General features: G+C 42.0%; 4 protein-coding genes across 5 annotated transcripts; all 4 read right to left on the minus strand.

Moving 5' to 3' along the window:
* Positions 1 to 13,522: 13,522 nt before the first annotated feature.
* Positions 13,523 to 30,021, minus strand: LOC139331487 (protein diaphanous homolog 1-like). Of its 2 annotated transcripts, XR_011602188.1 has the most exons (5): positions 29,862 to 30,021; positions 29,222 to 29,354; positions 24,784 to 24,873; positions 14,542 to 15,838; positions 13,523 to 14,499 (listed from the first exon to the last, which is right to left on the minus strand). XR_011602188.1 is itself a non-coding variant. In XM_070962961.1 (4 exons), the coding sequence occupies exons 1-4, from the start codon at positions 29,967 to 29,969 to the stop codon at positions 15,651 to 15,653; spliced, it is 519 nt and encodes a 172-aa protein (XP_070819062.1). In that variant the 5' UTR covers positions 29,970 to 30,021; the 3' UTR covers positions 13,523 to 15,650. The 2 variants fall into 2 exon arrangements, 1 of the variants encoding a protein (XP_070819062.1); XM_070962961.1 differs by having other exon boundaries at positions 13,523 to 15,838.
* Positions 30,013 to 32,300, minus strand: LOC139330946 (protein diaphanous homolog 1). The gene is made up of 7 exons (XM_070962180.1): positions 32,200 to 32,300; positions 31,974 to 32,068; positions 31,781 to 31,882; positions 31,161 to 31,400; positions 30,524 to 30,653; positions 30,182 to 30,302; positions 30,013 to 30,070 (listed from the first exon to the last, which is right to left on the minus strand). Exons 2-7 carry the CDS (start codon positions 32,013 to 32,015, stop codon positions 30,013 to 30,015), a joined length of 693 nt encoding a protein of 230 aa, XP_070818281.1. The 5' UTR covers positions 32,016 to 32,068; positions 32,200 to 32,300.
* LOC139330948 (protein diaphanous homolog 1) lies at positions 32,153 to 107,124 on the minus strand. Its single transcript, XM_070962181.1, has 19 exons — positions 106,355 to 107,124; positions 85,669 to 85,695; positions 84,671 to 84,835; positions 84,253 to 84,354; positions 83,493 to 83,623; positions 81,959 to 82,042; positions 81,797 to 81,860; positions 80,740 to 80,879; positions 80,320 to 80,425; positions 79,987 to 80,097; positions 79,618 to 79,736; positions 78,163 to 78,279; positions 75,809 to 75,924; positions 73,294 to 73,358; positions 71,760 to 71,939; positions 69,108 to 69,635; positions 67,675 to 67,789; positions 67,510 to 67,518; positions 32,153 to 32,298 (listed from the first exon to the last, which is right to left on the minus strand). Exons 1-19 carry the CDS (start codon positions 106,457 to 106,459, stop codon positions 32,153 to 32,155), a joined length of 2,430 nt encoding a protein of 809 aa, XP_070818282.1. The 5' UTR covers positions 106,460 to 107,124.
* Positions 107,125 to 109,122: 1,998 nt separating this feature from the next.
* On the minus strand, positions 109,123 to 112,345 carry LOC139331430 (small integral membrane protein 32). Its single transcript, XM_070962896.1, has 2 exons — positions 111,675 to 112,345; positions 109,123 to 111,261 (listed from the first exon to the last, which is right to left on the minus strand). Exon 2 carries the CDS (start codon positions 111,225 to 111,227, stop codon positions 110,886 to 110,888), a length of 342 nt encoding a protein of 113 aa, XP_070818997.1. The 5' UTR covers positions 111,228 to 111,261; positions 111,675 to 112,345; the 3' UTR covers positions 109,123 to 110,885.
* Positions 112,346 to 119,732: the final 7,387 nt, after the last annotated feature.

The following is a 119,732-nucleotide window of genomic DNA, read 5'->3' on the forward strand; positions in this document are numbered from 1 at the left end:
AGGCCGATACTGAGTTACTTCTGCTAAGCACACTTAAGCACACTGTGTTGGTAAAAGTGCATTGTGAGGTCATGCCTGAAAACTTTACAGGGCATTATTTTGACCTTCTTTTCACTGAATTAGCTGTTATCGTTGTGGGGTCCAGGATTTTGGACCCCACAAAGATTTTGGACCCCACACTGTGACTGTGCTGTCAGGTGCTGGACCCCACCATGTGATAAAGACAAACACACACACACACACACACACACACACACACACACACACAGGATGCCTTCACTTGTTTATTATAGGAGTCCTTTCGGGGATGACTTCACTTGCATCCCTTTTCCTTGGTAAGTTCACAGTTGATGTAATGGAAAAGGCAGATGATCCTCTCATTCTCTTTCTATCTGTCACACACATATAGGATGATGTCTTTTTTTTTTTTTTTTTAAGGATTTGTCCAAGTTCACAGGCCTTCTTTATTCAGCACTGTCTGGAAAACAGTGATAACCAGATCAATCAACCATGTCTATTATTTCTCTTTCCCTCTCCCTCATTCATGTGTCATCATCCCTCTTAAGTTTTCAGTTCCTACACTGCTATTTTTATCTTGAAGACTGACCAATAATTAAATCTCTCTTGCTTTCTCTCTCAAACATACATACACAGAGTTCAAAGTTCAGCGAGAAAAAAAAAAAAGTCAGCGCAAGAGTTTATTTGTAAACACCGACCGCCCCTCGACACACGCAGTTCTGCGGCCGATAGGTTATTTTCTTCTCTGACACGAGACGGGGCTCATCTCGCCCAATCATATCATGAATCACTTCCCTTCTTTCACGTCGGTAACGTAATTTGTTAGGATCTGCGAGAATGGAGAGAAAACGAAAATGAGGTGCAGAGAAACTGCGAGAGAAAAAGAAGTTGGCTACTACTAGCCAACGATGCAAAATGCACAAAAAATTCTGCTATGTTTGCCACGGCAGGGCCTTCATCAGCTCCCGTGGCCGATGACAGTGGTGCTGTTGGCGACATTGAACAGGGACATGCAGTAAAACCTGCGGTAAGCTGGCTAATGTTCTATGGCCAGGTTACTTTGTATTCTAGTTAGTTTATAACACCTGTATATGCAAGTTTTTAAGACATTGTGTATGTAGCCCTCTCCCTCATTCATGTGTCATCATCCCTCTTAAGTTTTCAGTTTCTAAGCTGCTAGTTACATCTTGAAGATTGACCAAAAATCTCTCTCTCTGTCTCTCTCTCTCTCTCTCTCTCTCTCTCTCTCTCTCTCTCTCTCTCTCTCTCTCTCTCTCTCTCTCTCTCGCTCTCTCAAACATACATACACAGAGTTCAAAGTTCATTCAGGAGTTCAGCTACATTCATCCTTTTGGACTGGGTCACTTCACAATTTATTGAGTACTACTCTTGGAACAGTTAGCATCTGATCCATCATTTCTCATCTCTATTCTTTCTTTTTTTTTCTGCCTCTCTGAAACACATAGGTACACCCAATAGGATGAATTCTGCTTAAGGATCCATTACTGTGATGGAGTGGTGGAGTGTACTTTTTTGTAGTGTTAATAAATTAGACTTTTTGGAAATATTGAATGTGTCCACTCTCAATGATTCCCATTAACGCATTGCATGGCTTAAGGTACGTGGTTTTAAAGAGTTGCACAGTTAGAGTGTACACATTCAAGCGACTGAAAAGACCGAAACGGTGCGTGTTATCAAATGAAGTGGGCCGGTCTGGTCCAATATGCCAGGGCCGATTTCTTGTCCCAGTCCGTCCCTGCCTGTAACTCTGTGTGCTGTGATACATAAAGTTGACTTCTTCTTCTTCTTCTTCTTCTTCTTCTTGTAGTTCTACACGCTCATTACAATGTGAGCAAGACCTTTTATGCAGTGGTCAAAATTCTCTATGCCTATGTGAGACAGTAATGTGCTGGTATTTTTCACCCAAAAATATGAAGCAGTGGATATTTAGATTTCTGTTCTTTATATTTAGGAACTCCATAAATGTCTAGAAGGAGAGACATCGAACAACAATCAAGAATGACGTCAAAATCTAGAAAAACCAGAATCAAGCAGTAATGGGTCCAGACAGAACGGACATACACACAAATACACACACACATGGAAATAATATGAGAAAGCTGCATATTTTTGAAACACCAGGGAATAACAAACTGGACATAAACACATCTGCAATCAACAACAGGGACCATGGGAATATTTTAAGAGTCTGAGTGTCAGTAGTGTTGGCGGGATAGAGGGACTCTGGTGCACGCGGGACTTCTGGGACAGGTGTTAAACCCATCAGCAGTGGAGGTCACTCACAAAGCTGGGACCATACTATTGGACCATGGGAAATCCTCAAATATAAGACATGCCATGGTCTAAACCAATCGTTATAACAGATAAGATGTAGAAGAAAAGATACACACATTCCTTCTGCATAAGGCCCATTCCAGCATCCATGATGTAAACTAACTGTATTTTAAGAGTACAAGAAGACACAGAGCTGTAAGTCAGAGGAGATGCACAAACACGGGCCCTATTTGTTCCAGTTTCTGTGCTGTTTGACGCAGTGCAGTCAGACTGTGCACAATTAAATTTCCCAAGTCAGTGCAGCATCACATTCGAAAATCTGAATGAATGATGACTAGTTTGTTTGCATGAATGTGTGTGTGTGTGTGTGTGTGTGTGTGTGTGTGTGTGTGTGTGTGTGTGTGTGTGTGTGTGTGTGTGTGTGTGTGTGTGTGTGTCTGTCAGCAGAAGGCAGAGGAAACAACCCTCTGAGAGGATTAATTGGAAAATACTGCAGGACGTTCGGAGAAATGATGAGAATAAAGGAGGAGGGAAGAGAGAGGGAAAAACAAGCTCCAGTGCCCTAATTTAGTGCTCTCATGGCACGTCACCCACCCTCCCCTCCACCTCTTTCTCTCTTTGTTCTCCGGCTCCCATCATCCACTCTGCATTTCCTTCAGCACACAAAACTCATTTAAGGGGCCAAAATCCTTTCATTTCAACCATTCTTTTCTATTACTCTCCCTACATCCATTTTCTCTGCCTCCCTTTTGCTAACCCAGATAAACAGACACTCTCTGCCCTAGATAAAATGGAGGTCTGTCAGTCTTCCTTTGTGACCCCACCTTTCCTCCATCCATCCCTTCCCTGCTTGCCTTCCATCCTCTCCTCCTTTAGTGACCTCTCTGTATTTCCATCTGAGATGGCAGTAGAGGTCCAGAGAGCAGTTTGTGTCATTCGTCTGTCCATGTCCATAAAGCTCAAATATTCATGTGCCTGGTCTGCGCCGTGCAACAACAGATGATGTCGGCCAGCAACAGACTCCCAGTTTCCATGGCAACCTCCACCATCCTTTCCCCCCATCCCCTCCTCTCTCTGACTCAGTCAGGTTGTAGAGAGGGGTGGTGGCGGCAAGTGATCGCCTTCCTGGCAACATGTAGCAAAACATGTTAGTGTCATGCGGAATAAATCACTTGGAGGTGAGAGACTGAAGTGAAGAGGGGGAGGAAAGAGTCCAAAGCTACAAATAATTCATGCTGATCAGAGAGAGGCAGAAGACAAAAGAAAAGAAGGTTTGGTGATTGTTCATTGAAAGAAAGACAGAAAAGAAACATCTTTCAACAGGGGAGGACACTAAGACAAGTGTCCCCGTCCTCCTGCCCTCCCTGCCACCTCTTTGTCCTCTCAGCCCGGCACAGGGACTGTAAGCTGCTTACTATAATGCAGCCACACAATGCCTCTTAATACTCCTCTTTTACTCCCCACAACCCTGCCTGTTTGTCCGCCTGCATGCCTGTCTGTCTGTCTGTCTGTCTGTCTGTCTGTCTGTCTGTCTGTCTGTCTGTCTGTCTGTCTGTCTGTCTGTCTGTCTGTAACGCAGTGCACTGCCCTCTATCCTCATGCACTTCTTTACAGTGGGTGCTAGCTTTTCTGAACAGGAAGTCGTAGCACTTTAGCCTTCCTTTTTGCAGAACTACTTCTCTGGAATGGATTTTAATGCAGCACTTGACCCATCTGTCCTTTACGTTATCAGCATGGAGCAGTGACTCATACTGCCTGCATGGTCCAGCTGTAAATGTCCACCAATCTCAGTTTAGTCATTGTTTACAGGCCTGATCTTTCAATCGCTTCTGCTGCATCTCTATTTTCTGCCTGGCTGAGTAACAACTGCAGCGTTATTACCCCCTGTTTAAGATGCACTGCCTTTTCAGCTGCAGCTATATGTTCACATCTGTGTTTCCTTTGTCTATGTAGGTCATCTCTACCTCTGCATTTCTCTTTCGTTTTCTCGCCTTCCTCTGGCAATGCCACCTCTGCCTCCATTTTAGCATAAAACCAAGGTGGAGAAAATCTTAATAGCTTGAAGATAAAATACATTAAAGCCACCACGTTGTGAGAAAGAACAAGAGGCAGGGAAGATACATGGAGGATATGAAAGACGTAAGGGAATGCACTGAGGAGTGGAGTGGAAAAATGAAAGCCAAAAGGGAGGAAATGAGAGGAGAAAGAGATATGAAAGAGGAAACAAAGTGAGTTCGAGCAGAAAGAGGTGAGGAAAGCAGACGAGACAGGCGGGGGAGGGAGGGGGCGGGGGTGGTGATGGTGGGAGAAAAATCAAGGAAAGTCGGGTATGGGTGCTGATTTTTGCCAGCAGGAGGTGAGTGTAACCATGGTTACCAGGCAAAAGGAGTGATGTCATCCCCTCTAATAGGTGCTTGGCAGGGTGGGGGTATTTTGGGGGGGTGGCAGAGCAAATCTGTTCTTCACCCTCAGCACTTTATTGTTGCACATCAGGAGAAAAATGCAGCTATCCTGTAAATGGGTGTGTGTATTTGGGAGTTTAATTTAGCCTTTACAGATAATAAAAGATGTACAATGGCATGACACCAAACATTACCAGTGTGCGTCAACTTCATCATTCCCTTGCAGTTTCCCCTAAAATCCCTTTTCTGAATTATTTCTTCCAAACTTGTTTCTTATTCCTCACATACAGAAAAAGCTCTTACATCTACCCTACTATTAGTAGGGCTGCAACTATGAATGAATGCCAATATCAGTTTATTATTTTCTTAATAAATTAACTAATTTGGTCCATAAAATCTCAGCAAATCATTCAAATTCAAATTTCGGCCATATTTCCCAGAACTCAGAAATGGGTGTTTTTAAATAGACTTTTGTCTGACCAACTGCTCAAAGTCAAAAGGTTATCATTAAAACAGAATATAAAAGAGAAAAGCAGTAAATCCTTCAATTTGAGAGGCAGGAATACGAAAATGTTTGCCATTTTGCAGGTAGAGACTTTAATCATTGATCTATTCTTAAAATTGTTATAATTTTCAGTGGATTAATTAACTTTGAACACTAAAGCCTATTAAAGAATCCCTGTGTCTATTTTGATTTTCATGGCGATCAGATTTGAACGAATGTCTACACAAGAATTACTGAAAGACTATCAGTAATTTGGCACTTACAAGAATCACTACTCCGACTCATCATCACTAAAGCTCGTCTTCATCTTCTGGACTGCATTCAAAAGCATTTTGTGAGGCTTCGGTGTCTGTCTCTGTTAGAGTCTGCTCTGTTTAACCTCTAAATGTCACTGTGGATGTCGGCTCATTCTCTTCACCCCAGACTCAACCTCCTGAGATGGGGTTATACCTTATGTAGGACACACACACACACACACACACACACACACACACACACACACACACACACACACACAAATGTAGACATGCTTGCATGAACACACAACCTCATACACACCCAGAAATGTACTGCCCCCAGAGAAAATCAGGCTGCTGCAGGCTCAGCTAATGTAGGCCAATTGACTGACAACTGCCCTACCTCCACCAATGTGTATGGACAGATAGGGAGCATGAGGGAGGGGTGCGCACAGACACACACACTTAAAAACAATCATAAGAAAAACAAACTTAGTTTTGATGCCTCCTTCCACAACATGACCATGAACTTACAACAAAATGAACCATGTGTGAACAATATTCCCATAAACACACAGTAAACATACAGAATGATCTCATCAAATGGGTCAGGGGCTCAGACCCTTGTGATTACAGCCTTCCAGACAGACACAACAGCCTGGAGGGTCTAGGTGGATACAATCAGCTTCTTCACATCATTGCTACTATATCAGTCACCATCTATAGCACCACCACACCCCACCAGGTCCTGGATGTCTTCACATGTCTGCATCCTGAGGTCATTTTCTCATGTGAGAAAATAAACCACAAACATTTACATCAGCCACAGAACATCAACTACGACTACTGGGTCAAACTATCCAGCACAACTACAACCTGTTCTCTGTTAGACTTAGGAATGTCTGTCTTTTTTTTTTTTTTTTTTTCTGTTTCAGACACTGGTTGCTAAATACAGCCTAATGAGCAGGTCAGGAGACACAACGCTCTAATGAAAGATTTTAGCTGCATTGAAAGAGAGTTAAGGAAATATTAATGGGTACAAACAGATTTGACTGCATGTCTTGGGTTTATATCCTACACATTCACATGCTATGTTCTGACTCACAACGACCCCCTCGCACCCCCCACACTGTTCAGCTGTGGTCACGTAAACACATCGTCACAAACAACAACAGCATTAGGAGCCGTGGCTCAAGCAGGACTCAACTCCAGAGTAGGATTATGATGCTAAACGTGGCTATAGGTCGTCAACTTGTCACTATAAGCTGTGTGTGATAAGAAATGTCAGGTTTGTTGTGTCCACACAGATGTAGCCTGTACTGCTACTGATATATACACCTCCACAAGAGCATTTGCCTATTTCAACAACAAACAACCTACTTATGGAGATGCCTCCATTGAATTTGTTTACTATACACGTGAGGAGGTGTGCAGGTATTCCTGACAGCATGTGCGCACATGAGAGAGAAAAGGGGTGGGGGTTTAAGAGAGAGAGAGTGACAGCTATGGTAATGCATGTGGCTGTGTGACCCCTGATGCTTATTGATATTCTGTTGGCATCAGCCTTCAGCACAGCCTGCAGAGCAGACAGACCCTCCTCTTTCTAAATCTCTCTCATATTTAGGGGAGAAATCCATCCCCAGAGAGACGATGATGTGCTGGGATGAGCCATGACATTGCGGATTAGGGGAAGAAAATGCTAAAACATGAAAATTGTAGTTGGTGGTGGGAGGATTCGTGTGTGTGTGTGTGTGTGTGTGTGTGTGTGTGTGTGTGTGTGTGTGTGTGTGTGTGTGTGTGTGTGTGCATGCGTGTGTGTGTGTTGAAATGGTTTAGGGATTGTGGGGTTCATAATGAATTTGGGCAGAGGGAGATCGGCATGCCCTAAAATTTAAAAGGAATCAAAAGAGAAAAAGCAGACACACACACACACACACACACAAACACACACACACACACACACACACACACACACACACACACACACACACACACACACACACACACACACACACACACATTGGTCCATAGATACTGTACATGTTGCATCTGATGTTTCACAGTTTCATCATGCCAGTTGACTGCAGAAGAAAAAGCCAGTTTGTTTCCCTGCAACTGCGAACAATGACGACGAGAGGCAATAGATGACGAGTCAAAGAGAAAAGCGTAAGGAGAAGTGAGGACTAAACACAGGAGGAAGAAAGCAAGGAGAAAAGGAAGGAAAGGTAAGGTGAGCAGGTGGAGGCAGAAAATGAGGACGGGTCTAAATTCTTCAGCCTCTCCTGATAATACATGAACCCTTGTCAAACTTGTCAACACTCCCTCAAAAAGCTGTGCAGAGGCCGTTTTCAGATAACACACAATTCTCTTTACAAAAGTCCAGTCTGCTCTTTAATAAGATTTAATGCTTAAGTTGTCTCTCTATACCGGACATCTGCAGATTTGACACACACACTGAAGTCCTTTTCATAACATGCTGCCGACCACATAAGTTCACACTGATGTGCAGACGTATCATAATGTTTTATTGCAAGACATGCTTCACTTCCACATGAACAAACACACAAACAGCGGACAAATGGGCAGAAAAATCAGATGACAGGCAGATGATCAGAAATAAGGGGATGAAGGAAGTCTGGAAGAAGAAAGCATGAAGGAAGAAAAACAAGTAGGAATGAATATAAAGAATGTATGGACGCATAAGGAGAGAGAAACAGAATCATATATGGGGTCAGAAATAAACTGGCACAGATTTCTGCATGAGACAGGCAGACAGCGTCCTTATCTCTGCACCCCGCTGCTTCAGGGTGACACAGGGCAGCGCTGTGATGGAGATGTCACTCAGCAGTGTGATGGCACATCCAATCGGTTGACACTCACTGGCCCATGTTAATTGTCTGCTAATTGTGTGTCACATGGAGAGTGTTATACAAGCAGCCGAGTAATTTGATCAAGGGGATATTATTAAGATACGATGACCGATGCAGGGAGACTGGATGAAGGGGACACGTTTAGCCCCAGACGAGGACGCAAACGTGTGAATTTATGAACTCACTTGCGGGCAAATGCAAAATGATGCAAACAAGCGCACAAATGCACAGGCATGTATTCAGCACATATTCAAATGTCACATGCATATGATCGTTCACAAACATCAGTTAAAGTCAGTTTTTCTTTTCTTTTTTTTTTTAACATTCCTCAGCAGTCACTCCACTCCAAACCATGTTTCTCTGGAGCTTAAATGCCACAGTAGTGTGTATTTCTTTCCTGAAACAGCAGGAAAGTTGAGAAATGGCCAATCTAAACAAATGAAGTGAGGCTTTAATCCACAGTTCTCAGAAATGGAGACTGAGAGAAAGACGGAGAAGCAGTGGAGTGTTCAGCCAAGTTAAAGACAAATGAAACAAATTTATTTCAGAGCCCTGGCAATGAGGATGCTAATAGCAGCCAGAGAAATGCGTGTACACACACATGCACACACACACACACACACACACACACACACACACACACACACACACACACACACACACACACACACAATGTCTGGGTCAGAGGAAAAGAAAAGAGAACGACACTGTGATGTAGAAGGAATGAGGAAACAGCAGAGGAGAGGAAGCATAAGAGATAATATGTTGTGTGCATGTAAATCTATTCTTTTCTTCTCTCCACAGCTTAGGTCACATCTCCTCTTCCACATCTAACACTCCCTTCTTCTCTCCCTCCCTCCCTCTCCCAGAAGGCGAAGGGGTGGCAGATATGCTCCAAGGTTCACTTTGCTACCTGGAGACCGACAGCCTCCTGCGGCCAGCCAATCAGAGGCTGTGAAAAACAGACTCCTGCTCTTCCATTGGTCCACCGCTCCCGGGACTCATTCCACTATCAATGGCTGTGTCATTGTGTCGTCTGGCAGTGCTGAAGCCAATTATACTGCCCCCTTTCTTTGTTCAGACCTCTTTTCTCCAGCAGACCCCCTTCACGCATATAAGGGAACAGACACACATACACACACAAATCTCCCCCGTCTCCACTGAATGTCACAACAAGAGACTGAGGGAGTCTGGGAATCAGAGGACCTGAAACTCATAGTAATGAGACATCATTATAGATCACAGTGGACCCTTGATATCCTTGATATGACCTTAACCACAATAAACACACAACTTGAAGGGAAGAAAGAGCAGTTTTGTTAACCTGAAACAAAACCCTAAAATTATTCTATCTTTAACTCTACTGGTAAACTTGAGCCTGAGTATAATTCTTCCACAGGGAGCCCAGGTGATATCTGCCTCCTGTACAAATGATGTTCATGGACTGTCAATATATTTCTGCTTTGTCTGATATGTATGGTGTTAGCGGGCTCACTCACACAAAATATGACCTTTTTAGTGGGACTAGCTTCTACCACTCAGGATTTTTGTGACTTTCGCAAACAAATTTGGCCTTACTGAAACACTGCAGGATGGCACAGCACAGAGTCCAATCAGCCATAATAATGCGTGAGACCTTCAATGCAGAGATATCTAAGAACAATCTAGTACGAAGCCGAGCCTTTCAATCTAATGAGTCACAGATAACTCTGTCCTGTCTTGTTTTCAGTGACTGACGTGGCCTTTTCTGTGCAGCACAGCTTCAAACTGAAGCCAAACGCAGAGTTTGCTCTCTGTCCTGTTGTAGCTCCTTGAACAGGATGTGCTCACATGTTTACACAGCAATGTGTGGTGTGTAAGCACAGTCACAAGCATGACATTTATATTATATAAGCACAAATTCAGCCACACCCAAATAAGAACACACTTATGGGCTACATCGACTCAAGGATGTAAATGTGGCAAACACACTCAACAAAGAGGGCGCACACTCACAAAAACATAGTCACTTGTCACTCGCTCCCACAGTGCTGTTGGTGTGAACAAGGTCCGGAGCTTTTAATCCACAGACCTCCGCACAGTCAGCCTTCCCTCCCATCTTACTCTGTTTCAGTCTCCAAACCTCTTTCATCTGCTCTACTATATGTTCCTTTCATTCATTCATTCATTCATTCATTCATTCATTCATTCATTCATTCATTCATTCATTCATTCATTCATTCATTCATTCTCCAACCTCCCCACTGGTGTTAATTGCATCTCTCTCCCTCACGATCCCCCCTGTTCTGAACTCTTGTAGTCGCTCAACCTCTCTTGTTCAGAATTAAGGAGACCTCTTTTAAATACGGTTTCCTTTTTGCTGTGTAAATCATCCGTTTGTTGAAAGCTTTTCTCCTCCTCGCTTTTAAAAGCATCAGCCTCCTTATCTTAGCCCAACATTATTTGCATTCATACCTGAATTCTTTCATGTGGAAGCAAATGAACCCACAGTGGACATTCATTCAAAAGGTTCATGTTTGTCTCCTGACAGAATTGAAGTTCCTCCCTGTACGGAGAAAGACTTCAAAAGGAGTGCAGATGATATAAACAACTGTGCCAAGAGGTTAAAAGGGAGACAACAAATGTATGAACCTGCATATGAATGTTACATTCTTACATTTCTTCAGTCATTTCAGGGAACACTAGCGATAACATCTTGAAATGTGTAATGCATAAACATTTAAGGCTGTTTTCCTTGTGACAAAAAAGGTTTCAGTGTGACAAAAGCATTTGTTTTATCATAAAACCTGCTCACACATTTTAAGATGACATGCACGAAATACAAGTGAACTTGTGCCACAAGACATCAAAGGCAAACCTTATGCTCCTCAGCTTGTCCATATGTTAATGGTTAAAATGTAAAACCCACTCAATTTGAAGTCTGCTTAAAAAGGTATATGTCTAATTTGTTAGAAAGCGTTTTTTTTTTTAATGTTTCAGGCATTTTAAAAGTATCATTTAAAGATTTAAAAATAGTTTTATGAATTTTTGCTTTTACTGTTACAGTTGCAATATTGTGATTTGGCCTAAGACAGAACTTTTGTCCTTTCTACAGCATGACTAACAAGGACATCCCAAGTGCAGCTCCACCACATAGAGACGAACCACTTCAGCAACCCTCGTGTGGATAACATAAGGAACGCACATGCACACAAATACCAGGGAAAAGCAAAGAGCTGCTGGCTGTGTTAGAGTTTCACTTTGATTAGGATCAGATGCTGGACAATGGCTGCCTATTTCTGTCTTCAAAGAGACAGGAAGAGTGACAGACACACACACGGATACAAAGAAATTATGTACAGATATTTTTGATTCACCATCTTTCTTTAGTGTAGAGCCAGTCATTGCTACCCTGTGGCCTACATGTGTGTGCCCAAATAATGATTGTAAATGATGAAAGGAAGCCAGGCCTTTCTGGTTAAATTAACAGGCAAGTTAATGAGGTGAAAGGACGGCAGTTGCTGTTCAGGTTCACTGAAGAGCAGAGGCCTTCATTCACAGCGCACGGGAGCGCCGGTGGGAAACGGATTCATTATTCTCCAGGTTTATGACATGAAATGGCTTCCAAAAACAGAACTCATTTTCTCAAACTCACATCAGAGATGAGACTAGCAAATGCTTTCATATGAGGAGGAAGCTGAAAAAAGTTAACATGAATGCTGATGTGATGTGAATATTTTAACATCTAATCAAAATTATTAATGCATGAAAATAAGATACACTAGTGTCAGGGCAGTGAACAGCAGTGACAAAGGTTTGAAATGAAAGCCTCACACCATGCTTATACAAGGGTGCATTGTCCATAAACTGTGTGCTCCATTCAGCATTCCCCGGAGAGTTTCATTGCCCAATAAACAGCTTTCTTCACTATAACTGTGGGTGAAGTTTATCATCTTCTCAAACACAGACTGACCCGTACACGGAGCAGTAAAAAGAAGGTTTGCTTTTAATCTAACAGTACTGCCACAGAATATAGGACATAATTGATGCTTTTCTCTTTCCGTTTTAAATGAAAAGCAGATGCAAAGGGTTCAGTGTGAACAAGCTGCAGCAGGGGTAAGAGATTTAGGAGATGTGGAAGGAATCAACTCACCTTACAGAGCAAAGCTGCGGCCAGAGAAACTTCTCCAGCTGTTTTGAGTAGCTGGTGTGACACAGCAGGCTATTCCAGGCACAGGCCAGGCCTCGGCTGACCACGGCAGGGAGGAGGTGAGTGACTCTTCATAGTTTATGTTAGGAAACATTTTTGAGTCAATGCTACTGTGAAGGACAGAAGGAGATGGAGATCTGATGATCTGAGTGAGTGTCAGATGGAAGACAGGTGTGCTTCCTCTGAGTGAACTGGCTGCACATCTGAAGTGTGCAAGCACACAGTCTAAAGTCACAGGAAATCTCTATACTTTGGCCTCAGTTAACCATTTTATTACTGAAACAAGCTTCAAACTAAAAGGTAAACTGAGGCCAGACCTTTACCCCAGTTCAGATGTTGGTGATTAGATTCATAGAGAAATGGCTACTGGAGCAAAAGAGGAGGAGGTCATAGAGTATTAGTGAGAGTGACAGAAGGGTTGGTAGACAAATGGAGAGGGGAGACAAAATGATGAAAAGACACCGTAAGCATCAACTGCTCTCCTCTCTCCCTTATACACACAAACACACCGTCTAATGCGAGAGATCATGTTGAACGCTGGCAATCAAAGTTGGAAAATATCTCTGGAAACCTTGAAGCCATGGAAAATCCTGGAACTTATCTGTAAAAATAACTAAGCCAACTGTTTATTCATTCCTCTGCTGTCTTCTGGCTTTAAAATTATAGTTTCACAGGGTGCAGAAACTATCTGGTATTTTACTGCGCTGTGTGTTTACATGGGAGAGGGGGAGCGAGTGAGAGGTATGGAGAGATGTGCTTCAAAAGGAATTCACGTTGGCAAAAATACAGGAAAACAACTGACCAAGAAATCCCATTTTCTCCCATTAACACATCAACAGATGCTGTGCACACTTTCATCACAGAATCTGACATGACCAAATCACGAGCCAGTCACATAAGTAAATTACTTAAGACATTTTTAATAGTTCTGTGTAACAAACAGAATAACTGTGTGCATTATTCTGTATACATAGAGGAATCTCTGGAAAAAAAAAAATCTTGTCGTCATTCAAATACATTAAAATAATCAACCGTAAAAATTCACATAGAAAACAATCTCTAAAACAATTAATCAATGAAGGAATTACTCAAATTAGAAAACAACAAATATTCCAGTGATGTTCTGATGTTCTTTTCATGGTTAATCCTTCTCTCCTTAATGCCACTTTTCAGTATCTGGTCCACACAACCACCTGGCACTGTCCACCTGAAGAGACGGTCTGGTTTAAATGCAGCCATGGCATGTTTTGTGCTCGAGAGCGGGAGGTGCAGTCATCAAAACCAATTGCTCTCAGTGATACTGGAGTAAAATGAAGCACGGCACTCGATCAGAACAAGGATTTCTACACCTACTGTAGTTGAAGAACCTAATTTCTCTTTAAGTGCCAGTTCCTACATGTCCAAAGACATTCAAATTTGTATGGAAGATGTCACATATAAACACTGGTGCTGTTAGGACAACAAGTTTTTTTGATGCTTAAATTTAGGAGCTATAAAGATTCTCCTCAGTCACCAGCAATACCAGGCACTGATCTTGAATCAGCAGTTTGATAAAGCCTGCTGAAATCCACCTAGCATTTATTTACATCATGAAGCTGGCTACAGTATTGTGTTTGCATAGGAATAAATATTGCATGAAGCAGCTGACATCACCTCTCAGGATTCCTGTCAGACATTACACCACAACATCATGGCAACATGTATGCTGATGGCTACTGAATACAAAAGAAGAGCAAAGCCAGACATTCATCAACTACTGTTGCAGTTCAGTGGGAGGGAAAGTGGGTGAGCAACACAAACACACACATCCAGACAACTGAACACACACACACGTCCTTGTCTCAGCAGTTTTTGGGCAGTTATCCAGTGTGCTATATCCTCAGCAGAAAGACCACAAAGCTGTTTATGAAACCTAGCATTTATGACAACATGGTCGGTACCGTACAGTAATTACAGATGGCGACACACACGCATGCACTCAAACCTACATGCACACACACACACACACACACACACACACACACACACACACACACACACACACACACACACACACACAGGAAGTCGAGCACGCTTAAACACACAGGCATATAAACTGCTCAGGCTAGATTTTGCATGGAAACACCCTTTTTGGTTTGACTGACTGTGGAAGGACTTTCTCCTCCAAACTAACTCTACTTCCCTTTCGGTTTCGGGGAATGTTCATGTTCTTGGATGTAAGCAGGTTTTCTTCATAGAACTGTTGTGGGTGCAAGCGGTAACATTGTTTAGACAAGTCTATGTAAATTTTCCCTCCTTTTCATGAGAAAACGAACTAATGCATGCACACCAGTGAACTAAACCCCTTCTCAGTGAAAACAACAAAATCATATTGAAACATGGTGATTACTGCTGTTGGACTGCGTCCCCAAACCAGTGCAAACTGTGACTAGACAAATCACTGGAGTGAAATGACAAGACTGGATTTGTATTGGTTGGCACTTTTTCAATAATACAGCAAAAGGATTAACATTTACAAATAGTCACATACAGTATATCAGACAATTACAAAGCAATTGTTTCATAGGTTAAAAAACAACAAAAAAGTGGTCTTGGCCTGGAACATCCACAGAAAACTCAAGGATGTGCCAAATTCCAGACACTCCCAGTCTAAATTTGGGATTTGAAAATAACAGCAAAAAAGTGTGGATCCCTCCTGAGTAAGTCTTTGGAATTGCTCAAGATGCCCTTTGATGGATGACAGGTGAAAATCAAGTGACGTAGAAACAAAGAGAAACAGAAACAGACAACAGTCCATGAACAGATATGTGCACATGCTAAGGACAGAAATTAAATCTTTATGACATTGGCAAAGATCCACATGTTGATGAGGGACATTTTGGGGGGGGGGGGGGGGGGGGGGGGCTTTTGTGGTTGAGGTGAGAACCCCGCCCTCACCCTCTGCTTCTCCCTGTCCTCACAGAAGACACAGTCGATGCTACCCTAAAACATGGTCCTGTTAAGACAAAGGTCAAGGAGAAACATGAGCCTTTTTTGTTTCAGTAAGCTAATATTGGCCCCTGAAACGGCTACAAAATACACCTGTGTTTGGATATCTCTGACTATGTGAGTAATAAAACTTCCTGCCCAGAGTGCCTAATTGGACCGTGAGGGAGCAGCATCCAGTAACTCCTCTAATGACTCTGCTCCCTCTGCTTTAGGCTCCTCCTGCTCCTCTAACTTTTTCTTGTTAGGCAGCCCGTGGCTGGATGAAGACGTGCCTTCCTGCATCAGCTCTTTGGCCAGGATGTTGGTCACTGCATGACCAGCTCGTCGGTGGTTGGCTGGGAAAGAGAAAGGTGCAGAGTGAGTGACATATAAACAAATAAAGAGGTAATAAATTAGATGTCAATTTCATATGATAACAAGCCCATGCAGATATGTCAGTGTATGCCATGAAGTGGCATATCCGATGTACGTGCAAAAAAACCCAAAAATATAGATGTTAGAAATATGGCAGTCAGCCATACGACACACAAGAACCTCACAGACTTGTGTTTTGAATGCTAAAACACAAAATGGACGCTCCCTTTCTTCCCAGCATCAACACATGTGCATTACCATGACATACAAACACACAAATGGCTTGATGCTGTGGCTGTGTATGCGTATGGATTAATGTAGCATCTGGAGCAACTCCCTGTTTTATCAGATTATTCAACATGATCCTGAAGAATTCATTAAAAACAAATAAAAGAGACATTTCAACGAAGTGGGTCTGACTGCGAGGAGGAAATGAAGGGGTAAGATGAAGGGGTGAGACACCATGAAGAGCAGGATGATTCATGCCGTGGGAAGATTAAAGAGGCAGGGATGAATGAAAGTGAGAGGAACATGGACGGAGAGACTGAGTGAGAGGACGAATGCAAGGAATGACAGAAGCAAGTAGTGAAACAGATCACAGACAAACAGTGGATGCTGTGAGGAAAGGAGAAGACATGCACAGGGATGGACAGAAAGACAGAGCGAGTGTGACAAACTGTGCCCTGAGGATGCTGCTGTTTTCTTCTTCTACCTGCTTTCTGTGTTATTTCCTCTCCTCCTGCTCCCACACACACCAGCAGGGGCAGCAGCCTTGCCTTTATCTCATCCCCTCCCTCTATATGCTTTACCACTCTTCATTCTCCTGCGTGGGAGCACAGCTGTGCAGCAGCGGCCATTTTGAATTATATAGGTCAGTGGGAGATTGTGTTTATGTGTTTGCTGTTATTTTATGCCTGGTGAACGTTCACAACTCTTCATTCCTCAAGCAAAAGAGGCTCCGAACAATATGTTAACATCAGCACACGACACATTTGTTATCATTAACACACACACACACACATTAATGCAATGTGTCCTTGTGCCACTGATGAAGGAAAAAAAAAAAAAAAAAAAAAAAAAAAAAAGAAGATTGTCATGATGCAAACTAATAGAAATACACATGCAAATGAACCATGGTCACTCAAACAACAAACCAAGATTTGACACATGGTTCTCAAAAACACACAAAAGCACGAGTTACCGGACAGGTCTCCAGAACTAGCTGTGACAAAGACACAATTGAGTCTGGGGAGAGATGAGAGAAGGAGGATTTGAAGATTTAGACTCATGTTCACAGATGACTTGTCTTCTTTATATGCAAGCCTCAGCTGGACTGATCAGCACAGACAGCTGGGGTGTCAAATTATCACCTCACACACTTCCCTTGAAGAGGCACACAGATCTCTCTCCATCCCTCATAAACACCAACACACGGGAACACTTTCTCTCTCTCTCTCAGCCTACTGTCATATCCATCCTCCATATCTATTTTCGTCCCTCTCCAAACCTCTCTCTCACTCACAAACTTACTAATTAGAAATTATGCAAATGACCCAAAAACCGAGCGAAAGAGTGTGCGTCAGTGAGGATGTTAGTGTATGTGTACTGTGACGAGCTTGTCCTAAAAAATCCAACCCGCAGAGAAAAGCTCTTCAAAGGCTGTCAAGCCCAGCTCCTCTCATCTCTCATCCTCCTCCACTCCCTCTTGAGAGAGCAGGAAGAGAGAAGAGGGATAAGATTCAGGATCAGAGGGTTGTTGCATCGGAAGCAGCATGGGAAAAAAGATGAATTTAGACAGAAACCTGTAATGAGAGTAAAATTCTCGGCGAAGTTGTGCAAATATTCTCTATATTTAAATATATTTAAAACACATGACCTCAAACAGCCTCAGGAGCAAATACATGATAAAAAGGTTTAAATGAGCAAGTCAGTTTGAAGTAACACATTACATAGATGACACATCAAAACATGAATTCCCATGAAAAGACCAAAACCAAGCATCATGGATTAATCCTCTGAACTTCCCTAACTTCAAAGGTCAACAGGAATATATACTCTCATTAAAAAAAAGAAAAAAAAAAACAGCTGGGCACTTAAGGGATTATGTTGAGGTAGATCAGAGTTATAAGTTAGCTCCCACTGGAAATGAAGTGGAACAATCTCACAGCTCGTAGGTCTCAGATGAGGCCGACACAACAAAGAAATAATGTCTTGTCCTGACAAGTCAGGTTCTGGTTTAACTATTTAAAAGGAGTATGTCATTGATTTCACACATGATGTTTAGTTTTAACAGTTATTAAATGTCTCATGTGGATCTGGAAGAGCTTTCTAAAGCCTGAGAAAATAACCATGATGATGCAATGAAGGATCGAGTGTTTTTGGAACTACTGTGAACCCACACTAGGGACTGAAGGTCAGGATATCTTGGCCTCTGCAGTTTCCATTTCAACCACTATTTAATTTGTCTCTTTTGCCTCCTCAGCTTGTGGAAGTGCAAAACAAAAAGAGCTGGATTAGCCCTTTAACACGTGGCACTACAAACGTAGGAAGCGCTCAGCATGTGTGTCGTATCCAGAAACTGGCTGTGATGTTGACTAAATGATCCATGTGCTTGGCCTGAAGCCTGGTGTGTGCAGCGGTAGGAAATGAGATGTCGGGACTCACAACAAAGACAGTTTTTAGGTGTGTTTACTGTTGGGAGTGAGACCGAATGAGTGTGTTTGCAAACTGAGGGGCGATCAGTGGCACAAAGAGTGTAGTGAAAAGATCATCTGTAACACATTACACGCCAGGAGACTCAATAATGACTGCCTGATGAGGGAAAGCATGCTTTGTTGTACAGTATGTGTGTGTGCTGGCCTTATGAGGGGAAAGTACACAGAGTGAGGAGAGAATGTGCAGAGGTCAGGCAGTTTGAAGGCACCTCTTCTCTGATCACAGGCTGTGCCTACTTTGCATCTTCATGAACTTTAAGTCTGCATGCTATGATGCCAGTGAGTGATAAGGAATCAGCCATCTTTCGTTTACTGTCGGTACAGCAGCTGCAGCAAAGCCACAGTCACATGACAGCGTGGTGACGCTGCCACGACTAGCATGATTATGTTTTTGCAGATGTAGGCTGGACCTCTGTAGGTGTCTCCATCTTAGCAGGGACTTATATCGCCCTCCTCAGGCCACACTGCGTAACACACTGCTGCTCTGCAATACAGAGGACTCTGGGAAAGAGTGACATCATCTAGCACCACTTTTGGCTTGTGTCTGTGGGTTAGTATTGTCATCCAAACACGCATTTATGTCACTGGATCTGTGGGGCTCACTGGCCTGTACTGTCTCAGTGGGTGTTATGGATGCATGTGACATCACCACTGCTTCACTAATGGCTTGACTGATGTGTGCTCTCCTGTTGGTCTGAATTATCTCTCCCGTGTGTGTGAACATCTGTGAAAGCACAGATCTTTGTAGAGGCCTTTTTCTTTTTTGTGTGTGTGTGTAAGAGCAGACCGTCTGCAGAGCCAGCGTGTGCCTATTGTTGCTATCCCTTCTATCTTGCTCTCTCTGTTGTGATTGGTGCTTTTAGTTGCTACTGTGATTGGTTACTCTGGAAAGGGTCACAACCCAGCAGATGGGTCTATAGTGAGTGTTTAGATGCATCATTCCTCGACACACAAATGCTCTGAAATTGCTTTAAATACTTTAAACACAAATTAGCCAAATGTACCCAAGTCTGTACTCATATGGAGGACACAGACAAACCCTAACTTACTAACTAAAGCAGAGAGCAAGACTGTGATAGTGTATAAAGTATGCAAGGCTGTGTGTCCTCTGGAACGTGATGCGTGTGTTTGGGTGTATGTATTGGTATGCAAACATCCATGCATGCCTTTGTATAGGCATGCAAGCATCTGGTGTGTGTGCTTTGTCTGTATGTGTTTAAATGGGGGGTAGACAGACGGTGGGTAGACAGCTGTAGCTGCTCATTCTACGCAACCAGCACACACACGCATGCAGTGAGCTGAGGTACAGGTCAAAGGTGAGGGGTATACAGCCTCTGCAGCCTCGTGGCTTCCCATTCAGTCTCACTGCTGTGACACAATGAGCGTGACGACACACTCAATAGACCCTCAGTAGTTCTTTAACACCACGCTGGTGACGTTTGCAGTCACCACAGCTGTGTGGGGAGAAAAGAAAGGAGGGGAGAGGAGGGACACACTTCACGTAATGGAGACCCTTACATGCACAATAGTGATCACTAGCTCCAAACATAAAAAAATCTGAGTGCTGTTTCATATCAGCATATGGTAGATATAAAATGTCTAGATTGTAAGGATAATCCTGACAGCATCCTAGCACCACACTTTTCAAAGCACATCTATAATAACTTTGAAAGTAAGTGTCGCTTTAAGGTGTTCATATGTGCTTGGCACAGTGTGTGTGCCATTATAACGTACTGTAAGGTTTAAGGCAGTCACAAAAAGTTGGTAACTGTCATTATTTTGAAAGTTTCAAACTGTGATGGTAGTGTTATTTCTCAGCCTGTCTTTGTTCATTGTATGGTGTCACACAGGCCAGCCCCGCAGCACTGATAAAACATTTAAAAGGGGCTTTTCTTGCCAGCGGTTCCACAAAATGTCATGCAACTTGGGTTTCATAAAAATTTAGGACTTACGTTGTATTCATGACTTTTCCCCTCTGATGTTTAAGGATATTACTCAGAACTGGTCTTAGGTGGAAGTGTAATTACTGTAATGTGATCAGTAGGCCACAGCTCAGATGTTTCGGGGATGATATCCTTTGGCTAAAATTTTAGCCAAAGGAAAGTTTTCACTTTCGTTTGAACCTTTCAAAAACACCCATGCTGAACTTTGAAATATATTCTATAAAAATGAGTGCAACAGATAGATGCATGATAAGCATTTTTTATTTTATGCTACAGTATAGAATACCCCACATGTGCCATGAGAGTGTTAGCATTTCTGTGCATTCTAAGACATTATTGGTATGTAACTAAATAAACAGTGTTACATGATAATGACTTGCTCAGAAAATGCACACTAAGATGTTATGTAGTCAGGGGCCTAATCTAAATAATCACTGACTGTCACTGTGACGAGTGTTTAGATTTTCACTGATATTTGTTCCATGTTTCTGTTTTGTGTTAGATTATGTATAGATATACGCTGCTGGCCACCTTGCAAAGTATATGCTAAAAGATGCTGGAATGAAACCAAAGTATGTCCTGCAGTGTCCTGCTGCCATTTTGGATCCTTTGTTTAACTATTATTCCAACTTTTGACAACAAAATAAAGGAAAACATAGAAGGACCAAGTGAGCTTTCACCCACCACTTTGCTGTGGGATGACTGGGGAGTCCTCATTAAACTGTCCTCCTGACCTCATCTGGGATGTGCTGATCGTTATGAAAACATGCTCGGTAATTTCCTGATGTGAGCTCTCTTTTTGCAATCGAACAATTGAGACATTATGTATGTTGGTACAGAGGATAATGTGAGATGGCCTTTGATGAGAATAACATCTAGCCTTCTGTCTGAATATAGTAGTTCCTCTGATTAGATGTTTAATAACATACTTTTACAGATAAGGAACACAAGCTAGGAAAAAAGTGAGTTCAGTGAGTCAGTTCCTGTTTTTGACATTTCACAGAACAGTCAGGTAGATCCATCTTACTTTGCAATTGAGTACAAATTTGAGTATTTAACCCAGAACAAAGAGAGGTATTGTAATTACAATTATAGTATCTTTAAGTAGCGCTCACAAAAATAGTAATGACCAAAATTCATTCAGCTTTTGCAGCTTATTGCTGTCTCACTTGTTCTTGTTTATTTTTATTATTTCTGACTAAAAGTAGTTGAGTGTGCAATAAGACTTTTGAAACTCAGAATTAGGACGCTGTGAGCAGCACCTTGAGGCAGCTTGACTCTTCTACCAGACCAAAAGTAGAGCAGAAAGTTGGAATGAATACACAGAGCGCTGGATGCATATTTTTTACAGTTGTTTGTTGTCACTTGAGTTATATGTGAAAACAGACATCTTGATACATTATTCCTGATTAATACTCCTGTTAACTTAAATGCAAACTTCGGTTGGACAGCTGAAAATACTGTTAATGTATGGCTTCATTGTGATTCTGCCTATGTTGGATTCCCTTGCTAAGAGAAGCTCCTCCACTCCTTTTGCTTATTCATAGATCTTTGTTTTGTGTTTGCTCACTCATTGTGGGACATCTGATCTGTAATACTATTGAACACAACAGTTCAAATTGATTGCAATTTAACCACATGGAAAAGTAATTAGAATGAGGTTAAGATGAGCAGCTGGTTCAACTGGCCTCAGGGCAAGTGGAACATTATATCTCCCAATCAGTGAGGGAGGCAGAAATGATGAAGCGCCTCACCAAAATGATGCCACTTTTTTGATGTCTTACAGCCAACATTAATTACTTTTTCCCACAGCTGTGGTTCCTTCATGTTGTGTTGCACTACTACACCACAAGGACAGAACAAATGAAGTCTGATTTTTTTTTCCTGTGTCCAGCAAATTTCATTTATGCATTCCACATGACGGAATAAACGCTGAAAATACTGTCTATGCATACAGGCTGCCTGCGGGCCCAGATATGTATCAGTCGAGCCAGAGTCAGGATGTGCCTCCTCCTCCTTCAGCTCCACTAAATTAAGACCTCTGACTCAACCCACCAGTCAAACATGTGCGTGCACACACACAGACATAGAGACGCAATTCTATTGTGTGGGCGAAGACGGCCCCTTCTGGGTGTGAGAGGCAAAGTGGGTGACTGAAAAGGAAGCTGTCTTTAAGCGCACGTGAAGAAAATATAAACTCCAAACAACGCTGAGATTGCCTAAAAACCACAGCAAGGCTTCACACTCTCCACATCAACCATGGAAAAACCTGACCTTTAGCAAAAGAAAACAAAAATGAGAAGGCGGAGGAAAAAGAGGAGACAGGGAGGGGGCACTGAGCAGAGATGTGATACATACTGCCACTTATATTTTCCTTCTTTTTCCTACCACTGACAGGCGTAAGGAGGAAGGCTTTCTCTCCCTTGAACACACATATTGAGGTATTTCCTGTTAGGACTGTGAGGTGGCCAAACAGTATTGTGGGTGACTGACTGAGCCCTCAAGTGGGCCCCATCTTTTTTTCATACAGTGCTCCTGCTTCTCCCTCCATTTTCACTCTCAGCCAGTTAGTGGTGATGAGCCTTAGCTGTTTGCGATTAAAGAGAGTTTGCTCCACTTGATAGATTTTCTCAGTGTGACTGAGTGGACCACATTTCACAACCAATGTTTAAGAGCTATGCACAATTACAGCTCACATGTTATAAATGCATTACGTGATTGGGAGAAAGAGAGAAAGACACAAAGAAAGAGCAGGAAAGAGTTCAGGCTAGAGCTATTTCACTCTGGAGCACCGCTTCACATCTGGCTTCTATTGAGGGAGGGATTGGGTTGCACACACTCTTCCCCGGCCTCTCTTATGTGTGAATACTCAACCTACACATGAGTGCATGTGAACAAACACACACACAGGCTCTCTCTCTCTCTCAGTTAATGGGCACTGGACACTTTCCCACTCACATGGTTACACATGAGTTTCCTGCCACCAGATATCATGTTACAAAGTCACTATTACAACAGCTCACGTAGCTTCATTTTCCGTTTTTGCATGGTCTTAGCAGGCTACATTATCTCCAAAATGTGTTACATGTACATGTTTAAAAACAGAAAGAAAGGGAGGAAGGAGGGAGAAGAATACTGCAGTCTTCACTAACTGAATGTAACTGGATTGGGCAGTCGGGCAGAGAGCAGAGTAAGCAGGTAACCAGATTACTGGCCTGTCTGTATGAGCTTACAGAGTGAACATGACCTAAATGAAAATAAATACAGGCTGTAATGTGTAACAGGACATATACTCCTGGCTGGCACAGTGACGACAAAAAGGCATTAAATTTTTTTTTGTTGCAAAATAAAATTTTAAAATAATTTCAAGTTGAACCATTTTGATATTATAGATTTTTTGATTTTGCGTAGATGTTTACAGTGAGCAGGGAATTCAAACCCTCCCATAAAACCACAAAAAGGGGGTCTACTACTTCCATTCTCAGTGTATGTGCAAGTTCTATATTGGACCAATGATTGGCATCACAACTAGCTATAAACATCAAAAAAATCATGCTCACATGGACACATGTTAAACTGAGAATGAAGGTGAGCACAGAGGCCTCTTCAGCAGATAATGTGAAAAGAGTTTTCGGGTGTCAAACTCTGCATATACTGAACATGAATGTGTAGTGATTTACTGTTGCAGTGATTTATTGTTATTCCCAAGTGAATTAACAATAAAGACACATTTCAGAGTGGAGGGGGACTTTAACGATTTGTGTTTTCCTTCATACCTTAGCCAGTTGTTCAATTATTGCCTCTTGCCCCTTCATTAAATGTCCTACTCACACTGGTTTATCTTCCTTAGCTCCATGTTCATATTCCTCTGATATTTTCCAATTCCACAACCACACGCTCACCAGTTGTTCCTTTCTTAAGTATCCTGCTGCACACACCCACCCTTGGCATTCTCCCCGTTCTTTTGTTGTTGTGCCAGCCATTGGTGGAATTGGCTTTGGCCCCCGTAACCATGGCCAGAAAATACTACCACAATCCACAGTCTCTGAGCCATGCGACAGATGGAACAGAAACAGGGGAACACAAACAAATCTGTTGTTATGTGTTGACAGAAACATAGGGACGGAAAGGAAGAGGGAGATGGAACGAATGAGCCTCATATGCTATGTGTTTCAGTATAGTATGTGTACCACAGAAGGGTGTAAAAGGAAACAGAAATCTTTGAGGCATGTTTTGTCAAGACTTTCTGCTCTGCTTGTGTATGAGTACCTGCTTGCCGTGGTCCTCTCTTTCTCCTGAAAGCAGCGCCAGACTGCAGCGCCTCCAAAAGGCCATCCATGATACCAGTTTCATCACCCTCTGTAAACACAACATCAGAACATGACATTAGCAATGCCTCAACAAACACTGGATGAAAACAATAAGTGGGGTCACATTTGAACTTTTATGTCACACACACACACACACACACACACACACACACACATACACACACATACACCACTCCACAACAACCGTGTTATTTTGAATGAACACAACGCTGACATACACACTCTTTTTCTTTCCCAACAACAGGGGAGTGATTAGTGGTTTTTCTAAACCCTCTACCTATCGTTGTTTCTCTCAGACACGCCAACTCACACGTGGGTATGGTGGATATTTACAAGCCATGTGGCCACATTAGCAAATTAGCTACATTAACCCAGATAGGCACTGACCTAATTCAGCTACTGTCACTGCTAGGGGCAACACACAGCACTTTTAGGGAGATAACCTCTGTGACACACACACAGCTTTATTGGAAAGACACACCCACTGAGACTAAACCTCCTCATAAACATTCAAATTCTCCAGAATCAATGAGTAATTGTGGCTTACAGTGAAAAGAGTGTCAACTGTAAAGGAACCTTGAGTCTGTGTACGTGTATAGGTACAGTACAGCTTGTATGGGTGGTCTTGTTGTGTGTTTACATCCACATTGCTGACACAGACTCTGTGTCTGGTGGCCTTAAATCAGGGAAGGGGGGCGTGATGGGGGGCACTCCATGGCATGCTGCTGTGTGTGTACAAGTGTGTGAGTGTTGTGTGGGTAGGGTTCAGTGGCACAGCTCAGCACTCAGGCAGATGGTTTTAATTATTTCTATTTGAACCTGAATAGACACAGAGGGGTCTGGAAAAAAGGCCAGTAAGGATGGGGGTTAAAGGTTTATGTCATCACCTCCCCAACCCCCAAACACACACACACACACACACACACACACACACACACACACACACACACACACACACACACACACACACACACACACACACACACACACACACACACACACACACACACACGCACACACAATATTTAATCCTGCAGTAAGCCATGAAGCAGATGGCCAGTGGTCTCGCCTGTCACGTCACAGAGAAAGTCTCTCACACACAATTCCCAGGCCTTACACAGCTCACATACACCCCTCAATGTCCATGTCCTGGAACTGCACAGATAGATCGGAATGATGTAGGCCATGTTTTTCTCCTTCCGGGGAAACACATCTGGCGCATTTCCACTCACATTAATCACATGGTTGGCTTAAACCACTGGTGGAAGCACAGAGACACACAGACCTATTTATGAACATGGACTGGAGGCTGTAGAGGGACCACACAATGACCCGGCTGTATATAAAACAGGCTTATTGTTGATCAAGTGAACTAAAACTAGAATATCCTTGGTTGAGTGCACTGAAAATCATTATAAGACTACATGCAACACTATGTTTTTGTGAGAGTGTGGCCTTGGGCGACACTATTTGAAATGCTCTTTAGGAGTCTTCTTTTAAAATGTTCGGTTTGTTAGCGATTAGTAATTGGGCTAAAAATGAGTGAAAAACACACTTGTTGGGTTCAATCACTTGTTGAGAATCATGTGCTCTTGTTAATGCACATGATTCTGGGGAAGAGGTATCTGTTTAATGGTGTTATTATTGACAATCAATACAAAATCAATATTGAAATGGCCTCAAACACTATGGTGGCAAAGTTAGTCTGAGCACAACACTGACCCTGACAGCACAAGCATGATGCATGATACACACTCCATACAGGCAACTGCAGTGCATGATACAAACAGCAAGGTATTGCCTGAAGCAGGTAAGAACATAAGATGGATTAATTAGTGTAATAGCATTAGATCATGAGCTCTTAAAGATGTCTGATCTACACTCCATGCACACACTCCACAGCACATTGTATCTGGCACACACGCACACACAGACACACAGAGGGAGGACAGCATCTTATGTGGAGCAATAGCACCCCTAATGGATGTTCACACAATAACAGAGGAGGACATGAAGGGAAAAAATTCAACACAGAAAGAAAAACAGAGAAAAAGGAAGAGTATGAAAAGACTGTTGAAATAGGTTGCAGAAAGAATTTATATTTTTATAATGTGTCATGATCTTGTCCCTTTTTCACAGTTGCCTGAGGTGAGACTTTAGACAAAGCCAGGCTAAAGCAATCTCACCCCCCTCCCACCCTGTGCTCTTCTCCTCACCTCCTCTTACCCCCTTTCCAAGGGACAACACAGTCTAATCCCCCAGAGAGCATCTGTTGCCCTACTCTCCTTCCTTGCTCTTCCTCCCCCACACTACTCCCTCACTTGCTCTCTTGATAGAGCACGAGCACTCCTAGTGGCCGTTCCCATACCAGCATCCGTGTCGGTGTGTAAGCCTCACATGCACACACCCTTGGCCACATACATAAAAAACACCCAGCCTCACAATCTTTTGCAGACAGTACTGACACCTAGCTGTAGAAATAAGAAAAAGTCTGCAAGCACTCTGGCATATGTCTAAAGATGAGTGTATGACAGCCAGAGAGGGATATTTCATTACAGTAGTACAAAGCATTTATCAGATAAAATTAGAGCAATGAATGTGGACTTTTGGTTGTGGCATCCAAGTACTCTACCCTGAATGTGTAATGAATCCTGAACATCCATGTTTCAAGAGAGCCAAATAAAAGCCACGCTAAAGCACTGAACGATTACATTTTCCAAAGACTAAATAAGTCATTATCTAATAAGGAATCAGTTACGAAACCATCACATGCTTAGGAGATTGTGAGGCTCCACTGAGCGAGCGTCTGTCTGTCTGACTCACATAGGAATGACAAGGCCACAGACTGCAAACACACACACACTGACCTTCCAGGGCTTAACCAATAACTGGGATATTATGTTTACAGAGAGACAGAAAGTGAGAAAAAGGACCATTCAGGGGACTCATGAGAAAGAGGAACATTCAAAGATAGTTCACACACCCTATGCGGGTCATGGATGCCGAAAGGAAAAAAGGGAGCAGGGAAGGTGAGAGCATGCAGAAATGTAGCTGCTGAAAACAACCTTTGTGTAAAAGCCATCCAGTATGAGGGTTATAAACAAATACAGAACAAAGACCAGGTGTGTGTATGCTGTGTGTGTGAGAGAGCTTGTATTTAAATAGGGGGTAGTGAATGACTCTGGGCTACAGGGGCAGTCAAATATGCCACCTGTATGTAAATGATCTCTAGTCCACTAATGCACACACACACACACACACACACACACACACACACACACACACACACTCATCTGTAAAGCACTATTATGTTCCAGTCGTGCATGTCTCTAGAGGCTGAACGTGAAATTCGACTACCTTACTTTCTACCACAACATGTCTGCTCCATGCTTTTAAGACAGAGACCAAATATTCCAAGTAGAGCCTCAGTCCTTGCTGTGTCTTTAAGTGCCCATTTAAATGAACAGCAGACACAGGGGGAGGAAAAAGGGAAAAAGGAAGAGTGAATGATGGAACAAAAGCAAGAAAGAGGGAAGAAAAGAAGCCAGCTGGAAGTTGGAGCACAAGGAGAAAGGCCAGAAAGACTTTTTTTGGAAAAGAGGCTCAGAAAACAGAGACAGATACACATAGACACACACACACACACACACACACACACACACACAATGGTTCTCCAACACATAGGCAAAAGCCAAACAAACACTCAAAAGAAAAAATTTTCCAACACGCATACGCAGAGAGCACTGAGGCTGGGGCAAATTCTGACTGTGGAGTCCCAAGAGAACTTGGCTGGAGCCAGAGAGAGAAGGAATGTACTGAAACTAGGTCACTGTCTGAGAGAGGGGAGAAAAAGTGCCTGTGCATAAATGTGTGTCTGCAAGGCAGGATCTGAGTTTTAACTGTGTGTATACGAGGATGAGAGAGCGAGAATGTGTGTGTGTGTTACACAGGACAATATGCTGCAAGCAGTTTTCAAAGTATAACAGCATCTCATAAAAGAGTGGAAACATGTTTTCGGTGATAAGAGATTTAGACGTTCTTTCAGTTCTTTTATGGAAGCAAATCCCCCCGTTCAACAGAGGCGTGAAAAGAGGTCAAGCGGTTCCTTGTATACATCCCTCCTTGTCCTCACTTTCTGTGGAGCTCATTCTGCTTACTCCAAAACACAGGTCATCAACATTAGATTAACTCCGGTCTATAAATACTGATGGGCTGCTTTCATACACACACAGAGACACACACACAATATTCTACAGAAGTGTGGACTCTGACTGCCCCCAACTGGAATCTGAGGGAAATGCAAACTAGGGTGCTTGGAGTGTTTCTCTCTCTTTCAGTCACATGCAGGTAAACAGACATGATGCAGCAATTGTGACCTGCGTTGATGTCGAGGAGCTGGTTCCTCTTCAGTTTCTCCTCCTTCTCCTTCTCTGCCTTTTCCCTGGCCAGCTTGGCCTTCTTGATCTTCTCTTCAGCCTCCTTCCTCCTCTGGTTCTCCTTCACGGCTTGCTGGTGGAGGAAGAAAGAGAAAAAGGAGAAAAGATCATGCATGCATGCAAATTAAGTTTGACAGTTCAGTGTGGAAAACTTAGCGTGAAAAGAAAGTGACTCCTAACAGAAAATTCAGGAAGACAGGTGTTCAATGGATCTGATGGATGTCTGTGTATATAAACATAACGTCCAAAGCAGTGGATGGCAGTTATCCACAATAACTGGTAAAACAAGTTACTTCCTGCGGGAACCCTCCCAAATGGCACACTTACAGTTGATCTATAAACTGACAGTATAGTGGAGTCGTTACTATGTCAATACAAACAGGTGCACAGCCTTTTTTCCTCCTCCTGGTTTGACATTCATCTTTCCCTCTTTTTCTTTCACTCCACTTCTGTGTATGTCTTTGTAGTGTATTTGTACAGGTTTGATTTGAGGGTGGTCAGCAAATACTGAAAACCACACCTGTGCCCTTTTGAAACAGATCAAACTGGAGTTAGTTCATTCACATGTACAAAAACACACCTGGAACATGTTTTTAAAGTTGTTGAGGTCGCCAAAGAATTCCTCAATGGAGATTTTTCTCGGGTCAAAGACAAAGTACTCTCCCACGTCGTTATATTGCTTCTCCATGTTCTTATGCAGCAGATCCAGCTTCTCATACTGCTCACGGGCGCTAACCACAAAACTGTGGAGACACGGCGTTAAGGAACACACAAACAACATCTCTGTGTCTTAACAGGACATAATAATGATCATTTAAGATGACATGATATATGATTTCAATTTGTTTATGGCAATTGCTGATTATACTAAACATGTGACTGAATAAAGAGGATATGGACATCTTCTCCACAAACAGGTCCTTGTCATTTTGTGGAGGGGGGAAGGTTTCCAGATCTTTTTCCAGGCCCTTGATCTGACGGCCCATCAGCTCAAGGTTCTTCTGAAGCGTCTCTGCAGACACTGCAGAGGACATAGTGGAGCCGTTGATGATGCAGAGTGCCAACATGCAAACATATAACTACACACACATCTTATAAAGGACTGCTGTTTTTTCCTATGACTATAACAATGAGAGCACACAGTATCAATAAGACCAATGCAATGTGTAACCAGGGGCTGTAATGGATGGTACGGTATGTTGAGATGGGCAAGTATAGAGATCAGTTAGATGTCCCATGTACCTCTGCTGGCCTTTTCCACATGGATGAGCTCATCCACAAAGCTCATGACATCAGGATACTGCTCCTGGCACACTTCAGCGAGGAAATGGAGCAGCGTCTGCTTCAGATCAGCTGATTTGGTGTCACGCAGCTGATTGGCAAAAGGATTGTTTTAAAAGAGGGCAATCAATCAAAAGATATTCAATGTCTGCATGGGATGTCAGTGTTTCGCACTTTTCTGTGTACAGATATGTGTAAATGGAAGTATTATAGGACTTTTTCCAAAATCCCAGCATTCATGCAATTTTTCTGTGCATCCATGTTGCCTATTCCACATTATAAAATCGCTGTTGTTACACTGACGGTGTAGCATCACTATAATGGTCAAGGAATTATGGGGCCATCTGTACATGTTTATCTGTGTTATATACATACATACATACATACATATAAGACAGGATGTAGAGTTTTCTGTCACTGTGATTACACTGCAAGCAGGGCACTATTTAGGTGAAAGCTTGACCATTATTTTATTCATTGTACGTTAGCATGTCCACATTTGATGAGGAAGTACACAACAGGTAAGACCTACAGGCATTTCCGTTGCATTTATTCAGCTTTTATTTTGTGTGTGTACTGTATCTACACCTCATTTCACCTTGCATAGGTATGATATGGAGAAGCCGAATGCCTTCCCATTGCGGGAGCCAGAATTCATGAAGTTCCCAACAAGGAGGATGATCTCCAGCAGCTTGGAGAAGGTCTGACTTTTCATGAGTTCCTCGCAGGCTGCTGTCACAGACACCACATCTGGCTTGATGTTGTTCAGCTGCTCCTCAAACTGCAGCTTAAACAGGATGGACTCAAGCCGTTTCTTCAGGTTCTTCACGCTGGACATCTGGAGAGAGAAAACAGGGTGAGGGATTTGAGACCCATGCCACATAGACTGTGTGTCTGTGTGTGTGTAGTTGTGAGAGAGTGAAGGGGATTTCTTCTGTGACACACATTTTCCACAGTTGAACAAAGCAGTCTGTGTTTAACAACATGAGGATTTTCTGTGTCTAATATATTGATAACTGCATGCCTTTATTTCAGCATTTACAAATTTTCTATGCCTCATTTGCCCTTAAACTGATTTCACTGCTATGTTCGTGGTTAATCATGTCCAAGTCACCTGGTAGGGGGAAACAATATCTATTTCACAAAAATAAAATTGTTTTGAGTGCATTGTCGTGTGTGTGAGTCTCTCTCTCTCTCTCCCTCTCTGTGTCTCCTCACCACTACTCCAAACTGCTCAGACTCAGCCAGGTCATCATATTCATCCTTCATCTCTCCCAGGGAAAGCAGTTGGTCCTCTGGCGGCAGCTGTTTGATCAGATTCTACGCACCAATAAGAGGAAAATATACATGAGTAACAAGACCTTGTGCATATGCACTAACACACAACCCGTATATACAAACAGCTCTGTACCTGAACCATGGACTCTGTGAGGATGCTCTCATTAACCTCCATGATGGAATTCTTGATCTCTTCATAAGGGAGACGGAACGATCCCAGGAAAATGGCTATATGAGCAAACACAATTAACAGCAGTTGTGGGCATTTCCGTGAAGGTGTTTACTAAATGCATTTAAAGAGCAATGTAATTGCTATGGGGGTGTGAGGCTTTCTAACAGATGGGCATGTGTGGACTTACACAGGTTCTGTGAAATCTTGGGGTCAAGAACCTTCAGCTCCTTCACCTTCTTCTTCTGCAGCTGCTTATTCTCGTCTCTGCCATCCTGCTCTTTTTTGGCTGGAGTGTGAGAGAGAGAAATAGGGAGGGGGGTGGTTATATTCACAGGTGAACAGACAAAAGGGCAGATTTTGTTAGAAATTGTATTTTATTTTACTAGTACAGCTGGTTATGAATAGCAGTGATGTTGGAAAGAAGGACAGTAGAAAAATCAGTGGGTTCTGTAATAGAGAGAGAAGTAAATATAAGGGATGGATAGAGGGCCTATGTGATGGCTATAAAAACTGGCAGACTTGGCACGGTCTTCACTTTTTTTCACTCTCTCCCAACTGTATGGTGTCACGGAGGTGTTAGGATTATTGTATCAGTGGCCTTGGGTAAGACAGAACTGCCATGAAATGGCTGTAACACTGGGGGAAAGATGTCCCTTGTGTGTGGGGGCCTGGTAAATATGGTCAGACGTTTGTTAGCTGTGAGGCATTCGAAGTTTGCAATCAGCTTACACACATGCATGTACAGTTATATCCTAATACACACACACACACGCACACACAAACACAAAGTTAACAGAGACACTTCACATTAACGTGTTCTGGCAAGGTCAGGATTGTGACTGTAAGGATGTGTCAGTGTGAGGGGGATGACTCTGCGCTGGATGAGAATTAAGAGTGAAAGATGAACAAGCACATGGGTTTGACCACGTAACGGTCCACTGTATAAGGGCACATCAAATCTAAGGTCAGTGTATGTCACAGCTGTTTCCTTCTTTCTGCCAGTATTATCTAAGCACTCACACTCAATTCAGCGCTCTTGTGAAAGAGCAGCACAAATCCTGTATGTGATTTTTAAAATCATTAGTCCATTAATAAAACATTTGTCATTGATACTGTCTTTTGAGCCACTTAACAGGTATGTATACCAAACATTTTCTGCTTACAGCTTCACAAACTTCACCACACAACCGAAGACCAGACACTGACAGGAAATAAGAATGACTGTCTGGAAAAAAGCCAGCAAGAGTGCTGGTACAGCATGTACAGTAAGAGCATACAGTGTTTGTCACTTTTCTGTCTGAAGCTCACACACAAACAACACAGCCCAGCTGCTTCCACTGCCCAGTGATGACCTCATGTGATGACACGAGAAGCTTAAATTAACAGACGAGGATGTACTGAAACTACTGTGACCACTGCAAAATAATGACTTGATGTTCTGGTGACAGAATCACTGCTTCACTGCCAGTGTTATGAATGCTTATTATTCATTGTAAATTAGGTTGCCCTAACCTCCAGCTTTCTGTACTGCATATGTGGTCTTATTGATCCACTTCCTCAGTCATTTCACGATCTTTTTCCATCATCTGTCCACATTCATCTCTACCATTCAAACAGCAACACTGTCAGTATTCTCCACACAGACACAGAGCTAGCCACCGCAGCATAACAACTCATTCATCCATCTAGCCATCCTTCCATATGTCCAGTCAAACAGTGCTTTGTCTCTGTGTGAGAGGCCAATCGCTCGGACAGTCCTCTTAATGAGCTGCTCATCTCTCCATTTAGAACACACACTAAACAGAGAGTCAGTGGACTGTGGCCTCAATACGTCCAATTGTTTCACTCAGTGTCAGATTCAGTTTTATGAAACTCTTTTCTAAAAACCAGCCATCACCTGTGTCTCAAGTTTGACTCAAACTTTCAGTCAGCCTGATCTGTTTGAACTCTGTACTTCTACTGTTGTGTATAAGTGAGTATAATCTGCCGTGTGTATCAGTACCATCCTACACTATTGTCAGTCCAACACTCCAGCCATAGTCCCTGCTGAGAGCAGGAAACCATAGCAGGAAGCCAACCAGTACACACAAACATACAAGGTAGGAAAATCCATCAGGACACATCAGAGGAAACAACATAAATATCTCTGCACAAACACATAAACACAGATAGTCACAGCTGCAAGGTTAGGAAGAAACTCAGAGGAAGTGACAAGAATCTATAAACTCAGAGGAAGTGACAAGAATCTACAAATAAACACATTAAGACACAAACAGGGACACAGACAATGACCTAAAATAATTCGCGTCTTCAAGACCGTGGCATCAAGTTAAAGGGGGAGATAATACCCCAGAAGAAAGCAGTGAGAAAAACAAAGACCCTTAAGAGTAAGTATAATAATATTAGGAAAAGCTTAAGCCCATTAACACCATGTGCACATGTACAAATATGCACATGCAGACTTGTACAAAATGCAAAGCGCAGTGCAACTACTTAGGTGGATAGTATATAATCTGAAGGAGTGCTAATCCAGTTGGTCTGTGACAAGACTAGTGACCCAGTGACAGCGTCATGTCACTAGGTCAGTGTGTGCCTGTGTGTGTATGTCAGAGAGATGGAGAGACAGTGAGGGAGCATGCATTTGTGTGTGTGTGCATCCGTGCTACAATAATGACAGTGCCAGCTGCACTCTAGCCAATAGAATCAGGGTTAGCTATGTTGACATCATGGCTGATTCATAAAATGGGGTCTGGTGTGCAGATTGTAAAATGGCTGCTGAGTGGTTTCCACATGCGGAGCGGTCTCATTTCATTTATGAGCCGATGGCACCTCTAGTGGTGGCTATGGAGCGCTGCGCCACGTTACTCTTAGTCATTGTGGGGGAGGAGAGGAAATGACAGAGCCAGGAAACATGTGTGGCTGGACACACACAAAAAAACATCCACGAGCACATACAAACACACTCGTGGAGTACTGACATCTTCACATCCACATGTTTTATCATCCCAGATGTCTTTTTGTTATATCAGAGCACAAAGGAGGCCCTTTTTGTGGAACCAAAGCACTGCCACCCCTACTACCACACACACACACACACACACACACACACACACACACACACACACACACACACACACACACACACACACACACACACACACACACACACACACACACTTTTCCTGGGACACCTCCCCCTCGTCTAACCAACAGCTGCTTGGCATTGAGAGATGATGAGAAAAAAGGGGGGTGTTGTGTGTGTGTGTGTGTGTGTGTGTGTGTGTGTGTGTGTGTGTGTGTGTGTGTGTGTGTGTGTGTGTGTATGTGTTTCCATGCACTCTGATTCGCATTTGTGAGTCATGGACCAAAAACTAAATTCTTCCATCTCTGACTTCTGTTTTTAATTAAGTGGTAAGAGAGAAAAAAAACAGAGAGATGGAGGGTGAGAGGAGGCGAAAGACGGGGTGCACAGAATCATGAGGAGCCAAGTCATGCAGAGATGTCTGTCAATATGTAACAAAGAGTGTGTGTGTGAGTGTGTGTGTGTGTGTGTGTGTGTGTGTGTGTGTGTGTGCGCGTGTGGGGGCGGAGGTGGGGGGGTGTCTGTCTCTGCACAAAGAGGAGTCTGTTTATCAGTCAGCAGACCTGAGTGTGTCCTTCACTCCCCCCCCCCTTCCATTCCCTTCCTCTCTCCTTCCCTCACTCCTTAAAAGGAGAAAATGTGTGGAGGAGAAGGTGATGGGCAGACAGGCTTGAACAAAGTAAACATTTGGAAAAAGACAGATGAAAAGAAAGAAAAAAATGTATAGAACACTTTCATCTTTCATCCCTGACCGCTCTGAACTACAGCCTCAGCACAAAGAATAGTTTCAGTCCTCTCCCAGAGAGCTCTTCTTTTTTCTATCTTTTCTCCTGTCCTTTCATGTGGTCTTTTCATCCTCTCATCACCACTCCCAGCTTGTGGAGCGGTGTGGTTTATTTTTAACTGGCTAAAAGCTTTCAGATGATGTGCCCTATTGTATATCTGTGGCCCCAAAAGTGCTTTCCATGGGCCCTCTGGCGGCAAGATGCTGGAAAAGCATAACATTAACTTTATGTAACTTCAAACTAAGTTTTTTCCATGCTGCATTCCAGGGCTGGAGACTGTCGAAACTGGAACAGAGGAGAGGGTTTATAGTTTCAACATCAATATCTATGGAGTGAGCAGTTCTTTGGAAAAAGTTGCTGAGGTTGCTCAACAGAAAGAACCACACAGAGACACAAACAACTCTTCTGCCAACTTTTAACATCAACAGAGACTAAACACATATCAGAGAAACTTAATCTGAACATTTTATGGTTTTATTAAGTTTCCTGGATTCATGCTACTAGTATTGGTAGTGAAAGGGTAATGAGACAAAGAAGAACAAGAAGAAAAGGAAAAAACGGGGGGGGGGGGGGGGGTTCTTTGTCTAAAGTAAACACATGGCCACAACTATGGAAGACAGAAGGACAGCTGTAGCCTTCGTCCCTTTAAACTTTAAATGTCCAGCATTCTGTCACTCTCTCTATATATATGTGTGTGTGTGTGTGTGTGTGTGTGTGTGTGTGTGTGTGTGTGTGTGTGTGTGTGAGTGTGTGTGTATATGTGTGTTACAATGAAAGCAAGTTTGACAGAGGAAGAATAAGGGGGTTTCCACAGCAACCTGGAGTCTGAAAGAGCCCCTTCATCCTGTTTTTCACCGTGAAAGGAAATGGGGAGAAAAAAAAAATCCTGACTGTGAGTGTGTGTGTGTCTGTGTGTGAAAAGGACCAGATGGCAGGGTGGGGCAGGGAGGAGGGGGGGTGGGGGCAGGATGTGGGAGGGCCAGGATGCAGGGGGAGGGTACGTGGGAGGGGCTAAGACTGTGCTCCCTTGCGCTCCCCTGGTGCATGAATGGTGTCACTGCAGCTTAGATTTTCTGCACTGAACAGAAGTTGGATATTATCACACTACAATGCTTTACAAACATTAAAAACAGCCAATATTTAGAGCTGAAAAATCTGGGGAATCTCAAATACAGAAAATATAAACTTAGTTTTGTTTATCATCTGCTCATTAAAGGTACCACACTTCTGAAATGTTTTCCAAAGGAGTTCCAAACAGATTATTTTTGATCTCAAGCCTACAGGGATAAGTCTATCAGAACGTAGCAAACATAATATGATTATTTGATGAATCTACATAATGGAGAATTCCAAGTATAAAAACTTTAAAACTATCAAAACTGCTTCTATTTTATTTGATTAAAGTCAAATTTGACATCAAATAGCTGTGGGTCTTTGAACTTTAAACAAGTAACACTAGATGCCATGCTGCCAAAATCTTATGACAATCAGTAATGTTTGAACATATAAAACATAGTTATGTTTGAGGATTTTGACATTTTTAGCCTATGTACTAAATGGCTGACCAAATTCATCTCACTGTGAAAAATTCACTCAGATTTTGTTTAAATTTAGATGACTGGCAACTTCAACATACTTTAAATGAAGTACTCTCTTCTTACAATAACTCGCAACAAACCGTTGATGTTAAATCCTTCCTTGTTCAACTCCTTGAAAAGTAAATGTCCTATATTTTCCTTAAACTATACAAAACGAACAAACAAACAAACAAAGAAAAAAACACAATTTGAGATACTTTTACCCTGCCTCTTATGAAAAAGTATAGCAATGTACATGGAGTTAACTGCTTTTTTATCTAAATATACTGACTACAGGAGGCACAAAGTGTGATTCCTTCACTGAGGTTACTGTTTATATGTGGAGTCACAGTGCCCTCCACTGGTGAATCTAGTGTACTGCTGCTAGATGGCAAGCAAACCCCTGCACCTGGATACCCTGTTTATTACCTTCACACTCCATCCTACTGGCCATCCAAGTTGTGTGTGTTTGTGTAAAAGAGAGAGAGGCGAGGAAAAAAGCTGAAAGAAAGAACATATTGAGTGTGTGTGTGTGAGATGGAGAAATAGAGAGAGAGAGAGAGAGAGAGAGAGAGAGAGAGAGAGAGAGAGAGTGTGTGTATATACATATATATGTATGTGTGTGTGTGTGTGTGTGTGTGTGTGTGACAGTGTAGTGGGTACATGGGGGGGGCAGAGGTGGAGAGAGTGTGTAGTAGTTTTTGGCGTTTGGAAACAGTGGGTCTGTGTGTGCCAGTGTTGTTCTCTCAGGGCCATTCTGACCTCTCTCTGCTCTTCTGGCCATGAAGGTCTTCAGTGATGACGCACACACGGCATGTAACGGCATCACTGATGAGACACACACATACACACACACGGAGTATGCCGCCTGCATTGCTGATAAGGTGCACTACAGTCAACACACCGACACAGCACTACCTTGAACTCGAATTCGCACTTGCTGAAACCACACAAACAGCCCATAAATCCCTATAGCAAATAACAGAGGACACACACACACACGCACACACACACGCACATACACACAGGGAGAGGTGAGCTGCTATGGTGTGCTTATTAAATCAGTCCTATATCAGCCAGTCTCCTTGGGACAGCAGAAAAGATTTACTACAGCAATTACACTGGCTAATTACAAGGAGGAGAGATAGAGGGAGTGAGGGAGAGCGACAGAGTGTAAAGGAGAGAAGGAAATCAAATCAAAAGGAGCAAGAGCAAATAAAGGTGTGAAACTGAGACAATGAGAAAGCAAATAAAGGGGAGACAGCTTAAGAGAAGTTGGTTTAAAGGACAAAGTCAATGGGGATGTGACCTTGAGACAGTCACAGCACTTATGTCTTAAACAGGGTTCATGGAAAACAGGAAAACACAGAGGTTGGATGTTCAAACTCAGAAACTAGCTGCGTGTGTGTGTATCTGTGTGTCTGGCTGACTAACTGAGTGACTCACTGAGTAGGTAAGTAGTTTTTCTGTGGTACTATGGTAGTCTGTGTGGTGCTTTGGTGTTTGTTATTCACAGTGTGAATGTCCTTGACGCTGCACTGGCCTTCACATCATAGTGCTCCCTCTATGGGGAGGAGAGTGAATTGCATCATTAAGAAGGCTCACTCACTACTATGCTGAGCATCAATCAACCTTGATCCCTGTTCCTAGTGCTGCAGAAGGCATGCAGTGACATTTGCAGACTCGCATGCTTTACAAATGTGTTTGTGTATGAGACCGACTGAGGAGATTAGCATTCTAACAGACAGCTATCGGAGAAGGTCTGACAGTCACTCATATTTGAATACACAGCCTATAAGAGTAGCAATTAAGAACTGATAATAACTTGACACTTCATCATTCCCATTAGGGAAATACAGTTTGCAACCCCACCTAACCTTCAGTTAAGCTCTTGCTCATGGACACTTCATCCTGTCAGATGTTTGGACTGAGGTCGTGCAGCTGAACGTACAGTGCCTGCTGCCTGCCGAGTGAACTGACATTTCCCTGCTTGTGAAGTGTACTGTCCATCCTGGCCGCTTCTATGACATACTGTATGCACAACCATGCAGAAATTCTCATTTACATGAGCACAGAGGAAGAAATGAAAACTTATAAATTGGGTTCCTATCTCAATTAAAAAGTTAGATGAACTGTAACACACATGCACCCCATGAGGCACATTTTGCCCTGGGCACAAAGGATTAGGTACTGCGCCCCTGTCAGCCCTCAAATATTCATTATTACCTTATGGAAAGATAGCAGGCAGAGAGCGAGTGGGAGCAAGAAGGAGCTAGCATAAGGGAGAGTGCAAAAAAAAAAAAAAAGAACATGAGTAAGTGATAGAGAGGCACTTTATGAATACAAGCAGTTCTGACTTATGCAAAGCAAAATAGATGAAAGGGGGACAGAGAAAAATGGAGGTCTACACGGTGTCATGCCATGGAGGACAGTTAAAAGCTCGTCGCAGGGCTGGAGCACACACTCATCCTCTGTTAATCCCTCAGTTTCTGTCCTCTCGTCTCCAACCATCCATCCCTTCACTCGTCTTTATCTCTGCTTCAGTGATGAGGACAAAGGAAAGCACTCACTCATTTGCTCCCTCCCTCCCCAGCTCTATCCCCCCCTCCTTTCTCCCTCTCTTGGTCTCTTCAGGCGAGGCTCGCAGGCCTGATTAACAATTGTGACTTGACCGCATGGTGGAAACATTGGCACACACGCACAAACACACACAGGACCATGTACACACACATATGTATACACATACATATGTAGCAAAGAGGAAGATGAGGGCCAGTTTTGCTGGGTCTGATTACCCCTTGAGCAAGGCCCAGAGACAATGAGGGGGTAGGAGGAGGGAGTTTTGCCTTTTCTAATGTCAGCCATCGCTCGCAGGACACACACGCACTTGAAAAAGTGTGTCTGACTGGAGGCCAAAATATTGGGCTGTTTTCTGGTGCTTGTCACTATTTTTTTTTTTCAGCCAGCATGTTAATATGACCAAGCCAAGGAAACCAGAGAGGAGAGGAGAGGAGAGGAGAGGAGAGGAGAGGAGAGGAGAGGAGAGGAGAGAACAAAACGAGAAGGAAAAAAAGATGTTGAGAGCAATGCTGGAGGAGAGATAAAGGGGATGAGTAACAAAGTGAAGCAATTGCAAAGGGAGGCAGTATTGTGGGGAAGAGACTGGAGCAAAAAGAATGAGGGATAAGGATGAGGAGAAAGACAGTGTGAACAGGAAACAGAGGAAGAAGAAAGAAAAGGGGAATGAGAGCCCAATTCCAGAAAGACTTTGCCTCAATTATGATGATTAACACAGCAGACAGACACACAGTCACCTCTGCATACATACAAACCCAAAGCTCCCCCTTTGAACTAGAATTTGTTTATTTTATTTACAGTTCTGAATCAGTGGAACACCAGCAAGTATAGTGATCCTGCAATCCATAGTGCTGCGAACACGGAACATTTCTTTGCATTTGTGTAGGTGAATGTTTCTCTTTGTTGCAAATGCTTTGGGAAAACTACTGCAGGTGTTTGAAAAACATCAATAACACTGAGATCATAGTCAAACTAAGTAGCTGCAGGGGGATGACAACCATGATCTGGCAACCTCCACCTCTGCGTGGGAATCTGGGGAAAAGTCTCTCTCATCAAAGATCCATCGGGGTGCTGCAGGGTTTCCAGTTTGTGAAGTCAGTTTTACCCCCTCCTCAAAAGAGAGAAAAAAATCCCCCCAACCCCACCAAACAAACTAAACAAGAGACATAGATATTTAAACAGACAGACAGTCATGCAAATCCTCTCCTAGAACATCTGTCTGCTGGCCTCTCGCTGGAATTGGCTGTAGTTGGGGCTAGACAAAAAGATACACATGCATGCACACAAAGACACAAACAGAAACACAAATTCACAAAAGTACACACCTAATCCCACCATGTGCTTAGTGAGCCATCAGGGGACGTGTTGCCAATCAGACAGCTATGTGAGGCTGGGCGAATGAAAACAATCTAGGAATGACACACAATATGGCTACATGTTTGTGTGAGTGACAGAGTGCGTATGTGTGTGCATGCCTGTGTGACTGATTGCACCGATTCATGCATGCATTATGTCGACCGGAGAACTGCCTCTGTGCTCACTCAATACATTCTTATTGGGACTGTGTGTGAAGAGATTTTCTGGGTCTTCTGTAACTAAAAACGATTGATGGTAAGAGTGGCATATCCAGGAAAAGAATCAATGTTTTAGGATTCACTGCTGCGTGTTCACGTATCTCTGGATGGAGCGTCTGCAAAATGAAGATGATTGTGTAAAGATGATCTTTCTCCCTGTAGAGCTACTTCCAAGTTCAATCTGCAAGCTGACCTGGATGTTATATGCTTTCATTACTTAGGTCAGTAGAGCACTCAATGCAATGTTACACTTTAAATATACTTGCCAATATTACAACAATAAGACACAAGTTGTGAAATGACAGAATTTGCTTGTAAGATTTGACAGACAGTCAACCAAATGCTCCCCAAAATATTGTAATACAAGGCTATGTAGCATTTCCTTTATTCTACCTGTTGTTTGTACTGTGGACCTGTGACCTCGTGCGTGTGTGTATGTCTTGCGAGCTATTATTCTTCTCTCTGTCTTGTCTCTTCTCACGGCTCAGTGAGTGTGTCAGTCTGCATTGGCCCTCTTTCAGAAGCTACTGAGAGATGGCAGCACCATTAAAATTTAACCCACTATCTCCCCCCTCACCCCACACTGACAAGAGAGCAATGAGAGAATGGCAGAGATAGCCAGGCAGGCATACAAGGATATACAGGCATGCATCTAACCACAGATATGCACTCACACAACTACACTCACGCACGCACGCTCGCACGCACACACACTCATTTCCAAGGAGTGAGTTAGATGTGATAGTGAGAGATGGGGAGCAACGGAGCGAAAGATCCCATACAGATGGAAAGTAAAGAATAAGATGGAACAGATTACTGCTTGAAAACCACACACACACGCACACACATCTGATGCATAGATGGCTGTGGAAATGAGTGGCATCAATTCAACAGGGGAAATGGAGAATGTGTATGTGCCGTATGTCCTATCAGTCTACACTATCCCTCTCTCTAAATCCACATTTCCACACTTTCTATTACTTTCTCCCTCATCGGCTCTGGCTTCTCACTCCTTCAAAAGCAATCCTTCTTTTAGTTTCCTTCTCCTTTCAGGATCTATCACTCTGCTCTTTCTGTTCAATATTTTTTGACACACAGCTTTTTCATTTCCCTGTCCCCTCTCTTTGTCTCCTGTTTTTCTACTGCTCTCTCTCCCTGCCTGTTCCTGTCCTTTTCTGCCCCAGTGGAGTGTGGGATAGCAGGCAGTGCTGGGAGGCCTATGGTCTCTTAATTAAGAAGCAAGGCGGAACGAGGCCACAGTTAACAAGGACACACACAGAGACGTTTGCATTGCTTTACTTGTAAGGACCTGCATTATCTGCAGGCCTGCCCCAGTGCTTAACCGTCATCATCAAGTTAACCATCAGCACCACACGCCTGACCTGAACCCACACTCAGGGATTTATACCTGATTCAAAACTGAGTCCAACCTAATCCTTAAAGCAACTACAGCAAACATATTTTGTCCTGATTTTGACAGCCCCTGTGGTTTTTACCACCCAATGTCATAAAGGCTAGCGCATGCATTTGTCTTGGAGGCGAGTTAAAGAAACTTATTTTTAGTACTTTTTTTGTTGAACGCAGCTGTTTGTAGGATGCACACCATTTGTAACAAGGTAATGTGTCTATTTGTGGCTATGTAAGATTAATGACAGCAATATGACGATGGCGAAACAAAGTAAAGCTGGTTTTACTGTTCATACAACTAGCCCACTACTAACAGATTCAGCTGCTCGGTTACAGTCATTTTGTTGAGAAAGTTTAAGTTATCGACATTATTACATACCTGTGTCCACCTCTCTTTATGTTGAATGACAAGCCAAGGCTGACTCGTGCTCTTTTTCTCGATGCTGATTCTGCCCCAGTCAGCCATAACCACAAAATATAATGTCAAAAATAAAATTCTGTAAAGAAAAACGTCCTCCTGCTTCCTTTTAGCTGACTAATCTAAAACTCACTGCAAAACTTTGCCTGAGAAAACTTAAACACAGGCTCTTCCGTCTGTTTGCCATAAAACGTTTCATCTGAATTTGTGCGGATTCAGACCAGGCGACAGGCATTGAGAATGACTCTTTAGAAATAGCCAGTCTTCTTGCTGATGGGCTCATTTGCTTATGTAGGTCATACAGGAGTGTGTGTTTTAAATTGAGACTGTTTCATTACCAGTGAAAAGCCATTGTTTTACATTTAATGTGCACCTTGAAAAAAACTTTGCAATACAGTCTTCACTCGCAAGGTCTACAGCTCAAATTCTGCCTCACAAAGAGAGGAACAGAACACACACACACACACGTAAACAAGCACAGCACAAAGAAACAGAGGAGCAGACACTGTTAAAGACCTTTGTGTCGTCCCCCCCGTCCCCCCCAACACATACACACACACGATTTCCTCTTCTTTCACACATCACAACACCTAATCAGAGGCTGAGGACCTGGGTTGAAATCTGCGGGGCTAGGACTCAATCAGCTAGTGCAATCAGACACAGGACACACACACACACACACACATACACATACACATACACACACACAGCTACAATTACACACAGGGACGACACACACATAATAAGCCCTGAGCTCACAGAGAGGAAGGCCATCACATTATTCAGTCTACCTCATCACCACTGTAACCAACACACACACACACACACACACACACACACACACACACACACACACACACACACACACACACACACACACACACACACAGAGGAGGCGGGATGTAAGTAGCTATTTTGAGAGCGCGTGCGTCCGTTCTCTTCGAAGGTGACTTTGGGCTGGCTGGAGTGGTAATTGGGTACACATACAAATGCCTTTTTCTTCCTCTTCTCCACGTTCTCTTCAAAGTCTCTCTCCCCCCTCCTCTTTTTCTCCCACCATGATCCCCCTCTTTCCCTCACTGCAGCCTCAGAACGTGATTACATTTCCGACATGAGTGAGGGGTGAAGAGAGCAAGCAGTGGAATGAAGAAAAAGTGAGAGAGACAGATGATTGACTTGAAAAACAAAGAGAGGGTAGAAAGCTGCTCTTGCACTGGATGGAAAAAAAACAAAAAAACAAATGCATAGACACACATGCACAAACATTAGCATTTGCTCCTTTACACAAAAACGCACACCTATATATGCATATATATCATTTACTCGGCAGGGGAGCAAGGCAAAGCGGAGGAAAAATACATGAAATGTCACTCAGACTGTCACCCTGATCCTTTCTGTTCAGACGCATGCAGACACACACACATACACACTGCAATGGCCATCTCATTTCCTCAGACGAGTGACATTTTCTCTCTCTCCCTCTTTCTGTCTCTCCTACTGCACTCCGTCGCTGTGGTGATAAAATTAGCATTCCTTTCCCTCCTCTGCTTCTCCCTCCCTCGACGGCTGGACAAGAGGTGAGGACCACAGGGACGGAAGAAGGGAGGGAGAGAAAGAGAAAGAGAAACAAGAAAGAAAGATGGGAACAAAAGAAGACATTAAGAGAAAGCGGGGAAAGCCTCAGAGAGACGTGGAGACCAAGAAACAAACAGAGAGCAGAATGTGACAGGCAGAGAAATAAGAGGGACGGGAAGACAAAGACAGAAAGATGTAATGAGAGAGAGCAAGAGTGAAATAAAACACAGCAAGTGGACAGGATGCAGAGAGAATGGGGGGGGGAAATATACCCTCAAGGGATTCTTATCACCATGACAACCCTCTCCTGTCTCCTTTGCTGTCCAGCTGCATGATGAACTCCTACTACTTTAGTGGACCTCAGCATGGACGAAACATCCACTCATTCACTATCACAGCCTGATAATCAATCAGTGATGAAATAATTAGCAGTAACAAGTTTCAGCATACTTCTGGTAACTAATTCCAAACTACATGTGTGTTTGAAGGACCAACAAGGAGAACATGCAACCTTCATGTATGAACAGCTGGACAATCGTGACTGAGCTTACTTTGTTTACTGTGCACAAGTCTGCGCCACATCCGTGCATGTGGGAAGGTGCACAAACCTGCATGTGTGCATGTTTCTACAGGGACAGGGTAGAGGGCCCACAGAGTATAATTAAAAGCCAGAGACACAGAGTCCTTGGGAGCGACTGCAGCAAGAACTTTATGGGGAGAAGGGAGGACAAAAAGGAAAACTGACCTTTAAAAACACAGACTGAGATGGAGAGAAACGGTGAGAGATGACAGAGGTGTAATGGAAGATGGGATCGTGGGGGACAGACTGAACTAGATTATGCTCAATTGAATGCGGCAAATAAAGAACAAAACAAAGTGAGACAACGAGCAGCAAAGGAAACATTATTGGAGTGAGCTGAGAGAGTTTTATGGGGGGGCAGCGGAAGACGAGGGAGACAAAGAGAGGGAACGAGAGAATCCTAATCAGAAATCTGAAGAACAAAATAATAAGGCTGCCTGACAGCAAATGTCAGCTCAGGAATGGTAGCAGATGGAGGAAGAGAGAGAGAGAGAGAGACACACACACACATAGGAAGAAGGGAAGAGGGAGGAGAGGAAAAGAGGAGAAAAGAAGCATCCAGAAGGGGACAGGTGGGGTTGGAGTGATGGAGACACCATCATTGCTCCCTCCAGGAGGAAGGAATACAATCTCTCTGATGCTAAGAAGCAACACATCACCGGGAAAGATATTCCCCGTCTCCCACTGGAGGGACACAGAGCCACCAGGTCAGCGGGGTGAATCCTCATATGATGGTGTATACGTGTGTGCATAAGTGTGTGCTTGTACACGAACACATTCGCTGCCTGGCTGGGAAATGTTGCCCTTCAGCCAACCTTGACTGCTGTTTCACTCGAGCTAAGCTCTGTTTTAATTCCCAAATCAAAAGCAATCACCTTCTCTCTCCTGTGATGCTTCATTACGACTTTACAGTGAGAAAGGATCCTGACTGTCTCTCAAAATCCTCTTGTACCTTTCCTCTTCTGCTGTTAAGAACTTGTGGATGCAGAGATGCTATAGATGACAAGAGGGAGCAGACCCATGGATGTAACTAATATCTACAATTGAAGCGAACTTTGCCTCTAAAATCTCTAAAACACTACATGCACATATAGATTCTGCTTATTTAACTTAAGACAAACACAGTTATAGCCAGGAGTCCACATCCAGCAATTCATTAGAGAATTTCAAGTTTTAACAACGAGAATATAAACCAACCATTAATTCTGGGCAAAATCTGAAATGTGCTATGTCTGTTTCTAAGCTACAATTCTAAACTCGATGATTAAATCGACTGAACTTTGGCCACGGTCTTTAAAATTTAAATGCTCAACAGTGTCAAAAAGCCAAGCAAAAGTCAGCAGTGAGTAAGATAATATATGCATTCTGTTAGGGTGAACATGAGCGATGTGAATCTTAAAAGGAAATCAAACTGTAATGAGTTAAACAGTTCTTTTAAGTTAACCTAAGGTCAATTGGGTCAAGCCAGGGTTATATAAAAGTAAAAATTGCAGGTTCCACTTCAGTTTTGAACAAAATTAAGTTTCAGTCTTGCTGTCTCATTGGTCAAAGATGTGTTGTGTCTGTTATTATAATTCCCATAAAGTATTTAAATCTTGTTTTGGTACGGATGTGCAGCACGTAACTGTGTTTGTGGTCACACTTTTGATCTTTAGCCAACCACCTAATTAGTGTGCTCAGTGCAAGAAGGTGTCTGTAGTATTTAGACTCAGATGAAGATGGTTTCTCAAAGAAACCTCAGTCTGTATGGTTCTGAGCCTTTTTAAGTTCAGAAAGTGGTGAATCATATGTGGGTGAAACAAGGTGATGGTGTCATTTTTAGGTGGATAGAAGATCCAACAGGTGCCAGATAATAAACAACAGTCAGACTCCAGCAGTTTTAAGCATCTCAATATTTTAAGCTTAACTGAGATCCTTAGGATTCAGAGCTGTGAGGCAGCTTGGACTGTCAGAATATGAAGGTAATGTTAGCTCCATCTGCTACAGTTTAGATCTGTCAGTATCATTAACTGCTTGTCAGTCATCATTAGCAATTACCTGACAGTAATTTGTCACTACTGAGGGAGGTGGACAACATATGCAATTGTCACAAATACACTTTTGCTTGTCATGATGATACTTAATTGTGATTTTCTACAGATTTACTAAATAACTCCAAAAATCTCTTTTTAATTCAGTAAAGTGATATTTGCTGTTGATATACAGTGACATATGTTGCATTTTTTGGAAAACAAAAACATGTTGGGTGGATACATTACTACAACTAAATGGTAAAGAAATGCTTTACTTATTCCACAATAAACAGCAAAGCAATATTAATTGGACATTAATGATTAAATGTGAACTCTTATCAGTTTTGCATGCATATGGTTGATTACTGAAACTGCAGTGCATTTTGCCTTTATACGTATAGTTCTTTCATCTTAATATTGTTACTAAAAATAAATGAATAAATAATAAAATAAATTTCAGTTCAGTTGTTTAGAAAGTTGCACAGAGAAAACTAAAATCAGTAATTACACAGATAACTTTAAATAGTAGGAAGAAACTAAGTGAAATTTGAGGATATAAATAGACTTGTATGTTGAATGTTGAGAAGTTAACTCCAGCGAGACTGAAATGTCTCCCTTTGACATTTAAGCTTTGACTGAGTTCACTGATATGCGCATACTGTGCATCTGCTATTTCAAGCATCATTGTAAACTGATAAATTCAAATGATATTCATGTGGCATTGCATGCCATTATACCACAATTAGAAATGTAAATGTCTGAAAAACCATAGCACTCATATTTCCTTTGTAACCGTACAGACGTATTATAAAACCTACTTTGACTCAAAATTCAGGACAGTAAATAGGAGGAACACCTAGATATCTTAATCCAAATATAATAACTATGCAGGACATGTTGACATTTGGTTTATACTTTAAGGATTAAATGTGTATGGGTATAGCAAATTTCCACTAGGGATGGAAATCTTGACAATTATCTAAACTTCCCCGGGGATAATAGCAGGCATTCATCCCTGAGCTATATCTCTGTAAGAAGGTCAAAAAGAGATAGAGGTTATCAACTACCTAAAAAGCTGTCCCTGCATTTCCCCATAAACCACAGATTCACCATCACACCTCAACCGTCCTCCTCAGTAAGGACATCTTCCCAATCACTTGTTCTCTCATTCTCTCCCTCCCCTCATCTCTCTCTCGCTACACCCAGTGAGTAATGGCGGGAGCAAAGGATAGTGGCAGAGAGCTATAAAAGTGTAATTTGCTCCATTTTCCTTGGGAAACCAAATTCACTTTCTGCCCTGTGTTACAATCTGTTAACATTCAGATGGCCAGCACCGCAGACAGCGCATTACCCGCCTACACTCGCTACTAATGACCCTCACAGAGTGCACACATGCACACACTCGCAAGCAAGGAGAGCAAGGACACACAACCTTAAGTGTATAAAAAAGTACAAAGTATGTGGTGCAGACTTGAATGCGCACACGCCAATACACAAACACTCATATTCTGGTTGTAATGGACTGAGAAAGGGCAAAAAAAGGGGAAGGAGAAGGGAAAGAGAAAGATTACAAAGAGAAAAGGTAGATGGGATGAAACTCTGTAGAGAGGCTAAGCATGTTTCTCTGAATTAAATTAAATAACTTGTTCAATCTGACTTTTCACTCACTCGGCTGCCCCACAAGCCTTTCTCCTCCTCTAATCTGTCTCTCCTCCTCTAATTCTCTCAAAGTCTTGCTCACGTGTTCTTCCTCTAGCATTCCCTTCCCTTCTCTCTCATCCTCGGTGCAAATCTCTAAAACTCTTGTTCTTTTTCTCCTTCTCTTTGTCCCCGTGTTCACTTCTTCCATGCCTGTCTCTCTCCTTCCCTCACTTGTTCGCAAATTCTCTCTCACACTCTCATCTCATCATCCCACCCTCACAGCAATCCTTTCTCTCTTTCTCTATCCCTCTCCTCCATTTCCACCACTCCTCTCTCAGGGAGCTAATAGCCTCCTCCTTTGTTCTTGGAGAACAGCGGGGAACAATGGCAGAGTGGGGCTTGTCGTTGTGGCAACAGGCATGAGACAAGAGAGAGAGAGGGAGGGAGACAAAGAAGAAAGGCAGAGAGAGAAAGAGCAAGCACAGAGGGGATGCTGGTTGTTAGCCGGGCGGCAGGGAAGCGAGCGCTGGCTAATTACACTCGTTTCTATGCACACCGCAATTAAACCCTGATGTACACACATACGCCGCCTGCACTCAGAATATCCACCGCCAGCCACACACACACACACACACACACACACACACACACACACACACACACACACACACACACACACACACACACACACACACACACACACACACACACACACACACACACACACACACACACACACACACGCTCTGCAACATCAGAGAGAAAGAGCAAGCAAGAGAGGAGGTGGCAGAGAGGCAGAAACGGGGAGGCTGGGAAGGGAAAAAAAAGAAATGACAAGAAAAGACTGAGGCTATTTTAAATCAATGCTACTGCTCTCTCAAGTAGCACAGTAAAAGTTCATTAAACTTCTGGCTCAAACACAATCAGCTTCATAAAGTGTATTTAAATACAGCAAGGCAATATTAAGGTATGAGGTGGCTCCGCAACCTCTCCACAGCCACACACTCCCCGCCTTCATCTAATAGTCAAGCACCACACAAACGCTAAACAACAGTTGCTGTATTGTCACCAGTTGGCCTCAGTACTGCAATACTCATATCTTCATATTAATTCTTCCCCTCTGTTTTATCTGCTGTATTCCTCCCACTCTGCATCTACCATTAGCTCATCTCTATCCATCTAATCAGCTCATCTGGCTCTATCCCTCCACAGGATGATCTCCCTCTCTCCAGAGATGTAGAGTTTTAACTTCACACAAATTAACAAAGTGGGAATAGCGGAGGGAGTGAAGGAGAGGTTGGCATAAATGTGAGAGATAAAGAGTAAGAGAGATGGAAATGAGGAGAATTTCATCCAGGTCACATCACCCTGTAGGGTACAACTCTGTCTCATAAACACCCCTTCCCAGCTTCCTTCATCTCTCTATCCATGCACTAACACTCTTTTCCATTAACACACGTCTTGGAGAAACATGTGTTCCATGCTGTCTGCACATCTATTCTATTATTCATGCAGTTTAATGTTTGCCCAAAGTGTGTGCATGTGTGCATTAAGTGTGCTGGAAGTTCACGTTAAAGAGCAAGAACGTGTCACTACATGTGTGAAGACCAGCTGATGTGTTGGTCACATTGAGCTTTCAGTGTTAACAGCAGAAAGAAAGAAAACCAGCGATAGAACGTGCATGTGTGTGTGCACACACATATCAATATGCACACAAAAAGCACACTTCATACAGCAGCATGACCACACACACACACACATACACACAAACGCAGGCTGCCAATGAGGCAGATGAGGAGTGAAAGGAGTCACATTAAACAGCCAAACTTGTCCTGTTTCGCTTTCATAGCCCCAGTCCATTTTCATAATGCATTAAAACCACCGCTGAGAAGAGAGTGAGACATGGGAAGGAGAGGAGAAAGATGGGGAAGGGGGGTAGAGAGGAATGGAGACACACACACACACAGAGAAGGAAAAGGGGAGAGGGAGAGAGATGGAAAAGAGGGGAGAAGGGACAAGAAACATTCTCAAACTAATCTAAAGCTAGTAGATGTATGGGGGTGCGAGGAAACAAGATAAGGATGAAGGGAGTGGAGGAGTTAGAAAAGAGAGCTCGTCTCAGAGGCAAGATATGGGAATAGAAAGTGTCTGATAGAAGCACAGACAGATTAGGGAGGTGGATAAAAGAAGATGGGATACACTGATAAAACAAGTAAGGATGACGGCGAGAGATGGGGAAGACGATAGTCACAAACTTTGATTGTGTGTTATGAATGCACGTGGGTTTCTTATGTGTACATGTGTTTGTAGTGCTCTATGTTGTGTGTGTGTGTGTGTGTGTGTGTGTGTGTGTGTGTGTGTGTGTGTGTGTGTGTGTGTGTGTGTGTGTGTGTGTGTATTTGTGTATTTGTGTATTTGTGTATTTGTGTGTGTGTGTCTGTGGTTTTACAGTGGCAAGGGGCAGAAGGTTCTCTGTTTCAGCACCAGCAGGCTGATGAGAGTTTGGGGCCAAACAGCCCGGAGGCAGAGCTGGCCTTGTTACTCTCTCTTTTCCTCTCTCTTTCAGACACAAACAGACACAATCTCAAATTTATACCAAACAGAGCCACGGCTGCTGAAACAAGCCGAGCATTTTGAACCTGAGACTATAACAACATGGCTAACACACAAAAACAGTTACGATGCTAAAATATTTTGAATGAATATTTGAATGAATCCATTTGTTATATCTAATGTTAATAACAGAGCATTTTAAATAAATATCTCCTGATGTCCCACAAGCAACTACTGTACCAATCGATACTTAAAGACCCATATTCAACTCTGATTCCAAAAAAGTTGGGGCACTGCCTAAATAAATAAAAAGAGAATACAATCATTTGCAAACAAACTGTGTTTACCGACAACAGTTCCATGAAAGTGCTCCTGAGCTCATGTACTAAATCCTTTATACAATCATGTGTTCACAAGGTGGTGAACCTCGCTCCATCCTTACTTGTGAACAACTGAGCCTTTCCAGGATGCCCCTTTCATACCCAATAATGATACTATCACCTGTTACCACTGAACCTGTTTACCTGTCCAATGATCCAAACAGGTGTTTTTGGAGCATTCCACAACTTTCCCAGTCTTCTGTTGCTCCTCTCCCAACTTGTTTGCAACACCGACTGAAACATTTCACTGAAATATCAATTCCAGAATAAGCATATATTTACAAAAATCAATGAGGACGATGTGTAAAAATATTAAATATATTGTCTTTGTACTGTTTTCAGCTGAGTATGTGTCAAAAAGAATTAGCAAATTATCTCATTGTATTTTATTTATGTTTCACACAGCATCCTTACTTTCTTAGAAATAGGCTTGTACATGTTTTGTTGTAGGCCGTTAAAGCTCCATTACATGACACTATTGGCTTTAATATGGACTGACGTGATCCCTGTGATGGAAAAGGGTTTCTAGTACTGCTGATTCCACCGAGAATTAACACCTCGGTCCAGAGCTATGTGCAGCTATCAGCTCACTGTGGTGGTTCGCTGATTTGCACTGTGGTGTCCCAACAGCACTCTAGCTGAGACTGTAAGCAGCTCTCACATTACAAACAGACAAAACTAATGCATGTTAGCATGGAGTAAGTGGTCATGGGGCAAAAGGTGAGTATATTTTGAAAATCAGTTGGAGAGAAAGACTTGAGAGAAATCCCCATGCTCCTCTGTGTTTGCTGCATGTGTAAATATGCTACTGCTTGCCAACATATTAGCTGTAAGATTTTGATCTGCTGACAGCATACCCAGGTTTTCTGTTCTGAGCTGGTTCTGGAAACTTTTTTGATTCAGTACAAGATGAAAGTCAACTTGCGAATACTTATAATATGCTTGAGGTACATAATCCATCACAGCTAACTCCATTCCAGCTTTTTCCTTCTTGACAAAGTTATCTTATTGTCATCAGTGAAACTGCTGTGAAACTGCAAGTGTGATGCATTTATGGCCTGGAGACAAGCTATCTAACTCATACGAACTCAAATTATCCTTACATTATGCTTATCCTATCGTTTGTCTCCAGCTTTTGATTTTCTGACAACCTCTGATATGTCATGAATATATTAGTGTGTAGCGGCCAACTCTCAAACCATCTTTCACTAGCATTACTATACAAAGACAACTAAAAGGTCCATGAAGTTTACTGATGGATTACTTATCCAAACCAAGTTTAAAATCTTTACAAGTTGATTTGTAAACCATGCTGACATGAGCAGAAACAAACAGATGCCTAGAAGCTAGAAAAACAATCAAACATAAAGAAAACCCCACTGAAAATGGATGGTGGCATTTTATGGTACTTGATTTGCACTTGGCTAAAACGTGCAGTGCATCCACTATGACCGATTAAATGTCTATTCACCTTCAATCAAATCTGCAGAGAGTGACGAGAACGAGAACTATCTTCTTATCGGTTGGGAAGGAAAGAGTTAAGGAACCAGTCCAATAGGGGCTGAGGCATCCAAAAGCCTATCTCCTCCAAGTCAATGGCGTGAAGGCTATCTCACACACACCTGACAGAGACAGAGTGCTGCCAATAGTGCCAGAGGGAACAAGAGAGAGGGAGGGTGGCAGACAGTGAGAAAGAAAAGGGGGAAGGAGGGAGCAGAAGACAGCTGAAGAAAGAAGACAAAGAAAGAGCATAAACCAGATGCATGAAAAGAGCTGGATGGATAATGATTAGCACAGTGGTCAAATGGCTATTGCTTGTTTAGACTAGAAGGCTTGTTGCTCATTATAGGAAAACTGACTGAAGGAAATTTAGGGAGACTGATGACTGATTCGGGCACCATGTTACACATGCACTAAAAGCTCCAGCAGCCACACGCTAAAACTTTAATCAGCCATTAATAAAAACAATATCACTGCTGTCTGCCTAAGGAAGTATCAACACACACCTCACTGAAGCTGGCAGGCAGGAACACACACAACATTACAGTCCAGGAAACAGTCACGCAGACATAAACAACCTCATCGCTCATTGCATTTTTCCTGTTTTTACTCCATCTCCATTCCCCTCCTCTTCATCCTCCCGCTTTTCGACTGCCTTTCATCTACCAATCTACCTTTAAAGTCATTGTTGAAGATAAAGCCCAAACAGTATGGCCATAAAAGTGCACACATCCACAAATGAGCAGCTAGATGGGAGGAGGAGCGAAAAAGCATGAGGATTGAAAGCATCGTCTCAAGGACAAAGGTAAGCCACTCAACTCTTGTCTGAAAGCAAGGCTGTTTCATACAGCAAAGAGGCTGAGACTTGAGTCAAGCAATTGTAAGTAGCGCAGATCCCCAGTCGCACCATTCACCACAAAAATAAAGAAAAAACTATGAAAAATGGGAAGCTAGACACACAAAATGGACATCCAGAGTGGCACACCTGAATGCTGTAGCCTTCTTGAAAGAGTAGCAAGGCTATAGAAATCTCTCTCACACTCTTACTCTCTTTGACAAAGCTAGGCTGGAAGGATGAAAGCACTGAATGAAAGCCTATACGCGACCTTAAAAGACAGGATAATGGTGGCACAGAAAGCGGAGAGAAGTAGCAGAAAACAAGGGCGAGGAGAAGACTGAGAAAAGTAATTTTATGAATGTTCGTAGAACATATGAAAGGAAGGAAGTTGAAGGGGAAAAAAGTGTGAGGATGGATGAAGAGTAGGGGAGAGTAATGAGTAACACGGAGGATAAGTAATGCACCCAGAGAAGGAGGGAGAGAGGGCAGAGAGAAAGTGAAAAGAAAGAAAAACTGAATGAGAAAGTAATAAAGTCAGAAAAATCCTAAAAATTACTTTACTTTTCTTTCTTAGTTCTGAATAATCCTTGCCCTATATACGCACTCAAAAAGAGTGAGATATGTGTATGTGCACGCATGTGAACGGATCACGCACAGATAACATTACACTCCTTAATTCCTAATTAATCCTTCTAAACTGGATTATGGCGCAGAGCATGACAAGGCTAGGATTCCACTCTTCACCCTGATGAGTGTGTGTGCGTGCGTGCGTGCATGTGTGTGCGTGTGTGTGCGTGTATGTGTGTAATGTCACTTTACTGTTTTTCAGCGTGAGGTCTCATAAGTCCGGCTTGTCCTCCGTTACATGATGTTGGGAAATGAAGCTGACAGTGTCTGTGGTCCCCGATGACACAGGCACACGCATACACATTCACTTGTTCACTTACACTCTCACACACATTCAGTGTCTCTCGTACACACACACACAATGAGTCCCTAAAAGACAGGTCCTGATACGCTTATGAATTATTGTGGTGAGTGGCAAGAACTCTTAGCATTACTTTACACATTTTAAGCGAGGGCTCAAGGGGGATCTGTGCTTACTCACATAACAGACACATGTCCCCTGATACATACACTTGTCCTGGTTTGAAAGCTGTCACACAAACTGTCCCATGTGATGTATTCTGCATTACACTGCAGCCTGAAAGAAAACCAGAGGGCTCGACAAACACCAGTACTAAATAATTCATTTATGCTCTATTGTCCATTGCAGTCTTTTGAAGCTGTTTTTTTTGTTTAAGATAAAAAGGAAATCACCAAGAGTAGATTCTATGTGGTTAATTCCATAAGTAAATCCTGGAAAATAGGGGATGTGCACAATTGTACATATGTGGGGGAATGGAGTATGACGTAGAAGCAAGCTAAAACAGATACAACACAACACTGTGTTGGAGTTTGAATATGGCAGGAGACCTTTGTCACATAGCACTCCACCCTCTCTGTTTATACTTCCCAGAGTTCTCCGCAGTCGACTTTGGACTATTACTATTACTTTGCCACCCCCCCCCCCCAAAAAAACAACCAGATATTATACAACAAATCAACACCAGCGCAAATGTTTTTTTCTCTTCAATACTCAATACATGTTTCCCATTTGAATAACACTCTGCTGTAACAGAATAATCCGCTGTATAACCATTAGCTTGTTTTAGCTTGTTGAGCTAAACGAGCTACAACAATGGTCCAACTATTTGATGATTAAACCCTGCTTGGCTACAGGGATGACTGTGGGTGGTGGGGTGGGGTGGGGGGCAGAAGGGGGAAGTAGTTGTGATAGATGGGGGGGGGGGTTCACAAAGGAATAGATGGAGTGAGTTGGGGGGAATTAGCATGCTTTCATGCATTCTACACCTCAGTGGAGCACTACGGGGCCTGTTGATGCCTCTAAGTGCTATGCAGTATTAAGCAGACAGTCTCTAAGGAGGCCCTATGGCATTGTGTGCATGTGTGTGCATGTGTGTGTGTGCGTGCGTGCGTGCGTGCAGTGTCTGCTGACTGACCGCTAACTGTGCACAGTTAAGTACCAAGGCCCAAATAACCTATTTGGAGAACAGAAAGAGGGAAGCAGAGAGATTCAGTGGAGAGCCAAACATTGTCAGAAGAGTGGGGCATTAAAATGCTTACTGTGACGTCTTCCATTCCTCACAGAGGGACAGCATAAAGAAAGAGAGGCACAGAGGAGAGGAGAAATGCTAAAAGGAAAAGTCCAGGTCATCCGTCCTCTCACATACTGTATACTGACCGAGAGAAAGCCATGCAGGACACACATGCTGACAAAGTCACGTTTTGTTAGGAGCAGCACTGTCATCTCTCCTGCAGCTATCACAGCAGCCAGCAAAGCACTATGTCACTATGACCAACCTGAACACTTGAACTTTGTGCCCTGCTCTCATTTCCCCTTTTCTCAATCACATGCTCTCACAACACGCTTAACTCAGTTTCCTCGCCCTCACCTAAATCTCCATCTAATCAATCACTCTCATTGCGTCGTGTCTCTTCATCTTTTGATCATTTGTCATTCCTTCATTCCCTCCCTCAGTGCTCTCTTCAATCGTACACAGATCACTCCTGCCTCCATTCGTCCTTCTCTGAGCCTCATTCATTCTGTGCCTCTCTCCTTCACTCTACCCTCAATAACGCCATCCTTCTTCTCGTCTACTGAACCAAGATTAGTCTCCATCCATCTGTATCTTTGACAATCATCTCTCCTGCTTTTTTTTCTAAAGAGTTCCTGCGGGTTTTGAAAGTCAAATAGCTGTTCTAAACTTAAGGAATAAACTCAACCTTAAGAATCATTAAGCAATAAATTAATTAAAGTAAGAAAAAGCTGAAAACCTTAATATTGAACCTTGCTATTGACCTATTGGGATCTCATTGCAGTCTTGAGTTTCAGAATGCAGGTATGACCACATTACTCTCATCTGTCGCTGTATATTAAATTACTGTTTTTTTCTGGCAAACAATGCAGCAGCCTCCATGTTTATTTCCTCCATCTTTCTTCACTCAAGCAGCGTGCTTGTGATCACCCAAACATTTGCACTTTTCCATATTGGTGGCAAGCTTTTGTCTGTTTTGGGTTAGCCTACAACCTTGTGAGCCAAACAACCATGTTTTTAGTAACTTTTCCCAATAAAAGCTGCAGTGTTGCAAGTGCTACCCACATTTTTCAGAATGTGGAAGAAAGGGAAAGCAGCATGTTTGTAGTTTGTGGAAAGCTTTACAGCCCTGAATATTCCTAAAAACAGCAAATAACACAATGTCATTTTAGATTAAAATAAAATCTGATTTTAAAAAGAAACCTGTATTTATTAGACAGAATTCATCACTTCAAAGATTTGGGATTCATTTTCAAGACCCACCAATATTTGTTTTTTTAGTTTTTATTTCCAATGCAGTTATGGTCTGTTGCTCTTGCAGTATTAAACTGGTGTCTTCTTTGGGGCTAGAAAAAAAGAAACCAGTGAGAAGGGGAAAACCTTCAGAGCAAAAATCAACATGAAACTCTGAAAGCAAAAACTCTCTGGGTTCTTCAAAAACTTGCCAGAACAGACTTGAAAAAAACATTCTTGGAGAGATCTTTAGAAGTCTTTGGCGTACCTCTCCATTCACCCAAACAGAGTTGCTGCTGATGCCATGTGCATGCACAACAAGTCCTGAAAGGTTCACTCCGCTCGCTGCACATCTACAGTGTAACAGTTCCAGCAGACAAAGCACTTCAAAGTATAATACATACAAAACAGAAGACAGAGAAAGTACACATGCAAAACTTGTGACTCGCATTAGTTATAGGTACAATGTCTCATGTACTGCAGCTTGTTACGGATGGTGTCATTTAGTCGAGGTTGAAATGAAAGTGCTTCAAGCCCTCCTTCTGACTATAACGTGTGCTATGTCTACAGTGATATTTCATATTCGTGTCACGAATCTGAAACAGGCAGATTTGGGGTTAGGCCGGGATGATTTTGTCTCTGAAAGCGGTCAGAAACAAGCTGAGAAATTATTAGAGAATTCAGTGGGGTTTAAGTCACCGGCTTTGTTCAAGTGAAGATTGTTTTGGGTGAAGTCAGACTCCAATTTTCAGGCCCAGTCAAGCTGTACGGCCCCCTCTGAAATGGTATAACTCCAAAGCCCACTCACTCAGATCAATACTTAAAGAAGTAACTCCATTCACACAATGACAAATTACTCATCTGCTGTCTTGCTCTTTTTCCTTTTCTCTTTTTAGTCCGTGATGCCTTGATACCATCACCCTACTTTGCCAGTCTCAGTTTCACCCTGCAGTTAATCTGCTGGGTGGAGTGATGAGCGCTTGGGGAACCGACGAGAGGAAGATGAAGGAGATGAAGGAAGAGGGGAATGAGAGGAGGGGGGAAGGGAATGGGGAGTGAGAGATGGCCATGCATTATTGAGCATACAGAGTGAAGTTTTTAGGGGATAAATGTGAAAGCATGTTTAGGGACAACCTTTTCCCTTCAGCCTACCCCTCCTTCCCCTCCTCCCTTCCTTCATTACTTGCCCTGCTTCCAACTTTCCTTTCCCCACGAGGACTGCCACATCTCTTATTCAGCGGGGAGGTTAAAAATTCAAAGCCAGGAGGGAGGAGGTGGGGGAGGAAAGAGAGTACCTGAAAATGGTCAAAATGAAGGAATGTCTTTAGGGAGTTTTCTCAAGTGCTAATCTAGAGAGCTCCTTTGATTAGGCGCATGTGTGTGTGGCAAGGGGTGGGTGGTGGTTGTGGTGGGAGAGTACGAGGATGGGGGAAGCAGAGAGGGAGGGAGAGAGAGAGAGGGAGAGAGAGGGAGAGAGAGGGAGAGGGAGGGAGGGAGAGAGAGAGAGGGAGAGGGAGAGTAGACATACACTTTCATGCAGTGCAGTGTAGTGTAGCACACAGCATGGTGTAAAATTAAGGTGCCTGCAGGGCGAAGCAGAACCCCCGTCTCAGAGAACACGACACATGCAGATACTGAGTAATGGAGCAGGGGCTTCAGCATGCGAATACACACACGCAGCTAGGCGGACAAAGACATAGGAGCAAACCAACTGTAATTGACAAGTAGCATATACTGACAGCATTCTTGTACTCACGTAAACTATGCATTTAAGTCTAAGTTCTTGTGACACATAAACACATAGATTTTAGTCCACACACATACACTGTCACACGGTTACTGGTAGCAGATTAAGGTCAGAAAGTGGAGCGTGGTCCACCAAGCTTTGTAAATACCATCGCTTTCTGGTGTAAATGCCACTGGGTTATCCATATTACACAGAGCCTCAACAGCTAGAGACCAGGGGCCATGTTACACCAGTGACAATAAAAACTGGGCAGGTTACAACACACACACACATATACACAGAGCTCATATATACACCCTGGCCAAGCACAAAGTGTACGCACACACACATGGAAATAAACAAGATAATGTGCACCTTAAGAAAGTTGGTACAATTGTGTAAAAAGTTTGGGTGAAATTGATAGTTTTAATATGTGGGATTGTGTGAGAAGCCTGAAGACATGGTCTGAGCCATCAGCGTAATGGGGAGATAGTCTAATAGCACCCTAATAACTCAATAGCTAGCTAACACTGCATCAGTAGCAGCTTAAGGCAACTGTTAAACAATTCGACTGAGATAGGAGCTTTGGACTTTAAAGGACACTTTCAAATGCTTGTGTTGCTACCATCTATCTTGCCTTTTCTCATTTTACAGCTTACTTTATCTTTTTACCCCTCGCCAGTCTTCCATCATTTTTCTGATTCCATCCCCAGTTCATTGTCTCTTTTCATAAGAACCCCGTTATCAGGAATAGATAAGAGAAGAGAGATGGGGAAATCAGGAGAGAGAAGAGGAAGACGAGATGGAGGAAGGGAGATGGGGGTTAATGCTCCTATCTTGTCAACTCCATCTTTGAAGTTGTTGCTCTTTACCGCTCCATTTTTTTTAGGTATGTTATCAGTGACATCAAAGTGGGCCAAGTCTCCTGCGTGCGTGTCTATGCAAGTGTGTGTGTGAGTATCACTGCCCTCAGGGATAGCTAGCTAATATTGCAAAAAAAAAATAAACAGAGAGGGAGTCGCTGCTGCGTGGCAGAGCAGTCAGCCACAGTCACTCCGCACTTTGACTCTTTCTTCTCCTCTCTTTATCTATCCTTCTTTCATGATTAACATGCTTTCTAATCATAGATATTGCTTCACTATGACTTTCCTCCCTCCTCATCCTGTCAATACCAAAATTAAAGTGCCTCTACCTTCACTTTGACACCTCAGAGATGCATGCACACACACACAAAGCATACATATGCAAGAAAAACAGAGGGGGAGGTTAAAAAAAAAAAAAAAGTATGCTCCTGTGACCAAGTGGAGCAAAACAGAAAAGAAGAGTGGTGGGAGGAGAGTAGGTGTACATACATATATCCCTTCATTCTCACATCCTTCCATCTCAATTCACCCCCCCACCCCCCACCTTGGCCTGGGTGAAAAGAGACAGAATCACGAACACTGGAGATACTTAGCATCTGTAACAAGCTTTTGAGCTTATCAATCAATGCCTCCAACACACACACACACACACACACACACACACACACACACACACACACACACACACACACACACACACACACACACACACACACACACACAAAGGTTTTCTCAGTCCCTGCTCAGCTGTCATATCACTGGGAACATTTAAATGGTAATGGTGTAGAGACGAGAGACTGGAACGCTGGCTGGCTGGCTGGCTGGTCGACCAAGTGGCTGGCTAACTGGGAGAGGAGCCGAGTGAAGCGAAGAAGAAGGCCTATTCCGTTTAAAAACAGGATAATCTCCAGGAAAGAGAAAAGGCAGCAAGGAGATTAGGCACACACAGCAGTAATGCTCCGGCATGAGTACACAGCTCAGCTCATTTGCATGTAAAACAGAGAAGAGAGATATAACGAGGGAGTGAAGAGAATGAGTGGGACAAAAGCATGTGTGCGTGTGTGTGTGTGTGAGCACGCACACAAGTGTATGCATCAGTGTATGCTTCTGCTTGTGCATGTGAGTGAGCTGTTGCAGTTGGCAGTGAGAGCCAGTACGAGCACACACAGATGTGTTTGAACCTGATAAGGCCTGATGAATGAGCAGCGTTTAGTGGCTGTTCCTCAACCATAAAGAGATGGTGAATGAGGGAACGCTTGCTATTGCCGCACTGAGAATACGCACCAAGGCTTAGAGAGTGAGCAAAGCCAACCTAATGCACCGCTACTGTTGAAGGCTTAAGAGGTATAGTTAGGATTTAAACTTAAGTACTGGTACACATAAACGCACACCAAACATAACCTATAAACATCAAATCTTTTCATTTACAGGTTATACCTGCACACTGAAAAGCTGGTCTATATGTGGGCTATAGGTGCTGTTCAGATTTATGTGTCTCAGAGACACCACTGTACACTGACTCATAGTTATTTAACCATGTGGTCATTTATTGTTGCCAAAAAGGTTGGGAGAGAAAACGGGGATTACAGATATAAGTGGGGACCTGACTACATCCAGAAATGGAGTGAATAAGAAAGAACAGAAGGAAAGAATGGTATGATATTTTCCCCATCTCTTTCTGCAGCATTAGTGACCTTTGCATTAACCTGCTTCTCTTTCTGCAGCCCCAGCCTGAATACTGCATGATTTATTAACAAGGCCAGCCACTGTGGGCTACACAGTTACAAACATACATAAAGAGACAACACACACACATTCACAGAGAACTTAAAGCACATTACACACAAGCTTTTCAAAGCCAATACTAATTTAGCACAATCATGCACAAACACAGATATGGCTTAATACACTGTGCCCATTCCTCATTTAGTCATCTAAGCGCTTTATTAGTACATATTTTAAAGAGTCTCAGGAGACTGATGCTCTGCGTCTACACACCCCATAAATTGTTATCTAAAACTCTCCCTAATTATATGCAATCATACACACAAATGTACACACAAACACACACAAATGTTTCTTGGCTGTGACCTAGAGGGGATCCAACAGTGGAAAAACAAACATCTTCTAAAAGTGGGTTGAGGGGGTGGAGGATTATGAAACTGGGATGGAAGGGGAGGAGACGGAGGGACTTGAGAAAGGAGGGCTCTGACAATTGAAGTTAAAAGCAGGGTCTTCCCCTTTCGCACCTGTGGTCATTTTCAGCAAAAATTTAAAAGTTATTTATCAGGCCTGTCAAATCTGCAGCAGCGACAGCCAACAGGTATAAAATCACAAGGGACACTAAACTGCATTGTCTATGAACTGCACGTTATGAAAGACCAAAGGGTAAAACTGCACTGAACAATGCCTCACACAGCTGACACTTTGCAATTAGTCCGCTATTAGTGCTATACTGTCATAAAACAACAACAACAACAACAAAAGGCTTTCAAAGTGTATGTGCTGAAGGTATTTCATTAGCATGGAAATTTTTCTTTGACTGACAATGACCTTGAGCCAGTGCTCAAAAAAACAAGACACCAAATGTTGTGAACTCTGTTTAGCAGAAGATGTAATGACCTAATCAACAACACTGCATCATAATTTGCCTCTTGGTCTTTTATTGCTACTACATGACATATCTCATCTGATCCCTTTAACTGATTGGTCTACAACCTAAGAGAGGCCCAAGGCAAGCAAGCAAGCAAGCAAGCAAACACACACACACACACACACACACACACACACACACACACACACACACACACACAGAACCTTCTTGCTGATTTGTGGCTCATTAAGGTGAAAAGTGAATGGAACAGACCTAAGAGGAAACTCAGCGACACATACACACACACACACACGCACACGCACACTCACACTCACACTCACACTCACACACACACACACACACACACACACACACACACACACACACACACACACACACACCTACCTACAGAGAAGGAAATTGATTCCTTCAGAACACAGGGAGATCAAAAGGCTTATTATAATTGGTTTGTAAATGTGGCTGAGCTCACCCACCCACTCTCTCGAGCACATACACCAGCATACAGACACCCCTGCACTGACAACCGTGCATTCATCTGCAATAAACTTGTCTGTATTTTATAGGAAGCAAATGTAATCCAGGAAAGTGCGGTTTGCTTGTGTAGGTGTGCTATGCGACATATTGTGGACGGCATCAAAGCATGACTCTCATAGGGTGGTGGGGTGGGGTGGGGGCTTAGTCTCCAACCAAAAAAGAGAAATGAGGTCTTTGTATAACAACAGACCAGAGAAACACAGCAATAGCAACTCAGACACAGAAGAGGGAAGGGTGCAAAGGCTGGAGAATTGGGATATGAAAATGATCCTCACATTATGAGGATTAATAATCATATATGCTCCTGGCCCTTTTCTCTCCTTTTCTCTCCCGAATCAAATTAATCACCACTGCTCCCCCTAGCCCAGCGTTTCCTTTTTTTTTTTTTTCCCTCACCCACCTCCCTCTTCCTCCTCCTTCTCCATTCTCCATCTCTCACTCTCCCCCTCATTCTTCTGCTAATTGGGCTATCTGAGGTGCCGACTTCAAAAGGCACCTGCTATCAAACAGATGAAAAAGCGAAAAAAGGACAGTTCAGGATATATATACCCATATTAGATGAACAGTGTACCAAATCTAGCCTTGTCACTGTCCTCATGCATGACAACAACCTCCATTTGGATTCCATTCACTTGTTGTTATTTCTGTTGTTATTATTATTATAAGAACGTAAAATGATAAGAAAATTTAGAAGAAAACAAACACTAAAAAGTAGAAAACAGGCACAAGCACTTCAAAGGGAGGATATGAGAACCAGCAGCTTAAAGGGAGAATGTGGGGATAAGACTGGCGCCTGAAACCTTATACCCTACACTAACCGCTTTACAGCCACACATACTTGCTCATCTAAACAACTGTTTACAATTGCAAATAGTCATATCAGGTCTTGGATTATAAGCCTTTACACTCGCACAGCACAACAATGGGAAAAAAATAAAAGCTGTCTTTCCCAAGTCTGACAGGAATATAGACAGAAAAAAGGCAGTTAATAGCATCACGTCTCCAGTACAAACACTACTGTAGAATTAGGCTTTTACATTCTAATAAAGTCTTGTGAATACTCTGGATGGATCTTAAAATACCACGTCAAGCTTTACTGCAGATGTACAGTCTAGCAGCTTCCTATTATCTCAGACTGGGCATCAGTTCAGTCATATTCAAAAGCTCCGTAACATAACAAAATGTAGCACATAGTCTTATCAAAAATACACCACCACATACTTTCTTTGCAAAAGGTGGTGCTTAGGGTAAAACAAAGATGAACACCACTTAAAATGTGCCTTCAAACTCAATAAATACGGTTTATCAACATCACACAAATGGATACTGACAATGAAGCAGGCAGATGGCAAGCAAGTCTGAAGAATATGCCCCAACAGCTCACAGAGCTGGTGTGCCTTCTGAAAACCTTTGCATCCTCGATAGGCCCCGCTCAATTTATTGACTGACTATGAAATGATTATTTCTGATTTCCCGTGCTGACAACTAAGTTTTGCATGTCCGTTCAGGTGAATAAGATGTTTGGCAGCACCGTACTACTAATGGTGACCTTGCCTGCAATGGCTGCTCACAAGGCAAGTAAAGTAGTTTGAGAGAGGTGAAAAGTCTTGAGGTAAAGAAAGCAAGACTGGAATAAATCAAGTAAGGTGGAACTTTTCTACAGTAGCAGTCTGGACATGTGTGTTCTTGCCTCACCTCAGAACCACGGTTGATAAAATGTAGCCAAGTAAGCTCAATGCTGAAATACTATTTTATCAGGCAAAAGGGAAAAGGTCTGTGTGTGGGAAGTTAACAGCAGCTACATGAAATCAGGTGCATTACTACATTTAAAAGGAAACATGATAGTAATAGATTCATTACACAGACATTAACAAACCGCAGACAGCTAGTGCTGCACTGCAGCTGATGGGTTATGGGAAACCTCCTTTGAGTAGGATTTCATAAGATCTGTTCCTGTTGGGGCAAAATCCTTCTGAACATTGAAAAAGCAATGTCACTTCCAACTAATACAAACAATACAAGCCATAATTCTAAACTCTGCAAATTGTCCAAGATTTGTCTGAAATTTGCTTACTAAAATTCTGGACAGAACAGGAGCATGAAGGATAACTGGCCTGAGCTGCTTTCAATGAGGGAGAGAAAGAACAGAAAGAGATACATACATAGCTAGAGATATACAGACTGAAAATAGAAATAACTACATAGATAAAGAGCAAAAGATACAGCCATGTACAGCCAGAGGGCGTGTCTTCCACCATCAGCTCTCTGCTCTTCCACCGAGCCTCAGAGGTCACCCCTGACCCTGCCCCAAGCACATTACCCCCCTGCACGCCTGTTTTCTGTGTGGGTGTGTGCGTGCGTGCAAACCAGCTGTGCTGCTGGGCAGCTGATGGAGAGGAAGAAGAAGGGTCAGGAAGGGTCAGCGGTAGCTCGGTGTGGTGTCAGCCTGCTTTTGCTGGGTAACGAGGAACGGGAGGCACAAGAGGAGAAGGAACAGGAGGATGAGGAGGAGTGGAACCGGGCTCCCAGAGGTGAGGGATAAGGGGAAGGATAGGAAGGTCAGGAGGAATGTATTAGGCCTTGAGCGGTGTGTTTAAGGAAGAGAAGGAAGGACGAGGGGTGAAGGGTCAATCTACATAACCAGACATAGTGTGGATTAAACCACACATGCACTCACAAGCATACAAAAGGTCAATGAAATCCCAATCCTCTTTCAAAGAATGTTTTATTCTAACTATCAAACTTCAACAGATTCAAAACACACACAGGATATCAACAACACAAGAATAAACACACTTTTTCTTTCTCTTCCTTTCTCTCACACACACACACACACACACACACACACACACACACACACACACACACACACACACACACACACACACACACACACACACACACACACACACACACACACACACACACACACACACACACACACACACACACACACACACACACACAGTACACCCACACAGGCAGACATACAGACAGGTGTGGGGCTATGAAAAGGCCACGGTGTCTTTATAGTCAGCTCTCAGAAAAGGTTATTAGACATCAACCAGAACAGGCGGCTGTCTCAGCCAATAAAAAATGGAGGCGTGGGTTCACGGGCCAAGAGGGTGTGTACGTGGGGGGGTCAAATCAAGGAGTGACAGGTGGACGTTAGGACTTGCCATACAGGTGAATGCAGATGGGACAGCTGCCAACGCTGACATTTACCTGACATAAACAGCTAGCATCAGCCATGTGTGCATGTGCACTTTTGTTTATGTATATGATAAGAGAGGTGTGTCTGTGTGTGTATGTGTACTGAGACTGAATCTGAAGGTCAGATGGAATTATATACACACCCACACACACAATGTCTGTCTGTGATTTTCTGGTGTCCTGGCTATGGAATGAATATGGAGGAGTTAGAGCAGAAGGCTCAGTGACACTGGGACAAGGTGATAGGAGTGGACAGGTGTGAGTGTGTGAGCGTACGCCCGGGTGTCAGCGCTTTATGCCAGGACAGCAGGTGGCTAGTCAAAGGACATCAGTGACCTTCTCCTTATTCCTCCCTCTACCCTCCTACCTTTGTCCATCTCTCCCTCTCTCCCCAAGTCCCAATTCATTTCACCCAGTAGTGAGCACTGTCTCTGCACAACAAGTCATGGGCACATTGAGAAGATGAACACACGCGCGCAAACACAGGTGTGGGTGGTTTATTCATGAACTTGTGTGTGACGCTGTTTTGACACAGCGTTGCTGAATAATGTAAATGTGCAGTGTGTCCTCCAAGCAGAGGAAGGTAAGGGTGAGAAAGGCTGGAGAAGATGTGAGAAAAAAAGAAGTAAATGGAAACGTGTGCGTGATATTCTTACCTTTAGTGGCTGATGGAAGCAGAGCAGGAGAATTGAAATAGACATGGAATGAGAGAGAGAGGGGAGGGATGCGGGAGAGGTGAGAAACAGAGAAAGACATTGCTCATTACTGTGAAATGCAACATGATAGCACCAGTTGTAAAAACACATAAGACACACACTCACTCTTTGTCTGTGAAGAGAAGGTCAAGGTGAGTTTGGCAAAGAGCTCATTGTTTTCAAATTTCTTCTCGTTTGCCTTGACCCAGAAACTGCTCTCAGAGAGGTCCTCGGGTCCGAGCTAAGAGAAAGAAATGCCGGTATGCATGGAGGGAGGAAGAGAAAGACAGAGGGGGACATAATGAAGGAGAGAGAGAGAGATGTATTGAATGTGTTAGAACCCTATCATCAAATTGACTCAATTTTCCAAAAACAGTCATCTGTGCACCTGGTAAACAATGAGATGAGCAGATACAGAAGCCGGTGAAATAAAAGAAATAGCAGGGCTGTGAAAGGAGGAAGAAGGGGTATGATAGTAAAGGGTGGAGAAAAGGCTGTATGAAGGAGGGAAGGGACAAAGATGAAAGGGAAAGGAGGAATTAAGTAGTCATTTTCTCTACTCTTCACACACTGTCTATAACAGAATGAGGGTTCCACTTTTTCCTCCCCTTATTCTTTCTTTCTTCACCCTTCCTCAGGAGCTCTTCTTGTATCCCTCTCTTTGTCTTGGTACCGCACTCTCTCTATTCTGGTCACAATTAACTTTGTGTGTTTTTCCTTCACTTTCCAAGTGTTCTCATCAAAGGGAAAGAGGAGAGAGAAAGTGAAACACAGAGAGAGTGAGTGAGAAAGCAGTGGTGGTAAGTTTACAGATATCAGGCCTTTCATTATGGACAAAGCCTCAGGGATGGGGGCATAGGACGGAAAAGACAGAGAGTAGGGAAAGGAAATGTGATATGGGGATGAGCTGAAGGAGCAAGGAAGAAAGCAAGAGAGCACGCAAGAAGGAGGATGAGACCAAGCCAGAAAAAAAGTTAATTTAAATTACAAAAGAATACTGTCCTTTCTAGCAGCAATTTAATTATCTTTCAGTGGCGCAGTTAAAAGAAGAAGGCTTATTAAAAAGCAATTTCTGTGACATCCTCGTCAAACACTCTCACCAGCCTGAGAGAGAGAGAGCGAGTGAGAGTGAAAGAGAGAGAGAGAGAGAGAGAGAGAGAGAGAGAGAGAGAGAGAGAGAGAGAGAGAGAGAGAGAGAGAGGGAGCAAAAGAGCGAGAGTGCGAGAGAGAAGCTAAATGCTGATGAAGTCTGCTGAAGCCATTAAACAGTAGCTTTAGGCTAAAGAAAGACAGAGGGCCGTTTTGATGTTTTAACCATCACAGATGAGAGGGAGGAGAAGAACATGAAGCAAATAGTCATGAGATACACGTATGCATGAAAGTCACTTTAGGTCGGAATCTCACTCTTGAAGCTCCATCTCACATACAGTGCAACAGTATACATTGTCAAACTTAGCACAATAAAACACATACACACTTTAAATTGCATTAGTATTATTGAGAATAAATTCCACTGTTCGAAGATTGATAATATCATGAACCATCTGTTTTGAACTGACCTTTCTCCAGTTGGCTCTCTTCAGCTGGACCTCAGGCTTGTATTCAGTCTTAGGCTGCAGCCCATAAGGCAATGTAGGTGGCGCAGGGGCACCCCAGCCCCCCATGCCAAATGGTGGGGGTGGAGGAATTCCTGGACCTGGCGGTGGAGGAGGACAACCAGGCAGTGGTGGTGGCGGTGGAGGTCCCATCCCAGGTAAAGGTGGAGGGGGTGGTGGTCCTGGCATGCCAGGTAGGGGTGGAGGTGGTGGAGGCCCTGGCATACCTGGTAAAGGAGGTGCTGGGGGAGGAGGGGGAATACTGGCATGACCCGGTAAAGGAGGAGGTGCTGGGGGAACACCCATGCTTGCCTGACCTGGTAGGGGTGGGGGTGGGGGTGGGGGTGGAGGTGGAGGTGGAGGTATGCCTACATTTTGGCCAGGGATGGGAGGGGCAGGTGGTGGAGGGGGCAAACCCGGTGTTGGCACAGGAACAGTAACTGTGACAACTTTAGTCTTGGCCTCTTCCAGATCTTTAGACAGCTTTTCAATCTGCAGGGAAGTGTGGATACAGTATGTTATTGGAAATATTGATTAGTCTAATAGCAGACATATCTTGACATATTTTTTGTTGTATATTTCTTGAATTAATACTCATTTTTCCAATTTACACCATTTCCAATGAACAGCCATGCCAACAGAGTGATTAGATATTAGACAAAAGGCAGAACAAAAGAGGAGAAAGACTGACATATAAAGGGATTAAAGCGTGGACTGAGTTTTGGGAGAGATGGGGAGAGAATGGAGTGTGAGGCAGTGAGCAAGAAACATAGCAGGGGGAATTAAGCCCACAGAGGAATTCAAAGGAAAAAGTTTTGGAGACAAACTTCTAATTTAGACGTGAGGGTAAAGTTATTTTTTTGTTTCAACAATGAAATACTAAATATCAGTATTTACATCCGCGAGGTGCCAATTCTTGAGAAAACTGTCCAAGTCAATTAAGTTAGCCAGTTAATACTGGCATATGAGAGAAGACTAGGGTTTGAATAGGAATATACAATACATGATTCCAAGCACACAGATATAGAGAAGTATATTTACTGTATCTGTTCTCACTGTAGGTGTAGAAATTGTAAACAGTGCACATATGTGTGTGAAAGAGTGTCTGTATGTAGCGTAACAAATTGTTTGTGTTGTTTCCTCCTCTGACTTTGAAAAAATGACAGTAACAGACATAAAAGGCCTCTGAGGCAAGCTTTCTTAGTAAGGCAGCAGATGAAGAGTTGGGCACAGCATCATACGGAAGGACAGTGAGAGATCTCTACATGTGAAGAAATCTTCGATGGGCAGTGCCTCAAACACAGAGAAAGTGAGCCATCTTAGCATGAGAAGCTTGTTAGATGCCTGGCTGGTGATGCTGTTGATGCGTTGGACAACTGTGTGTGCATATGCATGTGTGTATCTGTGTGTGTTTGGGCTTTTGTGTGGTGAGAAGATGACTCTGCTGGCAACAGCCACTTTGGATGAGGCTCCTTTTGGAGGCTGTGTAGTTCTCTTACAGACAGACAGACACACACACACACACACACACACACACACACACACACACACACACACACACACACACACACACACACACACACAGATGAACATCTTCATGTGGTTATGAGCACACATGCACAGAGGCAGACTGTTCTGGGTCACTTGGTGTGTTTGTGAGTTTGGGTGTCACTGTGAGGCAGAGTCCAGCTGGTGTGGCAGCAGGACACTGACAGCTAAACAATCCTCATCTTTGGCTCCCTACTGTATGCACACACACACACACACACACACACACACACGCACACACACTGCCCCGCTTGTGTATCTTGGCCTTATAAAATTCTGTTTGTCCCATCTCCATCCCTTCCGTTTCTTCTTCTTTCTTCCCCCTTTCATCACTCTTTATACTCACATTCCCCAACTTTCAATGTTTTTATTGAGTTTCTTAATCTCTAAAGGATTTGGCTTCTTCTCACAATATCCTTTTAGTTTTTTTTCATCTTTTCATGCCATGCTAGCAGTTGGCTTAATCATTTAAGGCCAGGGGGTTTCTGTGTTTGTGTGGGTGTGCATAGATGTTGGACAACTTTTTGGTGCTTAGAGTTATGCAGTATTGCATTTCCCTAAGCCTTGAAATATTTTACTTCTTGCAGCTTCAGCAGAAGTTTCTGTTTTGTGTGTGTGTGAGTTTCCGGAACATTTAACAAAAACCGATTCAATTATCTGACCCGATATTTACTGATTCTGTCCTAATGTTTTGGTACTTTCATATTTGGCATGAAGCAATGATCAAAATCCTGTATGATGTTTGTCTGACCTGGTCAACTACCCACAAAGACTTCTGCAAGTGTCATACAGGGTTTAACTCACTTTTAATTCAGTGTATTCATTTATTTTAAGATGAATTCACATCATGAAAAACCTTCAGAGAACTTGTCACATGTAGCTAATTGGCTCAATACTTCACAGCAAAAAAAAAACAAAAAAAAAAACAGACTAAAATAGAAATATCTTGTGGTTAGATTTTGAATTAAAGGGGCATTGAGCCCCATGTGGACAGATGGACGTGTGTGTGTGTGTGTGTGTGTGTGTGTGTGTGTGTGTGCGTGTGTGTGTGTGTGTGTGTGTGTGTACCTGCTGCTGAAGAGTGCTTAGTTGTTGTTGTAGTCCCTTGTTCTCCTTTTCTTGCTCCATCTTAGAAGAGGCCAGACGTTCCTTCTCTTGGCTCAAGTCCTGCAGCTTATGCTCATAGTCACCCTCCAGTTTCTTCAGCTCCACCTGCAACTCGTGGCGTGCTGTCAACTCTGCGTCCAGCTAATGACAGGGACAGACTCAGTTATAGTATCCTAAAAAGGGTTAGACATTTTGGTGACTTGACATTTTTTGTTTAGTGGTGAATTTCAAGAGGTGTGATCCTCAGAGAAGTACATATGTTTTCTCACATCTCACTCAGGCACTAACAGAAGGTGCCATTAGTACCAGGACTGCACAAATACTGTGCCACTGTTGTGAAAATGGTGTTCCAGGTATGTTTGTGTAATAAATATAAATCTAATCATGTGTAGCATCCACCCAGCAAACAAATGTCTAAATAACAACCTTCGAGCTACTAAAACACCAGAGTTCAGCGAAGTAATATGGCAGCAAAGTGTGTTTGCATGCACAAGCTTTTAGCCACTCTCTTGAAGCTGCAGCAGTTTCTGTATCTCAAAGACCTGTAGAAGCCATTTCCTGCAGTCTAGTGCTTTCAGTTCCATTGTATAATTTACACTGCAAATTAGTGTCAGTTATTGAGTTAGGATGCTTCAGTGCACTTGTATGAATTCACTTCTCACTTCCATTTTTAAACCTTCACACCCATTAAAAAAAAGACAGGGAGGGGGCATTTTACCTCCAATTTTAATTTTCTCAAATTTTCAAGGATTTTTCTTCTAGGACACTTGACAAACAGGATAAGAGTAGTTAAACAGATGAATCCATGAACACACAGACACACATGGCTGTTTAATTTGCTGACAGCAGATCTGTTACTCTAGCTGTCAGCGTCCTGACAGCCTCATCCCTAATTCCTGCCAGAGACTGCCTGCAATTACCCCATCATACACAACCAGCACTATGGTGTGTGTGGTCAACGAAAATTAATCCAAGTGCGTTCATGTGATGTGTGCTTGTGTGGATGTGCGTGCATTCAACTGATATGATCCCAAGTGAGAGCGTGTGTCTTAATGCGTGCCTGAACGAAGGCTAGTTTCAGCTCCCTCTTTGCAATTATCCTGTCACTGGGACAGAAACATCAGGGTAGCAGCACACCGCAATCAAGGCATTTACCCCCTTGTGTGAAATGTGTGTGCGTGTGTGTGTGTTGCTTGTGTTTCTTGCCTAGCCTGTGAGAGCATTTGTCTGTCGGGTGGCTGTCAGGCATGTGTATGCTCATTCTCTTAGTCACCCTCTGTTCCTTCTTTTTTCTTATTTGTCATCCCATGTCAGCCAGACACTGATCAGAGAGAATTTCACTACCATCCCAATATGTAAGATTTTCTTTTGTGTCTATGTGATTGTAACAACGCGTGTGCTTCTGGATTGATGTGTAAATATGTGTATGTGTTTAGTTGTGAGCTCGTTTGTGTGCACTTGTGATTTGCAATGTGAATGAATTTGTGTATTTCACCTTCTTCTCCAGCTCAATTGCCTTGGCCTCGCTAGTTTCCACCTTGGTCTGGTCCACCATGTTGTCTGTGGACAAACAGAGAGGACAAAAGAGAGGAAAAGACAAAGAGGGGAAAAAGGTGGAAGATAACATAAGCGTTTCAGACAACGGACCTGCACAAGTCTGGCCATGAAGATATCGCACCCTTCAGTCTGGCACATGCTGCGTGCACACATTCACATTCACGTACAAACACATGCATACAGAGCAAGCGTCCAATGTGTCTCCCTTGTTTTCCCTTATCACACCACTCAAAGTCAAGATCCGTGAGGCGATTGTTGAGGCATCTCCTTGCAATGGGATGCTATCTGTTGCATGCTACACATCATTACCTTTTAAGCCTCCAATACATACACCTTTGTCTGACTGTGTGTGTGTGTGTGCAGGAGAGGTGAGAGCAAACCAATTTCCCTCTATGTGAAATACATCTCACACTACTTCATTTCAGAGTCTTATATTCACCCCTCCTCTTTCAGACAGACTGTACAAAAATAAAAGAAAAACCATATAACAGTCTGGGAGTAATCCATTATCAGAGGTTCTGCTTGGCAGAGGACAGGGTGAGAAGGACACAGGCTAACCAACAGGGTACTTTTACAGAATAATTGCAGGGTCTACAGGTGGTTCAGTGCCCAGGGGCTTGCCGAGCATGTGCAATAAAAGAGCTAATTAACATGAAGATGAACGCCACAAAGTCACTGGATCAAAGACAGCTAATCATGATGCCCAGGAGAGGGATCAAACAGATAGATAGCAGAGATAAAAGAGCTGTGAAAAGCTGAGATAGAAAATGAACGCATTACATAAACTTATAGAAGTGAATTATAAAGATTGTGAGGAGGATAAGGTTTGAGTGTTCAGTTGAAATGAAAATATGGCAAGTGGAAAATGAGTTGAAACTATGCAGGTTTCTTTGTATCTACATTAACACAGAGAAAAGTGAAAAATCTATGATGTGAAAGGAAAGTTTTTGCTGGATAAAAGAATCTCATGATAAAATGGCAACCTATATACAATTTCAGAGTGTGCATTTGTGTATGAGTTTATATGGTTATTGGATGTGTAATGGGGGGTTACTTCTGTCGTGGTGGCTAGGTTAAATGGGACAAACTTCGAATAGAGAGCACTAAGGGAGCCAGACTGTGGGGGGAAAAACTGTGCTGAATTTCAGAGTTCAAAGAAAAACACTAAATAATGCATGCAGGGCAGAATTGGGCTGCTTTCCACCGATAATAACTCTGGCAGCCTTAAAGGAGGCCAGCCAGCCTGTGTGTGTGTCAGGACGCATTTAGAAGCAGCGCAATTAGAGCCTCCTGCGGTGAGCAACGGAGACCTGCCATAAAGGAGTATTGAACTCTTGAGACATGGCCTGCACCTCCATTCTGCTCTGGTTTGGTTTACTATAGTCAGCAGGTGTTTTCTTGTCAAGGTCTAGAGCTGTCAATCACATCCACAAATTTCACAAAATTCAGCATTTCATGTTCGTATTAATCAGAGCGACAGGAAATGACATGGTTCCATGGCCATTATATATTATACTTCCTTGATCTCCATAGTGTGTGTGAGTTTTCTATGTAGATCAAGATCAAGGCACTTTTTCAAGTCAGGTGCCCATATGTACATTAAAACATTAATATACACTACTACAAAGAGGGTACTCTGCACTAAAAAGACAGTAACTTTGGAAAGGAATGCACTTGATCTGTCTAACTCAGCCTGGAGAAGCCTCATTTTAGCTTCAGACTGGAATATATTTTTGCAAAGAACGAGGACTGTACATTTGGTGTCCCTTTCACTTCCACTGGAAGCACATTAGGAAAGGATCTTTTAAACACAGTATGAAAAGGAGGACTGAGCACAGCAAGCAAAACCTGTTTCAATATTCATATGGGCATTATTATATTGATACATTCACCACTACATACATTTTGCCTGAAAGTTACCATCTAGCCAATATATCATTGTGTGTCAGGGGTCAAAAATTGGAGGAGAACTGAGAAATCTCACCCACTATAATGTGAAATTAGACAAGGATTGATTGGTTTGATAAAGCCTTTATCCTCTTGATAAAGTTCTGACCTGTGACCATAAAATCTGTAGCACAATTCAGCTCCCTCTCTGGCACCACCCTATGGCATTTCTAGGCCACTACACATTTGTCAATCATGAGGATAGAAAACGTAACACAAATTATGACCAAACGTTAAATCACACAAGACAGCCATTAACAGCAGCACAGCAATCGTGTCAGTGATTGGAGTGGGCTCGGCCAAAAGTGAAATACGGTTTAAAGTTTCAACTCATGCACTACTGCTCAACAGAGGTTGATTTGTCTGACAAGTGTCCACTTTATGCTGACTTGGTCTTTAATGTCTGTGAAAGTACATGAATATACTGTATCTCTAAATTCTATGGGTGTTGAATGATAGGCAAGCATGTACACTTCATGGTACATATGTCTGGTTTAACAACTCACCTATCAAGCCTTCAATGTTGAGGCTGAGGTTACGACACTTGAAGTCTGGGTCAGCTCCATTCCTGTGAAGCACGATCTGAGCGATACACTCGTCTATCAATTTGTAGTACTGAGGCCTGCAGAAGAGAGGGAGAGACGGATTAACAGAGGGATGGATTAAGAAACAGATGGGAGGACGATAAGATGAGAGGGATGGAAGCAAAGCAAAAATGGAGACGGAGAGTTTATATGAGGTGCTGGAGTAAAAAAAGGAGATTTTTTTTTTGCAATATACTTTGCATGTTGTGTCCACAATGACAATTACAGCAGATAAATGTCTTTTACAATGTCACTCCAGTGCAGATGCACAAGAACTCTGGCACTTTATGTGAGCAGAGAATGGGATTGACAAAGAGAAAGCAGGTTCATTTGTTCAGACAAATGTGAGAACACGCATGCTATGTCTCTCTGTCTGCAACGGAGACCGGCTGTCTGTGTGAGCATGACGGTTTGAGTTGCTTGTCACAAAGATTGATTGGGTGCAACTGTGTTCGTGAGAGTGTGTTGGTGTATGTCCAGCGCTCCGTGTCTGATCAAGCCAGCTTCACAAAGACACTCAATTTTGGAGGTGTCTTATTCCCTGACCCCATTAGATGCTGCCAGAGTCACAAACTCAATACTTTATTTATTCGCTCTCTCTCCCTCCCTCCCTTGTCTCTCTTAGTCACTCTGCCTTTGTCTGACACTTATTCCACTCCTTCACTATACTTGAAGTTTTTTTGTTTTTTTTTCCTGAAGCTCTGATTTATCCGTGGAGCGAGAGAGACATCTAGTGACATTCTGGAAAAACTGGATATATGCATTTGGCTAAATCTGGCATTCTTCATGAGTTTAAAATATTAAATTGAGATATTAGGTATATTAAGAAAAATATGATTGGTAGGCCTAAGGTGACTAATTGGGATAAATCCTAAAATAATCATACAGATGTCACTGCATTTTAAAACTCTATTTGGCCCTTTATGGTCTGTGCACATGAACAGTATGTGCACGACTATACAGTAAGTATGACCATTCATATGAGTGCATTTGTGTATTCTAGTAAAGTCCCTGGCCTCCATCGTCACTTGAGATTGAAAACAGTGAGACCCAGAATGAAAAAACACCAAAGCAGCTGGAACTATTTCGCTCATTCCCACACAAATGCTAACCCTTCCATTCCCTGCACGCCCCTCCCTTATTCTCTCCACATCTACCTAGCAATTTACCTCAACTCTCAATTTCTTCTTCATTATTGTCTCGCCCTCCACCTCCCTTCTCTTTTCATCTCTGTAATTATCAGGCTGTATTTTCTGCCATTCTACAGCTCTCTCTCCCTCCCACCCTCACTTTCTGTCTCTCTGTGGAGTCCATTACAGACCACCTCTATTGTGTTCAAGGGGATCACCTGGACAGACAAAACAGGAAAGGAAAGCGGGAGGAAGAGAGGGGAGGTAAAAAGAATTCAGCTGGGATTACATGTCTGGGCCAACCTACCTTTTCCATGCTCACAATATATTCCCTAAATTGTGCTAAAAATAAACCACAATTTCATGTCTGCCTGATGCTGTCAAGGCAACACTGAGCTACCAACAACACAACTAACTCAAATGCGTGCACACCTGCACGTTTCTGTGTGTCCTTGATGTATTCTGCAATATTACGTAAAGCATTCTTCCCTTATGTGTTGATGGAGTGCGAAGTGGACATGAGTGAGTAAATGTGGATACAGAATGCCATAAAACTGTTGGTTTGTTCCCAACATTACTCTACCCCCCATCTTGTCAATCAAACATTCAGTCTTCCTTTCTTCTCTATTTCGTGAGCTAAACCCCCATGGGCTTTGGAATACACAGGGAGGGACATTAGCACATGATGCACATTCATTTCTATTAAAATGGAATTGGACTTTGCATGTATTAATTTCTTAGCTCTGAACAGTGCTCTAGAAAACAAACAGGAAACAGAAGAAAGGGCTGACATGGAGACTGAAGAAAACTATTATATTTTCCTCCCATATATATGGCTGTATGATTTTGAAAAAAAATCCAAATTGTTTTGTTCACAAAAATGTCAATTTTGATAAAATAATGACATCATACAGTAATACAACATTTACAATTCTAGAAATCTTTACCTATATTTTCTTTGGGTGCACAATCATTCAGAAAAAGAAAAATAAATTAGCTTTATTCTACTTCTTATTACTCATAAATGATAATGTACTGTATCACAATAGTAAAACAGTGTTGATGAGCAAATCTACCGAGCATGTGAGCAGGAGCATGTGTGAGAGAGTAGCAACATGTATGAGTGTGTACATGTTCGTGTGCTACCTGGCCAAATAATCATTACGGATCAGCAGCAGGTGCTGCATCAGGGACAGGAAGTGGTTCTCAGCCTTGGAGTCCTTCACAGTGTTGACTAGGATGTCGAACACTTCCCTCACATCAGTGAAGCAAAAATTAAGGCTCAATTAACACAATGACACAAATATTAAATACTCCACACACAACATCTTCAACAATCAGTGACTGAAGAGTCTTACACCAACCTTTGCTTCAATTATTACAAAAGAAACACAACTGAACAGTGCCGTCTGTACACTGCAGAATTTCAGTAACACTGATAATCTTTGCTGTATAGGAACAGCGTGATGTAATCTCAACATGTCTTGCACAACTGTCAAAGTCGATTCTATCCCATATGCATCTTTGTTTTCAAAATTCCTTTGACCAACTGTGTTACATCATCTTTGTGTTAATCACAGGTGCGGGCAGAAGACACAGTGTTGCAGTGAGGAAGGCAGACTAGGTTTACACTGAATTGTGACCCCTTGGAGACACCTGGTGTTGAGAATTATAACTGCATGTCAAAAGCAGCAAGGAGAAAAGTACACTGTTACAGTAAGGATGACTTGCTTTTTTATCAAAAATCTGTCTCTCCTAGATGTCCCACTAAGACAACCAGCTGAAAAGAGTATGCACTGTGTAACATAAAACAACATCCTTTGCATCTTTCCCTTCAAATATGTATCTTTGTCAAATCAGGACAAAATCATTAGACAAGACAGACATGGAGGTTCTATAGAGACTGACCATATCTACATAGAATAAAGCAGATGAGCATGTGTCTACAATGATATCAAAGTGCAGGAGCATGAACCATAAAGTCCACATACAACAAAAAAAACAAACAAAAGTTTCTATGGCTGTGTACCTAATTGGACACTCTTATTTATATGACAAAAACATATTTTTCAGAGTTACATTAAAGCAATGACAAGGTCCACCAGTGGTTGGATGTTTTGCTGTTCTTTACAGCACTACAGATGAGTAGCTTACGCCGGAGAGGATCCAATTAGCAAAGACAGATTTTGAATGTAAAAAAGTCCACGCAGGGTTACAGTGTCCCTAGAGCCTGAAAAACGACGCTTATTAAGTATGAAAATATTCATTTTGCATCTGCCTTGAAAGAAAGTAAGTGTTCAGGCTGATTGCACAGGGGGAGAAAATAGCAATTTGATGTTGTGTACATAGCTGACTCATTATAAGACAACGAATATATGCATATAATTCTATATACTATTCAGTCTGGATCATACATATTCTTTCATTAGGAAAAACATTTTGAAGGTTACTCCTTTCACTCTTCAAAATAGCAAAGTAATGTAAACACAAAACCACAAGCATGCAAAGTAATGTTGTATCCAGGCATCCTTGAAAATCAAGGTCAAAAAGCAGACCCTGTCAATTTCTACAGAGGGAAAATTTTGCTCAGTGGAAGGATATTCCATTTCAATGCGGATGTCATCAAGTCGTGCTTTGAGGTCCTCAGAGTCATCCTCAGCCTGTTCATCAAACACTGTCAGCTGCACCCTCAGCTCTTCGTTTTCTATCATCCGCACCTCCTGCAGGGAGAGCGATGGGGGGAAAAAGAAAAGGCGAGGGGAGAAAGGCAGGAAGACTGTGACAAACATTGAGTTTTGACAGTTGTGAAAGTTTTTTTTCTCTCTTTTTTTTTTTACAGCATAGGACTGTGTCAGCCAGTCAGCAAGACAGAGGCATCACAGTGAGAGAGACATGAAGAGTGAGGCTGTGCAAATGTGTGTTGTTGGAGAGTCACTTTGAGAGAAGATCAAATGAGAGTGTTTTCCGTACCGTCAGCTGTTCTCTGAGCCCCAATCTTAGTAGTTCAGAGCGAATATGGATCCTGAAGTCCAACTCTTCTCCCCGGCTGATCAAGGCATTGATCAGCTGCATGCAGCCACCCTGCCAAAAACACATTACACAGTCAGCTTTATGATTTAGACGAACTGGACAGATGACAACTGTAATACAAAACACAATATTTGTCAGCTAAGTCTTTTATCCTGCAGACTGCATCAAGTACTTCTGTCTATGAAATGCAACTGGGCTAGTGTCATTTGGCAAACAAAAACACACATGGGGATGTGCAATAGATAAAGTATGTTTGTGCATGTGTATGTGTACCTTAAGAGCAATGTTATGATTGTTCATGCCAGCAAGGAGAGGCTGAAACCTCTCAATGTCCCGTTTCTCTGCCTCCTCTGTAATGGCCTCCAAAACACGCTCATGACTGCAAAAACAGAAAGTTATTCGCATCATTTAGGATTGTTGCTACATTTATTTAAATTAAATAGCAATACATAAATACAACATTTGACATGACAAAAAAACAGCTTTTACTGAAACCTGACATACAAGTCAGTGAGAAAAGAAGTGTGACATGCGATAATTCAATTATTGATGTCAGTGCTAGGTTGCTAGTAATCCTAAATAGAGCAGTTCAACACTGTATCTTCATATAACACTGCATATTAGGCTTGTGCTCCGGAGCTAATGCAGTTAGGGGAAGATGGACCATTAAATGTGGTCGTCTGGGATGCTTACAGGTTCTCAGGATGTTCCAAAATTGAGATGGCAGAGAGCAGCTTGACAGCATCCACCATCATATGAGGCACCCTGGGGTTGATGGCTCTGACCAGCAGAGGAATTCCCTCATCTGACTCCAGCATGGATTTCAGACCGTACTGACGAGAAAAAAAAACGAGGAAGAGCGAAAGCAGAATGAGGCAAAGTCTTTTCAGATTTATTGTGCGCAGCAGAGCAGAGACAGGGCTTTCATGGTTCAAGTTTTAGAGGTTACATCAGAAAAATGAGTTTTTCTCAGTCAAGATAAAATTTACTGACCACACAACTTTGGAAATAACAGGCATATATTTTCTTTTGATACAAACAAAGTGATATCAAGAGGTCACACGTTCAAAACCCTACCAGGGAGCACAGGCTGCACTTTTCAATCAGTTGCCATCAGTTACCAAGTTACTACTATGTGGCAATGACAGACTTATTGTTTATCCAATATTTATTAATCACCCAAACTGTCATATTGACAAACATTGTAACATTTACAACTACTGACCAATTTAGTTCAATACTGACTGAATTTCACTGACAAACCAAATTTGTAACAGTGTCTGTGTTGGATCCATTGACCTGATGCACTGTTTTTCCATTTTTTCACCTTTAAATTTGTTGCTTTATGACACTGATCTTAGCTAATCAGAACTATGTATTACTTTAAGATACAAAAGAGTAATGTAGCATTTGGTCTCTTGTCAGCACTGATACTCAATCAGATCACATCACAACCACATCACAACCACATGACTGATATTCATTGACTGATGTGTAATTATTAAATGTGATAGATTCTGAAGAGATTAATACTGATGATGTAACTCAAGTGTTCTCAAAGGTGCATTCACCGCAATGAACTGACCACAGCTGGTCACTGACTTCATGATGCCATCTAGAGGAAGAACTTCTACACTACAACAAAGGTTGTAGACATGATGAAGATTGTTCTATTACTAGTTCTATTACTTAACTCAAAGAAAGGATTAGGTACTTTGATTTGGGTAAGGAAAACAATCAATTTTCTTACCTTGTTGTTCATAAAGGCTTTTAGACAGCGAATGATCTCGTGTTGACATTTCACAGCAATCATTCTAGTTGGTGGATGAGAAAGAAGACAGACATGGAAAGATATTACAAACACACACTGCTACAGAGAACAAATATTTATTCTGTGGTTTAAGAGTCTTACGGGTACTCGTCTTTGTCCTCCTGTAATCTTCGAAGCAGATTCAGCAGCAGTGCCAGCCCCTCACCTCCGAAGTTCTGCACCCAACTGAAAGTGACAAGACCACATGATTTCTTAAGTACTTGCATTACCTACTTGTGTTTCTGGTGTTAAACTTGATTTCATCATGTTGAAACATCTGGTGTCCATTTTTATTTATAATATAAATACATTTTTTGCAATAAAAATTCCCCAAATTGAATTAGAGGGATTTTAAAAAACAGACATCAGCACCAGATGACCAAACCTAATGCATTAATGTATGGTACTGTAATTACTTGCAATGAAGGAAGAACAGGACAATGCTTTCAACTAAGACAGTTGAGAGACTCAGAAAGACCTTAATTTATATCTGCATGTCAAACTCTGTAACGTATACAATCAAACTAGAATAACCACTTTGCAGTTGTATGCCTGCACCTCCCAGCTAACTTGCAGAGTACATCCATGTCTGTCAAGACTAATATCATATAAGTGGTGAAGCCTTTGAAGGAATTTAATAAAAGGTATTGTGTCTTTTTTGGTGAAATGGAAGTTATCACTAAATTGACATGTATGATTCCACTGTTTCCTCATTTCATTTCTTTTTATTTCAAGATGGCGTTTCCTCAGTATTTCGTTTATCATGATGTAACGTGAGTGTTGATTGTGTGAGTTTGTGTGATCTTATGGGTATGTGTGGGGGGGTCTTTATTTTCTTTATCTTTGATTGTAAAGCACTTTGTGGTATATTTCAATTCTGTATGAACAGTGCTATACAAATGAAATTATTATTATTATGTTTATTATTAATCCACCACATTCTAACCACTTCATTCTTGAGTCCAATTAAACATTACAGCAATTAGCACGGTTGTGTCCTACATCACTGCATAATGTGTTTTCTCTTCAAGATGGTCCAGAAATAATGAAAAGAATAGATTTCACACTTTACTTTGTGCAGTAATTGAATATAGCAAAGAAAATAAAATGTTTCACAATTTTGAATCACAGTGGATTAATCAAACTGATCAACAACTAAAGACTGTAAATCAAAGTAAAAATGCATGTCTACTGATTAATCTTAAGGAAGTACAAATGTATTTACTTTATTTTATAAATATTCTTCCATTTACTGTGATACAACTGAATCATCACTGCATCAGTCAATTGGTTTTCCAGTCACATAACACAGCAAGCAGCTCAGTGTGAAGGACTGCACAAGAATTTGCTTCCTTTAGATGACTATTTAATAGAAGCTTCTATGGCAGCACATGCAAATAGGATTACTTTTGCACATCTGGACACTGCAGTTTTTAATATCTTTGTAAAATGGCTTCAGCTCTGTCACATTTGTAAAGTTTATAAACTTTAAAAAGACTAGCAACAAAGTCTCAGCTGGACTGATTGGAGATTGACACAGTTAATCTGAATCAATTCCTGCATTTATCTGGCTCAATGTTTTATTTTCATAGACACCTTATGGATGTTCATGTGCGTAAGCTTGTGTGTGTATTACCTGACAGGGTTGTTATTGAGCGACACTCGTAGAGATTCCAGACAGTTCAGCAGCTGTGTGTCTCGGAGGTCTGACTTTAACTCCTGGATGTACATCATGGCTGACTTGGCGCTCTCCTTCTGGTTTTGGCCCTAATCAACAAATAATAGTAGACACAGTGGGCACACAAACACAAAGTCATTTTGTGTGTCTCTATTTGTCTTCTCAGGTTAGAATTGATATTATTACTACAAGAAAGCACAACAGTAGGGCTCCAAGGGCAGTAGTCTAGCCCAGTTACAGACTACAGTTGCAGACTTAAAGGGCACTTCATGTAGGATTTCCTCTTAATAGACTTATTTCACAGTTAATGACCTGTGCTGGCTACCATCTATGCTTGGTTATGTTGGTCCTTTGAGCTACTCCTTTTCACCATATTTAATCAAATTATTCCAATTGCTACTAATACTAGAGGGGTAGCTGGTTCTACCAGTGATGTTTGTGATATTATATTGATTCTGCATTTCACCAGTGAATACATTTGTATAATGTATAAAATAATCTAGTCTTGACTTGAGTAAGGAAACACTCCAACCGCATAAGCAAAGGCAACAAACATGTTCAGTTAAGAAAATGAACAAGCAGTCTAGAGATAATAGTGTTGCTTGAAAACACTTCAGTCTGGCTTCATGACATATGTAGCACTATATGTTCAGCAACAACTTCCATGAGACTGTATTCAAATGAACCTTCAACACAGCAATATTATTTTGGTACTGACAGCTTTAGATGTGTGGAGGTACTGGGAGACCATCTCTCGTTTGATCATAATGTCTTTTTCCCTTAGAGGCTGCTGCTTCTCCTCATTCAGGTTCATATCCACCTGGAGAAAGAAGGAGGGAGGAAGGAGATACAAAGAAATACAAAGAAGGAGGAATAAACAAAGGTATTTTGAGACTCAAGCAATTAATAAACAGAAAATACATTCTGCAATGGAAATCATATTGTATTTTTGAGGAATCACATTAAATTGAGGCACTAAGACACTGAGCAGAGTTATTAAATAATATTACATTACTAAGAAACACTTTGTGAGTAGAATATACAAAGTACAAGGTTCAATAATTGTTCGGGGAAAATAATGAAAACGTGATTCTCCAAAAGCTGAATCTTGCACACACAATATAAATCTTTCTCACCAGCATCTGTTCGAAGAGATCCAGGACGTATTCATCAGAATGATCATGCAGCATAGCACTCTGAGCATTTAACTCATAGCTGGCAGCTGAAGAGTGTCGCTGACCCGGCATATGGCCGGGTTTCTCCTTGTCCTTTTTCATCCTCATGCTGGTGAAACGCTCCAACTGGATTAGCAAATATGACATCGGTTGGAGGAAAGAGGTCAGAGAGGAAAAATGGCAAAGTGCAACCATCGCTGTAAGGCCAAAAACAATGTAGTAATCCCTAATCAATTCATGGTCTTAAGACAAGCATACTCTCTTCATACCAATGTTAAATAAATGAAGAGTAACAAAGCTCTCAAGAGCTTTTCCTCCCTTAGTTTTTGGGATGCTACATTTTCTACCACAATAGAAATCTCTCAGGCACAGGAGATGATGATTAGGGATCAGAGATGTTAAAGGCTTTGCTGACAAACATTGCCATTTAAAGTCAACACGCAGTAAACATTGGCAGGCGCAGACCATGAGCCTCAATTTTGACAAACAATGGGAGATTTCCTTTTCTCTGATTTAAATGGCTGTCGGTGGCAAATTGCAAGTGCTTGCACTGAGTGTTTATATCATTTATTGTCGAATGGAAAACACTGAAGAAAATCAACTTAGGATACATGGAATCCGTGGCACATATTAACATTGTGATTTCTGTAATGAATCATGAATAATTATCTGTCAATATGTATGATTCTTGCATCCTATTGTTTCAGGCACAAGAAGGAATCACTCTATGTGCCAAGAATTTCATGCTCTCAGTGTGTACCTTCAAAGCATGCACATCCAACGGAAAAACAAGACAAGACAAAAGAGATACTTAACAGCATTTGTGTTACAGGGGATTAAGTTTGAATGACAGACGGCGACATAACATTAAATGAATAATGGTGAGTTGGTTTATCAAAGACCACAGTGACGGATGAGTCAAGCACACAGGTGATGGTGGCAAGCAGTAACAAACCTACCTCATCAGGAATCAGCCGTTTGAGTTTCTGTAAGGATGAACGGATGAGAGGGAGAAAAATCACACAGAAGGGTATGAAAAATCCAACAGATAGCAGGGAAAGGCGGTGACAAGAAGGGAGGCAGATGGAGGGAGAGAAAGAGAAAGAATCAATTAGACAGAAATCATGACAGGAAACGGAGGAAACCATCTACAGAGTTCATGAGCGACTCACAGCAGGAGAGTGAAACACTATGAGTCAATCAGTGTTATAACTCATACACATCTCCAGAGAACTAATGCATTTACAACCCCTATTCCACAAATGTTAGGGAATAAAAAGAGAATGGAGTCATTGCCAAACTAATTATGTTTACTGACAACGTCTTTACAAAGAGTTTCCGAGCCCATGTAGTAAGAGCCATTATATAATCTTTTGTTTTAAGCGTTGTTTAAAGTGGTGAACCAAGCCTCATCCTTGACTGTCAACAGTGGAGCCTTTCAAGGATGCTCTTCTCATACTCAATCAACATACTATCACCTGGAACCAATGAACTTGTTGTTGTTCCAAACTTGTTTGACACATGTTGCTGCATCAAATTCAGAAAAAGCATATATTTACAAAAGTCAATGAAGTTGAAAACATCAATATATTGTCTTTGTTTTCAATTCTATGTCAAAACGGTTTAGCAAATCATCTCATTAATTTATTTACGTTTCACACAGCGTCACAACTTTTTTGGAATCGGTGTTGTAAAATCAAGCCTGAGTCCAAGTTGAGTTAATCAAGACATCTAAAAGACAGTAATTGTGTGATCTATTTCTACTAGATCAGCAATCGTAAACAGTCTGAGACAGAGGGACATCAACATATATATTTTTAAGAGGGGAAAGTGACACCAATATATCTGAAATACACTAGCATGTGTTGGCCACTAGGTGTCAGACTATGTCCAATAATGTCCCTTTAGGAAACCCATTGTCAACAATCCCACTTCAAAAGTGGACAAACACATGTCCTGTCAAAGTCCATGCAAAGCTTATAACATCAAAGAATAACCACAACTAACATTTGTAACACGAAGGAGACAGGAAAAGGACAGGACAGGAGTAATGACGATAAGATTTTGCTCTTGATTTCAAATTTGCCTATTATTAAAATTTAAAGACAAGCTGTTTTCCATGACTCTTGACAGTCAAAGTGCTATACATTCAAAACATATGATGGACCTGCATGGACCTAACACTCTAATCCCTTGGTCTGACATTTAATAGCGTGCAACCTTGGGAGTTGGTCTAAGGTGCAGGAGTCTGGGGGTCAAATGGTTACAAGGTCACACACAGAACAGAGTCTTCTTTAATGTATGGAGCAAGATTGCAAAAAGTAGCTTTCAACAGCTTAAAGTGAGCCCATCTACTTAGCAATGCAATGCAATTTGCACATGTTGCTCATTGCCTAGTTAGTTCCACATTAAAATAAGTCACATGATTTAGCATTCATGTATCTTGAAATGCTGTAGAGCAAAGTAACAGTGGATCAAACAAAATTCTGTTGCACTGCATTGTGATAGGTCTGCTTTGTTTCTTGTTGACTATTCTGACATGTCTTGCTAACTAGGTATCAGGCTATACCCAAAAATGTCCCACTAGAAAATTCATTATCAGCAGCTCATAAATATGCTCACACTTGCTGTAGAGAGCACATAGTGCAACATCAAGAAATCTTTGATTAGTGTACTTAGAACTCATATTAGAATAATAAAGGATCACATTAAGAAAAATGCCAAGCAGTAGCTCAGATGTGAATGAAATGGAAGCTCCCTGCGCTTTCCAGGGAAAATATAACACCAAACTCCATTTAAGAAATATGACATATTAACAATTCCTTACTTGTCTGCAAAAAGTATCTCTAGACACGTAAGATAAAAGGCATTATATGTCAATAGTCCTCATCAATTCGGCATAAATATAATCAATAAAAGAAATTAAAAACTGCATTTTCCTGCAAACTCCACAGAATTTGGATTTTGTCAACTCAACTCCCTAGCAGCCTCCATTTGCTAGCTGCACTTTTTTAGTGGGAGAGACAGCTGTGGGAATGAGAGGCGGGCCATTTCAAAAATAGACATTTGTCACTCAAATGGGTGCTGGTTGGTGATCACCGACTCATAGCACTGTTAATTCATTGAGTAGCATCAGGGAAAAATAGGTGTGTCCCCTGGCAAGATCAATAGTGAGTTTACTTTGTCCTTTTGGATTCTAATGCAGGACACATATCATTCAATATCACTGCCAATTACTGAATGCCGTATGCAGACTGGGCTCAACTTAACTTGTGATAGTTTCAAGTTTATCATATTTACTTGCAATTATTTCACACATGCTGAAAACACAGCATGTCAGATCTCAGCTGCAGCAAACTGATTCATTTTTTAATCACTGGGCTTGCTGCGTTTACATGGCACTGAATTAGGGGTATACAAAACACATTTGGTTTGTTGTTTTATTGTTCCACTCTAGATTCAAGTCAAAAGTCAATATGGTCTGTCTCTACATGTATATATAAGAATTTGCCTTGTAAAGCAAAAACTTGCTGAAGGATATTTTTAAACATTTACTCTACTGGTTTTGTAACAACCTTGGTGTAGTTATTGAGACTTCCTCTGCCCTTGCCTACAAGAGGTGAGCAGTTCCTATATTACAAATGCCACACCTGCACAAGTTCACTTAAATTTTTCTGTGGCAGGTGAATAAGAGGTAGAGATAAAGGAGAAAGACACATAGAGGGGAGAGCAGACAGAGGACAGTATTCACCAGTCAAGAGAAGGGTGCTTCTGCTTACACAGCTGCCATTAAATGACAAACCCTCAACCCATACCCACAGACACACACAGGGGCAGAAAATAATACATATATACAAATGTTGTGGTGCTATTCAAACAGAACTGAAATATACAGCTGACAGCAAGCACAGTGGATTCTGGGTAATCGCATGGGAAACTGAAAACAAGTGTGTCTGAAAGACAGCAATAGTGATAGATGGGGAAGGAAGAGACGAAAACCGTTCTTGAGTTCAACAACTGTGAGTGTAAATTTCCGCTTTACAACCCACAAGTACAGTTAAGGATACAGACACTCATAGATAAAATTAACCACAGCATTTGTGCCAGGATTGGTTTTGAGGGAGGCAAATAGGCCTAAAAGTACTGTCTCTCCATCTGAGGAGAACTATAAAAGCAACAATGAACTACTTCAGAATCACTTTTAGAACCGCTCTGAGTACCAAGGCCTCCATTCAATGAATGAGCCAATGCTGGCTATGATCCAGGTGCTAACTGGTTATTCGCTTTGCTGAATATAGCTGAAATTAATACCACAGACTTAGTTAAAATGTTTTCACATACACAGACAGTGGCAATGACTGCAGAATTATGTGTTAAATAATCTAATTGTTGCTGAGTTGTACAATTAATGATTTATCACTGTTATGCATTGCATTTGATTACTGAATGACCACTATGATCCACTGAAAGTCCATACACAATAAGACTAGTTGTTCATGCTACTATCAGAAGCATAACACCAATAAATGTGCGTGTCAGCTACATGGATCCTTAAGATAACACTGGAAGCAAAAATCCATTCAGCATGTGGTGCAAAAGGCTATGCCTCGACAAACTACTCTATTAAATTAAATGAGTGTACATAAACTATTAAATAAATAACAGCCTGAATCATCACTAATGTTTGGCACTTAATCTACACACACTTTGTCTTAACTCACCCACGGTGCTAAAATTTATAGTCCATAAATCAAATAGTGGATCAAAAAAAATGAATAACCAATTTGATGATGGATGAAATCATTTATTAAGCAAAACTGCCTATCATGTGCTAGTCGCAGCTTGCAAAATTTGATGACTGGTAGCTTTTGACTGTATAATATCTTTGTAAATTGAACACCTTTGAGTTTTTGGACTGGTGGTAAATGAAAAAAAAAAAAAAGTGCACAGTTGCAATTCATGGGATATTTACCAAAGTCTGAAATCAAGAGTGGCACACTGATTGCTGTTTTGTAATTGTCTGTGCAGGACAAACCTCCTGCAGTGTCCCAATGCAAATCCCTTTACAAAACACCCACACACAAATATACAGTGTTCCAAAGAGAGCATAATTACATAGCTTTGAAAGCAGGAACAAAATCAAGAACACAGAGGATAGGGCAAGGCTCTGTCTGTCTGTCTGTCTGTCTGTCTGTCTGTCTGTCTGTCTGTCTGTCTGTCTGTCTGTCTGTCTGTCTGTCTGTCTGTCTGTCAAGGCAGTGGAAGCGAACGCAAGACAGCAGATGCCTTTGGCTTATGACAGTGAGCCAGTCATACACTGCTGCTGATGTTTGTGATGATGTGTGTGTGCATACCTGCACTGTCTGTGCATACATATTTATGTAGCAGGTCCTAAGTGGTGAGAGAGATTATGTAAATCAGAGCTAGAATGAAAACTAAGTAAATGCAGACCAGCAGAAAGCAGAGTGGCCACTTTTACAGGCAAATGAGTGAAGCATCCACAGTTGACTCAAATATCATTCAAACTGATGCAAACAAGGTTAATAGTTAGGCTGCATAAAAGGGGAAACAAGATTTTCCAGACAAATATTATAAATGTGATAAGGACATGACATATTTTGTATCCGTATCCGACTGAATAACATTCAGTCCTTATTGTCTTATATCAATCTTATATCCCAATTATCTTCATTCCCAAGAGCAACCAAATATCATAAATATTCAAAAGATTCTTTTTCCACCTGTTCCTAGAGCACCCAGGATACTACAGATGGCCCAAATACCACAACCACTGTGTCTACACTGATATTTGTATATGTCAACATCATCACAAAACAAAACTACCAATATTTCATGTTATACAATAATGCGAGGCAAGTTTGTTTTAGTTCTAAAAATATCCAGCCAGCGACAGCTTCCTATTAATCATATAGGCCTTGACACTAACTGCCTGAACATATATTGTGATGCCAGCACAGTTCAAACTGAGATAGCCATGATGCCTTCCCAAAAATAAAATAAAAAAAAAAGCTGAATTGCAATATGACAGAAATACATGGAATACAGAATCGTAATGAGGAGGTCATTGCCAATCTATACATGCTTTACAAACCTTGACCAACCTGAAAACCTTTTGTCTCGGACTATCAAATGTATAAATAATGTAAGAATACCACAGGAATTACTTTGTTCGCTTGACTTCACAGGGTATTTGTAGAAACAGAGAAAACAAATGATATGTCTGTTAAGATGGATGTGGGGTTACTGCACTGATATTTCTGTTGGTGTTCTGTTATTTGTAATGCATAAAATGGCATGGGGTTGTGTGTGTGTGTGCGTCTTTTTTTCATTACACTGAAGAAAAAGATGGTTTGTTTGGTCTCTTAGTCATCTTGGTTTGGTCATTTTATTAACTACACTGACTACACTAATATTGCTTACAATGTTGCCATGGCAACACACTGAGTGTACTTACAATATTGCACAGAGGAAGCAGCACTTGGGCAGGCACACCCAGTCACAGCTGAAAAGTTGTCTATGCATACAGCTTAAACAGGAAATTACCAACAACGCTGACATATTGCGTGCACACACACACAAAGCTGTTTGGTTAACAAAGTGCCAAGTTAAAAAACCTCCCCCCTGCTCCCAAGAGTTTTTTTTCCTTGAAAACAAGGAAAAAATTAAATGATCTATAACACATGCTCATTTGAGAACTGTACTAAAAGGACTGGGTGTGATAATGTTGTAGTTACTGTTTCAGAGGTACCCTGCCTGTTGACACATGCAAGGTTAGTTACAACTACCAAGCAACCTGTGACAAAGAGAAACAAACACTGACAAAGGGAGCAAGAGCAGTCCTGAAAACACTGAGCACAATACTTTTACCAAGGCTGTGAGGTCTAACCCACACAGGTCAGAATCTCCTCTCCACTACCCCACATAGCCATCTGATCATCTCCATGACACACTTTCTAATGCTCCTACTCTCCTCACTGACCTACTGAGTCAAGGTGCATTTGAGTGCACAGTCTATGTGTGGGAGAGATTGTGATTGTCACAGCCCAAGTGGGGCATGTTTGCTGCATGACTGCTCCTTATCCTTGGTTCACTGTTGGTCTACCCCACCACCCCACACCCACCTCCAGTTTTTGTTTTGTTTTGTTTTTTTGCAGGCTTCCCTGGTCTGTCTTCTAAAACTGACTGAACAAACATTAATGCGGTATCCATGGTGTGCTGTTGTACTGTGTGCATTCCCACTGTGTCCTATAAGGACTTGCAAATGGATTAATGATCCTGTTTAATTAACTGAGGGATAATAATACAATCAGTACATTAACCCATCGATAAAGACCATTTACAATGACATGTATGTCCAATCAAAAGCCACTAACATTTTAGCGACATCACAGACTAATAGCTGGCAACTGAACAGTGCAGCTATCCCAACCATATGTAATGCTCTAAAACTGTCTGGTTAATCTTACTGTAGTTAACCAATCTACTGCTATGAGGAATAAAATTCTCTTAGCAGTTTTTATTTTTTGAGAAATTAGATAATCCTGGTGATAATTGGTGCAGTCTTTACATATATGTCAATTTTTTCAACGAAAACCAAAACCCAACTGAGCTGGCAAAGAAGGAACAAAGAACTTAAAGGTTCAGTGTGTACGATTTAGGGCAGTGATCATCAACTGGCAGTCTGTGGACCACATCTGAGCAGCCAAAGCTGCCCATCTGGCCCACAGAATATTCATGCATTCAGAAAATGCGCTCATCTTGCGTTACTCAACAATGGAAGAGGCTCAGTCCATCCTGAGAGTGATCGCCATTTAACTTGGGTACCAAGCCAAAAAGTCAGTAATTCATAGTTCACACATTCTGCACAATTGAATTAGTCTCCAACTTCCTATAAGTAATATCATATCAAACACATATCACCTAAAAATAAACATGTGCAGCAGGTGTGGCTAAAAGCAGACCAAGCACCCCATACACCTATACTCACAGATAAACATATGGCTAAGGTCTGCAGCACGTTTAGCCTTCAACTTCCACCATGTATGAAAACAATACACAGTATATTAACGCTTCTCCAACCCCAGGCACTACGCAGTTACAATTGCAAAGCCTTGTACTGCATTTCAATCATATTTAGTTTCAATTATGAGGGGGAGAAAAAGAAATCTGTATAGATATATACACATAGTTCAATAATACATAATATCATAATAACCCAAATATGATTTTTAAGTAATACCACCCCTAGAATGACTGCTTGACGGGACAACAAAACCAAGAAGACAGCCACACATGTGGACATGATCAAACACAACTACAAAGACAAAATGTCACACAGCCACAGTCGTACAAAGATGTGCATAGGAAACAAAGGGGGAGGGGGGATTAAACAACTGGTGTTGTTTAAGGCTAAGCCTATAATTTGGAGAGGTCTAGGGATTTTACAAATGGGTTTCACAAAAACGGGTGTTTGAAGGTAGTAGATCTGAACCACAGACACCAATAGCACACAATTCAACTGAGCCCTAAGGAGGCATGGGGGGGGGGGGGTAGGTAGTGTCTTTGTTCATGTGGGTCAGGAAAGAACAAATAATACAATCAACCCCCTAACTATCACCTACACCTTACAATATCAATGGTGCAGTTCATGTTAGACCAGGTGCAGTTTCGTTTTACTTTAGTGTCAGAATGCCACAGCCATTTTAACGTTTCCTGCTTGTGTATATTCTACTTGTTTCACTGCCAATACTGTCACCTACCCTAATGCTGCAACACCTCCATGACTGCACGCTTCACAGACTTCAGCTTACTTCGCATTTCTAACAGTCATTTCAATACAGATGGAAAAAAAATGGTTGTGGATATTATGCCTTCAGAGTCATTTAAATAACGGTTGCACCCTAGCGTCTTGGAAGTGATGAGGCTATAACACTCATCCACCTACACACATCGTCTGCTTACAAGCAGAGTGCAGTAACATCCCACACACACAAACATAAATTCACCTACAGTATACAAATCTCAAACTTTCACCTCCATGTTACCACGAGCACTGGTGCCACCCACGCACAAATTCTGACTACCTGCCTCATATCTTCACAGTCAATCCACTGTACCAGCACAGAGACTTGGGTGACGTGCAAGCATCACTGACTGCTCCTATGGATGACTGCAGCCTTCTAAATCAACTGAAACAGAGGCAGGGTCTGGTTCAGAGGACCACAATGAGAATAACTGAGTAAAGAGAACTGCCTAAAAAGGAGGTTTAAAAAGTGAGAGCACAGAAAGGTTCTCTGTCTCGGTGTTGGTGTGCGTGCACCACTGCAATATGAACTCAGGCAGAAGCTGAACACAAGAATCCCAGATGTACAAAATCATTTCTACAGCATTAATTCCTTTACTGAGTTTCTTTTTTTACACGTGTTGCTTAACCTTTGGAGTGTATTTTCTTCTATATGTTTTGGAGAAAAATTTAAACAGGACAATTGAAAACTCAAAATGGAAACCGATAACCAATTGTTCTTCTGATTCACTGGAAATGTATTTCCTTTATTATTTTGGTAGATATACAGTTATTATACTCATAAAGTAGCTTTCTTAGTAACGCAGTTTTGTTCCATCCTCAGCATGGCTTCATACCCCACCAAGAGCGCTTCATAAGAAGAGTGTTTGCCTGACGGATTTTGTTGACTCCTAGATTTTGCTGATTTGGTCATTTTTTGTTGATGTTTGTGCTTCTACCATAAGTAAGCAGGCTGCGTAATTAAAAGGCTTCTTTCTTGTCTATTCTCATTGCGTTTCTTCTGTTGATACACAATCAGGAGTTTGCACAGGGTGTTTTATTTTGAAAACTGTCCGGATTCTTTATTCCATTCCTGTGTCTGACTTCTAGCTCAATCTGCTCTGCGCAACTTGATGCGGCTTCCATCACAAATAGACAAGCCACATAGTCTCCACAGAGCAGAGCAGCATCTGGGACGCGTCTGAGACGAGCTGTGTCACGTCCGGTGGAATCAGACGCATTGTTTGGAACGGCCACGATCAGCTCCCATGGCTGTGTCAGCCAAAATGGCACACAAATGCATGATGGAATCAAGCCATTACTTTGAATGTAATTTGGACACGTCTCAGGGCTTGTTAGCAGGTTTTAAAGATGTTCACAAATACAGTTGACACATAATAAACAAAAGTAAACTTTTTCTGTGACAGTGGCTTCCCAGTCCCTCATCCATACCTGTTAGATACCTTCCGCTAATGATGAGCCATGAAAATTCCTGTATTCTGTCAAAAATGTGGTGTATGTGACCAAGCCCATACCTTCAGTTCTTATTACCCATCATACCCCACATTGCTTCCCCAAGACAATTTCACCAGTAGACAAATCATCAAGTGTTGTTGCGATATGTGTATTTTCAAGGCAGGTCCGTGGGGGAAAATGTCGAGACAAACCCACAGAGTTCTTTTGAAAAGAGCGTCTCAACTATCTCTAAGTTTTATTTGGAATTTCATAATTTGACATTATTGTGATTGCCTGCGGCCTGACACAGTTACATCTAGGGCTGGGCGATAAAACCATAACGCTATGTCTTGCGATAGATACGTAATCAAGATCAATAAAAAATGCGTTCGATAAAACATTCGATCATTTTTTTCTTCATCGGAAGAAACAGTTGCGAAGCAAGGTTGGTTGCATGAACAAATGCACTCGCTCTCAGGTAACCGAGCAACGTAGGGAGTAATCGCTGATCAGTGGGAGTGACACAGTAACACGCCAAGCACATAACAGTATCAAGTTCAGTTGCGCCATCTCGTTGTCTCGTGTTTGATGCTTCGCGAGGGGTGAGATGAGAAATAGAAAGTGAGTCCTGCAGCAAGCGAAGAAATTGTTGATAAAACAGGGAAAGTCACCTCGCCGGTATGGCAGTTTTTTGGATTTTATAAGTTGGACCGTAGTCAGACCAATGTGGTCTGTAACTTATGCAAGACTGTCGTCCCCACCAAGACTGATAATACCACAAACTTGTTTAACCACCTTAGCAGCAGTTACTCTTTGGAGCGCAGCCGTATTCGCCAACGTCCGCCAACCGCAGCACCACCGCACAAGCAGCTGACCACCATGCAGAGGTATCTGCTTCATTGCCTGATGACAAATCATCTAAAAGGCATGAAGACATAACAGAGGCAGCGGCATATCATATAGCTAAAGACATGCTTCCGCTGAGCACAGTGGAAAAGCCAGGTTACAAACATCTCTTACATGATTTTTTTTTTTTTTTAACACACTTGCAATAAAAATATAATTGAATAGTTCATGTATGTTTAGAGTAAGAAGAGTGACTAAAGTTATTCATATGTCTAGGCTGGTTTTATAGTTCAATCAGTCTTATTGTACTGTCTATCATGTTTGTTTACAGATGTCAACTCTACCTCAGTTTCAGCTATGTTTACAAAACACTGCACATATTTGAAAACATTTTATTCACCAGAAGGTGAATCAGCTTGTGAACTTCCTGGCAACTAAACCTTCAGAAAAAAAGTTCTCAGGTTTCTCTGTGTTTACATTTTTACACTTCTATTTACATTTATTATTTGAGTGTTTTTCCATGGTTGTGTTGACATTTCCTTTCCTTTCTGCCTTGATAGCTGAGGGGGTTATAATCAGAGGAAGGTTATATTTAAAATAAAAATGTTTAAATTGAATGTATTTTTCTCCTGGTCCTTATTTTAAATAGGTAATAAAAAATATCAATAATTATCGATATCGACCGATATAAAACACTTATATCGAGTTACAGTTTTCAGTCATATCGGCCAGCCCTAGTTCCATTTCCTTATTAGTGGACTATAGGTACTAAAGCCTCTGCTGTACCTCTGCTCAGATAGTGATTATAATGTGAACTAATGACAGATTTTAGGCTAAGCTTAGTTTCCTACACTCCTTGCCAAGACACAGCAGGGTGTGCATGTGCGTCCAGCAGCTAAATTTCTTCCTCCGCCGTGAATGTTTTAATGTCCTGCTCCAGTCCTAGAAACAGACATAGACTGGTGTCCTATGCACACAGTTGTGCAAGTGGCACATAGGCCATTGCTGTTGACAGTCGTGGTGTTGAGATACACCGAGCAGTCTGAGATTAGCTGTAATCTGTCAGGGGAGACTGGGGAGAGTCACAGAGGAGGACTGACACTATAATCCTAACTAAGCCCCCCATATACAACACAAGTGTCACACACAGTCAAGAGCATTCATATCTGTGAGGATCAGTCAACAGGTCTGTCTATCCAGCTCTCTGCTTACAAGTAAACTCCCTTTACGACACTGCCCTCTGCCACCAACTACCTGACTGACTGAGAAAGACTGACAGAAAAAGAGCGTGACCACAATGTGTAATTGAGTGTAAAACATCATTATAATCTATCACATCAGACCATCAGCCTTATTTCACACCACAAACATAAAACTTCAGACTCACACACACATACACAGGGAGCAGTTTAATTGCTGATTGATTGACTGACCGATCACTCATATAACTCAAATAACTACAGAGAGAAATGCAAGAATCTTAACTCATATAACTCAAATAACTACAGAGAGAAATGCAAGAAGCTTAATGAAGCTTAATGAAGTTTTATGAGGGTTTTTAACAGGAAATCAGGAAGTAAAACAGTGACTCACCATGGCAGAATAAAAATAGTGAAAGGCTTTGTGATACCATGATGATATGATGATGAAGTCATAGCCGTTAAGAAGAGGCTCAAAAGCCTTTCATATGCTGCTCCTGCAGTTATGTCTTTCACATGCACCAGAGGAGAAAGCTAATCATTAATGCTACATCAGGAGGAGAAAAGCTAGTTAGCTGGTAGCTGGTAGCAGCCAGTGGGCAGCAGATTCCTGTGGTGTGTTTGGCTAATGGAGCCAAAAGAGTCAATGGAGTTAACAGCTAATGGAGTTAATAGTTTACAGCTAACAGAGCTAATAAAACTAAAAGAAGTAAGAGATAGCAGAGCTAAACACACAGTAGGAGAGTCTCTGTTCAGAGGAACATGAAGCGTGAACTGTGAACTGCAGTTTAATGTACCAACCCAAGTTTACAGTAAATAAATGAAGTAACTGAAATAACTGAAGTACTTCAGATGAATACAGTTTGGGGTTCAAAAGGTGCTTTTGAATAACAACATTGTGATTTTGGGATGGTTTACATTCATTTTGGGGTGTTTAAAATTGTTATTTGGGACAGTTCAGACAGGTGGGGAAAAAGGTTAGTCAGGAGCCCTGCACAGATCATGATCTCCATGAACTCTCCCAACACAGACTGCCACCATGGCTTTCATTTTATCTGATTCAGCTTTTGAAAAACTCAATAGCAGAAACAATGTCCTGATCTCCTCAAGATAATACAGTTACTCAGTGTTATCCAGCTCCAGTATGGAATGTTTAAAACCTGTTCATGAGGCGCAAATGATAAAGCCCTGCCATATATTTTAACATTATCCAGGCCTCTACAGCACTCAGGCCTAAAAATATTTGAGAATGGGCTATGTGTATGTACATGTATAAACATATTTACTAGACCACTGGTACCTCCTTGCACAATGGATGGAAAGGAGGGAGGAGAGAGATATGGGTACAAAATAATGGGGACAAATAAGGAAGCATCCTGTAAGCTATTTTTGCACAGCTTCCTGCCACAGCCCTCAGAATTTGAGAAATAATATAACAGGGTGGAAACATTGTATGCGTGTGTGTGTGTGTGTGTGTGTGTGTGTGTGTGTGTGTGTGTGTGTGTGTGTGTGTGTGTGTGTGTGTGTGTGTGTGTGTGCGTGCGCGTGCGCACATACTCAACTTGAAAATGTTAGAGGGAGAAGTAAAATTTAACAGTTGGCAAAATGACCATGAGAACAAGTAAACACTCAGGTCAGAGCAGCTTGAACATATAATTCATATTTCCACTGAAAATAGATGCCAGAAATGCAAAGAAGTAGCAGTTGATTTTAAACTGGTACAAGGTTTTTTGATTTATGGTAAAATTATGAAGTAAATGTTGATTGCACAACATAATGACCACAGAATGGTTCCCTGTAAGCCTTTCTTTGACTATGCTGTTTGCCACTGGGTACAATCTCCTGGAAAAATTACATCTGATTGGAGATCAAGTTAGGCTGGTTTCTATCTGCTTTCATGTCTCCATTACAGATTACATGAATGAATGCACTCACACTTTTCTCCTTGTGTTTTCTTCTGCTAACCCATCCACCCCACTGACAACCTCTAATATAGTTACTTGTTTGTGTGATGATAATAATAATAATAATAATAATAATAATAATAATAATAATAATAATAATAATAATAATAATAATAATAATAATAATGTCAGACAGACAGACAGACAGACAGACAGACAGACAGACAGACAGACAGACAGGATGGAACAAAAAGACTTTTCTGTGTCTCCCTGGGATAGAAATGCTCTGACTCTGGCAATATTCCTTAAATGATAGAATGACACTTAAGTCACATTTCTAATGTGATGTTCAAAAGTAAGGTTAATTAAGGAGTCAATGATAACACCAAGGTTTTTTATTCCTTGTTGTTTAACGCAAGTAGATTTAGGTGTTCAGACAGTCTCTGTCAGCTTTTGCTCCAATTGTAAGGATTTTAGTTTTGTCTTGATCAAGCTGTAAGAGGTTCTGAGACATCCACAAGTTGAGTATGAGATGCATGTAGTTAAGCTGTTGATTGAACTGTAATAGTTTGAGCTTACAGAAATACAGCTGGGTATCAGCATAATCATGGAAATTGATGCTACAATTTCTAATAATATTGCCAAGTGGTAAAATATATAGACTGAACTGGGCCTAGGATAGAGCCCTGCGGGATACCACATGTCAGGTCTATTTTATTGGACCGGGACCAGCATAGACAGCTTTATGGCAATTTAACTTTACCTTTTCAACATGCTTTTTTCATCTCTCTTATTTCCAAAGTCGCGTGGACCATTTCTTCACAGAAATTTAGAAACAAATGCAATGTGTCCCATGCTTTTGGTAGTTGTCGGGTTCTAAGGAAAATGGTGATGTCAATAATAATAATACCACTTGGAAACACTAGAGGGAATTGAGAGGTTGCCTGTTTCCACTTTAAATAAACAGAACAAGTGAATTACTACTGTCTGGACTAGCCGGTTTATTAATTTGAACTGAACAAACTTTAAATTCAAAAATTCAATAGCTCTGGGCAAAATATTATGCACAGAGGCATTGGTTTAAATTTCATCTCTGAGTAAGGGGAAATAAACATGACTGACAAAGAATGACATGCAGAAAAACAGTGCTCCACTTCCTCTCCAGCCTCTGTGTATCAAACTAAACAACACATACATGACAGCATAAGGCATCTAAGCAAACAGACCACAAGACATGTGGTTATGCATGACAAGCAATTAATACAAAAATTGTCAGACGCACGATCTGAAAAGGACATGGGATAGTTGTGACTATGACAGTTTTTCCTCAGAGTATAAGATGGCTGTTGACTGAACATATCTGATATAAAAAACGGTTAGAAAAAACACACAATTCCTTCTAGAACAAATGGTACCTGACATTGTCTACTGTGTGTTTTTCCTCGGCACTGTCGCCAAGTGCTTGCTCATGAGGGAATTGTTGGGTGTCTGTAGATAAAAGAGCTTGGCCTGTACCAACTCTATATGGAAAGTGTCCTGAGACAACTTTTGTTGTGATTTGGCGCTATACAAATAAAATTGAATTGAATTGTGTGTACGGGTTCTTGGTGTCAGTAATGCTCTTATTCACAGTTGCCATGACACATTAGGTCCACAGTGCTAGCCCATTGTAAGAAATAGGAGGCAAAACTCACAATCCTCATAAAACATATACTCAGCGCGGCTAATGTGAATCTTCAGCCATCTGACTAAGTCAGTTAAAGTGGGTATTTTGTTACAGTCTTGTTACTAGGAAATTCCCTGTTTGTGTGTGATGTGGTGGATGGATAATCACTGCAAGTCTGAAGACTTTGTTGCCTGAAACATCATCTTAGGAGCACCACCATTACATGGGCCAACTGACTACTCATCTGTGAGATGTCTCAAAACTATACAGTCATCAGGTACTTGATGCTTGATGTATTGAATCAGAGGGCACAGGCTCACCAAGTCAACTGTAAAGTGTGAGATTAAAAAAAAACATCCGAATCAAACAACCGTTTAGGAGAAGGTGAGATTCCATTCTAAGTGTGGCATTTCAGTGGTGTGGTGACTGCATTCCTCTGTGTGCCTGCCTCAACAAATTGGTCACTGGCACTTTTATTACACAACTCAGCTCTCATATCTAGTCAGAACAGGCTTCAGCAAACCAAACACAGTCCTAAGCTGAGCCAACAGCTGTTCCTTTTTGATGTGTAAAGTACAGTAAGGACAGAGCAAGCAAAGAACATAATGCAGGTTAAACATCATGCTCATCCATGGCAGATTATTCCAACAAGTGTCTTCATTCCACCTGATTACTAAGGGTGGGTGACATGAGCTAAAATTTATATCACTGTGTGTGTGTGTGTGTGTGTGTGTGTGTGTGTGTGTGTGTGTGTGTGTGTGTGTGTGTGTGTATACATATATACATACATACATACATACATACATACATACATACATACACACACACACACACACACACACACACATATATATATATATATACACACACACACACACACACACACACACACACACACACACACATATATACATATATATATATATACACACACACAATCACACACACACACATACACACACACACACACACACACACACACACACACACACACACACACACATATATATATATATATATTTATATTTTATCTCACAGTATTAAAAAAATTAAAAGGGTAATGTAAAGTAATGCAAAGGAAAGGAAAACAAAAAAGTATGTGTATATTTGGAGTAGTTGAAGACTTTTGTGTTGGGTGCTACAGCCAACAGACAAACCAGTGTGCATGGCTCTTGATGACACCTTCTACATCTCCCTGTTACTGGACTTGGCATTATACTGAAGAAAATTGTAGTTAGTGGATGCAGCTGTAGTTCTGTGAATATGTGTTTAGCCCTCTACCTGCATGTTACCACAGCCACAGTAAAGCAAGTATTTTTAAGATGTTAAAACAATTATCCCTGTAATGATACTATTGCAAAATCCATGTCATGGCAGAACGTCTCACCGCTGATGTGACGAAACCAGTGAACCACCCAACGCTACCAATTAGTGGTGTCTGAACAGGATCTTGGACTAACCTGAGTAAATGACAACTAATGCAAGCCAGGTATTTAAAATTGCTGTCAGAAATACATTCCAAAGCATCTAAGAAGGAAGTCTCTGTATGTTAATCTGTTACATGTTTCATTAAGTTAACAGTATATTGGGTAAATCCACATAGAAGCATGATGGCAGAATTGGATTAAAGCTTTCACTCATGTTGCACATCTGTCCACATTTTATCAGTTATGTCACACCAGAAGTTTAGCCTTGACAACTAAACAACACCTTCAACACTACAGCCCTTTAACTGTGTTTTTAGAGTCAACTCTGTAATTCAAGCTTTCCATACCCATCACACCACCTGTGACTTGTTATTGCTGATAGCACCCCCACTCAAGCACTTTTTTCTGCATTTCTTTAATCTCCTTATCTGCATTTCTGTTTTCTGGCTTCTTCCCCACACTTTCTTTTGCTTTCTGTCAAACACGCTTCTCTCCCTCTCAATTTGTCTCTACCTCTCTGCCTTCCCCTGTACTTGCTCACTGATGGCTCACTTGGTTTCCCTTGCTCAGCCTTCCTCTTTAAAATACTCCTGTTCACTCTGAGCCAAGAGGCCCCTGCCACTCGCAGTCCATTAACCACTCCAGTTTCACACTGGCACTCAGTCATCCCTATTCTTCAGCTCACAGTATGCTCCTCTTCCCCCAAGACGTAAAGAACAGGAAACTCTGTGTGTGTGTGTGTGTGTGTGTGTGTGTGTGTGTGTGTGTGTGTGTGTGTGTGTGTGTGTGTGTGTGTGTGTGTGTGTGTGTGTGTGTGTTGGGGGAATAGAACGGACATATATAAAAAGAAAAAGGGCAAAAAGAGACCGACTGTGCACCAAAGCAAATTTTTAACTACTCTACTTGACTTGTACTACTTGAGTCAGACTCTGTGACTAAAGTGTCGTGACCTGACTGGCGTAATTTGTGGCGTTATCTTAAATTAAGCTTTTGCTGAGGTGGTTCCCCCAGGAAGTAGGTGCACTGCTGCACAAAGGCACATGCAGTCACAAGATTTTATGCTTCAAGGAAGATGCACTTATCTTTGCAATTAATCAGACCTTAAATGATGAACACCAGCATGTCAAACTGTGTTCAACACTTACACCCATGCTGACTGGCGAGGACTGGGGCACAAAACCCCCAAAACAACACTGCATACAAGGACAATGTAGGGAAACAACTGCCACATAATGTAAAACTAGGAATCTCTGTGTACTTGCTAAAATCCAATAATAAAAATATCATGAATCTAAATTATTAATTTCTGTATATGAAACTGAAACTAAACATTGGCAATATCATAATCATTAATGCTGTAAAAAGCTCGACTTCCATTATCTTTAAATAACATTAGAGAAATAATCCAATGGGTAGGCTGGGATTACATGCATGAGCAGTAAGAAACAAAACAAAGAAAAAAAGAAGACACACACATCCCAGTCAGGGCTTTCCACAAGGGTATGGAGTAGCCAGCTAGGGTGGTCTGAGGTCATGCACAGTGTTTAACATCACAGCATTGTAATGCAAGCCATCCTCTTACACAGCTGATAGGAAAGTTCTATAATTCTGGCTCAAAATCCAACATATGTCATTATCAAACTGATTCAAAAGACTATATGGAATGCCAATAATTAGCAAATAACCAATCAAGCTCTGAGATAAATGCAAAGATTTACCAGAAGCCCCACAAGAGCATGCTCATCTTAGACAAATCACTCCAAATATTGGTTAGTGATCACCTTGATCACTAATTCCTCATCAAGGCATGGAAAAGGTCTACTTGATAGAATTCTGCAAACCTTCCCACCAAAAAACAGATAACCTGCCAAATTCAACAAGGTGTCCCAGAGCCAGAATATGTGATCTGCAGTTCACCTTGTATCCCAAACAACTGTCCAAGGCAGTGATCCCTGGCTAATCCACACTGTGGCTGCCTGCTGGGTTGAGCCAGTCTGTTTATGTCAACAGTATTCATGGATGCTGATCCTTTCTGTCTCTCTGGGCCTGAAGAACACAGATAGTGCTTCAGGGAACCCAGCTAATGACCTGACTTTTCATAGAAAATACATGGATCATCCTCAACTACCAAAGTACCTGTAAGCACAGCAAATCATGTTAAGCATTCTGTGAAACATAACTACAGGCTATATGCCAAAAAAACAGCCAGTGTGTGAACTGAGACACACACAGTCTGACAGGGGTTGATGTTGGGGTTAGTGAATATTCAATGTACTGAATAGTGATGGGGCAGAGTATAAATGGACAAAATTGTCATAAATTGTCACTGTCATAAATTGTGCATGCAGCAAACAGCCATACTATTTGTCTGAGTGCCGAGCCTAGCTGAAGTGGCAATTCAGTGGCATTATTCCAACAACAAACTATATAAAAAAATAAATCATCAATTCTGTCCTCAATTCATCCAAAAACCGTAACCACAATGATGATTAACAAAACTGAATAGCCCACCCACACTGTCACTTAGTCCCAGATGAAACAATGGAGAGGCATTCACACAGGGATGACTTTGGGTCAAAACACCAAATGACGGCAAGCCACACACACGTCATTAAGCCATACATACAGCATCACGTTATTATCACTGGTATGTCTGAGGAGAGTGATGAAGTCAGATTTGCCACAGACAAAATAGTTGAGAAGACATCACACTGTAGATCATACATGCCACACATAATTCTACACCCCTTAACTCCTCTCTGACCTCTGACCGTGGTGTAACAAAAACTCTGCCAGAATGGGCTCAAATTTCAGAGTTACTGGTGTACTGAATTCAAGGACATAGCTCCCTCTAAGGTGGGTCACCATGCTGCACATGTATACAGATATGCACTCACCTTCAAACACAGACTCAGGCATGCAGTGTTATCACAGGACATTGCACAATTGGTTTCTGTCATAGGCCTACCTAAACCTGTGCATACATTAACACTCCTGTAATATTATACCATTATATTATACATCACTTCATTTTCATCTATTTATCTGTCTCTGTTTGCAAAAGCTGAAAAAGCATAAGAGCATACATTTTCAGTACAGCACGGACAGCTTTTCACTTCTCCACTGACTGTGCCTGCAGGCCAGTGTAGGCTAACTGTTCGAATACACCAGGTCTTGTCATCAAAACCATAACTTTAACAAAGACCAACTACAACCCTATACCACTATGGCTTGGCATGTTATTGGGCTCATGTCCAGGGTGGCACTATTTACATTAAAATGTTCCCTACAAAAACCCAGAACAAAATGTTCTGTATGTATCCATAAATAATAATAAAAATATATATATATATATATATATATATATATATATATATATATATATATATATATATATATATATATATATATATATATATATATATATAAATAAAGGTTAATGCACATTCCTTAGACCAGGATATAAAATACCTTGTGGTTTCAGCAAGAGGGCATCTTAGTGGGACTAATACAGGGCCTGAAAACTCTCTGAAAGTAAGTGTTTGTTTATGGAGGACTTGGTGTACTCTGTGATCAGATATGTCTGCTGTGCATCCTCTATGGTTACCATTTGTCAGTGTGTGGAATATCAGTTTTCACCTGTTGCTAGACATGGCCAAGAGGTTAAGTTACGCAACATTGGCTGATGATGAGCGTCACGACTGATGACTCCCTATCAAGACACCACACTGAATCACACATGCTGACACAGCCAGGTAAACACCACATGATGTCATAGTGATGAAGTCACCTTGAGAAAATCCATTGTGCCAATGCCACACCTTACCATACAAAGTTCCCTCTCTCATTTGACACAATTCTATTGCCAAGTATTCATTTTATATACTTTTTGAAAATACATACAGTCCCTGCTATAAAAAAAACGAATCATTACTTTGTGCATGTGGTTGTGCAACTGGGTGAGTCTTTGTACTTTGTCAAATGCTCAAAAATAATAAAAGCTTCGTCATTGTTTTGACGTGTTGTAGTTACTCAGGACTGCATAACTTCAGGTTTATTACACTGTGAAAATCTTCAAAGATGGAGGGACAGTTACTTCCTCATACTTTGACCTGAATCATGAATTCTTCAAGGTAACAACACAAGCTCTACGACAGCTGGTGTACAGCTCAAGGGGGTCAAAGTAATTACAGGTATGGTGGCAGTTTGGTGCCCTGTAGCTTCATTTGAAATATGAGAGGAAGAAAATGTCACTATCAGTGCAGTTAGGTGCAACGTTGTGGAGCCCAGCTAAGTTATCCAAACAGCACACAAGTTCAACAAGTTGACCCTGTGAGATACTCACAAATTTCTTTTTTCCATCTCCATCCTCACAGTTCTTCTTTGATTTCTTGTCTTTCTTGGGGCCAGCAGCTGAGGCAGAGTTCCCCGTGGGGGGATCCATGTTCATAAATTAATCCGTCTCCTTGAATTGAATGTCAAAATAAAGCCGTGTGGCGGTTATCTCCCCGCATTCAAACGTAAAAAACAAAGAAAGTGTTTCCTCTGACGACCTTTCTTAACTTCCGAAAAAGCCAACTGTTGATTCCCTTGGCCTGGGCTAGTCCCCCGGCTAACTAGCCACAATTAGCACAACGTTGCTACTGATTTGGTGGAAAGCCAACTACACCGAACGAACCCCTCGCTAAGCCGTCTGTCTGTATCACTGAAGGAGGGAAATTCAAAGCACAGCCCCAAGTCCTCCGGAAGAAACGTACGAAAACAACCTGTTGCGTTTACAACATACAAATGAGTGCTTTATTCTACCAGTATCCACGTGTAACACACTCCGAAGCTTTAACAAAGTGAATTTAAGTCCCGAAAATATGAGGTCTGTGCTAACGTTAGCTTTAGCTGGGCTAGCCTGTCTAGCTACAGTAGGTAAAGTCTCCGTGGAGGGAAAATAAACTTCCACGAGTTGTTTCGGTGACCAAAACACGGGCGACGAGTTGGTGTTACGGATGACTTGTCCCGGCGACGAGTCCAAAATTAGTTTCCATGCCTGGTACAACTTTGTAGTTAACTTTTTAACCCCTGAATGACAGTGGGGAAGCGACTGCGTCCTTAGCACTAACGGAGTCTTCCTGTTCTTCTGACAGTCTGGTCAGAGCTGGTTGGGGCGGAGCCTGCGCTCTGCAGTTACACCTGAGGGGATTGAACAGACACTTGCTCCATAAACGCGCACATCTGTGGGTCTAGGGATCATCACACCTCCATGGGAGAGTTACAGGGTCCAACGGTAAAATGAGGAGCAGTCTAAATGCGGACTGATACAATCGAATTTGACCAAATTTCAATTGCATCACTTCCATGGAATCGCTGTTTATGACGTGTACAGAACTGCAGGAATGGCGCAACAAGGTATTGTGTCAGAACTGTGGCATAATCTAGAGACAAACATCCACCACGAAGAGAAGGAAAGACACTAAAAACCTCACAGCCGGTCAAATTCAAATGTGAAATGAGCAGTGTAGTAGAATAACCCACCACCAGCAGGCAGCACAGGCCAGTAAACATGAATATTACTACAGACAACTAGTCTGATGGCAATACTGTACTGTGGAGTTATTAACGCTAACCTCGAACACCCCACCCCTTTACACTGAAGCTTAACAAATAGTTTACGCGGGAAATAGCCAAGAAATCAGATCAATTAAGGCAGTGTTTTCAACGGCAATACTCTATTTTCCCCTCTTATGTTATTCACCATATGTTGTATAAAACTTCTAGACATAAGAGAGAATGTATTGCCTGTAATTAAAGATTAAAGCAGAGTGAACCTTGCCACTGCACCCTACCTCTCTGTGACACACATTTCTGTCTCCTTGACTTAAGGTTATGTGTAAGATTGGCCAGAAAACTCTCAGTCAGACACCTAAGGTTGCACACCATGCAGGCAATTCATCTTATCTCACATATCTGGAAAGGAATTTGGCTGCTGGAGCTTGGCAAGAGCTTAATTGTGCAAGTCATAATCATTATTAATCAAATTTAGGGTTGCAAAACTCTTGGAATATTCAAGGTGGAAACTTTCCATGGGAATAAACAGGAATTTATAGGAAGGAACAGGAATAAAACTGTACAATAGGGGTTGCTGCTCTGCTCTGTCTGTATTTGCCATGTCTTATGCAGATAGAAACAAACATTTATTATATATCTTAAGCAGACACAATTGAAAACCCTTGAAATAGTTTTTTTTTTTTTTTTTTCCCAAATCAACAATTTGGTTCAGTTGAACTTTAATTGAATTAGCTGACGCGTTTAATAAGAATGACTGGAAATAGATTAATTAAAACTTCTTAATCAGCATGCTTAATCAAGCTACATCCCACATGGTAACAGCTAGTTAGAAAAAACTACCAGAGAGATGTTAACAATCCATCAACTTCATTTCAGACGATAATCTGCTGGTTGATTGAAATATGACAAAAAAATGAAAAACATATTCATTACAGTAATATAATCAAGTTTTGACTGATTACATGTAGCCCTCTGTCTCAGACAGTGCACTTGGCAGTAGTATGGGCTGCACATCTGATTAGAGGATGCATTGTGCATGCAGAGGGCTGTAATTTTTGGGAATTCCTATTTAATGGGATGCTGAAAAATGATCTGTTCGAGGTGAATGTAGGGGTTGCAATTCGTTATTGCAATATGTTCCTTAGCTTAACATCCCTTGGAAATTATCTGGAGATGTACTGACCCCCCCTTTGCAACCCTTATCACCTTCTTTCTCTTATTGAACCCCCATACACACACACACACACACACACACACACACACACACACACACACACACACACACACACACACACACAGGTCTCGTCATAAACTTTAGCCTCAAGTCCTCATCTATTTATATATATACAAAGAGAGAGAGAGAGAGAGAGAGAGAGAGAGAGAGAGCTTGTATATAGCTTGTATATGACTTGTACATGGTAATGTACATGTAAGCTAATCATACTGTGCAAACAAATAATAAGACTTGGTGCGCCACCAAGTGGTGGAAGGTGCCGCAGTGTCAGAGCAAGTACAGCATGTCATGCAAAGTTACTGCATCAGTACTGAAACAATAATGATGTTGCCTACTTTATTACCTGCTTTGCTCTTTACAGTGATTTCTTTGTATTCACAAATGCATATCGCATTTAGAGGACAATAATACAAAGACATACAAGGCAATTGCAGCAAATAATTCAATCGAGAAGGCGCATAGCTCATTCTTCTGAATATGCTGACAAAATCTTTCTTAGAGGACTGTCTTTCAAAACCAGTCTGTGGTTGTCGGTCATTATAAGTCCAACACTCCAGGCAGATGTGGCCTTTGTCCCTCTCTTGCAACATCTTATTTCAGCGTTTCTCAGATCCAGACAATACTTTTGATTACGCACCACAGGCAATAATAATCACTGTGTTTAGCTCATCAGCAGGATTTCACATCTCAGATGAAGAATTCTGGGGTCAATGAATGAATATTCAGAGGAATTCTCTGACTCCCTTTCTCCTGGCTTGAGTCATTTTGGCATACAGTATGTGCACTACTTGAGGTGCAGTGTTTCTCTTACTTCTCAGGCATACACACATGTGCACACACACAATCACACACACATACACACACACACACACACACACACACACACACACACACACACACACACACATAATCACACACACATACACACACACACACACACACACACACACACAGGAGCAGGATTACAGCGATATGCTCATCTGTCTGTCTTGGTATGTGAGAGATGTTTTCCAACAACAAGATTGGAGAGGATTTGTGCATCACTGGTGGCACTGAAACCGACAACAGTTTGGTTTATCGCACAGGTCTCGTCATAAACTTTAGCCTCAAGTCTTCATTCTCTGGGATATTGGCACTATAAATTGTGGGGGAAAGGTTAATTAAAAGTGAAAGTGCACGATACGGCTGGCTGCCCAATGGTACTCATAAAAGTGCCTCTACGCACATGTGAAATGATGAACAGTTGGTCCTTCACATCAGCAGCTGCAGCGTCACCTTCAGCGTCGCCATTCATAAACAGGTAAATAGAGGAACAGACTTCAAAGTACATTTGAATATCTTTATGCGTATAGAGGCCTACAGTATATCAGTTAATCACAATTTTACAGTGGACAAAGAGGTGGAAATTGTGTGTTGACCGAATTATTTCACAAGACAAGACAGTTAAGTTACAGATATACAAAATATTTTATATACAAACTACTGTGGACTCTTCCTATGTTGGCATAAGTCATGTTTCCATAAATGATAATCAAAAATGATTCATCTAATCAGGGCCCAGAGTAAAATACTGTGACTTTGAAGCCAAACCACAGGTTCAAATTTTTAAGCAACGATTAATACAAGCTTGGGAATATACTGTAAAGGAATAAACCATTTGTTTCCAAAGTGCAGTGCAGGGGCCACATTGGGGGTTGCAGGGGATGATGGATTGTTTCACAAGTCATTCATTATTTACCAGAAAATACTGTATATGACTCACTAATCTGATCACAGGTTACACTGTTGCCCCCATGGATGGAAGTGCTATCTGTTTTGGGATAGTGCTGTGGGCCCTGAAGTGAGAAATGTGGGCAACATTTGGCATAATCCAGGCCCTGACTAATCATATTAGGTTTTCTTGGGGATTCCAGGATATTGAGGCTTTCCAACATGTCCAAAACAACTCACAAAGGCAACAACTTCATGTGTCCAGTATGAGCAGCAGCAGCAGCAGCAGTTCAGGGGTGACCAGCTAGTTGACCAGTTAAACCCCCACATGAGTCTCAACCAGAGTCCCAGAGATTTGTCCTTGTGGTCTAGTTTACTTGTAGGAGGTCCGTGCCTCTCTCAGTGACCTATCATATGGCATGGAGGCGAAGAAAGAGTTCCGGAGCTGGCAGTTGATGAAGAACACAATAAGCAGCACCAACAGGAACAACAGTAGGCACATGACTATGTAGGTGATCAGGTCCGGTTTGTGGAGCTCGCCCTCCCGGAGCCCTCCTCCCCCTCGCCCCGTGGTGGGTCTCAGAAGAGCGGCCACGCTCACCGAGCCGCCGTGGGAGGCGTTCAGGGAGGAGGGGCCGTGCGTGGAGGACTGGGCCATGAGCACCAGGTCGAAGTCTGGGGTGTCGGTGGAGTTGAGGAGAATCTGCCTCAGCATGGCGCCCCGCGGACTCACCGGCTGCGTCGATCGGCTGGAGGTTGGAAAGACACGAGAAAGGTTATGCAGCGCACTGACCCTCTTTAGGTGATGAAGCAACTCCGATAAAATAAAGAATCAGGAGCGTTTCCCGTGTGGCAAATTTGGGAACAACCTTTAAGAATAGGACTATTAAAAATCCTGTGATCCCAAAATACCTCAGTGTTTGACAAGGTCACTTATGAACCCCATGCAGTGACACAGATAATCTTTGATATATGTTCAAATCAGGACACAGAGGACACCAAAAGTGATGAGGAAAAACACCATAAAGTAGACTGGAGTCACTGTTCAGTACAAACTATAGATTCCTAGAAATGCTAAAACCTTGTGATTTTGTTTTTGTGGAATCCCACAGCAACATTAAACGAACCACAGCACATGGTTTTAGTTGAGAGAATCACTTACTTTGGTGTGCGCTGCGAAGAATTCCGCAGGTGAGCTGGAAAAGACAAAATCCCGGCTCCGCATTCCTCAGCGTCCCTCTGTCCGCTCGAGCCCCGCCGAGGACGCACCGTGGTGACGCGGCGGGTCGATAGCCTAGAATGCGCGCCTACAGACCATATGTCGCTGACTGGGTTGTTAAAGCGACGTCTCACATCCCATTAAACCGAACAGATCAAATCAAACGTGTCAGCGCAGACCAGGGTCCCAGTGACAGAAAACATGGTAAATTCCACTTGTTGGTGTTTAAATCCAAATCGTCCTGTCACGCGTGTGGTTGAGCACACATTGCGTTATCGCAGGCTACTGTAGCGATATCCAAATGACATAGGGTCTGTCAGAGGTGGTGAAGTTCAGCGGCGATCGCTGGTGCGCACACGTCTCCTTGTGCGTCGTGGTGCGCAGTAAAGCGAGATCGCCTTTGCCTGTGCGCACTGGGCTCAGCTCTGCTTGTTCTTTTATCCAGTAAAGGGTCGATATGAGTTGAAAAGATGCTATTGACGGTCTGACCTTAGGGGGTTATTGATTCAGTATGACTAAAAATGAGACGAAAGGAGGGATTAGTGTACGACAAAACACAGCAGCACGCCGGGTCGTGAGCACCTTCCCATCTCGGTCCTTGGCTTCGTATGTATGACACAGCGGAGAGCGAGACAGAGGGTGAGAGAGAGAGAGAGAGAGAGAGAGAGAGAGAGAGAGAGAGAGAGAGAGAGAGAGAGAGAGAATTGCAGATCAGGAGAGGGGAAGGAGGGCGCTGGAGGCACATCATCGGACAGGGATGCGTGTCAGCCTACTGAGTCACAAGAAAAAAGTCCCATCTATCTATCTATCTATCTATCTATCTATCTATCTATCTATCTATCTATCTATCTATCTATCTATCTATCTATCTATCTATCTATCTATCTATCTATCTATCTATCTATTCTCAAAGTGATGAGAAAAAAGTTAGGTCAGAACCATTCCTGGGCCCGTGTGGGGAATGTCTCACACGGGGGTGAGGAGAGAGCAGGAAAAGGTGTGAGATTGGTGAGTGTGTGTAAGAACTCATAGGGGTGATTAAATTTCAGAAAAGGTCTGCCGAGTCATCTATTCTTCTTTTATTTCAGGTCTTAGTGCCTGAGTACACAAAATTCTGGATAAACTGTCACTTTATTTCCTTCAGGAAAGACTTAAAGGGCAACAAAATTGCTCTTGCGACACACATGGCCCTGGTCTGTGTGTTCAGAACATTAATGTGTTTGCTCTCTGCAAATTTGACATTGGTGCTAGACACTAAAAAACAAGGCGCTAAAGATGGAGATTGAAGGCCAGTTTGCTCTTACATGATGCTTCAGACATGAGCGTGCATACAAAAGGCCAGACCCTAAAAGCTCTGCCGATCTGTTTCATATTCATCTGCACCTGTTCTGTCACAATAGAGTGGCTGGCAGGCATAGAAGGCAAGGGCAGAGACACACACACACACACACACACACACATACACACACACACACACACACACACACATACACACACACACACACACACACACACACACACACACACACACACACACACACACACACACTTATTGCACCATACTGTAAACCATCCCCACATTTGGAATAGACTTTGATGCCACATTCACATATATGCAAACATGCAATAAAAAGTTTGAGGAAAACTAGTCAACAGATAACAGACAAATAGTGACTTGGTGTCCCACATCAAATTTGTATTCAACAAGAAAGGGGATTACAGTGGACCAGAGTCTGGTACAATGTGCATGCCACATGGGAAATCCAAATACAGCCTAAAGCCTTGTTTACATACGTGGAGGAACAGCAGTAATTGTGACGGCTAAGGAGATTACTGTTTATTAGTGCTTTTTGGATGTGGCACTCGTTCCCTGCCTTGCGGGCTTGCTGCTATCCCCATCCCCATCATACATTCACACACACACACACACACACACACACACACACACACACACACACACACACACACACACACACACACACACACACACACACACAGAGAGAGAGAGAGAGAGAGAGAGAGAGAGAGAGAGAGAGAGAGAGAGAGATGTACAAATGCAAGACAGGCACAGCAGCAAATCCAAAGACACACAAATAAAAACTGTGTGAGTGCCCTCAAGTGATGATATTGTCTTGTTAAACTTGCGACTCTCCACTGCGAGGTTGCTAACAGACTCAGCTCACACATCATTACCAGGTGATGTGGTTAAGTTGAAAGGAGAAGGAAAAAAACGGGAAGGGAGGGAGAAGGGCTGTGATATGCCATGGCGCATACGGTGATTGATGCCTTGCTCTGTGGCTAATTAGCTGTAACCCATGACAATGGAATTTTGATCAGGAGTGGTGAATTGTAATTCTCCACCACGATGGACTTCACCTCCCCTCAAACTCCTTAATGCTGTCAACCATCATGTCACACAAAACAATGACCTGTCTCCTTCTGTGTCTTTGTTCACATGCTCTTCCTTTGTGTCCTACATGCACTCCCAAACTAACACAATGTAGACTCTGTCCATCACTGGCTACTTTTCATCCCCTCTAATTCCCTCACGTCTTCTTTCCCCTTCTCCGTTGTGTGGCCTCTTTCTTTCACTTCTCTTTGTGTCTTTCTCTTCCCTCCTTCTCCTTCCCTCTCACTCTACATCCCTTTCTCCATCTCGTTCTGTTTCTTAATCCTTTTAATCCATAAAAAAGAGAGGGAAAGACAACTCATCCATGAAGCACCAAGAGCTCGAAAAGGAGATAAACAAGAAAACCACAAATTTTTTGGATTTCTTTTTCTAAGTTTGATAATGGTGTTTTACAAGATGAAAAAAGAGTCAGAGAAGTGCTTAAAAGAAGCTTAATGTTCCCACTGATGAGGCATAACCAAAGCAAATGGCACACCATGCAAGTCAACATGGATTATGTATGTGTAGCCTACACACACCAGCCACACCACCCTCTCTCTCATTTACACAAACACTGATAAAACACACAATGATACACACTCCTCTGCACTGTCAGCTGACTGGAGAATTGGTTCTGCTCAGGGCTCGTTATTTTATTACTCTTATTTTTCATTATTTCAAGCAGGAAAACGTTTTGGAAATCCCACACTCACAGTCTTCTGCCACTGTTCTACATCATTAAGTTTTAGTCACCACAAATTATGCCACTTCAAGTGCGGGTGATGTAAAGAGCACAAAGCACTAACAAAAGTGGTGGTAATCTGCACTCACAGCAGTGCTTTCCTCGGCCTTTATTGCTAATTCCTTTGAGAAAAAATTGCTTGAGTCCACTGAGTTTTGTTTATTTTTACTTCATGAAAGAGTAATATTGTTTTGTTGCTTTCCTCAGCATGAGCTCCACAGAGCAGTGGAATCATTTGCCGCACAGGCAGGAGTCCAACAGTTACCCAAATATACTGTCTATAGAGTCTATCCATCTCTGCTTTTCATGGCCTCACTGGAAGGTTGGCACATAAAAAAGTGCTACCAAAGCTTCAAAATCATTAAAAAAATCAACATATCTAATCAATACTATCATCCCCTCCTGCCTGCAAAGACAGACACACATACAGACACGCACGTACGCATAGCATCTGATAACAGTGATACTCCCAGACAGACTCTCCAGACTAAAACACACAAAAGCCAGAGAGAAACAGATTATGAGAACATTGGTGTGGGTCCAGACGCTCCAGCACTGCACACACACACATAAACACACTTACAGGAGACATTTGACATGAATAAACCACAAGCAGTCACATACACACACTGCTACACACTTACATAAACAGAAGCAGACTGAGAAAGAGGGAGAACACATGCAGTCACTCTTTCACACATACAGTGTGCAAGCTTAAGCATGCTCCAGTCACTTCAAACACACACACACATGTTACACAATGCAGTCAATATGATCACTAATGGCTACACAAGCAGCTCGGACTCCTTTATCTCTTATGTCAATTCAATTCCATTTTCTGTCTGACTGATTTCCAACAAGAATCTTAAACAAAAAAATGACAAATGACACACAATGTCTACCCTCTCTAATTTTCTGTAATTGTCTTCATTTTCTTTTAACCATCTCCTCTTTAACCTCTGTGGAAAAATAAACCGGCAAAATAGGATTTCTCCCTGCCAGCGCATCAAACGCCCCCATTGGCAGAAATCAGACACTCTACAATTAGTCACTTGATTATCTCACCAGAACACCAAATGCTGCTTCTCATCCCAGGGAGGCATTAAGGGAGAGGCATTTACTTTCGCTTGCGGTAAAAATGACAAATGGATACTCAAAGTGAGCAGCAGCTGTCATGTAACCACTGAAACACACACACACACACACACGCACACACACACAGACAGACAGAGAGAGAGAGAAAACTACCACTACATGATAAATTGAAGTAAAAGTCGTAGTAGTAAAGTAGAAGTAAAGGTACTAAATTATTAGATTACTATTACTCATGCATTGATTTTGCAGTTGAAGTTGGTAAATTTTAATTATTCCATATAGGACTGAAACCAATAATTATTTTCATTATCGGTCAATCTGTTGATTCATTTGTTTTATTATTTATGAAATGTTTTTGCATGAAAAATGACTTAAATGATCATCAGACTAGTTGCTCAGCTTTTGGGTAGTTTATTATATTTGATAAGCCCTTAATCTGGCAGATAAATGCAATGTAGGAAAAAGTGCAATAATTCCCTCTGAACTGTAGCATGTTGCATGAGTTAAGTAAAGTACAGAAAAATACACAGGAAAATGAAAAAAAAAGGATTTCTCCAAAGTCTGCCATTGCCATTGTACATTTTGATTCATACTCTGTTTTATAGCTTAGGCTCAGATCTCAGTGCAGGTCAAGTAGCCTCTCGGCTCAATAGCAAACAAAGCAGACTCAGCCATTTAAGGCCACCAGGGAATTTCAAATGTGAGCTTGAGAATAGTAAAATAAACTATAAAAAGGGAGCAGAGATGCTGAGGCTCAGCTTGGCCCTCTTTCACCTTCTTTTTCATCTGCAATTCAAATGTGAATAATTTCGGGTCGGTTATGTTCGGGATCAGTGAAAGGTTTTTGGGAGGAATGGGGGGGGGGCAATGTAAGTGGGTGCTTGTCTGATAGTAGGGAGGGTGTTCGTTAGAGCCGAGACTCACCCTAGAAGCCCAGATATTCAAAACGTGGTGAAATGGGTGGAGAGGGAGGGCAGAAGAAAGGAGGAGTGGGGTGGAAAAGGAGAAGTGGGAAATAACAGAACCAGTGCTCCGTATAAGACATCATCTCTGATCCCACCACGGGTATGTGTATGTTTGTAGTGTTGAGTTCTGCTTCCTGGAGGCTAAATCTGGATGAGGAGAGGAGGGGGAGACAGAGAGAAACAGCCAATTACTCAGTAATGTCCCCTTTCTAGTGTTGCTAAACCACCTGTTATTCAGACAAAACCAGTGACACATAAAACGTGAAAGGAAAGGAAAAGAAAACAGCAATGGTACAAAGACAAATGGAAAGTGACACAGAAGAAAATAGTTGCTGAGGCAGACAGAAACAAAAAGCCGATTAAAAAAAGACGGAGAATCAAACAGAAAATAGAATGTTGAGTGAGTGATTGAGAGAAGGTGAATGTAAAAAAAACAGTGCCCAACATAGAGCAGAACAAAGGCAAAGAAAGGAATAGTGAGTCAGAAGATGAATGGTGGTGTAATGGCTATGGCTAGCCCATAAAAGGGAAACTATGTTGTAGGTACATAAATACACTGAGGGGAAATGTTGGTGCATATGACAAGCTGCAGCGCTGGGATTGTTATAAACACAACTTCCTCTCTATGTCTCACGCATTTTCCTTTCATACTCACACACGGCTCTTACACAGAATGCGAAAGGGAATATTTGCAGTCCAGGAAACGTTGTAACAGTTCCTGTGTTGGATTCCACACCCATTATTCACTGCTGTCAGTAACACTGAGATAAAGGTTCAGCAGTGGTTATAAGGATGCCAATGGTGATGCTGTAATTCTGGAGCAATGAGCCAAATGCTGCTAAATTGATGGCGGTGGTGATGATGATGATGATGATGCCTGCTGTCAGATTCTCTGTATTTGTACATTGGGATGAGTGGATTTTTCTACCCATGTTATTCAACTGGCTTCCACAGTAAAAGTAACTATATGTGCATCCTCTATGTTTTCACATGCCCTAATTACAAGAATCATTCCATTTTCTTTGAAATTCACAGGGCTGTTGAAGTATTGAGAAATACTGAGAAATATTCAGACATATGCTATGATGTGACATTTTTAATTTTTTTTATCTTGAATAAAAGAATAAAGAATTATATGTGATCCTGTTGGTTATGTGTAACAATGGTAGTTGCAAAGTTCAGGATCGAGATGCTGCAGGGCAAGTAGAAACGATTCTCTAAAATCTGTTACAATACAGAAAACAGCTGTATCACATTCTGTTGTGATGACAGCGATGATGGTGGTGATTTCTGGGGGAAAAAGTCATCCCATGAGATAAATGCACACCTGACACGTCTGTCTTGTTTGTGTGTGTGCTGCTTCATGCTCTGCACTTGCAATTATGAGTGCAATCATGGCCGCGTATACTCCCATTCCTCAGCTCAACCTCGAGGGCCGGTTGAGCCACCTGGAGGGCTTGTCGGGGAGTTGCCATATCAATCCCTCCATCCATCTTGATTCAGCGGGCTGTGGCTTTGAGGAATTGGTAAACAATAAGCGAGTGTTTTCTTCTCATAGCCCCCAAATAGCCCCTTCCTGCTCCACTCCATCAGCCCTCTGACTACTTCAGAAATTAGATATTGGCATTTTACCATTGATGAGAAGTCTTAAAAAAGTCTCAGCGCTATGGATTTGTGATTTTTTTTTTTTTTACAGGCTGTCATGTCAGAGAAGTGAGAAATTGGTTGGGGGCAGGTTAGATGATATTCCTATGACTGTGATACAGGCTGCATTTTGAGTATGACAGCTTTATGCCGTACAATCGTCTTTTAGTTTAAGAAGTTTGTCCTGATCAGATCCTCTCCAGAGGGCTTTCTTCTAATGAGATACTGCGATGAGAAACTGAGATGGCTCAAAGAAAGAGATTGATGCCTCGGATGCGAGCTGTATCCGTGTATGAGTGCGTGCAAAAATGATGAACGACACATAATCGTCCGTGAGAGTCTGAACCACAGAGACTTTTGAGTTTAAGCCCGCTTCTGTGTTAATGCCTCTATTAATATGTGAGTGTAAGCTTTTGTTTGTTTGTGTTCAAACAAGTTAGCAGTCACTGTTTAAATGGGAGCATTTATGACAGTCTGGTGTGTGAGTGTGCATGCATATGTGAGTATTCACGCCTCAGTGAGTGTGTAATGTGTGTAGATTTCTGGCAGAGAGGGGGGCATTTGAGCCCACCTACGTGTGTGTTCAAGCTTCTAATAATATACAAGGAAGGGTAAGCTGCTGTTTATGTGTATTTATACAAGTAAGTAAGCATATTTTTTTTTATATGCGTGCGTGCTGCTAAGTTTGCCTCCCGAGGGGGCTTCCAGGCAGTAGGCGGGAGGCACGTTGGAGAGGGAGTCTAATCTCTCCTCCAAATCCCTGGAATCCCTGTCTTTCAGAAGCAGGAGGTTACATCGCTCACTACTGTGCCAGGAGAGACGGAAACAGAGAAAGACAGATGGAGGAGGCAAGGAGGATCGAGAGAGAGGGAGGATGGAGAGGAGCAGAGAGGGAGGAGAGAGGGAGGGCAGGCTGGAAACACTTCCATGCCTTGGGCCTCTGGGACAAATTACACCAGAGAAGGGATGTCAGTTATACTGTTTCTCTAACACATACACTCACACGCACACGCACACATGCAGAAGGTTTTCTATGCAAGCACACAAGCACAGGTCACACACAGCCGGTCATGGACACATACACTTCCATAAAATTTTATCTTTTGATTAAAACAGATAAAACACAAACGCACGTAAAACACACACGAACAGATGCACGCCAGCAT

Source organism: Chaetodon trifascialis, chromosome 5 (genome assembly GCF_039877785.1).
Source record: "Chaetodon trifascialis isolate fChaTrf1 chromosome 5, fChaTrf1.hap1, whole genome shotgun sequence".
Classification (NCBI taxonomy): domain Eukaryota; kingdom Metazoa; phylum Chordata; class Actinopteri; order Chaetodontiformes; family Chaetodontidae; genus Chaetodon; species Chaetodon trifascialis.

Coding starts and splice junctions, on each gene's coding strand:
- LOC139331487 (XM_070962961.1), bottom strand. CDS start 29,969: ATGGAGAAGCAATATAACGACGTGGGAGAGTACTTTGTCTTTGACCCG. Junction 29,355..29,861: donor ACTTTAAAAACATGTTCCAG/GTGTGTTTTTGT, acceptor TTCCTCCACCAG/CAAGCCGTGAAGGAGAACCA. Junction 15,839..24,783: donor GAGAGGACCACGGCAAGCAG/GTACTCATACAC, acceptor TCTCTTTCCCAG/CCAACCACCGACGAGCTGGT.
- LOC139330946 (XM_070962180.1), bottom strand. CDS start 32,015: ATGGAGGTTAATGAGAGCATCCTCACAGAGTCCATGGTTCAG. Junction 31,401..31,780: donor CTGAGCAGTTTGGAGTAGTG/GTGAGGAGACAC, acceptor TTCTCTCTCCAG/ATGTCCAGCGTGAAGAACCT. Junction 30,071..30,181: donor GACCTGTTTGTGGAGAAGAT/GTCCATATCCTC, acceptor TGTCCTGTTAAG/ACACAGAGATGTTGTTTGTG.
- LOC139330948 (XM_070962181.1), bottom strand. CDS start 106,459: ATGAACATGGATCCCCCCACGGGGAACTCTGCCTCAGCTGCTGGCCCC. Junction 82,043..83,492: donor CTCAATAACAACCCTGTCAG/GTAATACACACA, acceptor TGTCACTTTCAG/TTGGGTGCAGAACTTCGGAG. Junction 73,359..75,808: donor CAACATTGAAGGCTTGATAG/GTGAGTTGTTAA, acceptor GTTTGTCCACAG/ACAACATGGTGGACCAGACC.
- LOC139331430 (XM_070962896.1), bottom strand. CDS start 111,227: ATGCTGAGGCAGATTCTCCTCAACTCCACCGACACCCCAGACTTCGAC.